At 40.9% G+C, this 144179-nt stretch overlaps 2 protein-coding genes across 2 annotated transcripts; both read left to right on the plus strand.

Moving 5' to 3' along the window:
- Positions 1-7338: 7338 nt before the first annotated feature.
- Positions 7339-75555, plus strand: CTTNBP2NL (CTTNBP2 N-terminal like). Its single transcript, XM_044672328.1, has 5 exons — positions 7339-7404; positions 35820-35927; positions 65634-65864; positions 73130-73237; positions 74172-75555. The coding sequence occupies exons 2-5, from the start codon at positions 35829-35831 to the stop codon at positions 75549-75551; spliced, it is 1818 nt and encodes a 605-aa protein (XP_044528263.1). The 5' UTR covers positions 7339-7404; positions 35820-35828; the 3' UTR covers positions 75552-75555.
- A 49761-nt stretch (positions 75556-125316) lies between these two features.
- On the plus strand, positions 125317-140231 carry WNT2B (Wnt family member 2B). The gene is made up of 5 exons (XM_044675976.1): positions 125317-125519; positions 130812-131032; positions 133686-133963; positions 135818-136082; positions 140002-140231. Exons 1-5 carry the CDS (start codon positions 125317-125319, stop codon positions 140229-140231), a joined length of 1197 nt encoding a protein of 398 aa, XP_044531911.1.
- Positions 140232-144179: the final 3948 nt, after the last annotated feature.

Below are 144179 nucleotides of genomic sequence, written 5' to 3' on the forward strand. Positions count from 1 at the left end.
CCAATTATTTCATCTGTCAAATGAGCTAGAGAAGGAAATCGCAAACCACTTCAGTATCTTTGCCAAGAAAACCCTAAATGGGGTGAGAAAGAGTCAGACATGATTGAAATGACTGAACAAGATCATATCTGGATTCCAGCACCTTAAGTTAGATTCCTAATTGGTCTCCTGCTTCAAGTCCCTCCTGTCTCCAATTCTTCATCATCCATACAGCTGTCAGTGATCTTTTTATTACTATTAAATGTTATTTTTAATTTACATGTAGAAACAATTTTTGACATTGTTTTCTGACATTTTTCCATTCAGATTCTCTTCTTCCCTTCCTGTCCCACCTCCCTAAGGCCATAGATAGATAGTCTGAAATAGGTTAAACCAGTGTTTTCATGCAATATATATTTTCGTACTCTCCATGTCATGACTGAAGACATATATCACATATACAATAAAAAAAATTCACAAAGGAAATGAAGTGAAGTATGGGTTCCTTTGATCTGTAATCAGATTCCAACAGTTCCTTCTTTTGTCAGTGATAAAAGCATAGGTTTATCTGTTTCATTTGCCTGCCCAATAAACTCAAGCAGTTTCCTATTATCTCTGGGTTCCCCTGTTTGTCATTTAGTGCCCTTCACATTCTGACTTTACAATCTTTTCAGGCTTTTCCAGCATTACCTCCCCTTCCCATTTCTATGATCTAGCCAAATTAGCCTTTTTGCTGTTCTTCACACAAATCATTACATCTCCATCTCTGGGCCTTTGCATCTCCTATATGGAATGTGCACCCTTCTTACCTCTAATCTTCTCTGAAGCTCAGTTCAAAAGCTACCTCTATGATAAAGAGGATTTTCTTATTCTATTCCCACCATACCCTACCCCTAGCACCCAATGCCCTCCCTGAACAGCACCAGGGATTTGTTTCTTCTATGACTTACATATATACTCATACATACATAGAGTCTCCTTCCCTAAAATGTAAGTGCCTTCTTTGCAGGACTGTTTATTTATGCTTCCTGTTCCTAGCTCCTAGCACAGTGCCTGACACATAGCAGGCACTTAATGAATACTTGCTGATTGAACAATTAAATTAACAGATGAAAAAAAGATCCATGATCAACTGAGAATTACTTAACTCGTACCAGCAATACAAGGATCTAGGACAACTCCAAAAAAAAAAAAAAAAAAGGCAATCCACTGTTATATAGAGGGAACTGACAGAATTTGAATGCATAATGAAGCTGCCATTCTTCACCACATTTCATGAATTAATGTTTCTCTTGTGTAAACAATATGTGACGTTTCACAACACTATGAACATGGAAATATGCATTGTACAATAACACATGTATAACGCATGATCCCACACGTGGTCACAAAGTGTTGGACCCCACCAAAATAACTGAACAATACCAAAAATAGGAGGTAGCAGCAGTATCCTCACAACTATATGCCTTGCTGCCTCCCCAAGGAATTTGTCATTTATTCTAGTGGGAAAACCTGATACTAGGCAAGCCTTGAATATACTCCTTTCTACCCCTTTGAATTCCTAGTTTCCTTCACAACTCAGTTCCAGGACCCCCTTTGTTCTACTAGAAGTTTTTGCAGATTCCCCAAGCTTTAGAAGCCCTCTCTCTCCAAACTACTTTTGTATTTATTTAGGCTGCCTTTTGTATATACTTCCACTTATAAGAGGTTCCCCACTCCCAATTCCCTAAATTCCCTCAGGATAGGGACCTTCACTTTTTTCTTTATATCCCTGGAGCTTGGCACAGAGTCTGGCACAAGGTGGGTATTTACTCAATGCTAATTGATTGATAGACTGAGAGTACAGTAATTCTCTGAGCTCTCTGGTAGATTAGAGCCCTGTAGACATGGAACTAAAAGAGCTGAGTTTCATCCTTATTCCTATCAGTTTTGGGGACCTTAAGCAAGAGAATTAGCCTCTCTGGCCTTTGGTTTCTTGTCTGTGAAATGGTAATAATAATGATGCCATTTCTTGGTTGAACAAATTGTGTTATGTGATGGTGGTGGAATATTATTGTGGTATAAGAAATGATGAACTGCTTGATTTCTATAAAGACCTTCATGAACTGATGCAGAGTGAAAAGAGCAGAACCAGGAGACCATTGTACACAGTAACAGCAGTACTGTAGAATGAGCAAATGTGATAGACTTAGATAATATCAGCAATACAATGATCCAGGACAATTCTATGGGACTTAGGACAAGGAATGATCTCCACCTCTTGAGAAAGAACTGTTGGAATAAGATGCAGATCAAAACATATGATTTTTCACTTCTTTATTTCAGTTCTTTGTTTGGAGGTTTTGGTTTTATAAGATTATTCATTTACCAAAATATGGAAATATGTTCTGTATGATAATATATGTATAATCCAGAAAAAAGGGAAAAGATGGAAAAAAGAAAAAGAGAATTAAGCATAGTAATCAAATGTTAAATAAAAGAATGAAAGCCAAAATAATAATAATGTCATTCCTGTTCATTTCTTAAGATTGTTCATAAGTCAGTCAATAAATATTTATGAATAACCTATTAAGGGACAGCTAGATGGCTTAATGGATAGAGAGCCAGGCCTGAAGACAGGAGGTATCCTGGGTTCAAATCTGACCTCAGATACAGCATCCTAGCTCTGTGGCAACAGGCAAGTTTTAATTTAATCCCAATTACCTAGCCTTTACCTCTTCTGTTTTAGAACAAATCGATTCCAAGACAAGAGGGAAAAGGTGGTGGTGGTTGTGGTTGTTGTTGTTGTTGTTGAGCCTATTGGAGACAGCTAGGTAGTTCAGTGGATTGAGATGGGAGATGGGAGGTCCTGTGTTCAAATGTAGCCTCAGACACTTCCCAGCTGTGTGACCCTGGGCAAGACACTTGACCCCCATTGCCTAGCCCTTACCACTCTCCTGCCTTAGAACCAATACACAGTACTGTTTCTAAGATGGAAAGTAAAGGTTCTAAAAAAATAAAATAAAATGAGCCTATTATGTGCCAGGCACTGTGCTAAAAACACTGATGATTACCCAGAAAGGCAAGAGTCCCTATTCTCAAAGGGCTCACAGTCCAATTGGGATGACAACATGAAAATGACCATGTAGAAACAAGATGTATACAGGATTCATTGGAGATAATCAAGAGAAAGAAGGCATTAGCATAGTGTCTGATACATAATAAGCACCTAAATGTTCGTTGATTGATAATAGATTTAGAGCTAGAAAGGAACTTTTCTCTCTCTCTCTCTCTCTCTCTTTTTTTTTTTTTTTTGCCCCTACCTTCCATTTTAGAATCAATATTGTGTACTGGTTCCAAGGCAGAAGAACGATAAGGGGTAGGCAATGGGGGTTAAGTGACTTGTTCTGGGTCATATAACTAGGAGATGCCTGAGGTCATTTGAACCCAGGACCTCCTTTCTCTAGGCCTGGCTCTTAATCCACTGAACCACCTAGCTGCCCCCTTTTCTTTCCTTTAAAATTTTTTTTTATTTTTTTTTTTTTACAGATGAGGACATTGTGCCCCAAAAAAGGCAAATAACTTGCCCAAGGTAAGTACATAGAAAAGTCAATATTGAACTTTCTTAAAGGATATTTATTTCCTATTCTACCAAGATGAGGATTAAAGGAGTTAATATATGAAGAATTTTTTAAAGCTTTATGAACTTGCATATCTGAAAGAAGAGATGTGAAAGTACTTTGAAAAGGTAAATCTCCAGCCTTAAGGTGTTAACCTGCCATCTGTTTATACTACATGTGCTCATTTGCATTTGTTTTTAAATGTCTTTACAAAGTTCTTTAGTGGGCATCATATTACTCCCATAAGACTGGGTTCTCCTTAAGTGCCCAGTTGCTTTCTGCTTCCTTTTTATTCCCCCCAAAGCACTTAAAACCTGGGCTCTGCCAACCATGGTCTGGTTACAAGATAGGGTACATTAACTCTACCCACTCACTATCCCCTGGAGTGATAAATAAAAAAGGATAAGTAATCAGAAAACCCCAAGCAGAGGTGATATCATTCATGTTGGGTTCTCCCACACAAGTCTAGTAGGAGACAGGAAAGGAACTCATTGGAAGTCTGGGAAGATTTTGCCCATTGCTGCAAAGGAAACAAGTCACAGAACAGAACTCCCATCCATCCCTGCAAAGGAGTAGAGCTTGGGTGGAGAGGTCAACAGCAACTAGTTCAGGGAGGAAAGACTGATTCACCAGGGTTGCTCTCCTGGTGATTCAGGAATAGGCAGAAAATAGCCAGGGCTTCTCCCAGATGCCTTCATTGTCAAGGGATGAGGTATTTCCTCATTGCATTGGAGAGTGAATGGGAGGAGGAGGAAATGAGACTATTTCTGACCTATATCTATACCAGCACCTACCCTCGCCTTATTCAAGTTGGTCGAAAAGTCTTTTTAAGTTGTAAAAGCTTAAAACTTTTGGAACAATGTATATTTGAACAATTCAATAATTTGCTTCCCTCTTTTTTCCTACTAAGCTCCCTGAAGGGAAGACCCATAACACTCATTTTTATGTCCCTGGCATATCCTTACCCTGCTTGGTATCTGAAGTTCCCGGCCTCTTGTTCAGACTCTAGATCAGGGGTCAGCAACCTTTTTGGCCATGAGAGCCATAAACGCCACATTTTTAAAAATGTAATTTCGTGAGAGCCGTATAGTGCTCACAGTGGGCGCTCCTGTAACAGCGCCTGAAAAAAAAATTGACTTTATGGCTCCTGCAGAAAGAGCCATATCTGGCCCTCAAAAGAGCCATACGTTGCCGACCCCTGCTCTAGATCCAGCATGCAATAAGTGATATAGTGAAGGGCGATCTCTGTTTCATCCTGTCATTCTCCCCTTACCAATTGTGCTGCACCCAGAAGCATCCAAGAATTGGTCAATAAATGTATGATTGAATTTGCTTTCCTTCATATCCAAAGGTGACACGTTCAGTCCACCACAAACAAGTTAGCTGTTGTGCTGGGTAGTTTTTCTGTTTATTGGTGTTAGGTTTGCACTTTCCTCCTGTCCCCCAGTGAGCAATAGCATAGACTGGTGAAACAGGTTCCATGGTGCAATCTGTGGCCATGGAATCCTGAGACTGACCTCCATTGCACCATGCTCATAAAAGCAATCTCACTTAAGACATCCTCCATCACTCAGTGTTAGTCTTCCAAGGTGGGACTATACTCCAACGTCCATTAAAAAAAAGGGAGAAGGAAAGGCGTCGTACAGAGGCTTAAGTATTGAAACAATGCAGGAGGAACTGGATGTTAGAGGGTATTTAAAGATCTACAGATCCCTTATGAATGGCCTCAGCGGGCAAGAGTAAGAGTGGTATACGTTTCAGAGAGGCAGATTTCAAGGTATAGAACCTATGTAATATATATTAGATGTATTAAAGAATAGATATTCTAATAGATTCGAATGTATCTAATCTACATAGATTAGACCTGGAAGGGACAGTATAGACTATGTAATCCAATTCCCTCATTTTAAAAGTGAAGAAACTAGGTGTCATCCAGGATTCCTCACTATTTCTCCCCACCCCAATCCAGTCGGTTGCCAAGGCTCATCAATTTTACCTTTGCAACAGCTCTCAAATCCGTCCCCTTCTCTTCTCCGACTCTGCCCCGACCCAGTTATAAGACCCCATCACCTCACTCCGGAACTATTGCAATAAATATTGTGCTAGAAGGTCTGCCTGCCTCAAGGATCTCCTCAATCCAATCCATCCTCCATTCAGCCACTAACTAAAGGGATTTTTCTTAAACACAGGTCCAACCACGTCACACCTCGGCTCATTTAACTCCGGGGGCTCAATTTGAGGAACAAAAACAAAGTCCTCTGATATTCAGAGTTCTTTATAATCTACCTACCCACCCACTTGCCATACACAAACCCATAAACACACCTTTCTAGTCTTCTTTAAAAAAAAAAAAAAAAAAAAAAAAAAAAAAAAACACCTTATCTCTTGTCTTATAATCGCTCTATCCATTATAAGGCAGAAGAACAAGGGCTAGGCAATTGGGATTAAGTGACTTGCCTAGGGTCACACAACTAACTAGGAAGTCATATTTGAACCCAGAACCTTCTGTCTCCATGTCTGGCTCTCTATTCATTGAGCCACCTAGCTCTCCCACCAGTCTTCTTATATCTTGTGATCCCTCCTCGTACTTTTCGATCCAGCGATTGTTCTCCAGTTCTTCCAAAAAGACTCTCCATCCCTTACCTCTAAGAGTTTTCTCTGACTGTCTCATATCGCTAGAATGCTTTTCCTCCTCCTCTATGCCTCTTGGCTTCCCTGGCTTCCTGCAAGTCCCAGCTAAAACGCCACCTTCTTACTAGAAGCCTTACCCAATCGCTCTTAATTCTAATGTCTTTCCTCAGTTAATTATCTCCTGTTTATCATAGGATTTGTATATACACATATATGCATGTCGGTTTGCATAATTATTTGCATGTTTTCAACAGGATCCCTTTAGATTGTGAGCTCCTAGAGGGCAAGGAGTCTTTTTTAAGATCTTTCTTGGCATCCCCAGTAATTAGCACAGAGTCAGGATATAGTAAGCTATATCAAAACCTACTAACTGTATGCTAGGCCCTGAGAAGACCCCCCCCCCAAAAAAAAAAAAAAAACATTTTCTTTGCCCTCAAGGATTTTGCATTCTAGATTATGGAAGACAGCATTGCAAGATTATCCCACCGTGACCCGTTTCCATCACTATCCCACTGCTACTGCGGAGTCGGGTCCCAGACAAGATCAAGAACAGAACTCTTTGCTGTTTCCCAGTCCCCATCCCCAAACACTCTCCTTTGGGGCAGCCAAGGTCAAAGAGGGGTTTTCCCACTTTTAAAGCGAGTGCTAGAACGAGGTAACAATTCAGAGAGGATGTTAGCGAATCGGACGATGGAAAGGAATTCTAAAGCCTGAACAACACGGGGCAAAAGTGCAACCCGGGCGAGCGCCAGGCAAGGGGATGCACGCCTGATCGCGGGCAGTGCGAGCAGGCGAGCAGGGATAGAGCCCAGGCAGATCGGGGCGCGAGCACAGACTCGCGCGCCAGACAGGGAGGAGGGTTCTTCCAGCAGGAAGTGACGCAAACTCAATCCCAACCCGGCTCTCCCCAAACAAAAGGGATCTTGGGGCCCCGGGAGGAGCCTGAATGACATTGGAGAAGCCCCGCCTCCCTCCGGCGGAGATTGGTCCACGAGCTGAGAGGCTGAGGTGACGATTGGCCCGGACGGCTGTCAAGGTGCGGACCGGCGGGGGAGTAGGAGGGGAGGCGAGGGACTGTGGATGGGGAGCGGGAGGCGGAGGCGGCGGGGAGTGGAGCCCGGAGCGCCGGGGAGAGGTAGGAGCCACTGGGCCGGGCGCTCAGGGACTGCGAGGAGACCGGAGTCTCCAGAGAAAGGTGAGGGTGCGACTGCCGCCCCCTCCCTAGCCCCCATCGCCCCAGTCCCCGAGGGGGCGGGGCCCCTCCTCCTCTGCCCGCGCCCCCCATTCCAGGAGGAGGCGGCGCCCCAACCCTTGAGGGGATCCCCAGGTCCGCCCCAGCTCTTGTTCAGCCGCGGACTAATTTCCCCATCCCACCCCCATCTTCTGCAGGGACCCCTCCCCTCTATCTCTCCCTTTAGAGAGGGGCTCCCCCTTAACCCATCTTGCCTCCGCCCCCTTCGAGCCGGACAGCCCCCTCCCCCCTCTGGGCCACCTGCCCCAGCTCGCCTGGACTGGGAGGGGAGCTGGAGTCCCACCCTCCCGGCTCCTCCTAGTGCCTCTCTGCCTGCCCCCCTACCCATTTACAGCAGTGCCCTCACACCCACCTGCATCCTTACGAGAAAAAGGCCTCCCCATCTCCATTCCAGCCCATTTCCCATCCTCTGCCCTTCCCTACTCCCCTATAGAACCTGTCCCCTGGACCTCTCTCTTCTAACACGAGGCGAAAACCCTCGGTTTCCTCCCCTCTCAGCTGCCAGAGTGAGGCTGAACACTGGGGGAATCCCATCTACATGTATTGGCCAGATGGGGTCTCCCAAGCTTTAGAGCTGTTTTCCTCCATTCTCTCTTTTGGGGTAACCCAGGTTGGTTCTTTGGGTCATGGTTTGTATGGTTTGCTCTGCTCCCTCTATGAATTTCCCTTGGGAACTTGAGACTCTACCTCTATTTCTTTGAGTTCTGTTGCTGCTTGAGTTGGCTAATAGATGAACTTGACTGTGTGTGTTGGGTATAAACAGGCATGAATAATCGTAATGATGCTCTATAGAAATGTAAATAAGAACCATTAGTCTTGAGACCATAGGTTTGTGGGTTGCTACGGGAGACTTGAATAACCTTGAAGGTGAAAATCTTGAAACAAAAGGCAGGAAGTGTTTCAAGAAAATCCTGGTCCAGTTGTCTGCGAGTTTATGATTAATCTGATTTAATGGCCTTTGGTTCTTTTCTTCCCAATCCACACCCCCTATTTTGTGCTCTAGGTCTTTTCTATAGTTGAAAATATTAGTAGATATGCAATTTGTAGTTTGGTTGTTACCAGGGTAGCGAATGCTGACCGAGATTGTAATGGCAAGGTAACCTGCTTGTGCCACAGCCGTAACTAAGCTAAAGGACATTGAGTATACGTTTATGAAAGAAGCAGGTTTTTATTTATTAAGCGCCTACTCAGGGCCAGGCACTGTGCTAAGCAATTTGCAAATATCGCATTTGATTCCCCACAACAATCTGGAAGAAAGATATTATTATCCCTATGTTACAATTGAGGAAGCTGAGGCAGACAGAGATGTGATTTGCTCAGGGTCACACACCTAGTGTCTGGAGGGGTGTTTTCTGTACTTGTCTTTTTAACTTCAAGTCCTACCCTGTACCCCCTAGCCAGCCCTTATTCCTTTTCCTCTTAGTGGTGGGAGGATCCTTAGAGATCATGTAGTACAATATCCTCATTTTACAGATGAAGAAATTTGAGGGTCAGTAATGCTGCAGTGACTTCCCTAATAAAACTAACAGTCGATGAGTGACAGAGTCAAGACTCTTACCTTCAGATTACAAATCCAAGCCACTTCCCAGCTGTGTGACCCTGGGCAAGTCACTTGACCCCCATTGCCCACCCTTACCACTCTTCGACCTATGAGACAATACACCGAGATTAAGGGTTAAAAAAAACAAAACAAAAAAAAAAAACAGATTACAAATCCACTGCTTTCCACTCACTCTAATTTATCTAAATTATATGATATTTTGGGATTTGGCTCAGCATGAATGCCATTGGATTGTCAATGGACATTCAATGAGGTTATATTTTGCATGCATAAAAGTTCATCATACATTTTAATATTACTTCCTTAATTCTCCCTTGTAAGACATCTTTAATGCTGGTGTAATGTTGGAGTAAGCAGTATTAAGTGTAACAATGCTTAGAATGACCATCTTAGAGACTGTATATTTGCAGTGGGTATTAACTATTGCTTTTACTTCCAGGTCAAGTCAATAAACATTAAGTACCTACTATGTGCTGATAATAATAACTAGCAATTATATGGTGCCGGAAGGCTTGCAAGGGACTTTGCAGATGTTATCTCATTTGACCCTCTTTACAACCTTGTGGAGTAGGTGTGATTATTATCTTCATTTTAATAATGAGGAAACTGAGGCACAGAGAAGTTATGTAACTTGCCTTAGGTTACACAACTAGGTACTAGTGCAAAGTCCCAAGATATAGAGAAAGGCAATTCCTATTGCAAAGTATATTTCAAACTTCCTTAGGGTAATGATTTGTGAATTGTAGATCTGGAGCCTTCAAGTCATCTATAAAAGATCTTTTAAAAGATCATTTCAGTGGCAGCGGGGTGGACCAGTGGATTGAGAGCTAGGCCTAGAGACAGAACATCCTAGGTTCAAATTTGTCCTCGACACTTCCTAGCTGTGTGACCCTGGGCAAGTCACTTAACCCCCTTTGCCTAGCCCTTACAGCTCTTCTGCCTTGGAACCAATACATAGTATTGATTCTAAGATGGAAGAAAGTTTCTACTCTCACTCACAATCATGCAAAGAACTAGGTACACACATGTTACATAAAAGACAAATTGGAGGGTTCGGCTGGGTGGATCACTGGATAGAGAGCCAAGCTTAGAGACAAGAGTTCCTAAATTCAAATCTGGCCTCAGACACTTCATAGCTCAGTGACCCTGGGCAAGTCACTTAATCCCCATTGCCTAGCCCTTACCACTCTTCTGCCTTGGAACTAAAATACTGTATTGATTCTAAGACCAAAGGTAAGGGTTTAAAAAAGAACATTTCCAGACACCATCTGGAAGACCAAAAAGAACTGAGTTGGTTTGGAAGCATTCTGGAGAGTTGTCTACCATGTACACATCAAAGTATATGGAGAAACTGACACATGGGCTCCTCGACCAGTACAGAAACTAAAAGGGAATGGTCAGGTCCTCAAGATACAGAATAGAAAATGAAGTTAAGAAGAGACATAAAACCAAAGAAATTAATTGCCCGGGCCTATCATGCTATTGTATTTTTTTGGAAGAGTAATTAAAAAACAGGCATTTTGTGTATTTTGGTCATCATTGCAGCACCTGTTTGGTCATGAAAATCTCAGAGCAAGATTGTGAAGCTGTCACCCAGGTGTAGACTTAACCAAGATAATTCTTTGATAAGACCAGGCTTATCATGATACTATAAACAATCCACACCTCTTTTTTAACCAACATTTACCTTTACTTTCTTTATCTGGTCTGCCTGAAGGAACTTGTTCAACTCCCTGTGGTAGAAGTGTCCACAAGAATTTTTTTTTTGTTTTTCTCATATTTAAAAAAAAAACTGAATGTAATAGCACCTTTCAGAACCTGGGGCCAGACTTTTAAAAAATTGTAGTCGGTACTATTCATTTCAGTTTCCCTTCACTTTCTAAGAATCTGATGTGAATGTGAATTTAGAAAAGTACTTCAGAAATTGAATGTCTTTGCTTATTTTTTTCTCAAGAATGGTCCTGGATATTCTGCTTTTAAAAGGTTACTGGGTTTTTTGTTTTGTTTTAATGGATCTTCGAATTGGTTCTCAAACTTTCACAATAGCACTCATGCTTGAAGGGTTTTCATAGAAGAATAGTTGGATTTCTGACTAGAATAGACTCTCCTTCACACAGGCTGATCCACAGAGGTTCGGACATGCTCAGCTTGCAATAAGCTTGGCTGAATCAAATTTGTAGTTCTGCCAGTTAATTTGCAGAGCAGAATTGGAATTCATTTTGTGAAAATCTTGGCTTTTCTGATTGAGCAGAGTAACACATCTAGGCATTGCCAGTGGGCTGATTGGTGATCATGGCATGAGACAAGGAGCACAGATTTCTTTCTAAAGGAAAGGAGAGCTATCTATGAAAGCTGACCCCAGAAATGCCTTGTCAGCCTGTTTTTAAAACACATTTGTTCCTGTTTCCTGAAGATTTGATGCTGACTGGATAGGTTCCAGTTCAAAGTATCCCAGTTTAAAATTGGCTTATTTGTCAGTTTGCATATGAATTAAGGCTTGGTAATGGAGGGTTTAACTAAATATTCCAGTCTTTGTCTTTAGACACTTAGAAAAGAGGAGTTAAAAACTAGTAGGAAAATGATTAACTTGCTTTTTTTACATATATCAGTGATTATAAGCCAAGATGACAAAGGAGAGATAATTAACTAAAAGCAATATCTTCCACATGTGTGTCTAGTCTAGTCTATTACATTCTATCAGGACCCCAGAAGGCAATCAACTGTAAAATATTTGATGGGGAAAAGTTTTAATAGGTTTGTTTTGGGTTTTTGTAATTAATTTTGTCTTGAAGACATTTTTAAGTAAATTCTTTTCCATTGTGAAAGAAGGAATCTTGGCCTGCTATTCTTATCTTTTTTTCTCCCACCTGTACCTCCCAAACCCCCACATCTTAAGTTTTATAACTAGGCCTTAATTATCTAATTCTTTAGTTAGAAACCCAGAGCAGTCAGGCTTGACTAAACCCCACTTGGTAAGCCACTTGAACTTTAGTAAATTCAAGTGCTTTCTCAGTCTCCTTTTCTGCTAAATCCAAAGCAAATACACTTTGATTGACAGTCCAGGTTTTTGCTTGAGAAGAGGGTTATCTTCAAGCCAATTCTTCCAGTTCCAGACTTCGGTCCTGAGCCTAGCACCTTCATCCAGAATTAGGGGCTTGGGAGTTGCCAATACTCAGAAAGACACTGTTGGTTGGAGTATATGAGATGAGAGAAACAGTCCAAGGGACAATGAAAACTGAATGATCTCTCCTGAATGGATGGCCAGCTTGGTTTTTCAGATTCAAAGTACAGAGCAAAATCTTCTTAACCTTGAATATGCCCAGGTTGATTGCTGGAGCCTTTAGGTTCTCCTAATACAGAAGAGAGGGAGGGGAAGGAAGTGAACTAGTTCAGGGTCTTATCACCTCATTGGAGAACTATTTCAGTGGCCTCTCTTGCTCTATCAGGTCTGCCCCACATGCACACACACCCCCTTTGCCCAACACACACACGGGGAAGCTGCCAGACTAATCAGTCTGAAACACTGCTTTCATCATTTCATTCCTTTGCTCAAAACACCTTCAGTGGCGCCTCATTGCCCACAGGATAAAGTCTAAACTCTTTACTCTGGCATTCAGGGCCCCCACAATCCAGCCACAACCTATATTTCCAATGTTCTCTCTCAACCCCAGCTACTTCTCTTTGCTTGTTCTCTCTACCTGACACTTAATATTGTTATAAAAGATAATAAATAAGGTAAATGGATAATGGAGACACCAGGGATATTATAATAAAACAAAGTAATTGTGGGTACCCACACTGGGGTTAAGAGAGACCTTAATTCTTAATCAATAACTAATCTTTCTCACAACAACATGTATATTGGCTTTATAATATTAGCAGTTTTTATGTAGTGATTCAGCCAACCTGAAGAATGGGCCCTCCCTTCTCAGTTTACTTGATATTAAATTTTTGTCCTATTTAAAGCTTTTCTCCCCTTTCCCTCCCCCCTTAAATAAGTGCTTCAAGGGCATGGACTTTTATGGAGATTTTGTTCATTTTTTTTTCTAAGTTTTCATTTCCACTGTGACCCTCACTTTGGGTAGATGATTAATATATGCTTATTGAATTAAATTCCTTTATCTTGTCCTTGCTTTGCCAATGTACTTTTGTTGTGCCTGTCCAACAGCTCCAAGAACAGGGGTCTTTCCTCAACTTCACCATGAAGCTTTGCTTGACCAACAAGTCCATCTCTCCATCCTACTCTGCATGTATCTTTCATGCCAATACATATGAACACTCCCATGCATATAATAATTTTAAGCTTGCATTACTATTACTCGTGTACGTAATTTCTCTTTCATATACATGTGCACGTACACACACATACACACACACACACACACACACACAAACACAAGTTTATTATATATCAGTGATGTGTAAGAAATTTTGCTAGGTTCCAGAAATACAAGAATGAAAAAGACAGCTGGCCCTGCCCTCCAAGAGTTATTGGGAGGGTTGGGGTGCTGACACTATTAAGACAGAGAGTAAGTACAGGCTCTTCTACATAGTACCAGTATCCCTTCCATATCAGTGCTTTCCTCTTTGAGGTTTCAATATATCTCAGGTCATCATAAGAAATTAAATGGGAGTCTTGGGGCGAGTTTTATGGAAGCAGCCACAGGCCACACGCCTAGCCAACAACACAGAAAAAATTTAGAACCTCAGAAATGCATAAAATATATGTATAGTATTGTATAATATCAATATATTTTATCTTTTAATACCATAAATATACACAAATTTCTTTTCTATAAACATCCCATGAGAGAAAAAGAAAAATTCAGACTTCTGTACAAATGGAGGACCAAAAAATTTTATGCAGATTTTCCAGATCACTGGGATACCAGGTCCCTAACCTGTGGAAGAAATGCCTGTATTTACCCAGTAAGTGGTTTTTTAATTGATTTGGGACAACAGAGGGAACGTTTTTTTTTTTTATTATCATGCAAAACACACTTCCATATTGGTTATTAGAGCACATTCATACAAAACCAAACCCCCAAAATAAAGTCATAAATATACTAATGTGAAAGATAGTATCCTTTGATCCATATCCATCTGACTCCCAACAGTTCTTTCTCAGGAGGTGGATAGCATTCCCTGTCACAAGTCTATCAGGATTGTCCCAGATCGTTGCATTGCTGAGAGTAGCAAAGTTTTCACAGTTGATCATCATACAATATTGCTGTTACTGTGTATAATGTTCTCCTAGTTCTGCTTTTATTTCACTCATCAGTTCCTGCAGATCTTTTCAGATTTTTCTGAAATCATCTTGCTTATCATTTTTTAGAGCACAATAGTATTCCATCAGCAACATATAACCACAACTCATTTAGCCATTCTTCGGCTGATGGACATTTAAGAGGAAATACTTTCAACACAGGGAATCAGGGAAGACTACACAGAACCTTGTGAGAGCAGCGGCTGGGTTGTGTGAGTTCTAATTTTTGTGTCCCTGATACCTAGCGTAGTGCCTTGCATTTGGTAAGCATTTAATAAAGTAAAACTTTATTGAATTGATTAGAATATGTCTTGTCTTTTAGTAAACATTCTGAGACAAGTATTGCCTTATACATATTTGCATCTCCCAAAATTCTTAGCACATTGTCTTCAGCATAGTAAATACTCAAGAAATATTTGTTCATTTTTAATGATCAGATAATCATCATTTCCCATTTACAGCATCAATTCAGATTCAAGGAGGGGAAAAGTCTTACAACTAAAATCCCACTTTTTACAGGAATTCTCCAACCATTCTTAATTCCAGGGCCATCCTTCTGTTAAATATTTCCTGTTTTTACATAGCTTGATTTGTATACATTTGTTTGGATGTTGTTTCCCCCATAAGACTCTAAGCTCCTTGAGGGCAGGGGCTGTCTTTTGCCTCTTTTTGTTTCCTCAGGGCTTAGCACTGTGCCTTGTACATAGTAGGTACTTAATAAATGTTTATTGAATTGAATTTTGAGATGTTCAGTAAAGAAAAGGTAAATATTTACCATTTAGAAAACTTTTCTTCTCACATTTATTATGCACTTGTTATAATGTAAAATAGATTTTCCAGGATCATTCCAGCTCTTTCTCGGTCATTATATATGACTTGATTAAAAATTATACAAATTCATCTGAAAGACAGACTTGTCATTGTGTGCAAAAGAAACAGAAGGCAAAATAGAAAAGAGCCATTTCTCTTCTCTAGTATCATGTAAAATATTTGAACCATTGGTGATCTGTGTATATATGATTGTGTGAGCATACTGCCCTGATTTCCTGGGATAGTGCTGATTTCATATATCCTTTCCTAAACCATGGAAATATTCCTAAAAGTTCCAGTATTTGGGCAAATAGTAACTAACTGAATCTAGTCATCATGATGTAAAAATATACAGAAAAAAATTAAACAAAAATATAGAGAATCACAGATTGACATGATTACAGTTACAAAAATACTTGCATTTTTTAAAAACACCATTTTGTTTGTCTAGTTTTATATGTATATAAAGTCCAATTGTGTGATCATTGGCAACATTCAGTTTTTAAGAGCTCAGGAAGACTACATTTCTGTACACTAATATAAGCCTGAACAATTGCCCCCCTCCCTTTTCTTTTTTAGTTAGAGTGGATGTGTGTTACACATAAATGGAAAATCCTTTTGTAACTCTTGTGTCTGGGATTTGAAAATACAGTCACTGTATTTGGCGACATCCCTAAATTTTTTCAAGTCTTTTTCCAGGAATTTACTAGGTTCTTTCCCTACAAACCACGTGGGTGGCAGTTACATGGAGAAAGAATTTTTAATATAAGGAGGAACTTCTTAACAATCAAAGTAGGCCAAAAAATGGAATGGGTTGCCTTAGGAGGTCTTCAGTTCCTACCACCAGAGTTCTTCAAGCAGAAGGTAGAAGGCACCACTTTGGGGATTTTGGCAAAGGAACTTGTGTTTTAGATTGGGTTTAGACTAGATAGATAAGCGTTTGCTAAATGCTAGCTACCGCCAGTCCACTGAAAAGTTTTACTATTTGGTAAAGCTTTTATTCCCAACTATCTTTCTTAAAAACCTATACATTAAAAAAGCTGACTTCTTTCCTCCTTTCCTTTGTCCGGTTCTTTCCCCTTCTCTTCAAAGTTCTGAAGCTCCCCAAAACACCAAGCTAAAACTAAAGGTCAGAGTAGTCTTCTGGAGAAGTCTTGATTATTTCAGTAAATAGTTTTAATATTGGTCATTTACACAGAGAAGGAATATGAATTTGTAACCTTCCGTGCCCTGTAGCCAGATTATAAGGTAACACTTCCACACCATGCCACAAAGTTTCCTTTTGTTTCAGATTGCCAAAGTGTGTTTTGGGGGTGGGGTTAGGGGGTGAAGGTGATCTTCTCATTCCATACTTGAATATTTTTTAGACTTCCTGAATAGTTATGAGGTGAGTCTTCACAGTTTGAATATTGATCCTTATAAGGATCTTGGACCTTATTATAAAGACCTTGGTAGAAGCAGTGACTTCATGCCATATTAGGATCAGAAAGTCTTTTGTATTCCAGACTGCCTCTAGAATCATGGACCGTGGATCATTTTACTGGAAATAAAAGGCATCTAAAAACAATTTACATGTTCTATTTTACTCATTGTGCTTACAGGGTGTTTCACAAATCATAGCACCTTTATTTCAGAAAGTCTTGAATTCAGAAAACAGAAGTCCAGTTGAAATTTTTATAATAAATTGGTATAGTTGTATAAGGCTGATTTCATTTAAACTAGATGAAGACAAATGAAACTTTATGAAGGTTATCAGAGTAGGTGAAACATCTAGTGGTGAAAAGAATATTGGCTTTAGAGTCAAAAGGCCTGGGTTTCAGTTCTTTTACTGCAGCTTTTATAAACTTTGTCACCTGTGGAAAATCATCAAATCTTCCTCATGGGATTATGGTGAGAATCAAAAGAATAATTTTTTTAAAACTAGGATTGTTACTTATTTTCCTAAATACTATGGTCATTAACAACCATTCCAACAATCTAACTAGTGGTATTCCTTTAGTGGGATCTCTTCCAAGGGTAAAAAGATAGGTAGATATCTTCAAAGCAGAACTTAAGGGGTGACTTGGGGTTGAATCAGAAAGAGAAGTAAAGGGTGCCATTTGGGGAGTACTATGATGTCTTACCCATAAATGTCCAAATAACCCATATTGAGATCCAGAAAATGTTAAATGGGCAAAATATCTCAGACCTTTTGAGTGTAGTAGTGACGATTATGATAATAAATTGACTCAGATTTATATGGCATTTATCTAGTTGTCTCAACAGTACAAATGAATGTGTGAATGAAAAAGCATTTATGTGCAAAGAAAGTACTGGGCTAAATGCTGGGGATTCAAACAGAAAAGTAAGTCAGCCCCTGCTCCAAAAGATAAAGCATTCTTTGGGGGAAGACACAGCTGCTGCCAATCCCACGGATTCAGTAGACTTAAGGGGACAGCAGCAAAGCAGATTTCAGCCTCTTCCTTACTACCATTTCATCTAATGAAATCATATCAGTTTCTGATATTGAACCATTTCACAGTGCCAAGGATTTTGGTGGCAAGAACTTTCTTTTTCTGAGTCTTAAGTAGGGGTGGCTACATCACCTATGTAAGCAGATACCAGACAGCAGTTCAGTGAGTGTTTCTTCCCAGGATGCTTTCTGTAGGACCTGGGCTGGTAGCAGGACTAGTGATTTAAGGGATGGTGCCACTCCCAGTGCTCCTGGGTTTATGCACCCAACAGAGGAAAGTTGGTCGGCAGTTGGTATTAGTGGATGTCAAGGTAGCTTCTCTTAGGAGATTGCTTCACCCAAATGATGGCCTCAGGGCTGGGCCTGGAAACTAGACCCTTGGTTTTGGGGTCCCTGCTATTCCCAAGGCTCTTGGCTATCTCTCTGTGAGTTCCAAGGAAAGGTAATGGCGGAAGTAGTCATAATAGTTTGACTTTACTGTCATATACTGCCTCTTGTGTCTCTATTCCCAACCTCAACCAAGGTGCATTGCTGCTTCACTTGCCAGCTTTCCTAGTCTATAGGTGACATGTGGTTCTTTTTCCACAAGTAGTATTTCCTATGATTGGACTAGAGGTCCAATTGGTGTCAGTTAGTTATCAGTTTAGAGAGGTGTTGAGGAGAAAGTAGTCTCCTTCTGCACAGGGATTACTCCTCTCTGAGGTTGTTGTTAGTACTTAAAACAACCAGCCCTAACCAATTATTAAGCAGAGCAATATACTACTTGGGTCAACATTCATGATGTCTAAGGTTTCATACTGTTCACAAATTAATAAGATTATCCTTTTCTTTTTGTTATTCTAGTTTTCTAGTAGAAAAAAATGAACTGCTAAAATTTATATTTTATAATACATAGGCAGATAATGACTGTTCCAGGTTTTTAGAATTAGATAATATTCATTGTTTGGATTTTGTTCATTACAGAGGCTGTGGAAGTTTTTCCTGAATCCTGGGAAAATGCTTAGTTTTTGAGTGAATTGGCTTGTCCTACATTTTGCACCCTTTTCAATCACTAATAGTAAATACTTATTATACTTATTATTCTTGGTCTCAGCTTAGGCCATTATAACCCAAGAATGACTTTCTTAAGTTTATATGAATATGTGCTAAGGATTGAATTGAACTATTCTAGAAGAAGAAATCTAATAACAAGAGGTGATTATGCTTTTGAAAGATCTAGATTAGAGAGAAATTATTTCTGCATCTTTGTAGGTTTTCCTGAGTTACTTTTAAGCTTTGTAAAATCTATAATTCTTTCTAGGATAGCTCTCAAAGCTTTTTCTTCTCACTGGCTACTAGTTAGTGGAGGGATGGGGAGAAGAGGGGAGGGAGGGAAGCCCTGTGTTTCTCTAGACATACACACCCAGATACTACACACACAGACATATAATCTTACCTGTTCTCCACCCTGTCACACCCTCCTGTACCTAGCCATTGCAATTGTTTGGGGTGTTTCCTTTTTTTCTGCTCAAACTCCATCTGAAACAGAGCAGACCAGAAAGCCTGTCCATGGGGAGTCAACACCTCACTCAGAGCTCTCCATATTGTCCCCTGTGGAACATAAAAGAAACAAGCCAATGATAGAATGAATGCAGCCAAATTGTCATTCAGGGAGGGAGAACTAAAATGTTTGTGACACCACGTCAGAGGAGAGCTTGTTATCCCTCGAAACTTGATTTACTTCTCCCTCTACATTCTCTGCCTTGGTGATTTCATCATCGCCCAAGGATTCTCTCTGTGCCATTGACCCCCAGATCTATCTATTCAGGCCTAAAGTGTTTCTTGAACTTCAGTCCCATGTTCCCAACTTCCTGCTGGACATCTCTGGCTGCATCTCCCTTAGGCATCTCGAACTCAGAATGTTCAAAGCAAGGCCCATTATGTTTCTGGTCACATCTATCACTTTTTAAAGTTTCCCATTTTCTTCTTAGGGCACTATCATCTTTGACTCTTCCATTTTCCTAACCTCATTTCCAGTTTTCTCAAAGTGATTTCTTTAAAACACAAACCTTACTGCCCATGTAATTCCCCTACTCAATCAATACCAGTGTCCCCTCCTTGTTGCCCTAGATACAAAAACCTACTTCTGTGTTTAGCATTTACTTTGCATTCTGGCTCCAACTTATCTTTCCAACTTTCTTACTATATCTTACTCCCCTTCATATATTCTACAACTCAGCCAAATGGAACTCCTTGCAGTTCCTAACACACAGCATTTAATCTCTCATCTCTTAGCCTTTGCGGAGACCATCCCCTGTGCCTGGAATGTACTCCCTCTTCATCTCCACCTCTTAGAATGCCTGTTTTCTTTCAAGACTAAACTTAGCCCCCTTTCCTGACCCACTCTCCATCCATCTCTCCCTCCTTCACTCTCTGAAATTTCTAGAGCCTTCCTCACAAAAACAATCTTGTATTCATTTTGTATATACATGTGTATGTGCACAGATTCACACATATTATGTTCCTTCCGTGAGGACAGAAACTACTTCATTTTTGTCTTTGTATCCTCGGCATTTACCCAGTGCATGGGACATAAGAAATACTTAATAAATGCTTGCTTATTCTCTCCCTATCACATCTCTCACATCCATCCCCTTCTTTATACTCTTCGAGCCTCTACTCTTGTCATGTCTTTCCTCTGGATTATTGAGATAAGTCTTCTCATTGGTCTACCTGCTTCCAGTCTCCTCCCTCTCTGATCCAACTTCCACACAGCTGTTAAATGGATATTCCTAAGAGACAGATCATGGGATTCTAGACTTAGAGCTGGAAGGAATCTCAGTGGTCATCTAATCCAACCCCTTTATTTTATAGATAAGAAAACTAACAATCAGAGAAGTCTGAGCCTCCCTGTCCCTCTCTTCCTTCCTATAGACATTTCATTATCCATTTTTACGATCTACAATGACTCTCTGTTGCCTCTAGGATAAAATATAAAATATTTAGCCTGCTGTTTAGAGCCCTCCCCAGTCTGGATCCCACCCACCTTTCCAGTCTTATTTCTTATTGCTTCTCTTCACACATTTCTCTGTTCTGGTTAAACTATCCTGCTAGCTGTTAACACCCCCATACCTGACATTCACCTCCGATCTCTGAACTTTTACCTAAATGGTCTATGTCTGAAATTCATTTCTTTCCCCTCTCTACTTCAGAGACACAGCTTAGGTGGTATCTCCTCCTGGACCACCTCCCCACCCCCAAAAGTTACTAGTACTTTATTCTCTTGAAATGGCTTTGTGTTTTTATTGACTTGGATGCACTTTCTATTTACTTATATCTAGGTTGTATTGTCTCCTCCCAGTCCCCACTGATGAATCTCTGAGGGCTGGGACTGTTTCTTTTTGGTACTTGTATCCCTAAGACCTAACACGGCAGCTTGCTCACATAACCTTGCTTGATAAGTATTTCTTGAATTAAGTTGAATCTATGTTAAAATCTGTAGTTTCCCCACTGGCTTAGTACTTGCATGACACACTAAAGGCACTTTAGTCAATGTTAGTTGAATGAATGAGAAAATACAAAGGCTGAAGAGAGGAATTATCATAGCAGAATTGTCCACAATGAAAGCAGCTGTTGTATATCATGGAGTACCACAGTGCTATTCCTCCTGGTGTGTAGAACTCAACAGTCCTCAAGATGTCACAAGGTGAGACATACTTTAAAAGATACTTCTACAGTCTAGCTGTTGGCCCTGGCTTGGTGGGAGGTAGGCCTGTAAGTAGAAAGAATGGCATGTTATTAAAGCTCATTTTTAGAAACTGCTTGTAGAGAACTCAAACTGAGGTTCATACTTAGCCCTTAAATGGCTATGATAGCCTGAGGTATTAAAATAGAGTTCCTTTTTTTTTTTTTTAATTATGTAGGTAGCTTTATTTTCCATGGAAATATATGAGGACGAATATAGCTATAGCTATATTACCTAGATACCATAGACTAGGGCAATGCATTCAGGCAACAAGTTCATGAGATGATTAGACTTTAGAATTATAGACTACTTCTTCATCAAATCTTACAGCTCTATGAGACATAAGGAGCCATGCAGTACAAACTATGCATCCTTTCTATAGCACCCTTAACAGGTACTCGTCTAGTCTTGACTTAAAGACATTAGGGGATGGGTAACTCACTACCCTGCTCTAAATCATCATCATTGTTAGCCAGTTCTAATTGTTAGTACTTATCTCCTTATGTTGAATAAAATCTGTATTCTTATTTTTTCCCTCACTGATTTTATTTCTGTTCTTTAGATGAAAGCAGCAGAAGTCTTCATCTTTATCCCTTTGACAACCTCTCATGAACACAGTGATCATGCACCTCCTTTCCCCAGTCTACTCTTCTCCAGGCTAAAAACACCCAGTTCTTTCATCCAGTACTCATGTAATATTTTGTTTTTTAAAACCCTTACCTTCCACCTTAGAATGGATACTAAGTATTGGTTCCACAGCAGAAGAGCAGTCACAGCTAGAAAGTGTCTGAGGCCAGTTTGAACCAGGTACTTCCATCTCTAGCTCATGTCGTTTTTGAGTCCCTTCACTATCCTGCTTACCATCCTACCATCCTCTGGACATCTTCCAGTTATTCAGTGAACTGGCTGGATGAATTATTTCAGATACTAGAACAGAATACAAGAGTATTGTACCTCCTTCACTTTGTAGATTTTGCTACAACTAAATAAGCCCAACATCACTTTAGCTTTTGATTTACGTATCACTTACTGCTAACCTGTATCTAACATTTGTCAAGTCTTACTAGTTCTTCTTACATAGCACCTCTCATACCCATCCCCTTGGCTGCACTCACACAGCTTCTGTCTCATTCATCCTCATCTTCCACCTAGACACCAGGATGTCCTTCTAATCAATTTCTCTACCTCCAATCTCCCTTCCTCAGTCCTTCTCCCACATATTGAGGAGGGAGAGAGAAAGGGACCAGCATTTTTAAGTGCTGGTTACATGGATGTATGAGGTGTTCAGGGAAGACTAGCATCTCTGGGGTGAGGGTTTGCTGAGCCCACTTCAGGCTTTCCTCCTTTATAAAGTCCACCTGCCTCCCAGCTCTCCCCGTGGCTCCAAGAAGCTGTAGCATGTACAGTAGCCACACAGCTTGTCAGGTGGACTAGAATGCACTGAGGGTCTCTGACTGGCCTCAGACCTGTCAGTGAGTTAGTGGGTGTCTTCCCCAGGCATGTGAAGATTTCCCCTGGAGGGAGGGATAGATGAGAACAGTTTGTTCCCACAGCTGTGAAGGGGATAGAAGCAGGTGCTGTGTATTGATTAGAGCTTGGTTAGATACCACAATCATCCACTGTGTCCTGCACCATGGCCAATCGTCTTGACTTTTGTCTTGTCACTGGACTTGGATGACTTTGGAAGAGAGTGAGGCTGACAACTTTGCATAACTCTGCCTCACTGAAATCCAGTTTATACTCCAGTAATGTCATTTTGGTCCTCTTTGAGTAGGAAGAACCACCACTAGGTACCAGGCCCTATACTAAGTGATTTATAAATATTACCTCATTTGAGACTGTGACTGACAGTAGCCAAAATAATCTTCCTACCACATAGGCTTGACTATATCACTCCCCTGCTCAACAATTTTCAGTATTTCCCTATGGCCTAGAAAATAAAATTTTAATTAACTTAGCCCAGAATTTAAGACCCTCCATAATCAGGCTTCCATCTTCCTTTCTACTATTCTCCTTCAAAACTCTGTTACAGCCAAACTAGTCTACTAATTGTTCTTGAATTCTGTATTCCACCTCCTGTCCTTACACATTCACTCAGGATACTCCCCATGCTTAAAAATAGACTCTTATCTTGCTTCTCAAGATCCTTATCTTTTTTTTTATTTAGATTTCATATATATACATTTTTTTCCAAACAAAAATCCTTCTCTCTCTTTCAGACTCCCTTTTCCCTTGCTTTCCCCTTTGAGAAAACAAGAAAAACAGAACCTCTGTTATAGATATGTATACTCAAGCAAAACAAATTCCCACCTTAGCCATGTCCAAAAAATGTCTTAATCTGTACTGAGTCTATCAGGACATGTGGGTGGCATGTTTCATCCTGAGAACTCTGGAATAATGGTTGGTGATTGTGTTGATCAGTGTTCCTAAGTGATTCAAAGTTGTTTGTCTTTACGGTGTTATTGCTGCACTTATATTATAGAGAGTATTTGGTTTCTTCTTACTTCAGAATGCATCATTCCATATACATTTTCCCAGATTTCTTTGAAATCAGACCCTTCATCTTTTCTTACAACATAATAGTATTGTATCATATTCATTTGCCACAACTTGTCCAGCTATTCCCCAGTTATTATACCCCACCCCAACTTTGGGTTCTAATTCTTTACCACCGTAAAAAGAGCTGCTACATATATATGTGTGTGTATGTATATATGTGTGTATATGATTCTTTTTCCTCTTGCTTTGATCTCTGTGAGGTCTAGACATAATAGTGACATTGCTGGATTGTTTGCATAGTTTTAATAGCTTTTGGGGAAATGTTCCACATTGGTTTCCAGAATGGCTGGATGAGTTCACCACTCCATCAGTGATGTACTAAAGTATCTGTTTCCCCATAGCCTTTCTAGCATTTGTTGGTTTCCTTTTTTATAAATTTTGCCAACATACGAAGTGAGACCTCAGAGTTGTTTTAATTTACATTTCTCTTAAGTACTCGTGATTTAGAGTATTTTTTCCTTGTCTTCTTTCAAGGGTCAACTTAGATGCCACCAATTCTTTGAAGCCTTTTCTGATTCCTTCCCCTCATCCAGGTCCCTCAATTTTCTTTGTATTATACTTTTTTCCCACATTTTTTACATTTCGTCACACCTCCCCCCCTGCCCCCAACAAATAAACTCCAGGTAGGGCAAGGGGGTGTTGCATACTGTTATTGCTTTTGTCTTTTTGTCCCTCACACCTTGTGCAGCACCTTCCACATAGTACATACTTAATAAACGTCAGTCAAATGAAATGCAGTATTCTTTATGTGAGTTAACCAGGTAAAAACACAAGTGGACTAGCCCCTCCCTCTTTCTGAACTCTGTTCTTCTTTAAAAAGCAGTCTGTTGAATATAGAAATATGTAATGCATGATAGCACATGTATAACCTATATCATATTATCTGCTATTTCAGGGAAGGGCAAGAAGAGGTAAGGAAAGAGTGAACATGGATTTCAAAATGTCAGAAAATGATTATTAAAATTATATCTACCTATAAAATTGAAAATTAAAATTAAAATAAATAAAAGCAATCTAAGATCACATTAGTTTTCTTGGCTGCCATGCAACACTTTTTTTTTTTAAAACCCTTGTACTTCGGTGTGTTGTCTCATAGGTGGAAGATTGGTAAGGGTGGGCAATGGGGGTCAAGTGACTTGCCCAGGGTCACACAGCTGGGAAGTGGCTAAGGCCGGGTTTGAACCTAGGACCTCCTGTCTCTAGGCCTGACTCTCACTCCACTGAGCTACCCAGCTGCCCCCTCCATGCAACACTTTTGATTCATATTGAGCTTCTCTCCTCCAAAACCTCAAGATCCTTTTGTTTCTTTTTTTAAATTAAGATTAAGATTTTTTCACTTATTCCCATTAAATTTCATCTTCTTAGGTTCAGTCTGTTGTTAGGCTTATTACTTTTTCTGGACCACAATTCTGCCATTAAAAATATTAGTTACCACTTCCAGGTTTATGACATCTGCAAATTTGCTCTGTGTCTCCATCCAAGTCATTGATTTTAAAAAGTTGATTAGAGAAGGACCAAGGACAGAGGTCTTTGAGACTGACATCAATTGATTTACCACCGTTCTCTGAGACTAGTCTTTCATCCTTTTCCAAATACTGTCCCACAAAGAGTCCACAGTATGCCAAACTTTATCCTATACTATGCTGAAATCCAGAGCTGCTGAGTCTAAAACATTCCCCAGATCTAGGAGCCTTGACAAGAAAAAAGAAATTGAAAGGCATGACTTGTGCTTAATGAACCCACACTGGCTAAAAGTAATTTCCCCTACCTTTTCTAAGTGTCTAAAACTACCTCTTTAGTAATTTGATTAGAAAATGAAATCCAGACCACTAACCTATTCACTGAAAATGTACTTTCTTTTCCCTCTTGAAAATCAGGAGAATATACATACCTCTCCCCAGCTGCATTTTTATAGTGTGCAAAAGTTTGTGAAGCACTTCACAACTGTTATCTCATTTAATCCTCACAACTCTGTAAGGTAAATATTATTATCTTCATTTTATAGATAAGGAAACTGAGGCTAAGAGATCAGATGGCTTGCCCAGAGTCTGTGGCTCAGCAGTCATCAGTCAATTCTCTGAGTACTCTAGGAATGCATCCATCCAAAGTTGTTGACTGAACATCCTGTTTTATAGATGTTCTCCTCACTTATATTGGGTTTTAATTCCCTGTTCATTTTTTCTTGCAAATTCAAAAAACTTTTCTCTCCTTGGTGGGAAAAAAGAAAATATGACTTGAACACCTTAGCTTCTCTTTTTTATTTAATTTTTTATTCTGAACTTAACGTAAAAAAATGAGCATTTCTATATACAAAATAGAACTCAAAGAGGCTTGTCTATGAATTCATTAATCTCTTTTTTCTTATGCCTCTTGTGTTTGATTTTTTTTAAATATAGAATAGATTCAACTTGTTACTTTCAAAACCCTCTTTGTTTGTGCTTCCTTCAGAACTTCCTCTCCTGTTCAATGGATTTATGAACTTAAAAAATAACGTTTCAATGGCCTTCTGCTTTTTTTTTTTCCTTTTTTGGGAGGGAGAGAGGGCATCACCATTACTAATATTCTTTGTCCCGCACCCCAACCAATTAAAAAACAAAAAGAAGGTGGAAAACCCTTATAACAAATAATCATGGTCAAGCAAAACAAATCCAAGCCTCAACATATCCAAAATGTATGTCTCCCTCCACACCTTGACTGTTAGCAGAGAGGTAAAATGCTTTATCAATGAGAGGTCCTCTGGAGATGTGGTTGATCATTCATTGTTTTGATCATAGCTAAGTCTTTCAAAGCTGTTTTTCTTTACAATGCTATTGCTATTGTAGACATTGTTCTCCTAGTTTTGTTCACTTCACTCTTTCATCACTGGGTCATACTCCCTCGGGTTCTCTTTCATATTTCTAAAGCACAGTAATATTTTATTACATTTGCAGCCCACAATTTGTTCAACTATTTCTTGGTTGATGGGGAACACTCTAAATTTCTGTGTCTTTTCTTTTCTCCTTTTAATGTCCCCTTCAGGATCAAGAAGTTTGTTTTATGACTGCTCCCTTCGTTTATTGACCCCCATATTCTCTATTCCTGCCCTTTTTTCATGATGAATTTGGTGTATTTACACACCTCACTCAGCCTCCCTGTTCAACTTTCCTTTGTTTGGCTCAGATAAAGAATAAAGTTCACCTGGTGCCACACCTCTTCTCCCATATGTGTAGATTCTTCCCACAAGGGAGAAAAAGCAATAAGTTCCAACTCCTTCCATTCTATACAAGCAAAAGCATATTCCTTATAAACTCCCTTCCCTCCACCCCATAACATCCTAACAACAGAACCAATCTCCCTCCCAGATCTTCTGTTTTCCTTATTTATCTCCTCCCTCTATCCCCTTTGAAGACATAAAGGTTCTCAAAAGACCAATACTCTTGTTTCTTCTCCCCCATTAGAATGTTAGCTCTAGGGATCTCAGTGAGCCGTGCTTAGTGTCCTGGTGTGAGCATTGCCACGAGTGCAGACACTCCTGAAACTGCTCCCACTCCCTGTCTTATGGAGGTCTCATTCTTTTTGCCGTTCAGTAACCAAACCTTGAAGGCTACAGGTCTTTAACTAGTCTCCACACTGGAAGGATTCCAGCTTGTTTGCTTGAGCAGAGTTCTTGGCTTTTCTGGAAAGTCCTGTTTCCTGCTGCTCGTGGACTTCCATCGAACTTTTGTGCAGTTCTGGGATGAAATAATCTCTTCCTGAAATTGCTTATTGAATTTCTTCATCATTCCATCCTATGTCTTTTTAGGTTGCTAGACCTATTCAGGTAGCCATCTTATCCTGAGGTCTCCTACCTGGTCCCTTTAATTTGTCACTGTCACTTCATCCACCCCATGAAGGGAGGACAGTCCCAGAGAAGTGAGGGGATCTTGTCCAAGATGAACCAGCCAGCTGTTGGCTGAACCCTTCCAACCCCTGACTAATAATCCTGGGTTCTTTATGCTGTGTTTCTTCCTTTTTACCAGGAGCTCTGCTTCTGGTTTGTCAGGCTTTATTCTAGAGTAGTAGGAGTGTCAAACTCCCACTTTAAAAAGCTCCTGGGTACCGCTAGAACCAGATTAAAGTGTAATTGAGAAATATTTAACAAAATAAAAATACAACATAAATAAGGAGAAATGTGGTTTTTCAATTCATGATGTGACCCACAGGGATTCATTACTATTTGAGTTTGATACCATTCTTCTAGGGCATATACTATATTGCCAAAGTTGTTCAAGAGCACTTGAGATGATTGAGCCTATCCCACCTGAGGGGAAAAAACCACATTCTGAGAGAACAAAGGTATCACCAACTGAAGTAGTGAAGTCAGAAAAAGCACTTTTAGTCAGAAGGAGCAGATTTGATGGGAATGATGATAAATTTAGTTTGGGACATGTTTAGTTTGAGGTGTTGGTAAGACTTCTGGAAGATAACCCTAGATATAGTTTTGAAGCTTGATAACAGGGCTGGATAATGTAGATTTAAGGCTTATCAGTGTAGAGGTAATGGTTGAAATCATGGGAATAAGTGAAATTTGCAAGCAAGGAAGTCTATGGAAAAAAGAATGCCAAGAACAGAAGTTTAGGGAATACCTCTAAAGATGAGGACCCAATGAAAGAAATTGAGGAGGAGTCATTAGAGAAATTGGGAGGGGGGGGGGGACCTGGAGATCACAATGCCTGTTAAGCCAAAGATATAAAAATCTAGAATAATGACAGAGTGAACCACAGCATCAGATAATGCCGAAAGGTCCCCTTTATAGTCATCTAAAATTTTGTCAGAAATAATTGTTTGGTTCTTTAGCTTGGACATTTCTATCATCTTCCCTTTTTTGGAAATTGGAATCCTTGACTTTCTCCATTCCTGAGTATGTCTTTTAGTCACTCCAGATTCTTTGAGTCCACAAATATCAGTTCAGTAATCCATCCAGGCCAGGTAACCAATATTCAAAGAAAATCTTGTCATCTTCCTGCTAATCATTTTTTTGTTCAGTCCTTAGTCTGAGGAATATTCTCCTTGAAAGAGTATGAACAGGATACCTTCTTTCCTTTGTTACTTTCCCATTTGCATCAAACAAGACTCTTTTGAACTGGCTAAAAAGCTATGTGAATATGAATGCTCATCATCCTTATTCCTTTTGTCCTCAACATAGCTTTAAAAGAAAAACTTTTTAATTGTCTTAGTATCTATTGATGCGGCATGATAATAGAGTACTTGCCCAGGAGGCAGGAAATCCTGAGTTCAAATCCTACCCTTGAAACTTGCTGGCTTTGTGTCCCTGGGCTAGTCATTTAAATGCTATATACCTCAGACAACCCCTTAGGTCTTACCCACTAAGATGGAGGTGGTTTGTAGTCTTTATCAGTAGAGGCAGTTTTCATACCAGAGTTTCCTCACCCAGAATTTTAGCCTTTCTGGTGTTTCTCATAGGACCTTAGCACTCGTGTTTTCATCTTCAGTTTCCTGCACTCTTTTGTATCTCTTCTGCAGTGATGGGCAAACTACGGCCTGAGGGCCAGATGGGGCCCCCTGAAGTGTTCTATCCAGCCTTGCGACATTATTCCTAATCTGATTAATACAATGAGTAGGATACAATGCAATGAAACTTCGAAAAAGTTGCCTTAGAAACAGACTGACAAATGAGCATTTCCTTTCCTTTGGTTCCCTCTTTTAAAAGTTTGCCCATCACTATTAGACTAATCTTTCTAAAATCAGAATTTGCCAGTGAGCTTCCTGTTTGACCACTTCATTCTTTTTAGACAACTTAAACTTTTCTCCTTGTATTCTCATCTAGAGAGCTTTCTTTCCCCCTTGAGTCAGCTTCTTTTTTATCTCAGGATGTAGGATCCTACCAGTATAATTCCTGAATTCTTAAAAACTACTCTTTGAATAGCAGACTGTGATGCTCACTTCCTTTTTGGTCCCTTGCTGCATTAACCACATGCCAGACACTGGGGATACAGAGACAAAAACTAGTCCCTTCCTTCTAAGAGCTTCTATTCCCCTGAGAGGGCAAGGAAATTACATGTTCATAGATTAAATTATGACTAAGAGAAGTGACTGATTCTTAGCTAAGTCAAACAAGCTTTGATGACAGGTCTGTTTTTCCTTTTGACATTCTTTTTATCTAACTTATTAGATATGCACCACCAAGTATACATTATTTTAGGTAGGTTTTTAAGTTTAAGCCTGAAATTAAAATTATACAATTAAAAATTGTAGCTTTAAAAGGATTAAAAAATTTTAAACTTACTTTATTAAGATACTTTTTTCATAACAAAGTATAGAAAAATAAGACTATCGAATTTAGCACTTAGCATTTGAAAATAAATAACTGGGGGGAAAGTCAGTGACTCATCAGCATCAGTCAAAACTGAGAAGCTCAGGGTGGTTTTTTTTTTTCCATACACTAATTTGGCAGTCTCAAAAGTTCCCTTATAGCTATGGTGTTTTTCTTCCTGAGTACATTGCACAGACTCATGGCCAAATGTGGCCAAACAAAAGTACATTTGTTTAATTCAGTGTATAAAGTCTGTCCTGGTTGGTGAATTTTTATTTCAATTTTAAAATCAAGTTTTGTTTTTTAATGGCAATGGTTTTAAATTTATTAATCAGATAAATAATTAATTTAATTAGTCAGAATGGTTTTAAAAACTTCCTACCTGACTATAACTGTAAAAGGGAAAATAATCTTTCAGGTATTTCAGTCAGGCAATTATTAAACATTTACTAAACACCTACTGCTCACCAGGAACAGTGTAACTGAGGATATCAAAAAAGAGATAATTCCTACCCTCCATGAGATTATAATCTAATGAATCTATTGAGGGGAGGTAGAAAACAAATATATGCAAATGTATTATATACAGGATAAGTAGGAAATAAGTAACAGAGGCAAGGCACTGGAATTAAGTAGAAAAACCTATCATAGGTGCTTTTTCATGGAGTTTGATCACAAAGGGTAGAAAAGATATAAGATGATTAATTAGTTGGCATGGGAGAAACATATTTAACCTCATTACATTTCTACTTAGAGATCTGGTTGATCTCTTGTTTCTTGTCAGTACGAAACTATAGTTTTCCCAACTGATTAGAAAAAAATAAAATCTGATATTTATCAGCTGGGGCAAATTTTGTTTGGTATAATTATGTGAACAATAAAATTATTTAAAATATTGAACATTCTTACACCACACTCGGAGCCTTATAAAAGTCCAGTTTCTTTTAATTTGAATTCACCAAAACCACATGAGCTTACACTTAAACTATGAGGCTTTATTGGTTATTGGCTCCAATACCAAGCCAAGAATATAACTGCAATCCTGAAATTTCTTTTTTTACCATCTTTACCATTTTTCATTTCTGCTTAAGCAGGACATAAATATTAATGCAGAGTTACAATATGTTCATATTAGATTCAAATATATAGTATGTTGTAAAATGTAAAATCTATACTTTTGAAATGAAATTCTTAGTTTCATTTGTTATAAAGGGAGAGGCATTATAAAAGTTTGGTATGGGGGCAGCTGGGTAGCTCAGTGGATTGAGATACAGACCTAGAGAAGAGAGGTCCTAGGTTCAAATTTGACCTCAGACACTTCCCAGCTGTGTGACCCTGGGCAAGTCACTTGACCCCCATTGCCTACCCTTACCACTCTTCTGCCTTGGAGCCAATACACAGTATTGACTCCAAGATGGAAAGTAAGGGTTTAAAAAGAAAAAAGTTTGGTACAAGTTTGATGATTCTTGAGTTTACACCATGTTCCTTTAAAAGGTTTGTTTCTTATCAGTTAGAACTGTCCAATGGCGAATGGACTAGGCAGACAGATAGTGTGTACCTCCTCATTGAAGATCTTCTAGCAAAGACTAAAGAAATCATTTGTCAGCTGTTACAGAGGGAATTCTTGTGAAGGTATTCATTGCCTCCAAGGTACTTCCTAATGCAGAATTTTTGTGATTCTTCCTGAGTCATATTTCTATTATATTTTCTTCATACACATGCTTAAGACCAAATGATGGTCACTTTAAGTTGTAGCAAAGTGGTCCAGATGTTGAAACCTGGCTCACAAATAGTAAACAAGTAAGACAACTGCTGTTCTTGTCTTTCAACCAAGTTTATTATTCTTTCTTCATGACTAAGTGACCCTAGAGATGGTAATAAATGTATTTCTTCCTTTTATAAAAGTAAAAATTAAACAGCTTTGATGCTTTTATGATCCAAGTTCTTTATAAATCTGGACTTTGGCAAATTATATTTCTTATGCAATTAAATAATAGATTTTAGAGCTAGAAGAGACCATAGAGTTCATCATCATCCTAATTTTACAGATAAGGAAAATTGAGGTATCAATGGGTTGTGTGACATGCCCAGTTTAGAAACAACCTGGACTACTACTCAGGTTCTCCAACTCCTAGTCTATTGACTGCCACCTTCCAGGTGAAGGTGTTTATAGAAGATATAATAATAACCTACATCATATAGTCCTTCACATTTTACAAAGCTCTTTCCTCACGGCAGCCCTGGGAGTTAAGTATTTTGGTGGATGTTGTATCTTCACTTTACAGATTAGAACATTAAATCCAAAGAGTTTGTAATCAGAAGTCTAAACAGATTTTTCTCCTACGTTCAGTATTCATTTGATAATGGTTGATTAGTATAGAAATCAGTGATTATCAGATGTGTTCTTTCTGACTGAAGACTTGCATAACCAATTGGTGATTAGTTCCATTGAGCAAGTACTAGTGAGCTAAGGCTCTTCCCCCTTTTTTTAAACCCTTACCTCCAGTCTTAGAATTGATACTAATTATCATTTCCAAGGCAGAAGTCTCTTCCCTTCTAGAGTTTATAATAGTGAAATAAGACATATCCACATATGTTAACATTAGATAACATATCTAAATTGGTGGCTCCAGGTCTACATCACTGTTTTACTGTGTTTTCAATGTAGATTGTTCCCAGGTCTCTCCCTATGTGGTTTTTAAGCACCCAAAGATCAATAGAAACTCATTTTTAGGGTCAAAGATCTCATCTCCCCCTGTCTTCTACTGCTTTCCTTAGGAGTCAGCATGATGCCCTATAAAGAACTAGATGAACTGGACTCCCACCCCAGCTCTGACTTACACTAGCCATGTAACTGCAGACTAGTCATTTGACCATCCATATGAATCTCAGGGTCCTCATCTATTAAATTGAAATTATTTTTTGAAACCCTTAGTTTATAGACGAGAAGCTCTGAGAGGCATCCGTGACTTGTCCAGTACCACATGGGTAATAGCAGTAAAGAGCACTTGACTCAGACCTTTTGATTCCATTGCTCTCAATCTGGAGTCTGCACCTGTGGTCAAACTTCTAGTGATGAACTGTTTCCTCTACTATAATCTTATAGCATATAATAACTGCGGTATTTCTTACAAATTTTCTATAGAATTGATGCTCTCTTCATTCATATTCTCCTGAACCTAATGTCAAGTGTCATAGTAAGAAGTCAGAATCTTTTGTGAATCTTTTAAAAGACATATCAAAATACAGCTGTTTGTGTATTAGGGAAGAGTATGTGAACAAATAAAGGTTGTGTTGCAGTTTCAGAGAGACAATTAAGAACTGAAAAAGGGTAGGGAAGGAAAGAGAATTTATACTTCTGCTGCTTAAAGTATACTATTGTACCTAAAGAAGGCCCTTCAAAGAGTGTATAGGCATCTTTGTACAGCTTGTGGGAAATTAATCCTGCAGAAAGTGTTGAAGTTCTGCCATACAGATGCCTTTTGGCACATTTCAAAAGGTAGCCTGGGAATGTGAAACTCTTAAGTCAAATAAATGGTATTGGTCTTAGAAAGTCACTTGAAAGCATACGGTTGTGTATTTATTTATGCCTATGATTAAGTCTGTTACTATATCAAATTTTACTATGTGATATGGCAGCCTACCCAAGTTCATTGGTAGACAGTTTGGAAAGGTGGATATAAACCCTTTTCCTTGCCATGGCCAATCCTTCTCCTTGCAGTCTTGATCACATCCTTCTTATTTTCTCCTCATTCTTTAATAATAATTTAATAATAATAATTTCTCCTCATTCTTTCTTTCCTCATTTACTGAGTCTTTCCCTGCTACCTACAAATATGCCCAGGCTTTCTCTCATTCTTTAAAAAAAAAACTCACTTGAGCCTACCATCTCTCCTAACAGTTGTCCTATATCTCTCCTGCACTTCTTGGCTAAACTCCTTGAAAAAGCTTTCTATACTTAGTGCCTTCATTTCCTCTCCTCTCACTCTGTGTTAACCCTCTGTAATCCGGGTTATGACTCCTTCATTCAGTTGAATCTGCTCTCTCCAAAGGATTGATCTCTTAACAAATCTAAAGGACTTTTCTCAATCCTTATCCTTCTTGACCTCTCTGAAGCCATTGATCCTTTTGAGTACTTTCTCTGGAATACTCTTTTCTGAGTTTCTTTAACACTGCCCTCTATTCATTTTCCTCTATGCTGTCTCATCTTTCATAGTCCTCTTTGCTGGATATTCATCTGTATCATACTCGCTAACTTTGGGTACCTGTAAGGCTCTGCCCTGGTTCCTCTTCTCATTTCCTTTTTATGATCTCTCACTTGGCAATCTCATCAGATTCTGTTGGGCTCTGTTTCTGTGCAAATGATTCCCATATCTACATCTCCAGCTCTAGTCTCTCCCCTCAGCTCCAGTTCTATATCATTTATCAAATGATGACTTATTGGTTGTTTATTGGACATTTCAAAATTGGATTCCCATAGGCATCTCAAACTCAGCATGGGCAAAACTGACTTCATTGACCTTCTCCCAGCCCCATCCAACTAGTCACCCAGACTCACAATCTCAGTTATCATCTCAACTCCTCATTCACCCCAGATAGCCATTCATTTGCTAGAGCTTGTCATTTCTTCCTGAACACCTTCATTCCCTTCTCTTCATCCACACAGATTACCACCTTAATTCAGGTTGTCATTAGTCTTAGCTGTATTTATTGCAGTATCCTGCTGATTCATCTTCTTGTCTAAGGCTCTCTCAGTTCCAAACAATAGTTCATAGCTGCCACAATGATTTTCCCAAATCATAGGTCTGACCCTTCTCATTAAACTTTGGGGTTCCCTTTACTCCCAGAACCAAATGGAAAGCCATTCTTTACAACCTGAATTTATCCTTCCTTTCCAGTCTTTTTACATTCTGGTGCCCTCTAGGCACTCTATGATCTAGCCTTATCGACTTACCTCCTTCTCCCATTTCCATCTATTTGTACTTGTTTTGCCCCGTGCTTGGGATGCTTTACTTTCTCTCCTCTATCTCTTAGAATCCTGGCTTCCTTCAAGATTCAGCTCTACCACCACCTTCTGCAGGCGGTGCCTTTTCCTCCTTGAAGGTGGCCTTCCTTCTACCTTCTGTATATCTTTCATGTTCTTTTAAATACCTATTATCTTCATTATAATGTAAGTATCTTAAGGAAGGGATTTTGTTTATTTTTGCATTTTTGTTTTCCTAGCACTTAATAGCCCTAAGGCACATAATAAGTTTTTTAAATGCTTTCTGATTGATTGTTTGAAAAGAAATATTTATTTTTTGTGTTTTTTGTTAGGGTATTTGGCTCCAATTAACATCTACACTCAAATTCCATCACTATAGTTTCATCATATCCAGACACTGCTTAAAAATTATCTTTAGAAAGAGATTTTCTCCTCTTTTTTTTTGTCCAGGTCCTCTAAGATGTGTAACTATATATCTTTTAGAGAGGAAAAAAAATTTATTGTGATTTAAACAGTTTTAGAATCTGGAAGAAAGTACATTTCCTTCTCTATTACTATACAGTCTTTGATTAAAACCAGAAACTCTTCATTGCTATGTCCAAACTAAATGTAACATTTCCCCTCCTTAAAGCATTTTTATAGCATCACCGTTGTTCTTTTAGTTTTTTCAACCATGTGGTTGATTACCCTAATGGTTATCCTTATTTCAGGCATTCAGGATGAATCTGGAAAAACTCAGCAAGCCGGAGCTCTTGACCCTCTTCAGCATTCTGGAAGGCGAGCTAGAAGCAAGGGATCTTGTCATCGAAGCTTTAAAGGTATGATGTGAACATAACATGTAGAGGAGGGCATAATTCTTCTTCCCCACTAGTCCAGCCCTAGTGATCTGCTTAACTCAAGCATTTGTATGCTGCACAGCCCCCAGTGAAGTTGGTGGCAGGGTTAGTGGAATATGTAGAAATCTCTCTGGATGTGATTGCAAAATCCCTGGAGAGGCCCTATAACCCCACCCATTTCTTTTCCTACTTAATCCTAATTTCTGAAATTCCACCCTTGAATTTTATTCCTTTACTTTAAGCTTTTCTTCCTATTAAAAATGCCTCTTTATCTAGGAGGGGACTGTGCTTCCGTTTGTTACTAGTAATTTATATCTTCTTAGCGAATTTTAGATATTTTCTTGGCCCACATTTTAATAATGGTAAGTATTAATAATGACTGAGTGAAGGGAATTACCCAAGGGTAAATGGGTAAAGGGAGGAAGCAACAAATCAAGGAAAAGGGAATCTAGAAAGGGAAATAAGCTAGGGGTACTAAAGACAAAAACTTTCCACTCGATGTTTTGCCTAGCCTTCCCTACCTTTGCAGGGGGAGGGAGAGAAGAAATAAATATTAAGTGCCTACTATGTGCCAGACAATGTGCTAAACACTTTATGAATATTACCTCATTTGATCCTCACAACCTTGGGAGGTAGGTACTCTTATTATTCCCATTTTACAGGCCAGGAAATTGAGGCAAATAGAGATTAAGTGATTTGTCTAAGAATACACAACGCAGGTCTTCCTGACTCCAGGCCCAGCATTTTATCCATTGCTCTACCAGCTGCCTCATTGGTTTTTTTGGTAAAAATATTTTATTTTACCAATTAAGTGTAATAACAATTTCCACATAAGTTTTCTGATGTTATATGATCCAAATTGGCTCACTCCCTCCCCCTTCCTGGGGCTGGTAACCAATTTGATCTGGGTTATGCATGTATTATGCAAAACATATTTCCATATTATTCATTTTTTAAGAGAATACTCATATAAACAAAATCCCCAAATAAAAACACAAATAAACTAAAGTGAAAAATATGCCTTGATCTGCATTCTGACTCCGACGATTCTTTCTCTGAAGGTGGATAGCATTCTTTGGCATAAGTCCCTCAGAATTATTCTGAATCATTGTTGCTGAGAGTAGTAAAGTCAATCACAGTGGATTGTTCCACAGTATTGCTTTCACTGTGTACAATGTTTTTTCTGGTTCTGCTTATTTCACTTTGCATCCGTTCACAAAGGTGTTTCTAGCTCTTTCTAAAATCATCTTGCTTATCATTTCTTAGAACAATAGTATTCCATCACCATCATATACCACAATTTGTTTAGCCATTCTCCAAATGATAGATATCCTGTTAATTTCTAATTCTTTGCCACCACAAAAAGAATAGCTATAAAATTTTTGTACAAGTAGATCATTCTTTCCCACCCCCAACTCCCCCCCCTTTTTTTTTAATCTCTTTGGGATTCAGACCTAGTAGTGGTTTTACAGATCAAAGGGTATACATTGTTTTCTAGCCCTTTGGACATAGTCACAAATTTCCCCTCTAGAATGATTAGATCAGTTCACAACCACACCAACAATGCATTAGTGTCTCCATTTTGCCACATCCTTGCCAACTTTCCTTTACTGTTATTTCAGCCAGTTTTAGTGTTCTTAAGTAGCAGAAGCACTAGTTATGGAGTCTTAAGAATCTGGATCTGAACCCCATATCTGCTATTCTGTAGCACCGTATAGTAGAAATTTAATTCAATTCAACACTTATGGGAAAGAAATTTGAATTTATAGTCTGAAGCCCTGGGCTTAGATTCCAGATTTACTCTTTCCTAACTATGACCTTGAGCAAGTCACTTCCTTCCCCTCTCTTGAACTTTCATCTCGAATACCTAATATCACAGACTTAGACCTAGAAGGAACCATCTGTTCCTCATTTTAAAGAGGAGGAAATTGGAGTGAGGCCCCCTAGATATAAGTGACAGAGCTAGAATTTGAATTCAGGATCTCTGACTCAAAATCTAGCATTCACTTCTAATTCTAAATTAGGTGAAATTTGTATTGACTTAAGTCTTTACATTATTTTTTTAAAAAACACGAAAATAAGGCTACCATAGTGTTCTAGTCATTCTCAATATTGACAAAATTCTCTTACATTCTTATTAAGTGAAAGATATAGTTATGTCAGTTTTTCACATATATTCACATCTCACTATCCTTTTAAAAAATCTTTATAGCAATAAGGTGGTTAGTGAATTAGTGGTTTCTTGTCCGAGTAAGAAATACTGACCACTCAGTATGAGACCATTCCCCAGTCACATTTCTTTTCCTTAACCTTCCCCTTCAGTCCCCTCCTATACTGGATACTTTGGGGGATTAAGTGGGACGGTTTAGCTGTGGTTATATAGTCCTTTCTTGGGTTACATGAGAATTGTGAACCTGATAAAAATAAATTTCTGTCTTCTGACATATTTGAAGTGAGTTGGTCATTTATGACTTTTGAAGCTGGATGGAAATGCCTATAGGCAGTTATTATTGCAAATCTAAAGGCTTAATAGTGGTCCTGTGAGTCATTTCAACACAATTAAACACCTTTAATTGTTGCAAAATACTGCTTCCTCTTTATTTTCACATTTATTTGTATAATTGTGTTTTATAGTCATTCATCTTAGTTTCATTTCTGTACAAATTCATTCAATGTCTTCATTGATGACACTTTTGTAGAGTAATTCTTCAGTTTTAGAAAACTGTCCTGTTTCTTTTCCTTCTTCTCTGCCTCCATATACTTTCAGTCATGTTTCCCATGACTTCACTTTGGATTATGTGGATGACTTAATACATAACATAATAGCTAACATTTATATAGAACTTACTGTGTATTAGTTACTGTGCTAAGTGCTTTACAATTTTTATCACATCGGGTCTTCACCACAACCTTGGGAAGGAAGCGTTCTTGTTATTCCTATTTACAGGTGAGGGAACTGAGGCAAACAGGGGTTAAGGGACTTGCCCAAAGTCATGCTGCTGGTTAGAATCTGAGGCCTGATTTGAGCAGCTGCCCTAGTTATGTGAACTGACTGTCCTCGGATGCCACATTATCCATCCCAGCATGGCCCGTGTCTCTTGGGAAGAGCGCAGAGACAGAGACACCTGGTGTCCGGATCCTTTGCTCACACACCTCACCAGCCCCAAATACTCTCTAACCGTATAACTCGAAGCCTGGCCGGCTCTCGGGGCTGGATTTCTTCATCTGTAAAGAGAACGGGATTAGACGAAGCTCCTGGCCTGCTCTCGTCTGTCTCCTTCCTCCCCTCCTCTCCCTCCCTCCGCACACTCCGCCTGGCAGAGGCTGTGCCCAGCGTGCCCTGAATGGCCGTCTCTGATTTACCGATCCCTGCTGCAGCTTCATTTAGAAAGGCAGCCCCGGATTTGCCTCCCCCTCTGGCCCCGCTCTCCTGCTCCCCCAGCCTCCATGGAGAGCGGCGGTGACCCTTAAAATACCTGGTAAGGAGGTTTCTGCAGCTGGCCCGGCACCCTAGCCACAGTCTCTACCAGCATTTCTGTGACAGCACCAACATCTTACTTCCAACAATTAAATGGGAAATTGAGTTTTTCCAGGACAGCCACGTTAGGTCGTGGCCCACCTTCCCTTGGGAAGCAGAAAGGATGCTTTGCTTCTGTTCCAGCGACCCCTGTGCAATCTCTCCCGTTGGACATCCGCGCGGGCGTTTGTCTGCGTGCAGCGGCTGCCTTAGAACTTTGAGGCTGAAAAGTATTCCGTTTTACAGCCTCTCCTCTATCTTCTGGTTCCGATGTGAACAGATGCTCAATTACTTATTGCAGATATTTTTCCAAAAGATTTTGAGATGGGGGGAAAGAGGCCATGCACGAATCCAGTTTTATTTACCGTAGGCAACTTCTGACACGTTGAAAGAACAACTAGAGAAGCCACAGCTATAATTAAGGGACCATCTCGCTCGCTCCAAGACCCCATTCAGCAGCACACACAAATGGTGTGCTTCGTCTGTGCATGCCGCCTGGAGGTGATAACTTTATCTTCCCAGGCTTAAATTGTATTCTCTATAGGGAGAATGAATAGCTTTACCAGAAGGGGCCCATCTTGAAACACTATTATTAGATAAAACAAGGAACAACTGGATTCAAAGTTTCAGTCCCAGCAGAAAGACAACTGCCATGCCAGATTCTTTGAGTTGAAATGAGATCTGACTTTATTTTTTGCCACATTTATTCTCCAGTCCGTTTATACTGCTGTTTATGTAGAAATTCTCAGAATCTTGTTAGTTCTTTACTGTTTCTTTTCTTTCTTGGCATTCTTTTTAATTCATATAGGAAGATTTCTTGTTAATACAATGATCCAGGACAATGCTGAGGGACTTATGTCAAAGAATGCTGTTCACCTCCAGAGAAAGTCTTTTTGGGAGTCAGAGTACAGAGGAAAGCACACAACTTTTCAATTGTTTATTTGGGTCTATGTTTTGAGGTTTAGGTTTTTTAAGATTACTCACAAAAACAAACAACATAGAAATATGTTTTGCATGATAATACATGTGTATTATCGAATCATCTGCCAGTACCAGGAGGGGGAAAAGGAGGGAATTAAGCTCAATCATATAACTAAGGAAAATTTGTGTGGAAATTGGTTGTTACATGTAATTTGTTATATTGCTTTCCTAAAACTTTTCTTTATCCTGTATATGTATTACTTCTTTTTCCTTAAGGAGACCTTGCAACTTATTTTTTCCTCCTCACCTTCAACCTGATTTCCAAGTGTGGAATCTATTCCCCAGTTGTCTTCCAACTCTGAACAAAACTACTGTTAGAGACCAGACTGTTCTGTTGATTCTAGATGAATAATGGGCCACATTGGGAAGGCTTGAACTTAACCAGGGGCAGTCTATGAAGTTACCACAGTGTGCAAGCAGAGTCCTAGCTACAAAGTTCCATTTGTAAAATGGCTTCATTCATTTCCCCAGATTCCTGGGCACTGCCAGATCTCATCCACCCTCCTTCTCTAACCCCTACAACTATGTTCTTTTTCTCCTCAACATATAACAAAAATGTCCTTACCCTTCTTTTGCAGTCTACTGCTTTGGCAGCTTTCTTTTCATGAAACTTGGGGAGGAGAGAAAATCCCATAGTATTCAAGCTTTCTCAATATTCAAGTCTTAATTGTTCCATTGGCCAAGGATTTTCTATCCATAATTGAACTGTTTGGGATTTTTCTTTCTTTTTTTTAATTACATTTTTATTTTGAATATTTTCTCATATGGATCAGTTTTCCCATGTGGATCAATTCACAACTCCACCAGCAATGGGATTTTTCTTATAAAGAGGTATTATTCCATTTTGCAAAAGTTCATATTTTTCTTTTAGTGTAAGGTCTCCCACTGTAGAATCTCCCACCACAAGAAATCACAGTAGAGCAGAAATGGGGTAGGAGGAAGCTCAAAAAAAGATGCACTTAACTTGCTGTGTTAAAACTTGCTACATCCAATAAATTATTTTCCACCATAGTCTATAACACCTGTTTCCTAAAAAGGTGAAAATTGTTTCAGAGAAATCTTCAGTTATTTTAAAATAAAGAGAAGTAAATGGACTTGACAAGTTTATAAAAATCACATCACAGGACAGCTCGGTGGCAAGTGGATTGAGAGCCTGGCCACAGGTCCTGGGTTCAAACCTGGCCTCACACACTTCCCAGCTGTTCGATCCTGGGCAAGTCACTTAACTCCCATTGCCTAGCCCTCACCACTCTTCTGCCTTGGAACTAATACACAGTATTGATTCTTAAATGGAGGATAAAGGTTTTTTAAGAATGACATCTGAACAGTTCAGAATTTAATTCTAAAAATCAGTCATTAAAATAATACCCCCATTCCGTTTGTGTAATTGTAGAGTCTAAAATAACTTTAGTTCAGATTTTTGAAAGTGAGAAAAAGAAAAACTAAAAATTCCATACTCCTCTGTGTCTAGCAGTGAGAAACTTCTCTTTGGAGCAGTTCTCAATTGAGCACTAGTGACAATTCACTTTTCTGTACCTTTCCTAATAATGGTGTTGGCTGATCTTTTCCTTTACGGTTTGAGCAGCACAAGTAATATCATACGCATTATACAAATGAGGAAACAAGACACAAAAAATGTAAAGGCCTTGCCCAGTGTCACATATGTAGTAAATGTCCAGGATGTGAACCCAGGACTTCTGCCCCAAACTTCATGTTCTTTGCATGATTGCACATCGGAAATTCCAGGAATGGTTCCAGAAACATTCATTCAGGAACTCTACATCCAGCCATTGAAATAGAAGAATCGGAGATAGGTTCTTTTATATTCATGAGCAGAGTCCTCAGTCAGAGTTCTGGTGATGTCATTCTTCTACCCAAATTGTCTACTCTGTGAAGCAATGCAAGACCCTGCTTCGTTATCAAAGATTTTTTTAACATTTAAGTTACTGCTGGTGGTGTCAGAAAGCTTTCACTGTGGCTCCCAGGTATTTACTGAATGTGGCATTTATCATTCTGCCTTCTCTAAGTAAAGCTGATATATTCCAATTTGGGTTTATTTTTAAAATATGAATTTTATGGGGAGAGTTTTCTTTTAAGAGTCTCTCTAGTGTGGCAGCCAAAGGACCAGCTTTGGAATCAAGAAATCTGAGTTCAGGTCCCTTCTCTGGCACACATATTAGCTGTGTAGCCCTTGGTGAAGGTATAGATGAGATGCTGATCTGCAGTGGTGGTAGGAGTTTGCATGCCTGGAAGTTCTCATCATAGATGAAATCACAGGACTAGACCAAAAAAAATTTTCATTATACATACTTACTGACGGATTTACTCTAGATCAAATTCCCAATTAGACTTAAAATGATAGTAATAGACAACTTTAAACCTGAAAGGGGATTTAGAGATCATGTCACAGATTTTTTGATCTATAAAACTTTTATTGCAAGTAACTTTTTTAAAACCAGCAATTGCACAAAGTAACATAGTACATTAGTGTTCGTTAGGAAAACCTATAGTTTGAGTTATCTTACAGTGGTAATAGATTCAAGTCCATCCACCTATATACTCCCTCTCCAGTCCCCTTTGTGACTAAAAGCATAGAAACATGTATACATACATATACATAGTGTGTATGTTTGTGCGCACACATCTGTGTGAATATCTGATGTGAGAGCTGCCTTAGGGTTAAGGGTACAGTCTGTGGCCATGGAACAGATGTTACAATAGATTTTTTAAAAAACAGGAAATTCTGAGAACAGTGGAAAAGCTTTTTCAGTAGAATTTTTTTTTCCCCTGACCTTGTATTGCCTAGAAGAGAACTTGAACCCCTTTCCTTTCCCAAATGGCTTTTCCAAGAGCAGGTGACAGAATATAGTAGGTCTTCCAGCTGTATTTTGCCGCTTGTTCCTAGAAGAGTTACTCTACGTTACATGGTACATTTGGCCCTCATGTTGGCAAGGCAAGCAGACCTCTTATGAATGCTGTTATGCTTGCTAGAAGAAAAAATGTACAAGGTTGCTTAGTTTCAGAGTTGGAAAGTATTTGAGAAGCAAAAAAATTCCCACTAAAAGTGAAGCAGCCATTTGGATATTAAGCAGAAAAGCTTTCAAGTAATAATACTTTTAGATTTTCTTATTATTATTCTTTATTTTGGATATTCCTCATATTCCTTAATTCCAGTTATTTGAGTTGGTCCTACTGAACAAGGAGATATTTAATTTTAATCATTTAAAAATATTTTTCCACTGTTAAATTTGCTAAAATTTCTTGCTACAAACCTGAAAGTTGTGAAAAAATTACAAATCTTGTTTTGCTTTCAAGAAGAATTAAGCAGTTTTAGTATCCCTATTCCTTTTTTTAATGATGTATAGTTTCCATCAGAAAGAAAAAACAAGCATCGTATGTTTATGTCCCTTTCATTAAAATACTATTATATCTCTAAGTAATAAAAGTGATCTACCCACGAAGAATACTGTAAAGGATTGGTTTTTATAATGAAAGGATGAAACCATTAAAAATTTGTTTTTAATAAATATATGTGGAATCACAGAATATTAGCAACAAAGAAGACTTTAGTGATCATTAGTCTACCCCCTCCAATTTTTTAGATAAGAAACCTCAGTCTTAGAGATATTAATAGGAATTGTATAATAAAAAGCATATAGGGCTTGAGTCAAAGATATGAGTTCAAGGCCCAGCTTATTGATTTAATTTTATTAATTACTTATTAATTTAATTACTATTTATTACTTTGTTTCTGCTTATTAATTTAGTCAATTTAGTAATTGTTATTTATTTAATTATTAGCTTGATCAACAAGCCTTTACTAAGTACCTACTATGTACCAGGTACTCTGCTGAGGACACAAAAGACAAAAACTAACTGTCCTCTTCCTCTGAGGTGTTGACATTTTATTGGAGACTCCTTGGTTTCATACTGATAAACCTAAAAATGGAAAGTTGTATGTCTATAGAATAAGACTATTGTGAAGTAGTATGACTATAAGCAAATCAACTTTCTAAGTTAGTTTCCTCATCTGATAAATGGAAATGACATTATGATCTTGTATCTCCTAGATATGCTGTGGTGAAAACACTTTGTAAAACTTAAAGTAGTAGTTTAATAAGTTGTTGTCTTTGTTGCCGACTGGGCTTGTGTCAGAATCCTCTCTTCAGAGAGACTATAAAAAGGATTTTTACATTGAGTAGTAAATTGGCTAAAATGACCTCTAAGATTCTATGCAACCCAGAACTCTTAATAATAATTATCTTATAACCTTTAATAATCAACCAGTATTAGTCAAAATATACTGACTTCCTGCTTAGAAAATATTTTTCAATTTCTTAGTCTGAGCTTCCTCAATACAAGGAAGGCATGGAAAAGTGGTAAAGTCAAAAGAATGCTGAATCCTTAGAATGCAAGAGACCCCACTGACATTTTAGTAGTTATGTAAGTCTCCACTTTGAATCTTGCTTTCCCGTGTTGTAAAAATAAGGATCTGTAATTTTTTTTTTTACACTTTCATATTACTGAAAACCGTGTTCCTCACAGAGTTGCAGGGAAAATACTTTCTAAATCATAAAACATTATTTAAGCAAGTTGTATGTTTGTAGAAGACATTTGTCTTGTTTCTAACTTTACATCAAAAATTCTATTCAGAGCCCCTCTAGAAGTAAAATTGTTGTATTAAAAAAAAAGACCCATGGGAGACAAAACACCTTTTAACAGTGGGTCTCTTATGCATTTTGGTGCTCTTGTTCCCTGTCAAACACCAGCAGTGCTTAGTAGTGTTTATACAATTTAACTAAATTGGATGTTTGGTCTTCATGTGATGCTTTGAAAGACGATTTGACTAAAAGTCTTCAAAATAAACTAAAACTATTTTTACCCTATAGAGGCTGAAACATCAGTGTCCTTAAACTATTCATCATCCTCATTCTAAAAACAAGAGCCTGGAATCCAAAATGTTAAAATAATATTTTCTTTAAAAATTTAAAACTGAATTTATTTGCTTCTAAAAACACCAAACAGGAAACCTAAATTTTAGAAACAGCCTGTACCTAGTATGTGGTGATGATGGTAGTGTTGTATGTGCATGGGAAGACTGGAAAGGATTGGCACTTAGTACTATGAAAATTTCTTCCAGAAAATGCCTTATGGTATATATATTTTTACTGAACTTGTTCCTCCCTCAGCAATCTTTTATTGAAGAGAGGGTGAGTGGCTGGAGCCTGTCATTGCTTATACAAGATACGGACAAAATCCCATTACAATGAAAGTTTTCTGTATAACCGACCTATTCCCATTTTCCAGGGTATGGCCTTTAGTTACACAGTTATATTGATTTGGTTGTAGCAAATCCTGTCAGAGAAATAACCTTGTACACAATGGTTTTTCAGGTCCAATTATGTGGTATTTTATCATGGGAGGGAAAGTAAAGCTAAGCTGAGCTACAGCTGAGCGCTTCATGGTGTGGTTTGTTCTGCTATCAAGTTGAAAGTATCATTTCCTCCTTCTCTGACTACTAAACTCTGTCCTGAAAATTTCACCCAAATTTACCTGAACTAGCAGACAGAATAACACATCAGAAGATCAGGGGGTTTGGATGAAAGGAGAGCAGTCATAAGATCATAAAATTAGTGCCGAAAGGAACCCGAGAGGTCCTCTGGTCCTAGCCCCTCATTTGCAGCTGAAAATCGGAAGCCCTGTGGAACTTGCCCAAGGTCACCCAGGGAGAGAGGAACAGCATTAAGATTTGAACCAGGGCAGCCAAGTGGCTCAGTGGATGAGAACCAGGTCTGGAGATTGGAGGGGAAGGAGGAGGAGAATGTTGGTCCTGAGTGTAAATATGATCTCAGACACTTCCTAGCTGTGTGACCCTGAGCAAGTCACTTAACCCCAAAGCTTAGCCCTTACCACTTTCTGCCTTTAATTTAAAATTAATTCTAAGACTAAAGATAAGGGTTTTAAAAAGGAAAAAAAAAAAAAGATTTGAACCAGCATCCTCTAACTCCCAACCCAACACTTTCCCTCCCCCTCCCCTGGTGTTAATAGTTACTGCAGACACAGGGTCTCCTGTAGTCTGGGAATATGATTTCCATCAGGGTAATTAATCATTTTAACCAAATCATGTTACAACAAAACAGTTTTAATGTTGGGTAGAGTTGCAGGGAATCCTTAGAAGTTCCTTTAAAAGTCGGTTGTTGGGAACTTATATTTTCCTGTACAAACAGTTGTATAAAGGCTGTTTTCAGAGCAAACGAAACCAAATGAAGCCGTTTGGCCAACAGCAGAGCCCAACTGTAGAACCTCTAGGGAAATGCATTCTGAGTTCCAATGAACATGGGTACCATTTTCTTTCTTCCATCCTTCTCAGACTGGCCTGGCTTCCTTCGCATGAGGGGACAGACTGGTTATGAGAACTGAGAATGGCAGCTGGCAGCTTCCCAGAGGTTAAAGGAGGTGGTGGGAAGAGGTGGGAGCCCCGAAAAGTCAAGTCTGGACGATGGTCTGACCTCTTTGAAGGCACCCGAACCCATGGAAAATGGAAAGACTTTGGGGCAGAGGAGACCAGGGCCATCAAAGGAGTAAACAACAACTCTCCAGTGTACAAGTTACTTATCAATCAGTATTAAATAAGGGGCTACTTAATGTAATTTTCCTCATGTTTAAGTAATTTACTTGTGCCTGATACAGGAAGGCTGCTAGCAAGCCGGGTTTAACACCCATACTTTATAGCAGAAGAAGTTCGTGTCTATACCGTATGTGCCCTGAGAACAGACTGGTTTTTACCTTTCCTTGTAGCCCGAGAGCTCAGTCTAGTGCCTGGGACCAAAGAAGTGCTGTTTGTTGATTTGACTTATTCAAGGATTAAACCTCTTTTGAATACAGAAAAGCAGCGGACCCCACGTATGACAGCTACTTCCTAAAAATAATCAGTTAGATGATATATCTGTCGGCTGATTTCCTTCCAACTATTTGTCACTGTTTCTTTATTCATATCACAAATTGCTGCAGTCAGGGGGGTAAAGAGTGAAGCTGCCAAGAGAGTAAGCAAATCCTTCACTGAACTGATATCTGCCTGTCAGTTCTGTTTTTCTAATGTCTGTTGGGAAAGAAAAGAAAAGCTTAATTCGCAGAATGATAACTATTTAAAGAACATATAGTTCTCCAAAAATTGAAGAGAAGCTGGTGGGGAATTTTGTTTCATGTATTCAGTTGGAAACTAAAACAGTTTAAAAAGGGAAATGGCTTATTCCTCTTCTTCTCATTTCCTCTTGTGACTTGTATCTTCCTGACATGTTTTTGTCTTGTGATTTGGGCTTAATCAGAGATTTCTTCCAAATCTCTGTCTCCCCCAGCCCATAAAGAAACTATAACTATAAAGTAAGGCGAGGGTCGCTCCTAACATTCTAGTCAGTAAAACCTTTCAGAGTATTTCAGTAAAGCCAGTTGTTGGGGATGATTCGGAGGACAGGAGGAAATGCCTTATGTTATTGCCTAAACCCTTCAGTGAAAGGGGGCATTTAGAAAAGTAAGCCGGAGATTTCATGTGTGGGAAATATTCAGCACAGAAAAGGCCTTACTTAGCAATCCCAAGGGAAAACATGAGCTTTTCCCTAGCAAGAGAGGCACTTTGTCTGCTTATCTTTGATTCTTCCCTACCCCAATAGCTAAATGTCTCACAATTTCCCCAATAGAAACTTCCATACAGAAAAATCTAAATTATTCTCTTTCAAAACAGACTTTCAGTCATCGCTGATACAGATTGAACAAAGCAGGCCAGTTAGACTATATGCTTGAACAACTGTTAAATAAAAAATAAAGAGTTTTTATTACCACACAGGCTGACAACCCTTCTCAATATTTCTCCTATAATCCATTTGGCTTCCCTTTCCAGAATTGCCTTCGTCTTGAATGTACTTTTCTGCCTCATAAAATCATCTCCTTGTAATGAACATGAAAAGGTAAAAATCTTAAGGAAGGCCTGCCTTTAAGTTTCTAAAAACTTAATTGAGTATAGAATGGGGAAGATGTGGTTAGACAGTGTTTCATGTGAATCATCCTGGGGCGAGGTGGGGGGAGAATATATCTGGAGCTGACTGGGACTCAGTATGAGTCAAGAGTATGCTGTGACTGCCAGAAAGGTTATTGTGATATTAAACCACAAATTACTAGAAGTGTAATGTTTAAAATAAAGGAATTGATCATCCCATAGTATTCTGTTAGTCAGATTCTGCTCAGAATATTGCATTCCATTCTAGACACACATTTAAAAGACTACAGCAGCTGGGTGGCTCAATGGTTGAGAGCCAGGCCTAGAGATGGGAAGTCCTGGGTTCAGATATGGCCTCAGATACTTCCTGGCTGTGTGACCCTGGGCAAGTCACTTAATCCCCATTGCCTAGCCCTTACTGCTCTTCTGCCTTAGAATCAATATTTTGTATTGATTCTAAGGCAGAAGGTAAAGGTTTAAAAAAAAAAAAGATTACAGCAATAGTGGAGCTATTTGTGCCGTTTATCCAAGTGCTGATTAAAAGAATTGGGGATGTTTAGCCAGTAGAAACAAGGGGATGGGGGGAAATGATAGATGGCTTCAAATGAGACCAGATAGATTTCACTTGTTTTCTTTTGCTCCATAGGAGAAAACTAAGACTAATGGCTAAAATCATAGGGAAGCAAATTTTAGTTTATTGTGGAAAAGTGCTTCCCAACAATTAGACCTGTCCAACAATGGACTGTGCCGATTCATGAGGGAATTATTGAATATCCTGTCACTGAAGTGTGTGGATCAGGAGAGATTGGGGTCTAGAAGTTCTTTTTCTTTTTCTTAACCTTACCTTCTGTCTTAGAATCAATACTGTGTCTTAGTTCCAAGGCAGAAGAGTAGCAAGGGCTAGACAATGGGGGTTAAGGGACTTGCCCAGGGTCACATAGCTAAATAGCGTTTGAGACCAGCTTTGAACCCAGGACCTTCCATCTCTAGGCCTGAATTTCAATCCACTGAACTCCCCCCAGCTTCCCCCTCTAGAAGTTCTTCACTTTTTTAGGGTCTTAGGCCTCTTTGGCAATCTAGAGAAGCCTCTGAACCCCTTCTCAGAAGAATGTTTTTAAACGCAGAAATGAAATATGTCAGATTACAAATTGTACTAAAATATCAAAATATTTTCAGAGAATCAAATTCATGGATGCCAAGTTAAGAACCTGCATTGTAGGCATATTTTCTAGGTAGGAGTTAAACTAATGACCTCTGAGTTTCTTTCTAATTCCAGGAATCAGTTATTCTGGTCCTGGTTTGTTCATTACTGAAGTAAGACGTGGCTTTTTTTTCCCTCTAGATCTTTGATTTCATCAATGTTAGGCAAGACTCCAACAATTCATATCAGCTTATCTTGTAACTTAGCCTTAGAAAGTTGCCCAGAATATTGAGAAATTAAGTAATTTTGCCCATAGTTGCATAGTCCATATGAGTCAGAAGTAGGAGACTTCTACCCACTGCATCTGTCTGCCTCTCCTAGACACAATAATAGTTGCTTGATTAAAGGGCAAAAGCTATTAGCACTAATTAGTATGTATCTACAGATTTCCTTTCTACTTTTATTTATGCCAGAAGTGAATTTTTATTGACAGTAAGCACTACAAATTTATCATATTTAATATATATTACTTATGTTTCCTAGATTGATGATGGTATAAATTGGAAATCTTCCTAAAGGAGTTGAGATCCTTCTTATAAAGATTTGCAGCTTTACAACTTATTTGCTTTTCTTCTCCCTTTTGTAAAGTTCTTGGTGTCTAGAACTTGAATAAGGTTAAGCTTTAATGTCATGGACATGACAAATAGATGAAGATTGTAGATTTAGAGCTGGGCAGGACCTTAGAGTTCTTGGGGTACAATCTCTTTTCATTTTTATAAATGTAGACACTGAGGCACAGATTGATTCTATGATTTGCAGAAGGTCACATAAGTCATATTGAGGAGAGCAGGGATTCCAGATCCAACACTCTTTCCTCTTATGTACTTGATGGCTCTATTTCTTTTACTGTTGATCATTCAGAATCTGGGATGACACTTTTTACCAAGCCCAGGGAAGAACAATTTGTTCTTCAGGCAGGAAATTGCTGTTTTGTCTTTGTTTCAACAGTTGTAGTGTATTGATGCCAGAGAGCTGGGATATGTGACTTTGCTCTGTATCTGCATTCATCCCCAGAATCAAAGACCATACTGTTTGCCTTGCAAATGATGACCTTTTACTTATTTACCTCAGTGGCTCTTTCCATCAAATTGAGATGTAGTCATCCCCCTGATTACCAGATCACTTGTGAAGATTGCCTTATGATCTTCAGATGAAAATACTATATTTTAATTATTACTTTATTTCTCTTCATCTATCTGGATTTCAAAAAATTGATTTAAATGAAGGTATTGCTTCCCAGACTTTAATTTTATATCTCCACTAATTTTTCTTTTCTTTTTTTCACCTTTGGGCCCTCTATGCACTGATTTTGGGCTTTCCCAGAATCTTTCAAGTGCTATTTTTCCCCCCTTGGATGCTTCCCAAAAAGATAACTATGAGTTCTTTTTCTTGCAGAAATTTCTCTGCCAGTTCCTGATCTCTTCTCCTCTGGCAGCTTTTTCTATCCCTGTCTTCTGTAATTTTAACTCCTACATGCATTGAAGATGTATGAGAGAAAGCTACATACCACACCCTAAGAAATTAATGCAAATATTTTGCATGATGACAAGTGGTTGGACAAGGATTAACTTGGATTTTTAATTAAAATTTTTAAAATAAACATACATTTGTTTCTCCTCTACCCCTGCCCCTTGCAGGCCTCCCCCCCCCCCCAAAAAAAAAAACACCTTAGGATAAAAATACCCTATGCATAGTCAAAAAAAAAATTCCTGCACTGGTAGTGGCCAAAAATGTTTGTCTCGTGCTGCATGGAGTCTATCACCTCTCTGTTAGGAGGTAAGCAACACTATTCATCATTGATCCTCTGGAAATAACAGTTGGTCATTGTGTTGATCAAGGCTCTTAAGTCTTTCAAAGTTAAGAATCAACTGTTTATTTGAACTGCTCTCTGTCCTAGAGTTCTTATTCTTGTCCATGCTGAAACTAGGCTTCCCTAATCTTGTGGTGACTACTTCATGGAAAGAGGAGAGCCCCAAAGTTTCCCACTTCCTCTTCTATTCCACTCATAATCTCTCTTCTTTATCCTCATCTGATGACCAGCACGTATTCATGAGTAGATTGGCTCTCTTTTTTGTTATAAGGGTGAGAGAAGGTAGGGATTATTTAGACAGAGTCAGCTTAATAGAGTGGCTCACAAATCAGGAAAATCAGAGTTCTTACCTACAACACTCAGTAGCTGTTAAACTATATCAGTCCCTTCATCTCTGAATCTGTTTGCTCATACTACTTGTAGTAACTTAACTACCTCATAGGATCATAGACTAACAACTGGAAGAAAGTCCAGAGAACCATTTAATGCATTCATTGAATTAAATAATGTATGTTAAGTGTCTTGTAAACTTTAAATCACTATATAAATGCCAGTAGTTGGTGTTATTATCACTATTATTGTGATTACTGTTAATGTTGATATTAATCAAGTTTAACTTACCAAAGTTCAGAGTGTTGAGATAGCTGAAATGGTATTTGTTTTATGCTTACTTTTGGGATGAGCCCATATAATTAAGATAATGCTTCTATCTAATAACCAAGATCATCCCTGAAGAAGAGATGAGAAAATGAATTCCCTCCCTCCATTGGACAGGTGGGGGGCTATGGGTGTAGAATATTGCATAGTTTTTCAATCTTAGTTTGATGGCTTGGTTAGCTTCACAGAATTGGGTTTTTTTCTTCTTAATTTTTCATTCTTTGTTACAAGGGATGGCTCCTTGGGTAAGGAAAGTTGGTATATGTGTAAGTCAAAGTTTGTAAATATAAAATATATCAATTAAAATAGAAAAAAATTTCATAGGGAGAGTAGATTCATGGAACATACTAGAGAAGTAAGTTGATCCATGGAACAGACTAAGCAGTAATCAGAAATAATTCAATTCAATAAACCAATGCTTGATGAACCTGAGGAGTTTTTTGGGAAAGAACTCCTTATTTTACAAAAACTGCTGGGAAAACCAAGAACAATTTGGCAAAAATTGGGTTTAGACCAAGCTCCAAGTGGATATAAAAGGCCATGTCCAAAAAAAATTTTTTTACATTTGGAGATTAGGTATCTTTTATAACTATGACTTGGGGAAATCTCCAAATACTATAGACATAACAAAAGACAAAATAAATGATTTTGATGACATGAAATTGAAAAGCTTTTGCACAAAGAAAATCGATGTGGCCAAGGGTGAGAAGGAAAATTCATTGGAGGGAATACAAATTTGTATCATATCCCTGATAAGCATCTTATATCCAAGATAGATAAAGAATTAACATATAAGACCATTTCCTATAGCTATGCAGCTCTCAAATAAAGAATTACAAACTATTAACAACCATATGAAAGATTGTTCCACCTCATTAATGAGAAATAGAAATGAAAATAATTCTTATTTTTCACCTCACATTCAACAAGTTCATAATGAAGACAAAAGATGGAAATGATTGTTGTTGGAGAGGCTGTGAAGATACTAGTCAATAGTCAACCTTTATTAAGTGCCTACTATGTGACTGTACTAAGCGTTGGGGTTACAGAAAAAGGCAAACGGGTCAGAGAGGTAGCTAGAGACCTGGTCCTAGAGCCAGGAGGTCCTGGGTTCAAATTTGAATTCAGATGCTTCCTAGCTATGTGAACCTGGGGAAGTCACTTAACCCCCATTGCTTCACCCTTCTCTTGTCACTCTTCTGCCTTGGAATTGATACTTAGGATTGCTTCTAAGACAGAAGGATTTGGGTTTAAATTTTTTTTAATTAAAAAAAAAAACACAAAGAAATGCAAAAGGCAGGCCTCGTGCTCATGGAGTTCAGTCAAATCAAGGAGATCCCATCCAAACAAATATGGACAAACAAGATTTATACAGGACAAGTTGGAGATATCAGCAGAGAGAACACTAGAATTAAGGAGGATCAGGAAAGGCTTTTTGCAGAAAGAAGAATTTTAGCTAGGAAATGAAGGAAGCGAGGAGGCAAGCATTAGGAGAGAGAATACTCCAGGCTTGGGGGATAGTGAAAAGGCTCTGAGTCCAGAGAATGGAGTATCTTGTAAGGGACAGCAAAGAGGCCAATGTTAGTGGATCTCAGAATATATGGGAAGAGAAGACTGGGAAAGGAGGAGGTAACCGTGCTTAAAGGGCTTTGGATGCCAAAGGATTTTACATTTGCTCCTGAGGATGATAGAGAGAGCCATTGGAGTTGACTGAATATGAGGATTTAGTCTTTGACCAACCAAAAGTTGAATGGAATGTTTAAGGAAGTCCTGGGTTTCCTCAAGTGTAGGTTTTCCAAGGAAAATCTGATTGACCATTTGTTGGGCACAACATAGAGAAGGTTCTTGTTTTGTTACAGATTGGATGTTCCTCCAAAGAGATTGGTTTCTGCACTATTTAAATTAACCAGCTTGAATAGATCTCTAATGAAGAGACTTTTCAAAAATTACTCCAAATATTAGACACTCCCAATTAGTGGACTGATACTCATATCGTTTAATACAAAACTTGATTGTTTTAAGTTATTTGGTTGTTCCCCCCCCCCCTTATATCTGTACCTACAATCAACTCTGTGGTGTTTCCTGTGATTCATTAAACTGCTGATAATCTTATTTATTCACCACAACCCACCCACTTCCAGGGTTGGCCTTTTCCTTCCTTTTCCTTATATATGTAAGGAACGAGGCTTTGAAATTTCTGATCAAGTAAGCTGTGTTTAGTTTTGCCCTAATCTTTGGTAGTGTTATTTAGAAAACAGTTATATAACCAATGGCTATTTTTTCATTCTTTACAATAAGGATGATATCAAAAACGGTGCCCCTATAACTCATTTATACCCAAAATACTCCCTTCCAAAACTCTACAGAATTTGTTTTGCTTTTCAGACACTGCGGGTGATAGTTTCCTATTTTTAATTGTGGGGTATTTGACTTTAGACCAACTCTATCTCTATGAGACATTAGTCACTTATTTCACTCTTTAAAAAAATATTAGAATCTGCTTGTATATCAGATTTATTTTGTTTTATGAGTGTTTCTAAAAAGTTGTATGCTAGATCAGTATCAAATAACCAAAATGTAGATTCCCCATTGACTTCCATTTTACTTTCAAGGATATCTTCTGAAAGAACAAAAACAGGATCTCATTGTGCCAGGAGAATCGTTTACAAATCCCAACTTCTCCTAAAAGGGAGGTTTCTGCCTGTTTTATTTACCAGACTCACCTGAAAGAAGAGTAGACAACTTTATAAGAGAAGGTTCAACTACATGGCCTTTAAGAGAACTAAATCTAAGTCCTTTGATTCTGACATAAGAGCACTCATACATATGCTCACATAATCAAAAATAGGTCATTTCCATTCTGCTGGATGTTCTTACTGATTCCATGAACTATAAATGTTTAATAATAACAATAATAGTAGCTAGCTAACATTAGAGCTAGCTATAGGCAGGGCTTTAAGGTTATGAAGCATTTTATTATATATGTTACCTCATTTAATCCTGCCAACAAATCCTGTGAGGGAAGTGCTATTATTATCCCCATTTTACAAGTGCAGATTGAAAGTAGTTCAGTGACTTGTCCAAAGTTGGTGAGATTCAGAGGCAGAATTTGAACTCAAGTTCTCCTGACCTTAGATCTAGTATCCTGTTCACTGTACCATCTAGCTGCCTCACGTTTGGCAACCAGACTGGTTGTTTCCAATCATTAGCCGGAACGGTCACAAGAAGAAATTTGGGTTGAATTTACCAGATCAGAAGTCCCAGAAAGTACCATATCACACTCACTTATCATATACTCTGTAACCTCATTTAGAAGACTCTGTTGTTATTGGGATTTAAATATATTGTTCAAGTCTTTTATCCTTTTGTCCCTACATAAACAATGGCTTAGATACATCTGCTGTTGCAGACTGACCCCAAAGGGTGTTTTTGAAACATGCTTTACTTTTAGTCTCTCTTTAATTAAGCGTGTAAAGTAAAACTGCTCCAGACATTTTTGCCAAGTGAATTGTACATTACCAACATTAAAGTAAATACTTGTTGATAATTACCACTATCAAAATGTACAGCATGCTGTCCTGGCACGAGAACTTGGAAGAGTGTTTTGGGGGAAAAGGATCAATTAATTCCCAAAGAGTACCTACTATATATAAATCTTAAGCTAAATTGTTGGAAAGGATACTTAATAGACTGAAACAGGATCTGACCCAGAAAGCTTAGAATCTAGATAAGATCCTATAAATACCAGAAAAGTTAATGATACAAAAAGTATGCAGTCGTGCAATATAGCAGTAAAAGAAATATCTCAAGGTAGTATATTATCAATTACCAAATGAATGGCATAGACCATCGATGGGCAAACTTTTTAAAGAGGGGGCCAAAGGAAAGGAAATGCTCATCTGTCGGTCTGTTTCTAAGGCAACTCTTCAAAGTTTCATTGTATTCATCAGATTAGGAATAATGTTGTGAGGCCAGATAGAACATTTCAGGGAGCCACATATGGCCTGCGGGTAGTTTGCCCATCAGTGGCACAGACCCTACCAGCTATAATGAGCATTTTATTATTTTTTTTATCTTAAATTTAAAATAATTTCCATGTTTACATGATTCATTTTCTTTCCCTCCCCTCTCCCAGAGCCAACAAGCAATTCCACTGGGTGGTACAAGTATTATCACTTGATACCTATTTCCATGTTGTTCTTTTTTGCTGTAGAGCAATTTTTAAAGCCCAAACCCAAAATGATATACCCACATATACATGTGATAAGTCATGTCATATGTTTTACTCCCATAGTTCTTTCTCTCAATGTGGATAGCATCATCCAAGCCCTACTCCATACCCACTACCACCTGATTCATCATTCCCATCCTGCCAACCTAACCATTCGCTCCCCAAAGTTTCAATATAACTCCACGAGCCTTTTCACTGTGGCCCCTAGATTGCCGATTTCATAGGCAACAAACTTCCCTTCATCTTAAATCATTTCCTCTCCTTCTTCTTCCTAACTAGTTCCTATGTAATCTCATTTCCCTCTTATGACACAGCTTCCCTGGCCACCTTTTCCAGTGCCTTCACTTTCGGTGTACCTTCATTCATTCTTCTCAGCTCACTGGTAGAAGTGGATGAGTTGGAATAGTCTTTGATCCCCATTTCCACTTCCAGGTTCTCCCCCTTTCCCCATCACTCAGTAACTTCTCTTCCTTTGAGATTCATGCTGTTCACATCTACCACCCAGGCAAAACCCTGGTGGCTGTTGTCTAGAGATAGACACTCCCCTACCTTCCTAAATGAGTTCAATACCTTTCCTCTCCCCCCCTAAATTCTGCCCTCAAACTAGGGGACTTCACATATCTATTGATTCTCTCTCCAATACCCTAACCCTGCATTGGCGAATCTATGGCACCCATGCCTGAGGGGCTGCTCCCTTCCCCTTCTCCACACCCACTCTGCCCAATGAGAGCACTTCTTCCCTCCCCTTGCCACATGAGAATGCAGTTTGGGCACTCGGTCTCTCAAAGGTTCACCATCACTACCCTAACCACTCAGTTTCTCATCTTACTCCTACATCCAAACCACCCAACCTCAGTCACACACAAAGATAGACATCCTCTTGATCTTGTTATCACCTACAAATATACCATCTCCATGTTCAGGAATTTTGAAATCCCTTTATCCAACCATAATCTATTCGCTTTTCACTTCTCCCTCTGCCTTCCTTTAGGTAACCCTTTTCTTCATCCTCACTATAACCTCCAATCCTTTGAGCCCTCAGTTCTCTCCCAGGCCATCTCCCTTGCACTAGCCACTCTCTCCTTTCTTCCTCATCTTGACTCCTTGATGAACCAATTCAGTCCTACAGTGTCTTCCTCTCATAAATCCCTCACCACTTATCATATCAATGATTATACCCAGCCAAGTCTCAAGCTTGGATCACTTCTATCTTTCGTCACCTTCATGCCTACGTGTGTGCTACTGAACAAACACAGAGAAAAATTACACAATCATTCTGACTAGATCCATTACAGATTTATGTTATATAACATCAACTGGGCCCTCACTGCTGCTAAGCAATCTTATTATACTTGTCTTATCAATTCACTATTCCATCCTATACAGCAATTTTTCCAAACCTTTTCATCCCTCCTTAAACTTCCTGTGGCTCCCCCTCCTTCTATCCACTTGGCTAAGAGAGCTTCATATTTGACAAGAAAAAATAAGGCCTTTCTTCATGAACTCCCTCTTCTCCCCTCTTCCTCAGCTCTTATCACTCAGATGCCTCTTGCCACTATCTCCTCCTTCACCTGTTTCATATGATGACTAACCTTATTACTCCTTACCAAAGCTAACTCCTCTCCTAGTTTAAGTGATTCCATTTCAACCTGTCTCTACCAATAGATTGGCTTCTCTGTCAGCCCCACTCTCTCACTTATTTTTAGTCTTTCCCTCTCTACTGGCCCTCTTCTCTTCTCTCTTCCTCCTACTTCTCTCAGTAAAGTTGTTCTAAAATTGATTGTGTAACCTCAAGAAAAATAACACTAACATGAATTATTTCACATATAAGATGAATGTAAGCTAACACATTAAAAAATATAGTGTGTTATTCTTATAATGAAAGGAAAAATAAGCAACAGATATCTTCATTACTTCAGAAATATGTAATCTTATTATTTGATTATGCACTCCACTGATACCCATGACAACCCTCTGTCGTTGTTGATCATCATCTTTGTAAGTTATTATGCATAAAATATATACTGTGATATCCAGGCGACTTCTGGTGATGAAGTTTTCCATACTTAACTAGGCTGGTCCTTAGATAATTGACATCCAGACTGAGCTTCTCTAACTTTGTAGGACCTGCCAGCATATGCACCCCTGTGGGATAGCCTTTAGGAAAGCAGATTCATTCTATGCCACAATGAGGTATAGAATAAATAGATCCCTAGTGGGGGGGAAATACTTAGCAATTTTAACTACAGATGGACCAAATAGCATGACATTTAAATTTATAAAAATATATAAAAAGAAAAGCTAAGAAATAGACAAATGCAATAATAATAGAAAATCTTGGCACCTCACAGTTAGAAAATACCATATGCTTGGACAACAATATGGTACAATTCGAAATAAACAATAAAATAGGAATGTATACTTTAAAACAAAGTTAACTATTAGATAATGAAGAAATGATAAAACATAACTATCAGAATCTATGAAATGCAGCCAAAGCAAGATCTCAGAGGCAAATTTATAGTTTAAAGTGCCTTTGTAAGAGAAAAGAGAAAATGAACAATTCAACAAAGATACCAAAAAATGAATAAAGAAATAGTCCAGAAGGAAAGTAGAAAAACAGAAATATCAAGAATTGGAATAGAAACAGGTAAATGGAAAAAGGAGAGGGAGGGAATAAAAAAAACCTAAAATTTACAAACTATTAGCAACTAGTCAAAAAAAAAGAAAAAGTCCTTACCAAAATCATAAAAAGAAATCACATTTTTCAAAATTAATAACACCATCAGGGTTTACTGTGTATGGCCTTTTACCAATAAAGTGAAATCGTTTAATGGTCATAATAACACAAAATAACAAACCTGACTCAACCGGAAATAAGTCAGAATAGGAAATAAAGCAAAGTATCAATAAACTACCCAACAAAACATTTCTAGATTTGATAACTCACAGGGTTGTTTTTTCAACAACAACAACAAAAAAAAACCACTATTTCTATTACATTAGAAGCTTGGGTTCAAATCCTGACTCTTACTGGTTGTGTGACTTTGGATCAGGTTCAAATTACACATTATTATTAACAATAGAGAAATGTTTCTCTGTGCTTAAAGAGACCATAATATACGCATAAAATATATAGTGACTACAGCTGCACACTAAAAAAATTACTCAGGACCAAGTGAGAGTTAAACCTGAGAGACAAGGATGGTTTATTATTGGAAAAATAATTAAAATTATATATTATTAATATAAGCATCAAAAACCATCTGATATATTCAATAGATTCAGAAGTATTGATAAAATCCAAATCCATTAAGATTTTTCCTCAACTTGAAAAATAACACCACTCTGGAACTAAGAGCTAATATTATACAATAGAGAATTATTAGAATCAAATTCATTAAAAACTGAAACAAATCCTAGGTCTCTTTGCCACAGTATTAGAAATGCTAACAGTTGTAATAAGGGTAAAACAAAGAAATGAGAGGAATTGACATTGGAAATAAAGAGGTCAGATTACTATTATTTGTAGATAGCATGGTTGTTCACATAGAAAATCCATAAGAATCAACATAGAAAATTATTTGAGCCTGAAATTACTTGACAAAATTACTTGAGCAAAGTAGGTTATAAGAACCACTCATTAAAAATAATTTATGATTTTATACTCAGCTGATAAAGAATAAAAACCTCTTAGAATAACAGAGCAAGCATTAAGTATTTAGCAATTAATCTACCTAGGCACATAGTTGATCCATAAATATATGTCTTGATTGATAGAAATAAAGGAAAATTTGAATAATTAGAAGGAATATCCACACCAAAGAGTTTATAGATCCAATGAAATACTTAAGATTTTTCTAAACATGTTTTTTAAATCCTATTAAAATGTTTTCCAGTTTTCAGCTTCATACTTCATCCTTATTCCTTTTCTGTAAGTTTAGTTTTGTAGATGTGAGAGAGTACAGTAAAAGTCACTGACTTTCTCAGTTGGTCAGCATCATTGTCAAATATAAAAACTCACTATTTTTTTTAGTGATAAAAGTCTTTCTAGAACAAATACTATTTTCATGATATTGTTAGCATCTTTGTTCAGAGTAATTGCTTTATTCATTTTTTTGAGATAGTTTTATATATAGTTTCATATTTTTGAGATAGTCTTTTATCAGAGACATCGGTGAGTGAATTACTTAACAACTGCAGTGAATGAATTATCTGTGGATTAATAGCCTGTGGTAACAAAACAAAAACAATCTTGGGTTAATGTACAATTAATTTTTGGGCACCAGAATAAAAGCACTCAAGTTTTTGTTGTTTTTTTTTTTAATGGCACTCAAGTTTAAAAAAAAAAGAACTCAGTAGTTATTTTGTTCGTATGATTATTTTCATAGGTGACTTCATCTTAGAATCATTTCATAAATAGCAAAGCTCCACCCTAAGCACATTTATGATAGCCTTATTTCTTAAAAATGAAAATTGTGTGACCAGCCATCTTAATTGAATGTGTTTCCCCAGTAGAATAAGTGTTGGCTGTACCTTTTTTAATTTGAAATCATACATACATACATTTTTTTGTTTACTTTAAAGATGAAGTGGTTTATTTCTTGCTTTAGGATTGGAATACCCCCTCTTTGTGTGATATTATATGGTATGACTAACCATCCGACTTTCTTCTACAGTTAGTAATAATAATCTTGAAATTGCTAGAAAACCGGTGTTCTAGACGCAGAATTTATATCATATCATTAGATAAGGTGTACAATGATTTTTATTAATGCTTCCATCAGTAGTATGTTTCATTCAGCTTTTGACAGTAATAGAAATGAGTAATAGATGATTAGTTTGTGTTGTCAGCCATGATAATATCCACTCTTATTGAAGCTGTCTAACCAGTCGATTATTTTTGTTGTTTGAAATTAAAGATTATTGTTTTTTCTGACAAGTTGTGAATTTTCTGTTCAAATGTATTGTAAATTAGCATTGAACTGAAAAGTTTGATGTATCACATAAAAAAATGTAACATTTAACTTTATTACAAAAATAGTAAAAAATAAAAATGAGGCCATTGAAAATACTTCCTACTAACAAAATAACTAAAAATATCTTTAAAGTATTAAAACTTGGAACTTGCAGCCTTGAATATGAGGTTATATTCAACCCAAGAAGATTATGGTGGTGGTAGATAGCATTAATCACAGAATAATAATAATAACAAACAATTTATAGAATGCTTTTTAGGTTGTTAGTGCACTTTAAATTTATTGTCTCATTTGATCTTCATAGCAACACCATAAAATTAGTGTTGTTATTATTATCCTAATTTTACAGAATATTAAAGCTAGAAAGAAGAAACGTAAAGATTTATATAGTCTCGTTCAGAGCTGTAAAGTTACTTCTCCAGAATCAAAGCCAGTAGGTGATAGAGCCAGGATATCTGAATCATAATCCAGTGCTCTTCCCACTATATTATACTTCCTTATCAAGATATGGCCATATCCTGCTGCTAAACTGATCATTTCCAACCAATTTGACTTATTTTTACTCAGTAAAGTCTGCCAGTTCTGAAATTGATCTGTCTTATAAAAATTGCTCCCAAACTCCATCTATATCCAATCTATGTCCAATCCGGTGTTTTGATTCCACCTTTCTGATCTTGATCACATTTAAGGATGGAGTCAAAATGATTGAGTTTTTTTATAAGACCAAAAGGATAAAAATCTTACAAGTATTTTTTAGATTCCTTCCACAGGTTCTTTTTCATTTGTATGCAAAGCCACCAATTTCATGTAACTTGTAATTACTGTACAAGTGATTTATCTAATTACTGTGCAAGTACTCTAAGAGAAAACAGACAACCTAACAACTGAGACCTTGCCAGCAAAGCATCTCTTCATATATTACTGGTAACTCCACGATACTTATTAAATTATACAAGATAATCACAGAGTTGGTGTTTAAGGAAGTTGTATTATTTAAGATTTAAAAGTATATACACTCAAAGCTGAGAGACGGCTTCTCAGTGGATCCAACATCAGAAGAACATCCACAGTCCATCCATGCCAGTTCATCCCAACATGGTATCCCAAAAAAGAGACAAAGAGTAACTTTTTCCCAGGATGGGAAAATGAATTGGTTAGATGCTTCTTTTTATTTAATTTCTTTCCTGTCTTCAGTACTTCTTTGTGGCCATGGAGGTGGACCACTAACTCTCAGTGACTGTGGCAGTTATGTTCTGAGAGCAAGGGATAACCAAGAAATGGCCCTTATGCTCCACAGGAAGACATGGAGAGAAGTTCCACAGGACAGGGTTGTCATTGGCCCTCCAGGATAGCATACTTGCATGACAAAGTGGAAAGAATGTTGGACTGATTTAGAGTCAGAGATCTGGATTTGAATCCCTGTCTTCTCTACTGTGCTCTAGGTCTCAGTTTCTCCATTTGTAAAATGAAGCCATTGAACCAGATCATCCTTAATGGCCCGTCAGCATTAAATCTCATCAAAGAATCAAAAGCCTCTCACAGAGGGAATCATTGTTCTCAGAACTGAGACTGCTTTCAGTACCACTGGCTTCAAGGGAAACTCTCCTGTGAGTCAGAATAGATGACACACTGAGAAAGTGGCCTTGCTTCTGCCTGCAGGGACACTTACATTCCCTTGGAGCAGTTTATAGGCTTGCAAACTTATATTCGTCCTACGGTGGGTTATTGATCTAGCATTTTTGTGCCATATCCAAAAGAACTAAGTGTTGGAGGGAAATTAGTTCTTCACCAGCAAGCAAGCAAGCTATAAGAAAAATTGAGAACTGCCCTTTAAGACGATCAAGTTCTTGTGTCACTTAGAGCCTTGCTTTTTATATAAACATAAAACACATTACTATTGGTAGCTGAATAAAGATCTGGTCTCTCTGTCTCTGTCTGTCTGTCTCTCTCCCTCTCCCCCTCTTTCCCCTAATCTCTCTCTTCCCCTACCCCCATGTATGTATGTGCATCTGTTTCTTTGACAACCCTCCCTCTTGGCACTGATTGTAGATCCCCGGTACAGCTTGCCTGTATAATTTGGAGCTGGAAAAGAGTATCCTGTCTTGTCCTTTACAGCTCTAGGATCCCTTTTCTTTCCCTCTAAAAATACACCTAGTTAAATTAAGGCCAAAAAGATGATCATTAACATTCCATTCTCCAAAGCTCAAGTAGAAGAAAGTGCATGAGTGAGATAATTATATTATCCAAAGACTAACAATGTGGTCAACATGGTCATATAAGCATGTAGCAAAGTCAGCTTAAATCAGAATTGCTCAGATTGGTAGAATGTGATTAAATTATCCCTAAGCCCAAACTTTGGTCAGGCCATTAGATACAGCACCTCAGATTTTTCAGTGTGACTCTTAATCTTCTGATTGATTTTTACCATACTATATAGCAAACTCATTGTGAGTCAACAGTGTGGCAGCCCAAAGAGTAAATGCTGCCCTGGGCTATATTAAGAGAAACATAGTTTCCAGTATGAGGGAGGTAATAATTCCTCTTTATGCTCAGATCAAGTCACCCTGGAGTAAAGTATTCCATTTACAGGCATCATATTTTGGGAAATACATAGACCAGCAGGAGCTTATCTAAAATAGGGCTTCCAGGATGATGGGAGAACTGAACAACTTGGTCATAGCAAGATTAGTTGAAGGAACCGAAGCTATTTAGCACAGAAAAGAGTTAAGAATGGACATGACAGTTATCTTCAAGTGTTCAAAGCATTCCCATGTGGAAGAAAGGGTGTAAAAATGTTCTGTTTAGTTTCAGAGGGCAGAACTAGTAGCAGTGGGTCAAAATTGCAGAGAAATACATTTAAGCTTGATTTAAAGAAAAACATCCTGATAATTAGCACCATCCAAAAACAGAATGGGAGGTAGTTTGCTCATTTCACTGGAGGCCCCAAAACTGAGTCTAGATGACCACTTTCTAGGAATATTAGGATTCTCGTTCAGCCATGGGTTGATTCAGATGTAGACCCTGAGGGGAGCCTTCTTAAAGCTCTTAAAGATGCTATGACTAGCCCTTTAGAGGAAGGAGAGTTGATACAGGAGCCCAGCTTAATCATAGCCTACTTTATAATTATAAAAAAATCATCTTCTTTAAGGACAAATTTAAAACATAGCAAAATGCCTGAAAAAATATTTAGGTAAAATTCTGATGGAAATCTATTTGTAATTAATATACAAATGCACTTTTAGGTAGGTAGGAACTACAAAAATAAGTGTGAATCCATTGAAAGAAATAAGTTCCATGTTTGTTTTATTTTCAGGGTCAGGGGGAGGAATTGGTTTTCATTAAAATCTCTTCTCCATAGCTATTTTAGTTGTGGGTTTCCCTTTCTTACAAATGGTTTCCTGTTTGTGGGCAGTGGTGTAAAGATAATGGTAAGTTCTGCTGAAATAGTTAAGAGAAATGGATAAATGATGAGAATTTTTATAATTCAACATCAGCTTCTTCCTTCTACAGCAAAGCTTATTGCTCTGCTTTTTGTGTTTCCTTAACTATATTTTAACTTTCATGCTTTTTGTAAAGTACCTTAAGAAATTACATATGAATAAATAGAAGTAGCTGCACTCAAAGCCATCTTGTTAAAGCACAGAAGATAGAATAAGGACAAAACCAACGTCCCTAGTAAAGATGAGGCAATTCAATCCATCCAATGCTTATTATATATTCCTAGTTTCCCAGGCATTACACACAAATGCACAAGTAACTGGAAGGCAGGACAGAACCTAAGTGCTGTAAGAGAGTCCTTGAGATTAATCCTCTCCCCTCATTTTGCAGATGGGGGAAAAAAAAACAACATCAAGGCTTGGAGACATCTGATTGTCCACAGTCACAAACAGTAAATTGAAGAATGCTGGAATTTGAACCCAGAGTTTCTGACTCCATATCTAGTGTTCTCTGCAACATTCTATTCATGAATAATAGCTCCTATTTTTACAGCTTTCTACAGTTAACAAAGCACCCATGTAAGATAGGCTGGTCAGATGTTATCATCTGCATTTTACATATGAAGAAACTGAGGTTCAGGGAGGTGAAAAGTTGTGGTCAAGACCATACAGAGAGAAAGGGGCCACGTCTGTATTCAAACCCAGGTCTAGGCCTGTATCTATATTTAAATAGCTTGCTCTGATTCTTAAGCAGATTCTTCACTGCACCCTCTTTTTTTATATAATTCCAGGTTTTCAACCTCCCTCTTCAACTGGATTATCACTTTATGTTATTAAGCAAACATTTGATGATTTTTGTGTGTGTGTTTCTGGTTTTTTTCTCAGGCCCAACACCGAGACACTTTCATTGAAGAGCGCTATGGAAAATATAACATCAGTGATCCTTTAATGGCTCTTCAGAGAGACTTTGAAACACTCAAGGAGGAAAATCATGGGGATAAGCAACCTGTCAGCCCCCACCCCCTGTCTGTTCTTAAGGCAGTGATGAAGCAGTGCAGAAACATGCAAGAACGTATGCTGTCCCAACTGGCTGCTGCGGAGAGTCGACACCGCAAGGTGGGTTCACTCAGCTATGCTGGTGTTGCCAAAAGCCAGGCGAGGACCCACTCCGTACTGCCCTTTGCTCTCTTGTGGCAGCTGTTTACCATCCTTAGAAGTGGCTAGAAGAATTCCAGAGTACCTAGAGTGGGGATTCTTAGCCTCCTTTGTGTCCGTGGGCCCTTTGGCAGTCTGTGAAGAAGACAGACCTCTTCTTAGAATAATATTTGTTGCCTTACATAGAGAATTGAAGGAAATCCTGAATTTCAATTAGAGGTTAGTGAAAATAAAGATGTAGTTTTTTTTTTCCCCATCCCAATTCATGAAGCTCCTAAGATTTGTCTGTGAACCCTACGTTAGGGCTCCCTTCTTTAGAGGCAGGACTTGAAGTTGGGGGTTGCATTCTTCTTCTCTTATTCCAAATGTGAAGTTTGGGAGTGTACTAGGTCTGTTCATTCAGATAACATTCCTTCTTGTTACACCACTCGAGAATGCTGTTTGTCCAGCTCTTGATGCTGTCTGAGCTTTGGCAGCACACTGAGACGGGACAAAGTTTATAATTGAACGCAGTGTTCTCTGTTTGCTTACATAAATGATAACTCTGTATGGTTAACAGATATTTGGGGAAAGTTATAGCCAGTAAAATCCCTGTGTACAGTTACCTAAATATAAACATACATGTTTGTGCACACGCACACACACTTCCTCCTAGGTTTTCATTTATTCCCTATTTTGAATTTCGTTGTATTTTTCTGCTTCTAAAACCATGAACACTGCCTAGTAATGGTTACCTTAGGGCAATCCCAGCCTGTTAGAAATTACTTTTTCTCCTAAGTCTTATAGACTTGACTGCTAGTCATGAAAGCAGACCTGTGCTTTCCCTGACCTCATCCCATTGGAATTCTGGTGCCTGTTGGTTGACTTCCCGGTCTGTTGTCATTGGCTGCTCAGAGCTGGCCCGTACAAGGTACTGGCAAGAATCGGCATTTCCTCAGTATTATTCTGACTTTGGGCCAACACAGAGGGAGGCATGGGGGCATTCAGTGGGAGACCACTGGCCCTGAAGAAACTGCTTTGGTGATTCAAAGTCCAGGAATCCCAAGGTCACTAGGAGGATCCCCTGAATCAAACCCCTTAGCTGCCACACATCTTCTTAACTAAGCTTGATTCCTTTGCTGAGTTCAGGTGCAAGATTCAATTAGAAAACATGAAGGCACGGTGTGGCAGGTGGCACTAGGGGTTTCTTGTGTAGAACTTTATACTTTCCAAAGTGTTTTTATTTAGTTATGTAATAAGACCTTCACTCCCAACAACTCTGGGAGGAAGGTAGAACAGACAGTATCATTTTCATTTGTCCACCAAGGAAAACAAGTAGCTGTAGAGGCTGACAGATCTATTCAAGAAGGTGGTCCTAGAAAGATTTATTGCTCCTTTTCTGTTGCTGGGGGTGGGGTAGAAGGGAGTTAAAATTAACACCAAATTCCATAATATTATATTTCCGTGTAAGATTAAATCTGTTTTTTTAAAAGACACTTGAAATCTAAAGGCATGTATTGGGCTCGGTTAAGTGGAAGAATTTAAGCTCTTTCAGCTACACTTTAGTTATAGTATAGCCACCAAAGCAGCTGTAGTAGGCTCTAAACCCTCCTTGGAGCCACATGCAAGGAATTTTTATTCTCCAGTCAGGAAAACTGTTAGCAAATGAAAGTGAGAAAACAAGGATGGGTTGTACAAAGCATGAAGACAGAGAAGCATCAGAAGCACTGACTGTGTACCTATACTGAACACTTAATGCTGTGGAGAGGCCCCCTCTGGTCCGAATATTCTGTAGTAAAATCTGGATATCTTTTTTAGACCTTCATTCTCTTTTTTATAATTAGGTAGAATCCTATGACATTGCTTTTAGAAATAAATTTTTATTTGTATCTTTATTATTTGATATCTATTGAAATACCCTCCATTTCCCACTCTATCCCTCCCTCTATTTCCTCTTGAGAAAAGCCGTCCCTTATAATGATTTTTTTTTTAAAGAGGAAGAAATAAAAGTAAACAAAAGTGACCAACATACAGTGGTACCTTGATACATGAGCACCTTAAGTGCTCATTTTGAGATACGAGCAGTCACAATCAGGATGTTTTGCTTTAAGTCATGAGTGGATATTTGAATCACAATCCTACCACCCTCCACTAGATATCCTGCTGAACATTCGGTTTCACAAGTTACAGGAGGCTGTCTTGTTTAGTTCAGTGTTTATCTGGCTGTGCGAGCATCTGTATTGAATTGCTTTTGCTTTTTTCTTTATTTTTGTCTTTATCAGTTTTGTTTTGGGGGGGCAAATTTCTTAACTTTTAACCATGGGTTCTAAGAAAATTAGTGCCAAGGGCAGTGCTGAGAAGAAGAGATGGGTGATGTCCATGAAATTAAAGCAAGAAATCATCAAAAAACATGAGCAAAGTGTGCATGTTTGCAACTTGGCAAAGGAATACAATCTTGGTATATCAACATGTTCAGTTTTAAAGCAGGAGTCTTTAAAGGTTATATTTTCCAGGCATGGACCTCAATGAGGCCATCTGGAATGCCATGGGCTCCCTGGCCTCACAGGCTACTAAGGATGGCAAAAAGGAGAAGAAAGAAGAAGATAAAAAATGAGACCAGAAAGGAGAGAGTGCTCAGTCTCTTCTCAGGGGGCTGAAAAGGATGGGTGTCACACAGTAGGTGGCAGGCTTGTGTAACAGTTACAACCCAAATAAAGTTTGGTGGTTTTTTTTTTTTTCCAAAAAAAGAAAAAAAGATACCCAGAAAAAGTTCCAACAGGGTGTGCGTTGGAGCTGTGTGATGACACTTGTTTCACACATTATCAAAATGTTCTGAAAGGGAAGAACAAATAAACTTCCATAGAAAGGTTTCCTTTAAATGGCCTCTAAGTGAAATGGAAGAAGGTGTGGCAAAACAGCGCAAATTCAATGAAGAAAAATGATGAGTAAAGTAAAAAAAATAACAATTAAGTTTAGCAATAAAGTTACATATCCTAAGTAATGTGTAGGGTCAATTTTGCATTTAAATGTAGCGTTACGTGTGTAGAGAGTAAGTTATGTTAAACAATAGTGCACAAAATGAAAACCTTCTCCACCAGCATCTTGATCTGATCTTGAAGGTAAATAACATTTCATAAGCAAGTTTATTTCTTTATATTCTTTCTTATTATCTATAAATATATTTATTTCTTATTTATAAAGTACTTTTTTGTATTTAAAAGCATATAAAACAAAAAAATTGTATATGGGGGGGTGGAACAGATTAATTACATTTCCATTCATTTAAATGGGGAGATTTAATTTGACACACGAGCAAATTGAGTTATGAACTTGGCCATGGAACGAATTAAACTCATGTGTCAAGGTACCACTGTATTAGGAAGTCTGCTATTTGGCATTTCCATTCCTCCCTGTTATAGACCCTGGGCCTGACTCAAGGCTCCTATTTGAAGTCTGGGATTCAAATGAAAAGAGATACCTATAGACCATCTGCCCATTAAGAAAAGAAGTTTTGGGCAGAGCCAAAATGGTAGAGTATTGGAAAGCACTACTCCCCCAAGCACAGACTCCTCCAGACTCCAGACAGATTGAGAAAATGCCCCAAGCCAGATTCTGATAGGGAAATCGAGAGCAGTTCTTTGTCTAGTCTAAGTTGGCATGGAAGGACAGAAAGGAAGTCTACAGACACTGGGGATGGGGGTCAGATTAGGTGAGTAGAGTCCTGAAGCACCCAGGGAGGCTGTACACTAGGACAAAAGGAGGTCCCAGGCTCATACCAGGACACTGTGACAGGGATAGGTGCCAACTGGCAGCTTTCTTGCCTTCAGCTCAGTTCCAGATCACAGTTCCAGTGTGGTGTAAGAAAGGGGACCTGTGCAGGGGAGTAACTTCCAGGTAGGAAGGACTTGGGTTGTGTTCAGAGGAATGAGAAGGTTCAGAAGTGAGCAGTAGCAATAGTGTAGTTCAGACCCCAAGCTCATATATAGTAGGGTCTCTCTTCCAGCATCTAGTCCACCTTCAAAAAAATTAGAGGCCAGAATCCCAGACCAAACAGGACTCCACAGTTCTCCCACTTTAAACCAATAGAGCTTTCCAGATGGCTGATAGAGACAGTGTCCAGCAGCAGTCTACTCTTACACAGACCCAAACCCAGGTCAGGTCAGGAATTTGCAGAGTTCAGATTAAGGGAGCAGCCATCAGACTTTGCCTTAAATCAGACTGATCTTGAAACAGGGAACACTACAGGTCCCCAGGCTCTCCCTAAGATCCTAGAAAAATACAACACTCACTATGCCAAGAAAGCAGCAACAGGACTAGCTAGCACAGACTTTCCCTCCAGAAGTATGGCAAATCCCAGCCCTAAGATCAACTCCAAAGACAGGAAGGCTAGAAGAATGGGCAAACAAAAAACCACCAGAATGAGCTAGTAGGTTGACAGGGGCTCTCAATACACAAAAAGAGAAGAAGAGAATAACTCAAACATCTACAAGCAAAGTCATGGAGAAAACAGAATGAACACAAATTTAATTAGAATTCCTAGAAGAGGCAAGAGTTTTGGTGGTTTTTTTTTAGAGCTAAAAATATTTTTATAAATGGAATAAGAGCACTTAAGAGGAAAACTGGAAAAGAAATGAGAGCTATAGAAGAAAGAATTGGAAAGGGAATGAACAGTTTGACACAAAAGGCACAAATCTTGCCCCAGCAACAATCTTCTTGAAAATGGGACCAAATAGAAGTTAATAATGACTTCAAAAGCAACAGGAAATGTTAAATCAAAATCAAAAGGCCAAAAAAAAAAAAAAAAAGGAAAATAGAAGAAACTTTGAAGTTCAGATAGACCAAAGAGAAACATAAAAAGTTAAACATAAAAGAACTCAACAAGGACAAGTGCTAACATTTAAACATGAGTGCCCTGTTGGAGCCCCATCATCATCATGTGTCATAAAAGGAATCCAATTAGATATGATTTTGTTGGTTCTTGATGACCTTAAGAAAAGAAAGTTCGTGGAAGAGGAATACACCAGGTCGAAATAGAAAAGAAAGTTAGGGGAAATTCTCACATAATCAATGTGCATAGGTAAGATGGCTCTACCAAAAAAAAAAAAAAAAAAAAAAGGAGGAGTGGAATTGGTTGACACTTGAACTTTACTCTTCTTTGAACTCGTCTAAAGAAAGAATACACACACACACACATACACACAGAATTGAGTACAGAAATATATTTTGCTCAGCAAGACAATAGGAGTAAAGGAGATTAAGATTAAGGAAAGGATTAGTTCCTAAGCAAAACAAACTCTTCAGTGTATATAAGAATATAAGAGTGACAAAGAACAGAAGTCAGTGGGAGTACCATAAATTGGAGAATAGATGAGCAAGTAAAGGTATATATATAAATGTGCCAGGCTCTGATCAGCATAATGACCAACCAGGATTCCATAGGACTGTCGATGAACATGTTCTTCACCCCCTGACAGAGAAATGAAGGACTCAGAATTCGGAAGGAGACAACTATTTTTGGATGTAGCCAATGTAGAGATTTGTTTTGATATATGTTGATGATGAGTTTTGTTTTTCCTGTGTTTTCAACTGGAAGGTTAGCAGGTGGGAGGATAAGAAAGTAGATTCAAATAAATAAAATATTTAAGAAAACAAAGTTTATTCAACCATAGCATGGAAAAGCTATTGAGCAAAGACACAGTGTTGACTTGCTTCAGCAGACTTTCCCTGGCTTTCTGTTGTGAAGCAGAAGAGGAGCTCCTGACTCTTCCCCAAGCCAGCTTTTGTAAATAAGCTACCAGGAAGTTCTTTTGGTGCTTTGAGTGAATCCTCTGGGCCACTTAAGACTCAAGGATGGTTTCATACTCCTTTTAGGGGAAAAATAGCCTTGTCTACCTGGGGTAATGCCTTATGGAATACTCAACTATTGCTAATACTACTAACCTATTCAAAAAATCAGAGACATGTTTCTTTTCATATTTCTTTTGGTGAGCCAAGCCTTACCATTCATCATAATTTTGTAGCATCCAGATTACATTGTATGTCAAGAATGTCTGGTTCTAAGGCAAAATGTTCATTTTTACCTCCTCCATTCTTATGATATGGCTGTTGGATTTGTGTGGCATTTGAGAAACAGCATGCTTGATGTGAAGTAAACCTGGAGTTAGGGGATCTAGTTTTGAATCACAGCCCTGCTTCCTCCTGGCTGTGTGACCTTGGGCAAGTCTAACCATTTTTCATGTAAAATGAGAGCATTAGATTGAATGAGATCTTTGTTCCCTTTTTTTCTTTCATTTTTCTTAAACCTTCACCCTATGTCTTAACAATTCTCAGACAAAAGAACAGCAAGATCTAGGCAATCAGGGTTGTGACCTGCCTAGGGTCACACAGCTAGGATGTGTCTAAGGCCAGATTTGAACCCAGGTTCACCTGCCTCCCAGCCTGGCTATCTGCTGTGCTACCTCGCTGCCCCATATTGTCTGTGAACTCTTAACATATTATAACTAATCAGGATACAGTAAGGAAGTCACCTCATTTAGTTACTGTAGTCCATTCTGTCATCTTTAGTGTTGAATTGACTTGGGTTTTGAGGTCCACTCTCTCGAAAGGCTGTAACCACTGCATTTTAGAATGTTTTATGGAAAAGACTAGGAAAGCTAAACATGCAGACTCTGGCATGCTCCCTGGATTTGAGAACATCCAATATTAAAAGGTTCAGGTGAAGGAAAGTTAGGAAAATATGGACAACAATTCTGCAGTGGAAGTCACCACAGGAAAGACAGAAATCTTTCATGAATGGAATTCTGATTACACAAAGCTAAAAAAAAAAAAAAGAGGGGAAAGTGATCTGAGGAGTCCCTTGTTGGAGACACTGAATTGATAAACCAACTTGGGTTTTTAAATATATGTACATCAAGGGGCACTAAAAAAGAGATTTTTAGTTATGAGGGGAAAAGGGGGAGTGAAAGCAAGGATAGGGCAAATTGGATTAAACAAGGAGAACATAATAGAGAGACAGCCAATCTATTGAACTCACATTTTAAGGTCACTTATTAGGTTTTTAGTACAGTAAAAGTTCATCAGTTAGACATGGGTAGAACTCGATGATCTCTGATGTTTCTTTCCAGTCCAGTATTATGTGATGTGTAACCTTCAGGCCTGTCTCACTGGTTCTTGATTAAATTATAAGAAAATATGATGCAGTTTTGATACTTAGAGATGATTTATTATGGGTTTTTTGTCCTCGGAAGGTAATCCTAGATCTTGAGGAAGAAAGACAGAGACACGCCCAAGACACTGCCGACGGAGACAATATCACCTACATGTTGGAGAAGGAGCGAGAGCGACTGACCCAGCAGGTGCGTCAGGCTATGGGAATGTCATCTTCATCCTTGGATTCCCTCTCCCTACCCATCCCATTCTCCATTTTTAAAAAATGATGCCATACTATCCTGCTGAGTTATAGTCCCAATTGTGTTTAAATTAATTTTGTTAATGTTACCTTTGGAAGGGACCTGAAAGGTCACCTAGGCAGCTTTTTTTTTTTTTTTTTTTTTTTAAGTAATGAGGAAGTTGAACTTTATACTGGATAAGTGACTTGCCTAAAGTCACACAGGTAAGTAGTTTTGTTAGAACCTGTATCCTCTGACTCCAAATCCGGAGACCTTTGCAGTGTACATTGCTGCTACCATCTGATTAAGTCCAGTGCATTTTCTTTTTGCTTATGGTTAAGAACCGATATGTTTGTTATATCATATCTTAAAGCATTTATTCCATTTTTTCTATATCCTTGTATAATGGGAAGAAACCTGGTTTTAGAGTCACAATCAAGCCTTAGCTTCAACACTTGCAAACTACCGGACCTAGGCAAATCACTTAACCTCTGTGCCTCTGTTTCCTTATCTGTAAACTTGAGATAATGATACTTTCACTCCATGCCTCACAGATTGTGGCCAAGAAACCACTTCCTAAACTTTGAAGAACAATTTAAACTGAGCAATTGTTCCATCTAAACTGAGGGTCTAGGGGGCAGCTGGGTAACTCAGTGGATTGAGAGCCAGACCTGGAGATGGGAGGTCCTAAGTTCTAATCTGGCTTTAGACACTTCCCAGCTGTGTGACCCTGGGCAAGTCACTTGACCCCAGTGAGCCTCAGAACCCATACAGAGTTCTGATTCTAAGATGGAAGGGAAGGGTCTACAGAGCAAAGAAAAGTCCTGGTGCCCTTTGTGCCTCTGCCTCAGAATGCGGGATTCCTGCCCTAATGAGGGGGTGTCTGCTCTTGTTTTTCTAGCTGGAGTTTGAGAAGTCCCAAGTGAAGAAGTTTGAGAAGGAGCAGAAGAAGCTGTCCAGCCAGCTGGAGGAGGAGCGCTCACGCCACAAGCAGCTCTCGTCCATGCTGGTGCTGGAGTGTAAGAAGGCGAGCAGCAAGGCGGCCGAGGAGGGCCAGAAGGCCGGCGAGCTCAGCCTGCGGCTGGAGAAGGAGAGGAGCCGCGCCAGCCGGCTGGAGGAGGAGCTGGCGGCCGAGAGGAAGCGGGGCCTGCACACAGAGGCGCAGGTGGAGAAGCAGTTGTCCGAGTTTGACATCGAGAGGGAGCAGCTGCGGGCCAAGCTGAAGCGCGAGGAGAATCGCACCCGAACCCTCAAAGAAGAGATGGAGGCGCTGAGAAGGACCCTGAGGGACCTGGAGGCCTCTCTGCAAGGGCAAGGCAGCGAGGCCGTATCCCGGAGCACCGCCACCGATCCCCCACAGCGGGCCTCCGCGTCCTGCCAGACAGAGAGTCCCGGGGAAAGGGCGGCCAAGGCGGCAACCGCCGGGACCCTGTCCCCACCCGCACACCCCTACGCCAAAGCCAATGGCCACTGCGACGGGGAGGTGTGCCCAGGCAGGGGTGCAGAGAGCCCGGTGCCCCCAAGAGAGAGCGTGCTGGAGAATGGGGGGTCTCCCGTGGGGCTGGAGCCCCCCGTGCCCCTCCCCTCACAGAGCTCCCCGTCTCCAGGCGGAACCGCCGCCTCCTCTCTGACCTCCTCGCCGTGCTCCTCGCCTGTCCTGACCAAGCGCTTGATGGGGCCGGGGGCCGGCAGCCCCGGCTACCAGTCATCGTACCAAGTGGGGATCAACCAGAGGTTTCACGCGGCTCGGCACAAATTCCAGGTCCAGGCGGATCAGGAGCAACAGAGCGGCGGCCTGCAGAGTCCCCCCTCCAGGGACCTGTCCCCCACCCTTGTGGACAACTCGGCCGCCAAGCAGCTGGCCCGGAACACGGTCACTCAGGTGCTGTCCAGGTTCACTAGCCAGCAAGGGCCTATCAAGCCCGTCTCTCCCAACAGCTCCCCCTTTGGCACAGACTATCGCAATCTGGCCTCTAGCGGTAGCCCGCGGGGCGACAGCGGCCACTCCCCCACCCCGGGGAAGGTCTCCAGCCCTCTGAGCCCCCTGTCTCCCGGGATCAAATCGCCCACCATCCCCCGCGCGGAGAGGGGGAACCCTCCGCCCATCCCCCCAAAAAAGCCAGGCCTCACCCCGACGCCGTCCCCTACAGCTCCCCTGACCAAAACCCCTTCCCAGGCCGCTGCCCTGAGCACCACGGAAGACCTGCCCGGCAGCTGCTCTGCCAATGCGGTCGTGGCCAATGGCAAAGAGCTCGAGATCCTCCTGCCCACCAGCAGCTAGTGCCCGCGGCCCCGCCCACATTCCATTGTGTTCCCTGGAGAGCTCCGACACAGACCCTGGGGCGGCTCCTCTTATTTATTTTGATAGTGGTGGAAATTTCCTTTAGGACACCTTTTAGTGTATTTTCACCTTTTTTATATTTTTTTAAAGTAGAAACTTGGGTTTTGTGTCTCCGATCTTTGTACCGAAGCTGGAAAAGGCACCTCAGAGATGTCTCCAGGCTGAACAATCCCCATCGCGTCGTGATGGAGAGGAGCTATTTAGGGACCAGGTGGCACCTTGCTCTCTATTCTGGGATGGGAAACATTCACTTTAAATTATGCAGAAATGATTCATGCAGATTTTTATTCCAGATGAACATGTATAAAAAGTGCCTGAAATAAGCCTGCCTGCCAGAGGACTAAAACACATGAAGGGGGTCCTCTCCCGGCAGAAAATGGAACCTTCCGTGACTCCAGAATGTTCTAAATCTGCCCCGCTTTTAACCCTTGTAGAGCGTTCTTATCCACAAGACTGTTCCCAAACAAGGCTGCTGCTCTGCGGAGGGGCCGGCCCTGCCGAGCCTCCTGCGGGTGCAGCCAGCCCGGAGGTGCTCCTCTTCCCACCGATTCTTGGATGAAATGAGATTGCAAAGGGTCACTCCCTTCCCCGCCCCGTCCCCCCCAGAATGGTCCTTCGAGCATCTACTGTCCTGTGTAGAACTGCTGAGTCCAAAATCTGACTATTACTTGAAAGGGGAAATTGTTCAACATTCTGTGTAAGTGTCTTGTGACAGAATGATGGGATCTTATTTACTATGTAATCAAAAAGCAATAACTTAAAAGTTACTCATTTTGTAATGTTTTAAGTCCAAATTCCAGAGGTTTTACCGAACAGCCCCGCCCCCCTGTGCTGTCCAGCATGTGGCGGCTGTCACTTGGGAACCAAATTAGCATTTGCCTAGATAGCTCCATAGCCTACATCGCTCTAGATAACACATCCATGTACATGTTACCATACACGCCTGCCGCTGCATATAGAATATAAATTTAGTGTGACTATATTCTTGGACTTTCCAGTATTGCAAAGAAAAAGCAGAAATGCTCATTAAGATTACCTACCAAAGCAGCCGGCTTGCTCTGGTGCAGCAGGAGGCATGGCCCCACTGGACGCACCCGGGCCAAAGCTGAATCCAAATCCCTTCTCATCCCAGTGAATGTCACCGCAAGAAACCTAACAGAATCCAGCCTTTTAGCACTGGGCAGAGTCGGGCTTCTGTGCTGAGCAGAGTCGGGCTTCTGTCCCGTTCCTAGACGTTCCTGGACTCTCTATAGGAGATACAGATATACAGTGCAAACATTTCATGGGAGGGAGAAAGTGGATGATTTCTTAACTGGGCGTCAACTTGTCAAGGCCCCAAAAGGCTCCCCCAAATACAGGATCAATCCAGTCCCTGCAGTCAAAACTGCTCTAGACCCAGCCCAGACAGATGAATGTTTCGCCCTCCATAAATGGCTTCAGAGAATGGGAGTCCCGTGCCTCTCTGGGGACACCATTTTCTATTTAACAAGTCTTTCACGTGTGTGAATTTGAGTCCCTGATGTGCAACCTTAAATCTGTTCCCTCTTTCCTGGCATCACTTCATGCGGAAAGCAAGACACCAAGTAGAAATCACTCTGTAAAGTGGTTTGATACGTAAATTGTACATAAATTCCCAGAGTTCCTGGTTTGATCTGGTGGTGGTCCATGTGCCACCAGGTGAGAAATAGCAATGTCCCCGGATAAATGGGGGTAGAAGGGGGGGTCCTTAAATTGTCCCAAGCCAGTACTGTGCACTGAATTTCATCCTCATCCTTGACCCCCATTCACAGGGATTATGATACACGAGTAAACTTCTCAACTAGAGAGGGGGCCTGCCGCTCTTCTATGTTTATTACCTCTCTTTAAATGGTAATCTTAAAAGTTGCATTGTGCTCTTTCTTACTTTATGGCATAGATATAGAGAGAGATATATACTATAATGAAGTTTATTTCTTAGGAAATGCACTGAATAATGTATTTCTTCTACAGTGTAATATGGGGTGGGGAAATGCAAAAGAAAATGTGTATTTTTGCAAGTAGTCTATCTTCTGAGACAAATAAGCACAAATATTGCAATGGATCCAACTAATCCAGTTAGGTTTTATAGGTCTAGTATTTAAGTTTTGCTGTAGATCGTGTGTTGATAAGTAAAAAAAAAAAAAGTATGATTCACATGTTGGTTATTATAATCAAGTTGTTGCAAAGCTTTGTCACTGGTTATGAAGTCCAGACACTTAACAGTAGCATCCATTGTTCATTAATACATGTAAAGCCAAATGTTTCATGGGGAATTCATCCTTTTTTTTTATAGCAGAGACAACATTAAAACATGTAAAATCATATTGCCAAGAAAACTTATCTTGTACTAAATGAAAAATGTTGTGCAACAAGGTGTATTTTATTTGGGGCAGAGGGGAGGGAAAGAGAAGAAGTCGAGAGAGCGTTCACTTCTAGCTTAAAAATGTGTGCATCCGCGTGCATTCACGTACACACTATCAGAGAATTACAGCTTACTCTGATGCCAAGAGGAGTTGGAATGGTCACCCATTGCTTAATCAACAACCTTATTATATTAGAGCTGGAAGAAGCCCTTAAAAATCAACATTTTGAGGATGAGGAAACAGCCTCAGAGAGATAAGCCTCACGACTGGGTGTTAGCAGAACCAATCCCTCAGAGCCCTCGAATCCAAGTCCAGTGGCTCTTCCATCCTGCTGTCTGGCTTCTCCTCAGACCAACGAGGGCCTTGAAGCAGAGAACTTCCAAGTTCCCTTCCATGTCTAGGATCCTAGGGTCCTGGGAGGAGCACATCTGGCCTCCAGGAGATGGCACGGATACAGGGCAGACACTGATGCTCCACACCTTCCAGAGCTTGGAGCTGGGTAACTCAGAGGGTCACGATGCAATTTGCAGCCATAGTTTGCGTTCCTGATACTCCGGCCTTCCCAGTTCCCTTGTCTCTTCCCACTTCCCCTCCCTCCTCAAATGTACTTTTGTAAAGAGTGCCTGGAATACTTAATCCTTTCAAATTAAACAACTTCAAGTGTCTTTTGAAACCCTGGCTTGTAAACATGATCCTGTTTTCATAAAGATGAGTCAGTAGTGGATAATGAACGTTGTTCCATGGGAGCAATTTTTAATTTAATTGCCATAAAACTAACAAGCAGAACTTGTGAGCGTGTTATCCACCTGTTCTCATCAGCAATTCATGCGTAGAACTTTTTTTTTAATGAACATATGTGTAAAGGCCACATGGCATGGTAGAGTATAAGATTTGGAATCTAGAAGGCCTGGGTTCAAATCCATCACTGACTTCATGACTGTGGACAAATAATCCAACCTCTCTGAGCTTCGGATGACCCAGAGTTCTTGCTAAGTCATCAAGTGGTTACAGCCTCCATTGATGCAAGGAATGCCTGTGCTCACAAAGTCACAGATCCTTGATTATTGACTTCTTAAGGTATGGACCTACAAGTCTCCCAAACACATCAAGAGTCACAAAACTCTTAGCTTCGACCTTCTCTTGCTCAGTAAGTTGCTGTCTCCTAACCCAGACACCTGTCATTAGAAGTCAAGGTATGAGATGGAAAACCAGGCCTAGAGACAGGGGGTCCTGGGTTCAAATGTTTCCTCACTGTGTAACCTTGGGTAAGTCACTTAACCCCCCCCCCCCCGCAATTGTCTAGTCCTTACCACTCTTCTGCCTTAGAATGGATATACAGTATTTATTCTAAGACAGAAGCTAAGAGTAAAAAAGAAAAAAATCAAGGTGTACCCCAGCATACCTATTCCCAGAGGGTGCTGTTGTCAGAACCAACCAGTGTGGAAAACCTGTCAAATTTTGGAACGTTCCATGAATTGAGAGTGTGAACACTTTCACCACCCATGTGTATCCCAGTCTCTTCAAGCCTAAGCTTATTTCATGAATCGCAATGGCCATTAAAACAAAAAAGTATTCTCTAGTGACCAGCTGTAATGTGGCGAATATCTTCTTTGAGCCTAGCTAGGCTAGCCACCAGTGTCAGATCCATGCCCAAAGACACCGACCCAGGGACCTGCCCAAACTTAACAAGCAGCATAACCTTCACAAACCCAAGATCACCTCCGTGCCATGGTGAGGCGCCAGAGTCTTAAGTGTAGGACTGTCATTCTGGACAAAAACTGAAACCATTGTTCTCTGCCATCAGATTAAGCACCTATTCCCCAGGCACTGAGAAATATTGGGAAGAATAAAAGTAGACCCAGTTCCCAAGTAGCCCAAGACCAAATTAAAGGCTCAAGGCGATATGAAAAATGTCACAAGGTAGTACCGGATCAATGACCAAGTGAGGGTTACAACCATGTAGTCCAGAAGTTTAGAGGAGTCAGAGTGGGCAGAGAAGACACACACACCCCCAGGAGGTGGGCTCTGATCTTTCTTTCCAAACTGCCCCTCACCCCCCCCCCCCCAGTCTCCGGAGGCACCTACACTGTTTCCTGGGTGTGTTTTATGATCCAAAATGCTTTTTGTTATCCTGTGGAGTTGGGCCAACTCTAAAGTTTCCATCAATGGAACCCTTTTCTTTAATGGCCTGGAGGTAATGGCTAAATCACAGAATCCAAAGCTGGAAGGAGCCTCAGAGGGCAGGTAGAACAACTGTTGCCTACCATGTAACTACAAAATCCCCAGCAAGTATTTATCCAATTTCTTTTTTTTTTTTTTTTTGCCTGATGATCCCGGTCTTTCTTTGAGTGAAAACTCTTGAAGCAGGTGTGTGGAAGGCATACTTCTGTCCCTTTCTTATTTTTTTAACCCCTACCTTCTCTCTTAGCATCAATACTAAGCATTGGTTCCAAGGCAGAACAGTGGTAAGGGCTAGGCAATGGGAGTTAAGTGACTTGTCCAGGGTCCCACAATTAATCTGAGGACAGATTTAAATTTAAGACTTCCCATCTCTTAAACCTGGCTGTCTAACCACCCAGTGAGCCACCCAACTGCCCCACGTACTTCTGTCTTTAAAACACTCTGAAAGATAACCCATGAATGATTTAAAGGCAAGCAATAAGCAGCACAGAAAGATTCACTTCTCCGGGAACTGTGATCCTATACACCCGACTCCCAATTATCCACACATATCAAGAATCAATCTTTAGAGAAGTAGAAAGTCTTGGAAATAGCATTCAGGGCACCATTTTTCATTCTGTCCAGTCCCGTTCTTTTCCCTACAAATACATCATTCTGACCATTCATTTTGAGAAGCAACCAGGAGTCACTTTGGTCAGTCATTCTAGAATGGAGCAAAACACTGCTCTGAGAAGCTACTCTGAAATGTTTATAAGGTTTAGAAATAGAAGAGACTGGAGAGGTCATCAAATCCATCTCCCCCTCAACTTAGAAACAAGGAAAGCCAGCACAGGAAGATAGACTTGCCCAGGGTCACGCAGCTTGCGAATGACTGGGGCAGGGTATCAGCTACTCATTTGAGTGAATTACCTCAATACCTAAAATCGCCGGCTGAAAGCAGATGCCCGTGTCTAGCAAACATGTATTCATGCAGGATATAATACCTACATAATAGGTAGTAATATGGCAAAAGTTTAAATCTATGATCCCACAGAAAACAACAAATCGGATTCTCAGAACTGGAGTTTCAAAGACAAAAACAAGTCCATCTGCTCTCAAAGAGAAAAGAAGTTGATTTTTTAAAAAGAGAAAATGAGAGGGGCGGGTCATTTTGGGAACATCAGGGCACTGTCCGGGGAGGAGCACAGTCCTGGGGAGGATGCCACAGTGTGAGCAGGAGTGACCACAAAGAACAAGCCTCGGCCATGGCACATCTGAGGCTTCTATCAAGGCTGAGAGCAGCTGTCTCCACCTCAAGGTGTGAGCCCTGCTAATGAAGACTCAAAGACACAAATGAAAGCAGATGTTGGCTTCCCTTCTTCTGGGGGATCTGAGGAATGGGATCTTCCATTCAAACTCTGCTCTGGAGAAGTCCTTTGAAGCATGATGGGGGCCAGGGGTTCCACTGAGAATACAGCTTGTACTTGGAGGTACCATATTGGATCGAATTAGCTTAACTCCCTTTTAGTACCTTCCTGGTCAGGGATGTTTTCTCAAGCTGTTGCCCTCAGCCTGGCTTGTTCTCAGCTTCCCCTGACTGCACCTCCAGCCCCTCCTTTCTCCACTAACCCACTTCCTTCCCAGGGTGTCTGGGGTTTGATCTTACACACCTAGACCGTCTCACATTCCAGCTCCTGGCCCCTGCCCCTGCTCCTTGCCACAAAGATTCGGCCCTCATCCCTGGACTGGTTTGACCACTCTGCAGGGTGGAGTGGGGAGAGAAGAGAAGTATTGTCCACTAGGCTCTTACCCAGGCTTTATGGGCTTTGGAAAACACTGGCACAAAAACTTCTGCTCCCCAAGACTCCCTAAGATGAAAACAATGGAAAATCTAGTCTCCTCTCCTTCTCTAGCAGGCTAGACTCCCAGTGCTGGAAAAGACCTCAAAGAGAAGTGTGAATTCCCTTTACACTGTGTCCATCTGAAGACCTCCAGTGGACATCCCATTCCATTAGGGGTCAGGCATTCCTCCCTATTAAGGTGAAATCTGCTCGTCCCTCAGTGCTTCCACTTCTCTTTTCCTGGGCCAAGCAGACCAAACCTAAACCCTCTCATGTAGGAGAGGCCCTTCTATATATGAAAAAAAAGGGAAGTTCCTTTTCTCTCCCAGTATTCCCAAATGATTCTCTTCACTCTTCGAGCCTCTAATGTTCCCTGGACCTCTGCCTTTGCCGCTCACTCTGGTGGTGGCTGTGCCTTGAGGGTTGGCATGCAGAGTCCTCACGGGAATTACCTTTTGGTAATTCTGGAGAGTTTTGTTCACTTGCCTCTCATCTGGGTACCCTCAGTCCATCGGCTATGGTAAGTCAATCAATTAATAAACATTTATTAGGTGCCTGTTATGTGGCAGGCACTGTGTTAAGGGCTGATCATGGGAGCGTAGATTGAGTTGTTAGAGATCTATTATTCTCATTTTACAGATGAGAAAACTGAGGTATAGTGAGGGTCAAAGCCTTGGCCAAGGTCACACTAAGTAGCCAAGCCAGGATTTTAACTCAGATCTTCTGACTTCCAAATCAAATCCTTAGTTTGGAATGAAAACCTGGATTCAAATCCAAGTTCTAGCACCGGCTATGTGATCTTAAGTCACATTACTGCTCTGGGCCTCAGTTTCCTTATCTGTAAAGCTGGATTAATGATAGATACATAGATAGATGAATCACAGGGTTATTGCAAGGATTCAGCTAGGTAGTACAAGTGAACAGAAAGTACTGGGCGTGGAGTCAGAAGACTCATCTTCCTGTATTCAAATCTGGCCTCAGACACTTGTTAGCTGGGTGACAGATCACTTAACCCTTTTTGCCTCAGTTTCCTCATCTGTCAAATAAGCTGAAGAAGGAAATGGCAAACCCCTCTAATATCTTTTACCGAGAAAGCCCCAAAAGGGATCACAAAGATACAACAAAATATAATGCATATAAAGTACTTTTAAAGCATTTTTTTAAATCTGGATCTAAGAGTACCGATCAGTGTGGGGAAGGTCTGGTGTGGAAACACCCTCCACTGACAAGCAACTAACTCACTTATAAATTATAACAGAGCATTCCTGGGATGCTGAAAAGTTAAAAGGCTCTCATGATCATATAGTCTGGGTCAGAAGCAAGCCTTGACACTTTATCCACTAAGCTTTTTTTCTACATCATGTCATATGTTATAACTATCCAAAAGCAAAACCTTCCAGAATCCATCTTGCCTCAGAATATGTGCCCACCCTAGAGCTGTTATTTCCATCCTCTTTCAATCCTCCTTCTCATCCTTCCCCCAACACACACACTCACATATACACACACACAGAGTTCACTTAGGATGGTGGGAAATTTCCCAGCAAACAAACAGGCCTTTTCTTCATCCCTAGAGTGTTTTCTCTCTCAAAGACAGAAGCTCAGTGAGCCGTCTTGTAGAGTCACACACAAGGCTCCCATTGAGGGTTCATTTTACTTCTAGTCTCCCTCATTCTTGACCTCCCTGTCTTTGTGTATGGGTCTCTCTCTCTTTCTCTCTGTCTCTTCTTCCTCCTCCTTCTCTCTCTGCCTCTGTCTCTCTTTCTCTCTCTCTCCCCCCCTCACCTTTCCCTCCACTCCTTCTAATCTCTCTAATTTTCTTCTTTTTCCTTTCTGTCTCTCTTTCTTCGTCTGTCTCTCCTTTCTCTCCCTCTCCCTTCCTCCCTCCTCCCTTGAACTCAAAACGGTCCATCTTGTATCTCTGGGCCTCTGCACTGGCTGTCCCTCATCTCTAGGATGCACTTCCTCCTCCCTGCCAATTCTCAGAATTCTTCTCTTTCTTCAAGACAGACCTCACACTACCTCTAATGATTCAATCTCTTTCTAAACTATTCTATACGTGTGCATATGTACTTCTTGCCTTCCCCTTAGAATGTGAACTCTTGAATAGGGGTTGCCTCCTTTATTGTGTTGTACCCCTAGCACAGTGTCTGGCACATGGTAGGCACAAGTAAATGCTTCTTAAGTGGCTGCTCCATATAAAGAGAAAGCTGGATGAAATCATCCCCACTTGGGCAGCTTTGGACTTCGGTGAGTGAGCAGCTGGAGAAGCCAAGAGCTTTCCAAGACTTCTTTTTTTCCTGGTAGAATCAGGGTCTATCTGCGGCTTCATTAGCGAGTAGAGAACTCTGGCTGTGGAAAACTGCCTTTATGGTCTGTAATTCAGAGAGCTGCCAGGGGCACCGGGAGATTAAATGATTTGACTACTTTTTGAACTTCAGAAGCATTTAGAGAGCCACTTGAGGTTTGCAAAGCATTTTACCTAGACTTTCATGAGGATCCTCTTTGATCCTCACAATAACTCTGGGAGGCAGATGTTATTATCTTCTTTTTACTGATGAGGAAACTGAAGCAGCACAGATTGACTTGCCCAAGGTCATACAGCTAATAAGCAACTGAGGCAGAATTTGAACTCCAGTCTTGCTGACTCCCAAATTCAGTACTGTTCCACCTGGATTTTCCTGACTATTATTCCTCTGTTCACTGTACCACACTGTACCCCAGTGCTGGAGTTCTTGGAGAGTGATTCATTACTGGAAATACTGATGCAATAAGCATTTAGAAAAACAAACAAACAAACAAAAACCCTCATCTTCCATCTTAGAATCAATACTGTGTATTGGTTCCAAGGCAAGGGCTAGGCAATGGGGGGATAGGGGGGGTCAAATGACTTGCCCAAGGTCACATAGCTAGGAAGTGTCTAAGGCCTAGGACCTCCCATCTCTAGGCTTGGCTCTTAATTCACTGAGCTGCAGCTGGGTGGCTCAGTGGATTGACTGAAAAGGTCAGAAGGGGCCCAAATCATGAATGGGTTTTATAAACCAAGCAGATGATTTAATATTTGATCTTAGAGGTAATAGGGAGCTACTAGAGTTTATTAAATGGGGGAGGTGACATGGCCAGATCTTTGCTTTAGAAAAATCAGTTTGAAAACTGACCAGAGAATGGACACAGGTAAATGACCAACATGAGATCTGAACTCAGATCCTTGTATTTCATTACTAATACAAGGATATATACTAAATAGATTCTTTCCACCTCTAAAATTCCGTAAGACGAATTGGGATCAGGGCTGGATTTGGAAGAAGATTTGGAAGGAGAAAGATGTGGATATGTGAGTGTGACAGGGAAAAGGAACTACCCAGTAATTTATATGGATTTATATGTGTGTGTATGTACACACACCACACACACACACACACACATATATGTATACTTATACATATTTATATGTTTTTTAACTGAAAAGGGAAAGAACCAGAGAAGCTGAGTAAGTATACAGAACTGAGATCTCAATAAATTCTAATCAGTCCATTTTCTAAATGAATTGAGGGTGGGCCAGAATGGGGATGGGAAGGGAGCAGGGGTACCCCTGGATTTTCTAGGTTCTGCTCACAACCTAGGGAAGTGTGTCAATGTCAATGGAAATAGACAGTTCATCCCGGGGAAACCTAAGGCACCACCGCCCCCTAGTGGTACAATCCTCAGAAATTGTGTTCAAGTCCTCACAATTCAAACTCCAGAGAGCAGAGATTAGATCTGGCTCCTTGATGGTGGCTGTGGATCTCAGAGATTATTTAGCTCAAACCCTTCATTCCATAGATGGGGAAACTGAGTCACCGAGAATGTAAGTCCCAAATCATAGAGCTCATAGGTAGCAGAACCAGGATGAGAACCACCTCCCATTGGTCACTCTGCAAAACCATGCGAGCGGATAGCTAGATGGCTCTGGAAATAAAGAGCTAAGCCTGGAGATCGGAGATCCTGGGTTCAAATCTAGCCCCAGACATTTCCTCGCTGTGTGTCAACCTGGACCTGAACCTGGACAAGTCATTTAACCTTGTCTGCCTCAGTTTTCTCTTACATAAAATGAGCTGGAGAAGGACATGGCAAACCACTCCATTCTCTTTACTGAGAAAACCCCAGATGGGGTCTCAAAGAGTCAGATGTGACTGAAACAACTAGATGACAATGTGCAGCAGCAATCAGCAATCTGTCCCTTTAACCAAGCTCCTTTTCTCGGTATATCTCTGATCAGTCCACCTGTGTTATTTCTATCATACAAATCTTGAATGACAATTCAGTGCACACCTCCGAGCGCTAACAAAATTGGCTAACTCATCCTAAGAAGGAGAATAGCTGGTCTTTGTATGGTAGTTTACAGCTCACAAACTGCTTTTACACAATTACCTCATTGGATCCTCAGAGTAGCCCTGTAAGGAAGGTAGCACAAATATCCTTATCTCTAGTTCTAGGGAAGATGATGGGAACTATTCAGTTCCCATATAACTACTCCAACAAAAAATGAAGGGAAAAAAAGGTACCAGACTAAGAAATGATCAATTAATCTAAGAAAAAGAGGCAGAACCAAGATAGCAGAATGATGAGGATAGGAAGCATTGCAATAGGTAGAATCTCCTCTACATATTTCTCCAAAAAGATCTAGAAAATGCACCAGATCAAATTCTGAAGGAGAAATCCAGAAAAAGTCCCAATTAATCATTTGTCCATCCCAGATTGGCATAGGAAGTCAGACAGGGAGTTTCTGTGGACACTGAGAAGATTAGACCAAAAGCATACTTAGGTGGAACATTCCAGCACCCAGAGAATGGCTGTATAAGAGGTGATCCCAGGGGACAGCTAGGTGGGACAGTAGATAGAGTACCAGTCCTGGAGTTGGGAGGGCCTGAATTCAAATCTTGTCTCAGACATTTCCTAGTTTTGTGACCCTGGGCAAGTCACTTAACCCCAACTGCCTAGCCCTTACTATTCTTCTGCCTTGAAATCCCTACTTAATACTGATTGTAAGACAGAAGGTAAGGATTTTTTTTAAAAAAAAAGGTGATCTAAGACCATATCAGGATTTCACCATATCAATTATTGGACACCATGATGAATACAGTTGACAAACGGCAGTTTCTTGGTCACTACTCAGTTTCAGGACATAAATCCAGTGAGGAATGAGAAGGAGACCTTTGCAGGGGAATGACTTGCTCAGGTAAGGACTTAGATTGTGTAAAAAGGAATGAGAAGGTTCATAAATCAGCAGTAGCAGTAGTGTAGTTCAGACCCCAAGCTCATAGTAGGGTCTCTCTTCCAGCATCTAGCCCACCTTCAGAAAAATTATGGAGGCCAGAATCCCAGACCAAACAGGAATCCACAGTTCTCCCCCTTTGAACTAATAGAGCTTTCCAGATGGCTGATAGAGACAGAGTCCAGCAGCAGTCTACTCTTGCACAGACCCAAACCCAGACTGCTCTGGAAGCACTGAATGCTTGCAGGTCCCCAAGTTCTCCCTGAAATCCTATAACAACCAACACTCACTATTCCAAGAAAGCAGCAACAGGACTAGCCCAGACCTTCCCTCCAAAAGTATGGCAGATCCCAGCCCAAAGATAAACTCCAAAGTTTAGAAGAATGGACATTCTTCTAGCCTCCTTTCCCTTTCTATATTGAGCTTATTGAGCTTCAAGGACTTTCAAGCCACAAACAAAGAGAATGACTCCAAAATATCTACAAGCAATGTTTCAGAGAAAACACGGCATGAGCTCAATTAGAATTCCTCAAAGAGATGAGGCAAGAGTTTAAAAAAAGAGCTAAAAACATTTTTATAAATGGAATGAGAGCACTTAAGGGGAAAAAATGGAAAAGAAATGAAAACTATAGAAGGAAGAATTGGAAAGAGAATTAAAAGCTTGGACAAATGGTAAAAAACCTTGCCCAAACAACAATCTCCTTGAAAATTAGAATGGACCAATGGAAGTTAATGATTTCCTAAGGCAACAGAAAATGTTCAATCAAAATCAAAAGGCTGAAAATAAAAGAAAATGAATATCTTATAACAAAAATAACTGACCTGGAAAACAGTTCAAGGAGTAAAAATATAAGAGTCACTGGACTCTCTGAACACCATGACCAAAAGGAGAGCAGAGACCATCACATTCCAAAAAAACTACCCAGATATCTTAGATCCAGAGGGCAAAGTGGAAATAGAAATAATCTACTGGTCACCTCCTGAGAGAATACCAAATAGAAACTCCCAAGAACATCATAATCAAAATCCAAAGCTTTCAGGTCAAATTAAAAAAGGAGCCAGAAAGAAAGAATTCAAATACTGAGAAGCCATCACACATGATTTAGTAGCCATCACTATAAAGGAGCAGAGAATCTGGAATACAATATTCTAGAAGTTAAAGGATATGGGCTTACTGCCAAAACTAAGTTATCCAGCAAAATTGAGTATAATGCACTGCAGGGAAACAAGTCATTAAATAGAGGACTTCCAAGCATTCCTGATGAAAAAAACAAAACTATAGAGAAACTTTGAAGTTCAAACATAAAAAGGGTAAACATTAATGAACAATAAAGGGGGGGAAAACTTAAGTGAAGATAAAATGCATCTAGATGGCTCAGTGGATAGAGTGATGGGCCTAGAGTCAGGAAGACCTTAAGTTCAAATCTGGCTACAGACACTTAATAGCTATGTGACTCTCAGGCAATTCACTTAATCTGTCAGTATCTTTTCCAGGAAAACCCCATGGACACTGTGGTCCAAGGGCCACAAAGAGTTGGACAGACTAAATGATTAAACAACAAAAATAAAGATAATCTACTTACATTCAAATATGGGGAGATAATAAAGTCCCCTCTGATCTCATCATCAGGATTCATAGAAGGAATCCAATTAACCAAAGCCTTGGAGTGGTTCTATTATTTCTTGATGTTCTTTAAAAAAAAAAAAGAATAGAAAGAAAGGGGAAGAGGAATACAGGGGGAGGGGAGGGAAAGGAAAGGAAAGGAAGGTTAAGGAAAATTATCTCACATTATCAAGGCATATATAAGTGGGAGGATCAGTTGATACTAGAACCTCATCTTATCTGAATTAGTCAAATAAAGGAAAAATATGCACAGGTATATACATGCAGTTGGTCACAGAAATATATTTTACTCAACAAGAAAATTAAAGGGAAAGGAGAAAAGGTGGGAAGAGAGAATTAAAGAGAAGGTAGAGAAAGTGAAGTTTAATCCTAAACAAAATAAAATCTAAGTATGTAGGAAAATACTTTTAACTCTTTTTGAGAGGGCAAAGATTTGGAATCTGAAAGAGTGCTCATAAATTGGGGAATGGAATAATAATCTGATAGAATATTATTATGCCAAACTCTTCTCAGCATAATATAGTCAACCAAGATTCCCAAGGACAGATGATGAAACATGCTATCTACCTCTTGATAAAGAGATGAAGGACTTAGAACACAGAATGAGACAAATATATTTCTAGGACATGACTGAAGTGAAAGTGTGTTTTGATGTCTATAATTAGTTTTGTTTTTCTTGTATTCTTTTTTTTTTTAACTCTTACCTTCCATCTTGGAGTCAATACTGTGTATTGGCTCCAAAGCAGAAGAGTGGTAAGGGAGGCAATGGGGGTCAAGTGACTTGCCCAGGGTCATACAGCTGGGATGTGTCTGAGGCCAAATTTGAACCTAGGACTTCCCGTCTCTAGGCCTGGCGCTCAATCCACTGAGCTACCCCAGCTGCCCCCCTTATGTTCTTAATTGGAAGGAAGAGCTATGGCAAGAGTGTGAGAAAATAGATCTTGGTTGATTAAAATTAATTAAAAATTTAAAATAAATAAAACCAAGAAAAAACCTACATTAAGTATATTTTTCCTACCCAGATGTGCACAAAGTGATAGCCAAAAGCCTACAGGCCCTAGGAATAGAGTGCTGTCAGAGCATTGTGTCTCAGGATGATGACACACAAAAGACTTCCAGGACAAGAGTGAACCAGGGATAGCTGGAGCTTGCAAAACTCGGACCTAGAGAGCAGCAATCAAATTGTGCCATAAATAGAATTGTGCCCTAAAATCCTGAAAGTTTACAGGTCATTGGTCTGAGTCACCCCTGAGGTCCTTGAAAAATAGCGTTTAGTACCCATTGGAAGCAAGAGCAGAACCCCAGATAATAGAGATAAGGACCAAAAAGAATCCACTATTTCTTTCAGAAGTGCATACATCTTCCCCAAAACAAGATCCCAATTCTGATAAAAAGCAAGCAAACAGAACATACTGACACTGAAGAAATAGTATGGATCCAAGGATACCAAAGACACAAACCCAGAAGAAGGGAATAATTCTACAGTATCTATAAGGAAAGACTTCAACAAAAATATAAACACAGTTCCAGATCTACTAAAATTCCTGTAAGAAATGAAACAAGGGCAGAAAAATTATAAATGAAAAGAGAATTCCAGAAAATCACTGGAAATGAAATGAGAGCTCTAGAGGAAATAATTGGGAAAAAAGAATAAAACTTTGGTCAAGAGAATAAAAAACCTCACAAAGTAACAAAATCCCTGAAAATTAGAATGGATCAAACACAAATCAATGACTCCATAATACAGTAAGAAATACTAGGACAAAATCAAAAGGCTGAGGGAAAAGATATGAGAAAAAAAGTATTCATTCCCTAATGAAACAATTGACTTGGGGAAAAAAGGATTACACAAGACTTGGTAGCTATGTATCTAGAAGAGGAGATAGGTCAGAATGTATTTCAAAAGGCAAACAATAAAGGCTCACAAACAAGATTAGCTTGCCCAGAAAAATGGACTATGATCCTTACCGGAGATAAAAGGACCTTTAATGAAATACAAGATTTCCAAGTCTTCCTGGTGAAAAGACCATAGCTGAGTAAAAACTTTGAAATGCAAATATGGCAATCAAGTAAAACAGAAACATTTGAGCAATTGAAAGGGTCTATATGATGATGAAGTGATTACATTCAAAAAGAGGTAGAAAAAATAAATGTCCCTTCAGAACCCTAATATTTTCAGTCATAGAGGGAGCTAAATAAGACAGACAACTTAGGAGTTTATGTTTTGATCTTAAGCAAAGAATAAAAAGGGAGGAAAGACAATTATATTAAGGGAGAAAGGGGATTGAATTTATCTCATATAATCAGGGAATATAAGGAAACTCCAGAAGTATTAAAGAAGGGATTAGGAAAACAATCATTATGTAACCTCATTTTCATCTGAACCAAAAATGGGTTCATAATACCCACTAAGAATTTGGTGTCAATATACATCAAATTCTACAAAGAAATGGATAATAGTAAGAGGGGAGGTGAAAGAGAACTAAAAAAGAGGGTAGATTTAGGGAGGGATTAGTAATAAGCAAAACAAATTCCATCTTCAGAGGTTGTATTATGAAGAGAGGATTAAAAGCAAAGAAAAAATTATATAAGAAACTAAAATTGGGATCTGTAAAAGGGGAGGAGTAGGGACAGTATGTGAAAGTAGATTGCAACAATTATAGATCACTAGTTTGGGACATACTTCTTTCTCAGCACCATTTTCTTCTTTTTAAAGGGAGGAAGAAAGCAAAAAAAAAAAAAAAAAGAAAAAAGTATAAGCTCTGAGGATGGAAGGAAATACACAATTAATAATAATACCTACCAATATGAGTAAGATGAACTTATACATAAAATGGAAAACAATAATAAAATAGACTAAGAAGCAAAATCCAACATCTATTTATAAGAAATAGACCTGAAAAAAAGATTGATAGTTAAAATATAGAACTAGAACAAAATATATTATGCACCACCTAAACTAAAAAAATACTAGAGTAGCAATAATGATCTCAAACAAATCAACTGTAAAAATAAATTTAACTAAAGGAAATATATAGGGAAACTATATTATGCTTAAAGACAGCATAGTTAGTTAATAAATAATAACAACATATATTACAATATGAGCTAGCCTCTAATTACTTATAGGAAAAGATCATCAATTGACAGAAGGAAAAATAGTAAAAAATTATAATAAAACTATAATTGTGGGAGACTTCAATGTACCCTTTCATAACTAGACAAATTTAAACAAAAAAAAAACAGAGAAAATAATCTGGGAATAAAAATTAAGAAGAGTTAGTTATGATCAAATGGGAAGAGAAAAGAATGTACACATTCATCAACTACATATAACACCTTTACAAAATTTGACAATATATTTGGCCAAAAAACTTCACAGACTACAAAAAAAGCTAAAATATTAGCTATATTCTTACTGAATACAACATAATAAATGCATATTTAATAAAGGATTGTTGAATAAATTATTAAAAATTAATTGTAGAATTAAAACAGTGAAGTGATAGGAAGCATTAAAGTTTAGATTGCCCCTCATACATTTTCAAAAAAGATTGAATTCTGATTGGAAAAACATAGAAGTCACAGCAAATTATTTTTCCAGCCCAAAGTGCCTTAGGGAAATAAAGAGGTCTGTGAACACTAGGGAAGGGGTCTGACCAAGATTATGCTCAGTGATTCAAAGAATTCTAAGGACTGAGAAAGAGCTAAGACTGGGCACCAGGGCTATAATCACTTGGGCAGAAAAAGATCCAAGGGAATCCCAGAGCAAGTGGTGTCAACAAAGGTGCTTTTTAGCAGTTCTGTTACCCACTTCTTAGTTTCAGGTTATAGTTCCAGATTAGAAAGAAGTCATTATGAGCACTGGCCCAGGCTGTGTACTAAGCATGTAACAGTTTCCAGGAAGCAAACAGTAGTTGTGTGGCTCTGATCCAAAGGGACAGAAGGCAGTGTCCCAGACCAAAGAGGATACAGCAAATCAAACACTTTAAAACTAAAGAGCTTCTCAATGGGCAAATAGATCCTGAGTCAAGTAACAGTCAACTGAAATGCTCAACCAGAAAAAAAAGCCAGTAGACCCAAATCTGGGCCAAGAATTTCTGGAGCTCATACAAGAAGGAAAGTTATTAGACCTCCCACTGGATCATGCCACTTTTGGAGCTCTGAAACTTTGCAGGGCCCTAGCCAGAGCTATGAAAACAACATGAGAGGAGAGATCAGATCAGACATTCCCCTTCCCAGAAATTTGCAGATCCCAGCACTAACATAAAGTCCAAATTCAAGAAGTAGGCTAGAGGAATGAACAAACAAAAAAAAATGCAAACATCAAGAACTGTTATACAAACAGTGAAGCTCAAGACACAAACACACAAAAAAAGAATGACTTGAAAGTCTCAAAGATAAATGTAATTTGGACACAAGTTCAGCAAGAATTCCTAGAAGAATTAGTGCAAGAAACAAAAAATAAAAAATAAAAATAAATAAATTTTAAACCAAATGAGATCAGTAGAGGAAAGAATGGGGAAAGAGTCTAAGTGCTATGGAAGAAAGATATGAGAAGAGAATTAATGGCTTGGAAAAATAGATACAAAGGCTTACTGAAAAATAGCTCCATAAAAATTAGAATTGACCAAATGGAAGCTAATAATAATTCCATGATGTATCAATAAATAATGAAGCTGGAAAACTGAAAAAAATAGATGAAAATTTGAAATGTCATAGAAAAAACAACTGACCTAGAAAACAGATTGAGGAGAGATCATAAAATAATCACTAAACTACCTGAAAGTCATGAAATAAAGAGGCTATAGACATCATATTTCAAGAAATCATAAAAGAGAACTGTCTAGATATCTTAGAACCAGAGGACAAAGCAGAAATTGAAATGACCCATTGATCACCTCCTAAAAGAAACCCAAAATGAAAACTCAAGAATATCATAGCCAAAATCCAGAGTTCCCAGATCAAGTTCAAAATACCATAAGAAGGGACAGCTAGGTGGTTCTATGAATAAAGAGCCAGGACTAGAGGCAGGAGGTCCTGGGTTCAAATCTGGCCTGAGACACTTCCTAGCTATGTGACCCTGGGCAAGTCACTTAACTCCAGGTGCCCAGCCTTAACCACTCTTCTGCTTTAGAACTGGTGTTTAGTATCAATTCTTAGACAGAAGGCAAGAGTTTAAAAATATATACCATTGGGGGCAGCTGGGTAGCTCAGTGGATTGAGAGCCAGACTTAGAGACAGGAGGTCTTAGGTTCGAATCCGGCCTGACACTTCCCAGCTGTGTGACTCTGGGCAAGTCACTTGACCCCCATTGCCCACCCTTACCCCTCTTCCACCTAGGAGCCAATACACAGAAGTTAAGGGTTTAAAAAAAAAAGAATTAAAAAAAAAATATATATATATATACCATAAGAAGCCAGAAATAATTCAAAGAATTCAAGGGGAACCACAATCAGGATCACATAAAACTTAGCAGCCAATTTTTTAAAAAATTGAGAGCTTGGAATATGACCTCCTACATAGGGAAAACTGGATTTTAATGAAAGAGGACTTCAAAGCATTCCTGATGAAAAGACCAGAGATGAGTAGAAATACAACCATTTGAAATACAAACACAGGAGTCACAAGGAGCATAAAAAGATAAATATAACTGAGAAATCATGAGGAACTAATTAAAGTTAACTGTTTATATTCTGTAAAGGGAAGGTGATGCATTTGGTCCAAAACTTTACATGACTATGGATAAGAGAGGGAGTCTAATTAGACAGAACACCTGGGTGTGATTCTGTTGTGTGTGGATGGTCTCAAAAGAAGAATGAAATGGGTAGGAAGAGGAATGCATTGGGACAAGGGAGAAGAGAAAGAAAGAATGGGGAAAATATTCCATAAATACAAGATGCAAAGAGGAGTTTATACAACAAGGAAGGTGTGGGAGGAGAAACAGGTAATATTTGAACCTCACTCTCATCTGAACTGGTTAAAAGGAGGGAAGAAAACACATACTTATACAGTCAGGGGCAGAAATACATCTTACCACACTGAGAAATAAGAAGAAAAAGAGTTCAGGAAAAAAAATGGAGAATAAGACTGATAGTAGATTAAGGGAAGCATTAGTCAAAAGCAGAACAGACATTCAAAGAGTATGTGGGGGAGAGAGAGAAAGGTAAGTATGAGAGAACAGGATGAAGAAAAATACAAAAGTATCAATAATAACTGAATGTGAATGGAATGAATTCACTCGTAAAATGGATGAAGATAGTCAGAATGAATTAGAAACCAGAATCCAACAATATGTTACTTACAAGAAACAAATAATGCATGCAAAATTGAAATTAGGGGCTGGAGCAGAACTTATTCTGCTTCAGGTAGTTTAAAAACAGCAGAGGTAGCAATCATGATCTCAGACAAACAAAAGCAAAAAAGAAATATGAGGAAACTACATTTTGCTAAAAGGAAACCTTAAATAATTAATATAAATACTGAACATATATACACCAACTGGCATAGCATTTAAAATATTATAGGAAATGTTAAATGAACTAAAGAAAAGGGAAGAAAGACTGGTTGGTTGATTGTTTTCCTTCATACTTTCTGAGTACCAAATGATGACTTTTAACTTGCACAAGAAATATATTTAAATGAAGCAGAGTTGCACAAAATCATCAACTTCATTCTCTCTTCCAGTCATCTGAGTCCAGGGGCAAGACAAAAGACATAATGACTGGTGATAGCTCAGGGATTCAGTGGATGACCTTAGCTCCTTCAGTGTCTAACAAAGTTCTAAGCACTGCACACAGAAGTTAAGCTTCTCCACTACAGTAAAACTATAATAGTAGAGAGCCTCAATTTATTCCCTCTCAGACCTAAATAAAATGAACCAAAAAATAAACAAGGAAAAATTTAAGAACCTAAATAGAATTCTCAAAAATTTAGATATGATAGATTTCTGGAGAATACTGAATGGGAAAAGAAGAGAACATACTTATTTCTCAACTGGATATTGCATCTTAATAAAAATTGATCACATAATAGAGCATAGAAACCTTACAAACAAATGCAAGAAGGCAGAAATATTAAATGCATTTTTGCCAACCATCATACAATAAAACTACATTAAATAAAGGGTTTTTGAGATGTAGCCAAATTAATAATATTTAAGGGAAAATTTATATCTATATATGCCTACAGCAATAAAAGAAAAAGAGCAAATCAAAAAATTAGACATACAACTAAAACAAAACAAAACCCCAGAAAAACAAATTCCCCCTTCCAATTAAACATCAAAATAGAAATCCTGAAAATCAAATAAGAGATTAACAAAATTGAAAGTAAAACACAAAACAAAAAAAATGAACTAGGAGTTGTTTTGGGGGGGGAGAATAATTTTAAAAGATCATCCATTAGCTAATTTTTTTAAGAAAGAAAAAAACCGGGGGCAGCTAGGTGGTTCAGAGGATTGGGAGCCAGGCCCAGAGACAGGAAGTCCTGAGTTCAAATCTGGTCTTAGACACTTCTTAGCTGTGCGACCCTGGGCAAATCACTTAACCTCCATTCCTTAGCCCTTACCACTCTTCTGCCTTAGAACCAATACACAGTATTGATTCTAAAACGGAAGGTAAGGGTTGAAAAAAAAAAAAGAAAAGAAAAGAAAAGAAAGAAAGAAGAAAACTACATTGCCAGTATTAAAAAAATGAAAACAGTGACTTTACAACCAATGAAGGATAAATAAAAACAATTATTTAGGAGCTACTTCACCTAATTATAGGCCAATAAAACTGACACTCTAAATGAAATGGATAAATATTAACAAACATATAAATTGCCAGGATTAATAGAACTAGAAATAGAATATCCTATCTTAGAAAAAAGAAACAAATCACAAATAAATTCCCAAAGGAGAAAACCACAGGATCAGGTGAATTTACAAGTGAATTCCACCAAACATCTAAACAATAATTAATTCCAATATTACATAACTATTTGGGAAAAAAAAGGAAAGGAGTCTTAACAAATTCCTTTTATGATACAAATACAGTCTTTTTTTTTTTTTAAACCCTTACCTTCCGTCTTGGAGTCAATACTGTGTATTGGCTCCAAGGCAGAAGAGTGGTAAGGGTAGGCAATGGGGGTCAAGTGACTTGCCCAGGGTCACACAGCTGAGAAGTGTCTGAGGCCAGATTTGAACCTAGGATCTCCCATCTCTAGGCCTGGCTCTCAAACCACTGAGCTACTCAGCTGCCCCCCAAATATAGTCTTGATACTATAACCACAGAGAGTCCAAAGAAAGAAAACTATGGACCCATTTCCCTAATAAATATTTATGCAAACAATTTTAAATAAAACACTAGCAAGGTTATTGCAATATATTACAAGATCATATACTATGACCAGGCTGAATTTATACCATGAATGTAGAACTAGCTCAATATCAGAAAAACTTCAATAGATTTAGGAAAAGGCTTTGACAAAATACAATGCCCATTTCCCCTTAAAAGCACTAGAAAGCAGAGAAATAAATAGAGCTTAAAATGATAAGTAACGTCTATTTAAAACTAAGAGCAAGCAAAATCTGTGATGGGGATAAACCAGAAACCTTTCCATTAAAATCTGGAGTTAAGCAAGGATATTCTTTATCACAATTACTCTTCAATACTTTATTAGAAATACTAGCCATAGCAATAAGACAAGAAAAAAAGAAATGGAAAGAATAAGCATAGACAAAAAGAAAACAAAACTATCGCTTTTTTGTGGGCGACAGGATGGTTTACTTTGAGGATCTTAGAGTTAGCTAAAAAACTAATCAAAACAATTAAAAATGTTTAGCAAAGTTGGAGGATATAAAAAACTCACATCAAACATCAGCATTTCCGTAAATTAACTACAAAACCTAGCAGGGAGAAATAGAAAGAGAAATTCCCTTTTAAATAATCATGTATAGTATAAAATATCTGAGATTCTATCTACCAAGACACACACACACAGGAACTATATAAACATAATTACTAAACGTTTCAAACAAATTAAGAGAAATCTAAATAATTGGAGAAATACTAACTAATCATGGGTAGACCCATCCAATATAGATATACAGGATAACATCATAAGCAAATTAGTGAAGCATGAATAGGAGAAAAAATTATGACCAAACAAGAGCTATGAAGATTCACAGGAAGTAAAATAGATAATTTTGAGTACACTAATTTTGTTTTCGTACAAACAAAACAAATGCCACTAAATTAGAAGAAAAGTAGGAAAGTTGGGGAGGAATTTTTTTTTACTCTGATAAAGTCAAATTTGCAAGAATAAGAATTTTCTCTCAGATGATAAATGCTCAAAGGATATGAATGAGTAGTTTTCAGAGGAAGAAATCCAAGCTATCAATATTCATATTTTTTAAAATGCTACAGATTACTAATAATTAGGAAAATGCACTTTTAAATAACTCCAAGGTACCACCTCACACCAATCAGATCTGCTAAAATGACAAATGCTGAATGAAGTCATGGAGACACAGGTAGACTAATGCACTCTTGGTGAAACAATGAACTAGACCAATTTTTCTGAAAAACAATTTGAAACTATGCCAGAAAAGCTATTAAACTATGCATACCTTTTGGCCTTTGATACCACTCTAAGATCTATATCCTGAAGAGATCAACGAAAAAGAACAAGAATCTTAATAAACAAAAATATTTACAGAAGCTCTTTTTGTAGTGACAAAAAGTTGAAAATTGAAGAGATTCCTTCTATTGGGAAATGACTGAATAAGTTATGGTATATGAATGTAATGAAATATTGTTGTACTATAAAAAAGGATGAAGAGGATTTGTATGAATTTATGCAAAGTGAAGTGGTCAAAAATATTTCATATAAATTTGTACCATATATTTTACAATTTATTGTATATACTTGTACAATAAAAACAATATGATAGAAATAATTGACTTTGAAAGATTTACTAACTGATCAAATTTAATGACCAACCACAATTCCAAAGGACATATGATAAAATGCTCTCCCCATCTAGAGAGGAAATTGATGAACTCAGCATTCATACTGAAGCATATTTTCTTCTCTTTCTTTTTTCCTGTACATTGCTAATGTGAGAATTTGTTTTGCATTACAATACATAATGGATTTTGTTTATATTTCTTACTAGGTAAGGGAGAGGGAAGAGGAAGAAAGAGAATTTGGAGCTTGAAATCAAATAAAATTGAATTAAAAAAATGTTTTTGCTACCAAAAAAATTTTTTTAATTGGGGATTAAGTAACTTAATTCTAAAGGACTGGTGGGTGAAGGAACAAATCCTGGAAACAATAGATAATTTCATCAAATAAATTGACAACAGTGAGTCAATACACCAAACCATTTGGGATGCAGCCAAAGCAGTTCTTAAGGAAAAAATGTGTATCTGTAAAAATTTTCAGAAATAAAGTGAGTGTCTCAGTGGATTGAGAACAAGCTTAGAGACAAGAGATCCTGGGATCAAATGTGACCTCAGACTTTTTCTAGCTATGTGACCAGATCACTACACCCCCATTGCCTAGTCCTTACCATTCTTCTGCCTTGGAACCAACCAATCCAGTATTGATTCTAAGATGAAAGGTAAGGTTTTGTATTTAATCAGAAACAGAAGAGAGAAGGAACAGAATAATGAACTGGGCATGTATTGTACCCCCCCCAAAAAAAAAAAAAAAAGAAAGAAAGAAGAACTAAAAAAACAACGAATCAGAAACCTCAATTAAACACCAAAATAGAAATCTCAAAACTGAAAAAGATGTGAGAAACTGACATCTTAAGTTGACATTAAAAATCCCACTTAATAGATAACTAAAATTACAAACTAGGTTGAGGTTGGATTTCTTATTTGCTTGAGATGTTTTTTAGTATGAGGAAGCAATATAACAGATAACTCATGACCCAATATGTTGGGTTGGTGTTTTTTTTTTTTTAGGAGAAAGGAAAATCAAGTTTCTAGTGTCAAAAATTAAAAAGGAGAATTCACAACAAATACAAAAGAAATAAAAAGAAGTTATTTTGCTCAATTATATGCTAACACAACTGCAGCCTATATGAAGTAAATAGCTATCTACAAAAATATAAGATATCCAGATTAATTAAATAAGAAATTGACATTTTAAAGTAATACACTTTCATAAAAAATAAATTAAACAAGCTGTAAGTGAACTCATAAAGGAAGAAAAAACACTACCTCAGGACTAGATGGATTTACAAGTTAATTCTATTAAATATTTAAAGAAGTATTAATTGCAATATTTCATAAACAGTTTGCAAAAATATAAAAAGAAGGAATCCTACCAAACTCCTTTTGTGATACAAATGTATTCAATACCTAAATCAGAGAAAGACAAAATAGAGAAAAACAATTATGGACCCATGTGCTTAAAGAATATTGATGCAAAAAAAATTAAATAAAATGTTAACAAAGAGGCAGAAAGATTACACATTATGATTAGACTGAATTCATACCAGAAATGCAGAGTTAGTTCAAAATCAAGAAAACTATAAACATAATAGATCATATTGTTAATAAAAACAATAACAATCACTTGAATATATCAATAAATGCAGGAAAAGCATTTGACAAAATACAACGCCCATTTCTAAAAATAAAAAATACAAAGGCTAGGAATAAATAGCCCATGTCTTAATATGGTAAATAGTAGCTATGTAAAATGGAGAGCCAAGAGTAAGAGTTCATGACCAAACAAGGGATAGAGACGATCACAGAAGATAAAATGGACAATTTTGATTACATTGAATTAAAAAGATTTCGCACAAATAAGTCCAATGCAGCTAAGATTAGAAAGGAACCCATTAACTATTTCTAACTGCTATGAAGAAAAACAACTTTGCAGCAACTTTCTCTGATAAAGATTTCATTTCTAAGATATATAAGGAACCAATTCAATTTTATGAGAATAAGACCCATTCTCCAGTTGATAAATGGTCAAAGAATATTCAAGCAGATCTCAAGTTAAAAAAATCCAAGCCATTTGTAGCCATATTTTAAAATATTCCAAAGCAGTAATTATTAGAAAAATGCAAATTAAAGTAACTGTGAAGTTTCACCATTTGCTTCCCAGCCCTCTTTGTGGACCCCAGATTTCCAAACCATGTTGTCTCATCCTGGAACTTCCATCAGCTCCTGGAGACACCTCATTCTGGTACCTCCAATTACCCTGGACCTTCTCAACATGGAACCCATAAGCCTTGTTGGTGAATTTCTTCTGGATTCTCCATTTTGTGGAGTGGCCTAGGCTGGTCCTCATTCCCTGAAAAGGCCTGATTCTGGCTTCCAGGCTTCATCTGAGTCCCTTCTCAGCTGATTCCCTTCATCCTTCTTAGCTTTTCATCTATATAGAAAGTATTTCCTTGAAGGCAAGAATTATCCTTTTTGATTATATTTGCATGTTCAGTGCTTAGAATAGAGCCTGGCATGTAGTAAATACTTAATAAATGCTTGTTTGCTTTCTTGCTTTGCCATTTATTCATCAGATAGGCAAAATTGATTTAAAAAAATAAAAAGGAAATGTCAAATGTTGGAGGTATTGGGAGAAAACAGACATGGTGGTACACTGGGATAGATGAAGTCATTCTGGAAAACAATTTGGAATTGTCCACAAAAAATTTACTAAACTGTCTACCAAATGACCTAGTGATACCAATACTTGTATTGCAATAATATCAAAGAAAGAAGAAAACATCTTTTATATATAAACATATTATGATATGTTTTATGGTGGAAAAGAAATAGAAAAAAAAGGGGGAGCCCATCAATTGGAGAATGGACAAACATATTACAGAATATGGATGGAATAGGAAATTTCTCTGCAATAATGACAAGAAGAAAAGTTGCAGAGAAATCTCAGAAGACTTATATGAACTGATGCAAGCTGGCATGAGGTGAACCAGGAGAACAATTCATAAAATAATAACATCATTTATAAAAATAATTTCGAAAGACAAGAATTCTGATTAATGCAATGGCTAGGTCTAACTCCAGAGGACTAATGAGGAAGCAAGCTACCCACCCTCTGATGGAGGGTTGATGGACCTGAGGCACAGAAGATATTGTAGAACATGACCAGTGTATAGATTTGCTTCATTATCAGGGTTTTTCTATTGGAGTAGGATCAGAGAGGGAGGAGTCATACCCAGATCTCTGGCGCTGCTTTAACCAGAGAGACAGAGAGCAGGAATTAGGGAGACCTGCAGTGAAATCATCATTTCCCAGCTTTGTGATACTAGACAAGCCCCTCTGGACCTCAGCTTCCTTATCTATAAAATGAAGATTAATAATAGCATCTACCAATACAGATTAAAGCATACTATTTTTCACTTTCGTTTATTTGGATTTTTATTGGGGGGGGTTTGGTTTTATATGAGTATTCTCTTACTACAATGAACAATGTGTTTTACATGATAATAAATATATAACCCAGATCAAATTGTTCACCATCTCCAGGAGTGGGGAGGGAAGGAAGGGAGAGACACAATTTGGGTATTATATCTTCAGAAATCAACTTAACTTCTGTCTACCTCAGTTTCCTCAGCTATAAAATGGGAACAATAATAGCCCTCCCTCACCTCCCAGGATTATTGTAAATATTAAGTAAGATCATAATTGTACAGCACGTAGCACACTAATAGAGACAATAATTGAAGCTCTAAAAATGTGTGAGATCTCTTAACTGGGAAAATCTAGTGAAAATAACTCACCTAGATAACATTAAGTTGATATCTTCCCACTCTTAAGGTTCTAGTGGACAAAAGTCTCTCATTGAGGGCTGGGAAGGGTGTTTTATTTATTTTATTTTTTAGCATTCAAGTTTACTTCTCAATATAACAAGCATTTATAGAGTACCTTCTTTTGTGAGTAAGAAAAAATACAAGATGGCACCCAATCATAGGTACTCTTTTATATGCCCAGAATATAAAGTACTAGAAATAAGACATGCCAAAGTCTTATTATATACAGAACCCTCACCTTATATAGCAAGAACAGAGATAGGAGGTTCTAAGCATAGCAATCACTAAATAACATTACTAAAAATGAAATTGATATTTTAATAGAGAGGAAATTGCTACTTTAGAGGATCGTTTCTAAATTATAATTCAAGACAACAACAAGTCATCAGTATATGGTCAAACCACCAATCTTTTAAAGAAAAGATTAATATCACTTCCAAACTAGTATAAAGAATACAAATTTAGAAGATTTGGCATGAAACAGATGCAACCCTAACCCAAACTATTTAAGCAAGTTAGTGATGGTGAAAAAAAAAGGGGAATGGCCAAAAAAAAAAAAAAAACAACAACTAGCCACTGCTTTAGAATATTACCATTTCTCAAGAAAATTATGATGTCATTGGTATAGAGAATTTGGGGGTGATGAAACTCCTTTTACCCATGCAAGTCACACCACCTTCTCTGCAATTTACCATCTTTAAAGAGTTGCCTAGACTAGCATTAAGAGGTTCAGTGACTTGCCCGCAGTCATACAACCCATATATATCAGAGGTGATCCTTAAATTCAGATCTTTCTGGCTGAAAAAAGAGAAGATAATGTCTTGCAACTGAGGCAAATTCGGTTGAATAGACAAGGCATAATATGTGTGTGTGTGTGTGTGTGTGTGTTGTGTGTGTATGTGTGTGTATGACAAACGGCTCATAAATAATTGTGCTGGGCTAAGAACTTAAAGGGAAGAGGGGCAGCTAGGTGGCTCCAGGGATTCAGAGTCAGGAATACAGATAGGAGGTCCTAGGTTCAAATCTGACCCCAGACACTTCCTAGCTGTGTAACCCTGGGCAAGTCACTTACCCCCCATTGCCTAGCCCTTGCTGCCTTAGAATCAATAGAGTACTGATTCTAAGACAGAAGGTAAGTTCTTTTAAATAAACAACTAACTAAATAAATAAGCAGCCAGACAAATAAATAAATAAATAGATGAGCGTGTAGGTGGGCTGGCAAACAAATAGATAGATAAATAAATAAATAAATAGATGAGGGGGGGACAAATAAATAAATGAATGGATGGCTGAGTGAGTAAATAAATAAATAAATATAATTGAAAGTGAAGAGATCAGGCTAGATTTATTTGGGGAAATTGCACAGTGGTTTTAATGCACAGAGTTTTTTCTTCCTTTTAACATTGAAATTCCTATAATATGAATAGGTAAACAGATTACTTGGATGAAAAATACATTGGGAAAAATGCGTCAGGAAAAAGGACTAGAGAGGCCAAAAACTTGTAAGCTACACAGAATTCTCAATGCCTATAAATCATGAATACTTTCTTGGGAAAAAAAGAATCAAACCAAAATTAGGAGAATGTAATGAAAACAACTCATCGAGGTGACATTAGGTTGATGTCTTCTTACATCGAAGTTTCTAGTGGACAAATATCTTTCATTGAAGATTGGGAAGGTTGTTCATTGACTATAATGTGCCAGACTGTGCTCGGTATTGGAAATAAAAAGAAAAGTACAAACAGTTCCTGACTTCAAGGAGCTCACAGTCTTAGAGGAAGAAACAACAGGCAAACAGCTATGTATGTGAAGTGAGCCTGGTAAAACAAAAAAAAGATTTAGTAAACACCAAAAAAGTGAAATTGTTTATATTTTTAAAAAGATAAAAAAGTGTGGAATTATTCCTGAATCTGCTATGTTCAATCAGACTACCAACTTAATAAAGCAAACATCAAAATTATTATAAAACTAGGCAAAATAATAAAAATAAGGAAAAGATATGACATGCAGTTAGAACTGCTCCACTCTGACCTAGTTAAATGTTACTGATGATGAAGTCAAGTGAAGTCGACCAGGATCATTTATCAAATGCCTATAATTGTTTATGGTCTTATTCCTCTCTAGGAAGATGCCCCAGAAACTTCTTCATCCTAGAAGCTTGCTAAAGCCCTGAAATTCACACTTGGGGAAATAAGCTCTACCCCTTCCTCAGGCCACTCTGATTGTATTGCTCCTCCTAGACCCTCCACTTAAGGAGGGTTCCCCATCCAGCCATGGCTCATTCATTTCCAAGCTGTACTCTGGACTCCCTCTATTGTTCCTCAGCTCTAGGTTGTTCAGTCATGGCCAACTCTTCATGACCCTATGGACCACAGATATCTATGGGGTTTTCTGGGCAAGGATCCTGGAGTAGCTTGCCATTTCCTTCTCAGTGGATCTGGTGGATCCAGCTCTTGGGTATTTTTGTCTTTCTCCTTCCTTTTCTTTTCAGCTTCTTTTTTGTGTTGTCTTCCCCCATTGGAAAGTCAGTTTCTTGAGGACAGGAATTATTTTTCTTTCTGCTTCTATTTGTATTCCCAGTACTTAGCAGAGTGTCTGGTACATTTAATAAATGCTCATTGACTATAATGTGCTAGACTGTGCTAGGTGTTAAAAAGAAAAAGAAAAGCAAAAACAGTCCCTGTCCTCAAGGAGCTCGAAATCTAAGGTGGGGAGGCAGGGGAAGAATGGGCAAACAGCTATGTACATGGATTGAACTCTCAAAAGAACCATTCATTACTCTTTTGCTGTAAGAAATGATGAGGGGGCAGCTGGGTAGCTCAGTGGAGTGAGAGTCAGGCCTAGAGACAGGAGGTCCTAGGTTCAAACCCGGCCTCAGCCACTTCCCAGCTGTGTGACCCTGGGCAAGTCACTTGACCCCCATTGCCCACCCTTACCACTCTTCCACCTATGAGACAATACACCGAAGTATAAGGGTTTAAAAAAAAAATGATGAGCAGGATGATTTCAGAAAAAGCTAGAAAGACCTACATGAACTGATGTAAAGGGAAATAAGTAGAACCAGGAGAATGTTCTACACAGTGACAGTGGAATTAATGGAATGACCAGTTGTGGAAGACTTTGCTACTTTTAGCAATACCATGACCCAGGACAATTCTGAGGGACAAAGAAAGCTATCCACCTTCAGAGAAAGCAACTGTTAGAGTAATAAAGCAGATCGAAAAATATGATTTTTCACTTTAATTTATTTGGATTTTTGTTTGGGGTTTTGGTTTTATATGAGTATTCTCTCACAACAATGAAAAATATGGAAATATACTTTGAATGATAATATATGTATAACCTCGATCAAATTGCTTACCATCTCTGGGAGGTGGGAGGGAAGAAAGGAAGGGAGACAATTTGGATATTATAACTTCAGAAAATATATTGGAAAATTGTTTTTGCATGTAATTGGGGAAAATATCTTTTAAAAATGAAAAATAAAAAGTATTCTCATGAATTTAAATCTAAGCTTCATTATTAACATTTTCCCATCACTTCCTTAAATCTAGATGATAAACAAAACAATACATTTAGGCCTCTTTTGTATAGTCTGCCAATTTCTGAGGTGTAAATGTTCACACAGAATTTTACAAAAGGCTCCAATATACCCCTAGCCAAGTAAAAATGAGATTCAGTGTGTATAAGATAAATTGGGAGGGAAGGCACTAACATTTGGGAGGACTGGGAAAGGCTACTTGCAGAAAGGGGGATTTTAGCTGAGACTTAAAGGAATCCAAGGAAGCTAGAAAACAGAAATTAAAAAGGGGAGAGTTCTAAGAATAGACTAAAACCAAATGAAAATACAAGAAGTTTCAAGATGGAGTGTCTTGTCCAAGAAGAGCAGGGAGGCCAGAATCACGGAACGACAGAACATGGATAGCGTGTGCTAAGTATAAGGACTAGAAAGGTAGAAAGTTCAGATTATGAACAACTTTAAAAGCCAAATGGAAAAAATAAATAAAATAAAAATCAAATGGCAGGTGTAATCTTTAATACTGGAAGCAATGTGGAGCCACTAGAGTTTAAAGAATAGGAGAATAGCATGGTTAGTCCTGTTTTTTAGAAAGATTACTTTGATGGCTGAATGGGAGATAGATGGAGAGAGAATTGAGGTAGAAAGGCCCACCAGAAAAATGGGTTATGGAGGGAACAAAGGACGAAGAAACCAATTACAATGATTCCATGTGGACGTTTACCAGTATAAATCAATTGTCACGTTGAGATCAAAAGAGCCAAAAAAGGAACTTAGCAAAGATTTGACCAGTTGGCCAAGCAGAGAGATGCGGTAGCCAAGGGCAACAATGGTTGAAATATGAACTTGCTTGTAAAATCTTACAGAGAAGGAGAGCATTAGATAATGAGCAATTTTGCCTCATAAAACGCATTTAAAGAAAGCTTGGGGAGAGACCCAACTAAGCAAAGTCAGCCTGACAATTTAAGGATGGAGCTAAAAGGAAGACAACAAACAGAAGAGAGAAGGGCCAGACAAAGATTTCTATACCCAACTTTTTTGGCCATCTAACTCATTTTATAACTAACTCGTTTTTGTGAAGCAGTCACTCCTGGACTCTCACATCACAGCCTTGGGTGTGCATTTGGAGGAGATAGAAATGGCAGCTGCACTAGACCAAATAAACATAGAAGCGATTCATGCTGAAGGAGACACAAATGGGAAAGTACTGAAGGATTGATACACAGGGCAACTGAAGAAAGGGAAGATGTCAAAGAGATGGGGGAAAAAAATCTCTGACCTTGCAAATACCAAAAAGCAACAAGAGAAAAAGCATCATCAGCCACTGCCAACTTATGCCTACTTTTCCACTTATACAAAAAAATTGTATGAGAATAATATACAGTCCTACTGAGAACACAAGAAAGCTTTTGCAAACAATATTCCATAGCAGAATACATTTCTACTGTCACACAATTGGCTGAAAGATGCAAAGCAAGGATTTTTCATCTTACTAGGTGGTAGAGGGGATAGAATGCTGGGCTAGAGTCAGGAGGACCTGGATTCAAATTTGACCTCTGATACTTACTAGTTGAGTCAAATTACTGGGCAAGTCACTTAACTTCTTCCATAATTATAAAATGGGGATAATAATAGTATCTACCTAGGATTGTTGTGAGAATTAAATGAGATAATATTTGAAGGCACATAGTAGGCACTTAATAAAAGCTTGTTTCTGGGGGCAGCTGGGTAGCTCAGTGGATTGAGAGCCAGACCTAGAGACAGGAGGTCCTGGGTTCAAATGTGGCCTCAGATACTTCCCAGCTGGGTGACCCTGGGCAAGTCACTTAACCCCCATCACCTAGCCCATATCACTCTTCTGCCTTGGAGCCAATTGGCTCCAAGGCAGAAGGTAATGACTCAAAAATAAATGAATGAATGAATGAATGAATAAATGAATGAATAAATGGATGAATGAATGAATGAACAGACAACAATTAAATAAGTGAGCAAATGAATGAATGAATGAATGAACAAATAAATAAATAAATAAATAAATGAAAGTTTGTTTCTGTCCCCATTCTTTCTTTGTGGCATAGAGCCTTTTGACTATCTGAGGAAAGATCCCTTTCCAGAATAATGTGTTTGCATGCATAAAATAAAATACATAGAATAACAAAGGAAAACAATAATATTGAGATATAGTGCTCTCTTTATATGTGTACATATATATTCATATATGGATATGTGTGTTTACTTATTTAGCCATAGACTCTAGGTTAAGAACCATAAGTGTAGAAAATATAAGATCCCAATGTGATTTATTTAGTAACTATAAAAATTCATCTAGGGGCGGGTAGGTGGCTCAGGGAATAGAGCACCAGATCTAGAGTTCTGAGGATGTGGGTTCAAATCTGGCCTCAAATAATTTCTAACTGTGTGACCCAGGGCAAGTCACTTAAACCCCATTTACCTAGCCCTTGCCCTTCTCTCTTAGAGTTGTTACTAAGACAAAAAGTAAAGGTTTTTTTTTTTAAGTATTTGATTCAGTAGAGCCAGTAAATCATGATAAAAGCAGTAAGGCATTCATTTAGCCTTTCTTCCAACATGGTGCTTCCCATATATATATCAAAATTATTCAAAGTTCCTTAAGAGATATAATGGATGACCTCTTCCCATGACCCTCTTGTTGTTACTGTTAGCTAAAACTCAGAACAAGGAGACATTCACCAAAGGTTTTGCCATGAATCAGGAAATAGATCCAGTTGAGTCCTATTTGGAGATAGATTCCATGGGGATGATAAGGTCCTCCAGATGCTCTTTTTGCATATAACACTGCACTTTTTGCATCATGTCTCAGAGCATGGAAGAGCTTCCTGGAAGAGATCTTTGGACCCAAGTATACACAAAGTCAAAACCAAATAGATGAAGAATGATCATTATCCAAATTATCGCATTTAGTTATTTAAATGAACAATTCTAGGATGCATCTATTAGTAAATCTATGCATATATTTGTTTTGTTTCACTTTTTTGGACTAGGTCAATGATTTCAGTGGAATAGGGAAATTCTAGTAAGGAAATTTCTTCTATCAATGAAAATTTGCATCTGTTCTACAATTTTTAGTTATATAGAGTTGCCTAGAACAATCAGAGATTAAAAGATAAATATTCACGGAAGGACATAGACAAGCTTTGCATGGGTCGGGAGGACATAGATGGAGAGAATGGCATCAATGGAAAGAATATCCATATTGATGCCTTGTATGTATATATGTATATATATATATATACACATATATTTATATATATTATATATATGAAGGAAGGAAGGGAGGAAGGAAGGAAAGGAGGGAGGGAGGAAGATAGGAAGTAAGGAAGGAAAGGATGAAAGGAGGGAGGGAGGAAGGGAAGGAGGAAGAGAAGAAGAAGGGGAGGGAAGGATAAAAGGAGGGAAGAAGGAAGAAATAGTCATCAGTGAGATCACAGACCCCTATGGGCATCCTGAGAGTAATAATAAAAACTAGGACATATATATCACTTTAAGGATTGCAAACAATAGTACTTCATTTGATCCAAGGTTAAGTGCTATTAATATTCCCATTTTACAGCTGAGGCAACCAGAGACTTGTCAAGGGTCACCTAGTATCAATCCAATGCCAAGAACTCTAGAGGAAGGCCCCCTGCTCCAATGCATTGATAGGACCTCTTGTGAAGGATTTTCAAGGAGAATGGGGATGAATGAGAGTCATTCAGGATGAGAGGTCATGAAATCTATTGGTCATGATTCTACATCTTGAAAGGTAGAACCCACATCAATGAAATGGAAGAGCTATCAAAAGTTCAAAATTGCAAATCATAGACCTACTAGTAATATGACATGGCCTGGACAAGTTCCTTGACTCCTCTGAGTCTCAGTTTTCCCATCAGTGCAGTGGGGTCTGTCAAAAAGATCTGTGATTTCATGGATATAAATATCCCCTCCAATAATGCAGACAGACCAGAGGTCATCTCTGCCTGCTTCTTATCCTTAACTCATATACTTGTCTTTTAATAAGTTCACCTTGAGGCGATAACTGAGAGCTCTTAAAGTGCTGGCAGTCTTCCTCATTCATTAATTTATTTTTTCTCAGTATTTTTTGAAATCAGAATGTCATTGGGAGGTCAGAGGAGATGACAGGCAAAGAGCAATGTACAGTCATATATATTACATACATAATGTAAAATAAATGCTATAACTATAAATAAAATATATATAATGAATTGGAGATAAAGCACAAGCATCAAAAGGGATCAGGAAAGGCTCTTTGCAGAAGATGGGATTTTAGCTGAGACTTGAAGGAAAGCAGAAAACATAAAGGGAAGTTTTTTGTTATATGTTGCAGCCTATTCACCCCTCCCTTGCCTTCCCCCCAAATTTGTCTCTCAGATGCCTTCCGAATGATCTTCATTCTTGATTCTTAGAAGGCTGCTGCTGCTGTGTTCCACGACTTGTTATCATACAAGCAAGTGGGTACATTGTTTTGTCCTGGTCTTTGAATCTGCTTATGTGGGGAATTCTCCAAGAAACTATCTACCAATACAGATCATAGGTGCCCTGAGACTCAATCTCTCCGGGAGCTGTCTGATGTACTGAGTGAGACCCAAGTGACTCACTCACCCAGGGATATGCCCCTCTGTATCAGAAATGGGACTTGAGGGGGCAGCTGGATAGCTCAGTGGATTGAGAGGCAGGTCTAAAGATGGGAGGTCCTGGGTTCAAATCTAGCCTCAGACATTTCCCAGCTGTGTGACCCTGGTCAAGTCACTTGACCCCCATTGCCTACCCTTACCAGTCTTCTGCCTTGGAGCCAATACACAGTATTGACTCCAAGATTGAAGGTAAGGGTTTAAATTTAAAAAAAAGAAATGGGACTTGAGCCCAGATTGACCTGATTCCAAGGCCAATTTTCTCTCCACTAAAAAGATTCATTTGGAATGCGATGGGAAAGAAGGGCTCTGAAAGTGAAGGCATTGGATTCGAATCTCCACCTCTAACACAGATTTCTCTGCTCTACAATATGGAATGTGTCCTGGAAGATTTCCGAGTTTCCTTCTTGCTCAGAATCTATGCCATGCTGATTCTCATCATAAGAATAATTAAAGCGATTGATTCATTCACGATGCTACAACGAAGGCAGGATCTGAACCCAGGTTTTCCTATTTCCAATTCTTACTCTCTCCTGCACTACCCTCCTTACCAGATTGCTGTAAAATGTGTTCTTTGTAAAAATTCTCGTCAACCTCACTCTTATTATTATGATTGTTATATATACATAGATTGTTATTGTTTTGTCCTCCACAAAGTCCTCTTGTGCCGGGACGTGAAGTGGGTCCCTGGAGGTTTTGCCCAGGAAAACAAACCCCCCCCCGGGGTCTCTCTGGTCAGCAAGATTTCTGAACCCCAAAACAGGTCATGCTTTTTGTAGTCCCAGCAAATGTAGTCTCCCTACATTTGGAAAGGCACGACCCGCGGCTGGCTACAGAGGGATGAATTACTGCTGGGTGGTTTCGGCTCTCAAGGTCGTCTGCTGGGGCTGCTACCTCCCCCGCCCTTTCCACCCGGGCGCACCAAAGTGTTCGGCTCTTCCCGAGCAGTGCGCCCCAAACACCACGGGAGGGCGCACGGCCCCCGCGGACCACCGACGGGACGGCCAGCGTACCGCGGCTGGCCTGCGGAGGCGTGGCGGCTCAGGGCCGCTTCTCAGGTGCTGGAGGTGGCCGCTGGCGCAGGTAGCTCGGGCCATCCTCTCGGCCCAGGTCCGGCATCCCCCTTTCCCGTCTCCCACTTCCCGTGGCCCCAGCTGGAATTCTGACCTGGGGCTCTGCCGCTCGCCCCCTCTGGCTGCAGGAGGAAGATGACTCATTCCGCTGCTGATCTGGGAAAGAAGCCCAGGAGGTCTAGCTCCCAGCCTGACCCCTTTCTCTGCTAGCCCAGGACCCTGGCCTCTCCCACCTCCCCCATCCCTCCTCTTGTGACTGCGCCGGCTGGCTGGCCCCTGAGCCACATCTGGCAGGCAGGTGTTGAGCCCAGCACCGGGTGAGGAGCTTGGAGGGATAGGGGATGTGGGCAGGGTCTCGGGGCAACCACGGTGGGGAACGCCATTCTGTCTTCTCCTGGACAAAGATGAAGAAGAGATTGGGGGGGGGGGAGATACGCTCCTTCCTAAGTGGCCCGCCTTTATCTCCTGGGAAAACTGAGGTCCTTGTCCCCATCCCCACCCCCCCTTTTCAGGCCAATTAAGCGCTAGAACCTTCAAATTGCAATTCCCCCTCACCCAAACACTGAGCTGGCTGCTGGGCCAAGGTGGCCCCCTTTCTCTTCAGGCTCAATGACAGACAGAGATAAACGGCTGCAGCTGGAGGCCAAGCTAATTGATGCAATAAGTTCTGTAATTGCCTTGAAAATAAGGTAATGATTTGGCCCCGGGAATGCTTTGATCTTATCAGCCAAGAGAGATGCTCCAAATAAGACCTTAGAGAGGGGCTGGGGGCGTCTGACTTGGCTCATCCCCAAAACCAGAGGGAGCATGGGAACTAGGTGACTGTGTTCTTCTAGAGGTCTTCCTACTCTGCTCCTCCTGTACCCCAGTTTTTAAGGGTACAGGGAGGGGGAGGAGAAAAGGGGGTGGTATTTAGGCTCTTACCTCTGCAGGGTATCCTATCCAAGAGAACAGAGACCATATCTGAGTTGGGATTCAGAATTTCCAAGAAGTGAGGGACATACAGGATGACTTCTGGAGTTTGGGGGTGAGGCTTGGGAACAAAGTCCTGGATAATGTGAATCCTGCTTGGACCCAAACCTCCTGGCTCTCAGGGTTGATCACAGAGTGAGGGCCAGGAACCAGAGGAAGATGGTGGTGGAAGGCAGAAGGGGTGCCGTAAGGGGAAAGAGGGCCTTTGCTATCCTTCCCCAAGAATCTTCTCCCCTCCCTTTCCCTCCCTTCCCAGCTCAACTCTGTGGGTGTCCCTGCCTGGCAGAGGCCCCAGCACAGAGAGGATTAGAGAGATGAGCTAATCTGGTTTGCATCCCAGACATGGCCCCAGAAGGGAACCCATTTCACCTTCAAATGGAAGAGGGCAGGAATTAGAAGCTTGTCCTTGGGGGCCCTACACACTGCCTGATCATGCCAAAGAACCTCTAACTCCACAACTGGGGACCCCACAGAGATATTCCACAGAGAGATAGAAACAGGAGCTCAGAGGTAAATTTAGGCAAGTTAAAAGAGTAGCAGTAGTAGTAGTAGTAGTAGTAGGATTGGTGGCATTGATCTATCAGGTAAAAAGAAAAATGAATGGCATAAGCAAAAAGAGAATGAAACAGAGCCTGAAAAATCATAGAATAATAGGAGGTGGAAAGGAATGTAGTGGTCATGGAATCCATTGTGCAGATGGAGAAACTGAGGCCCAGAGAGATTAAATATCTTGCCTAAGGTCATAGAGCTAGTTAGAATTAAAATTGAGACAGGGAGAGGAAAACCAGGTTTCGAGGACTTCTGTTACATCATGTTATGCCACGTTCCTTGATTGCTACACTCTGCAGATCTGACTCCCAGGTCAGTTCAGAATCTGTGGCAGGTGGGGGACAGGATGTACGAGGGAAAGGAACAGTAGTAGGGACCCATGGGATAATTGTAGAACCTTCTCCACTGGGAAAGGAGCTGATCAGTGACCACCCAGTATTCCTGAGTCATGCCCATTCAACTCACACACAGTCCCCAGAGCCCGTGGCTGACAGCCCAGTAGAGCTGCCTGCCCGCCCACTGCCCGGCTCCAGTCTGTTTACAGCCAAAGTGTTAACAGGTTCCAGATCTTCCTTTTCCTTCCCCCCACTCCTCCTCCCAAGTGGTCCCTCCTCTCCCAAAGTTCATCTCTCTTCCCATCTCCCTTTCCTTGTTTACCTCTTCCTTCTCCCCTTATTGTCCTTTCCACAATAATTTCTCTCCATCTCCTTTCCTCCCTCCCATCTCTTTATTCCCATTTCTCTCTGACCATTGTGGTTATAAGAGCTAGAATACATAAGCCAGTGACAATAGTAGGAGATCCTAATTCAGAGACTCCCCTGCCTCAAGTTCCTTCTCAGGAACTTGCCACCCCTTCCCCCTAAACTTCATCAAGCCTCTATCTCTGCTACTCACATCAGTAATTGGGTGAGGCTGACCAGGTTGAAATGCAAATCATTGACCCTATGCCCCTAAAAGTCTCTTGATCAATAGTTGGGCAAAGGCTTATTTGAAGGGGTCTGTGAATCCTTATATGAACCAAGCATTGTCATTTTCAGCTTTACTTGGGACCTACTGCACCCTTTGTAGACTAAAAGTGTCCCACAAATATATATTACTACATTTTCAAAAATATGTGCTTTTGACCCTGGGCAAGTCACTTAGCTCCAATTGTTAGTCCTTACTGCTCTTCTGCCTTTGAACTGCTACTCAGTATGGATTCTAAGATGGAGAATAAGGGTTTAAAAGAAACGTAGATAACCGGCATCCCTTCTACATCTCAGGAGTTAGTAGCATGACTTAAAATTCTTTTGCCCTCTCTACAAATCAGAGAAGTCAAATTTTTTTTCTGGGTGTTTACAGTGTCTTATTGTAAAATTTAGGTTAATATTTGGTCACACATAGGTCAATGTTAAGTAAAAATGAATTTCTAAACTTTTTCTATGTCATCTGCCAGCCTTCATATGTTGTCTGCAGTTACCACAAAATTCCCTCAAAATTTCCATTTAATTTTTTGTGCCCACCCACAATTTATCAAAACCACAAAGGGGAGAATTGCAATGTGAGTGATATATAATAGATGGTCCAGGACCCTCTAATTCCAGATTTACCTGGACTGCTTCCAATCTTGAGGGCCACCCCAAATATCAATGTCTTTGACTGATATTGTCTCCTCCCAGAATTCCCTCTGGTAAATCTCAAATTGTTCTAGTCTAGGTTCCTCAAGTGTCATACAGGCATCCAAGGAAACAATGACTGTATTAAATCCAGGATAGCTCTTATTGTATCTTTCAGAAAATGAAGAAGACACAAAAGACTTTCAAGAATCCATAAATAATGCAGAACCAACAAATTCATCATTCAGCAAACATTTATTAAGCACCTAATATATACTAGCCTCTCAGAATACAAAAACAATAGTAAAGCAATCCTTCCTCACAAGAAGCTAGCATCTGTAATATAAATATATACAGAATAAATAAATGCAGTGTATTTTTTGAACCTTTACCTTCCATCTTAGAATCAATACTGTATATTGGTTCCAAGACAAAAGAGCAGTAAGGGCTAGGCAATGGGGATTAAGTGACTTGCCCAGGGTCACCCAGTTAGGAGGTGTCTGAGGAAAGATTTGAACCCAGGTCCTCCCATCTCTAGTCCTGGCTCTCAGTCCATTGAGCTACCTACCTGCCCCCCAAATGCAGTGTATTTTAGGAGGGGAGGTCAGTGTTTTTTTCATTCATACAATTTTTACTTAACATTGACCATTAGTGGCTGAGAGATCAGGACATATTTCATGTAGAACAGTGGTGTCAAAATAAATAGAAAAGGAAGCAAACATACATAAGGATCCTGGGAGCTGCATATTGACTTAGAAAACCACATGTTGACATTATCAATGTTCTAAGCATTTTTATTTATTTTAAGTATTTCACAATTTCATTTTAATCTGGTTCTTGCCTACTCTGGAGGATTGTGGACCACATGCATCTTTTTATATCCAAGAAGACAGTTCTTTTTTTTTTTTTTAACTTTTTTTATAGACTAATTAACAAAATTTTTCCATGGTTACATGATTCCCAAGAAGACAGTTCTTGATCTGAGTCTTGAAGGAAGTAAGGGGGATCTCTGGGGTAGAAGGAAAGCTTTCTAGACATGAAAGATAGTGCCGGTGCAAAAGTAGAAAGACAAGAGGTGGAATGTTATATGTGAGCAGCAGTAAGAAGGTCAATTTGGCCAGAACATAGAGTGTTGCTCTAGTGTTTAGTTTCTGTTACTTGTTGTTTCCCCAGCTAAGTGTGAAAGTTTGTAACCTCTCCCAAATCAGCTGTAGGCTACTTTTAACCCAGCTGTGCTGGTGTTTCCCCTTCTACTCCTCTACCTATTCCCTTATTCCCCAAGTCACTTATTTCAGTGTGGAAGGAGAGCAATATATAATGAGGCTGGAAAGGTAGGTTTGCAGCCAGGTTAAAAGAGTTTCAAACACCAGAAGCAATGCTAGAGACGATAGGGAGCTGCTGGAGTTTATTGAGTAGATAACTGACATCCAGGGATCTGTGTTAAAGAAAATCACTTTGGCTGAAGAAACGTGAAGGATTGATTGAAGGAGGAAAAGAATTAAGATAGGGAGACTAATAAAAGACTATTGTAATAGTCTAATCAAGAAGTGACTCAGGTGGTGGATATGGGAAGAGTGAGAAAATGTGGGAGATGTTGGTCATTGATTGGATATATGAGTAAGGGAGAATGAGAAGTCTAGGATGATGCCAAGACTGCAAATCTTATTGGTGGGCTGGTGGTAGCCCCAACAGTAATAGGAAAGTTTACTAGAGGCATGGGTTTGTTGAGATGTTTATGGGATATCCAGTCTGAAATGTCCATTTAGGAAATGGTGATAAGGAGCTAGAGCTCAGGAGAAAGACTGGGGCTGGATCTACAGAGCTGGGATTCATCTGCCTAGAAATGACAATAAACCCATGGGTGTTGATGAGGTGGGCTCACAAGGGGGCCCACAATAGAGTCTTGTTGTACACCCACCACTGGAGGAGAGTGAGATTTAATATGAATGAAGAGTCAGCAAAGGAGACTGAGAGAGAGCAGTCAGACAGGTGGGAGGAGACCAGGAGAGAGAGTCGGGTCACAAAAACCAGAGGAGAGAGGAGAGTGTGGTCAGCAGTGGCCAATACTGCAGAGAGGTCAAGATGGATGAGGACTGATAAAAGACCATCAGATTTGGAGAGCAGTTTCCATTGAGGGATGAGGTCAAAAGTCAGACAGCAAATTGGACAGACACTTATCGAGTACTTACTATGGGCCAAGCACTGGGAATACGTATGGAAAACTGAGACAATTCCTACTCTCCAAGAACTCACATTCTAAATGGGGGAGGCAACATGTGTTCCGCTTCAGGATAGATGGCTTTCCCCAGAAGTCTAGAGCACAGGGTGGACGATAGAGCCTGGGCTTATGACTATTGGACAAAGGAGATCCTGGTGAGATTTTGGCAGGTAGGAATAAGTCTGACACTGTTGGAGGAAGCGAATAGACCTACCTCCACCCCCAAACCACCTTAAAGTGACTCTCCTTAGAATAAATGAATTAATAAAAAAAACATTTATTAACTGCTTACTTTGTTCAAAGCGTTGCACTAAACTCTGGGGTTACAAATAGAAAAGATATAGCCTGATCTCAAGGAGATCTACATTCCAATCACAGTTTGTATTCAGTTGTGTCCAACTCTTCATGACCCCATTTGGGGTTTTCTTGTTTTCTTTTTTTTTAAACCCTTGTACTTTGGTGTATTGTCTCATAGGTGGAAGATTGGTAAGGGTGGGCAATGGGGGTCAAGTGACTTGCCCAGGGTCACACAGCTAGGAAGTGGCTGAGGCCGGGTTGGTTTTCTTGTTTTCTTGGCAAAGATACTGGAAAGGTTTGCCATTTCCTTCTCCAGCTCATTTGGTAAATGAGGAAACTGAGACAAATAGGATTAAGTGACTTGCTCACAGTCGCACAGCTAGGAAATATCTGAGATCAGATTTGAACCCAGGTCCTCCTGACTCCAGGTCTAGAGCTGTATCCACTGTACCACCTAAGTATCCCCTAATTGCCCTTTTAAATCAGGGAGACAACACCTATCAAATTGAAACACTATTTTGGACTAGAGGAAATAAAATGCAAACTCATTTAAAAGCATTACAGATAGGGGCAGCTGGGTGGCTCAGTGGATTGAAAGCCAGACCTAGAGATGGGAGGTCCTGGGTTCAAATCTGGTCTCAGATATGTCCTAGCTGGGTGACCCTGGGCAAGTCACTTAACTCCCCATTGCCTATCACTTACCCTTCTTCTGCCTATTGATTCTAATATGGAAGGTAGGAGTTTAAAAAAATAATAAATTAAATAAAAGCATTACAGAAGGGGCAACTAGGTGGCTTAGTAGATTGAGAGCCAGGAGGCCCTGGGTTCAAATCTGACCTCAGACATTTCCTGAGTGTGTGACCCTGGGCAAGTCACTTAACTCTAATTCCCCTTACCACTCTTCTGCCTTGGAACTAATACTTAGTACTGATTAGTATTGACACAGAAAGTACGGATTTTGTAAAAAAAATTACAGAAATAAAACCCCAACTTTTAAGCATCAGTATTCTTTAACTGATGCTATGAGATACTACCTGGTCATGGTAGTGGCCAATCTCTAGAGATTCAGAATTGTGGGTCGTCAACTGAAACATTGTGGAATGAAACTTTTTGAAACACTATGAAATGATCAAATGTAATCAACTTTGCTGCTAATATCAATTCAATGATCCAGGACAATCCTGAGGGACTTATGAAAAGAATGTTATTCACAACCAGAGAAAGAACTGTGGGAGTAGAAATTCAGAAGAAAACATATGATTTATCACTTGTATACCTATATCTACATCTATATGTACATGTATATTTAGAGGTTTTGGTTATAAAAGATTACTCTTTTATAAAAATGAATAACATGGAAATGGATTATACTCTAATATATATAATGAGTGATAATATGTGTGTATAACCCAGTGGAATTGCTTGTCAGCTCTGGGAGCAGGGAGGGAAGAGGGAAGGGAAAGAATACAAATTATGTAACCCTGAGAAAATATCTTTTTAATTAAAATAATTGTGGGCCATCCAAAGAGCAATGGAGAGATCCATGGTGGGCATAAATAGGCTGCAGAATATTACCAACAAATAATGGTATGTAAAAAGTAGCATAAAAACATTATCAAAGAAATGTATGTTGGGGTGGGGGGGGAGAAGTAGACCAATACTGTAGTGAGAGTAAGCTTTATTAAGTGGAGTAGGCTACATGCCCATAGTGGTATGCAAAGACAAGAGATCTAGAAGAAACCCCCTATCTTATTGGACGGACTTTCCCTATAGACGATTTAGGGAAGGGCATAATAAATAGGAGTAATAAATGATAAGAAGGTCTGGATGGGCTGCAATATATCAATGAAAGGAATGCCCAAATCCAGGAAATCACAGACCCATTGAAGTTCATAGCAGATTTTCATTATACATTTTCTCATTCAACGATACTAATAGCATCATTTCTATCACAGGGAGGGGGAGGGTATAAGATTTTTAGAAACATTTTTAAACGGGGTTCTCACACTGAAAAGTTTGGGAACCACTGACCTAGGTCCTTCCCAAGACCCTTCTACTGCCTCCGACGTGAGACTGAATAAACAGGGAAGGGGCTGGGTGGGGTTGGTGTTGTTTCTATTGAAACCTTTTCTGCTTTGCAAAGAAATCCCTGGAAAGTCTCAAGGAACCTGTATGAGCAGCAGGCTCAGGAATTCCTTGAATCATATCCAATCCTCCCCCCAGTCCCTACTGGGCCCTTCCCATTTCTTGGATACCACCTCCTCCTCCCCTCCTCCCTGGGAGAGGGAGGAAGGTCATAGCTGAGAGAGGGGCCCCTTCAGGAAGGTCATCCCAGAGCAGAGTAGGGAGCTGCTAAAGCCCACCCCCCCAGCCCCCACCCCACCATCCCCACACCAGCTCCAGCAAAAATCCAGAAGCTTTCAGATACACCACAAAACTGAGGTTGGGGTAAGAGAAGAGTGGATCTTAAGGTGAAGTGACTGAGTTTAGGCTTTTGGAATGATAATATCTTGCATTTATAATATTTACAAAGCTATTTTTGGGTGAAGTAGATATTATTCCCATTTATAGAAGAGAAAACTAAGGTCTAGAATGCAGTAATTTCCCCAAAGTGACATAGAACATAAGAGTTGGATTCACACTCAATTCTTTCCACTACACTTTGTTGTTTAATCATTTTCAGTCATGACCCCTTTTGGTGTTTTGTTTTGTTTTTTTGGAAGATATTGGAGTAGTTTTTGGCATTTCCTTCTCTAGCTCATTTTATGGTTGAGAAAACTGAGGCAAACAGGATTAAGTGACTTGCTCAGGGTCACACAGCTAGTGTCTGAGGCTGGATTTGAACTCAGGTCTCCCTGACTCCAGCATTCTCCACTCCACCATCTAGCTGCCCCTATGCCATTGGCCTCTACAGTAGTGTTTCCCAGGAGATGAAAAGGATGGGGGATGAAACCATCTTCCTGATTAGGAAGTATTAAAGTGCCTGGTCTGGATTGGGGTCATCTTTTTTAAAGACAGAATAATAAAGACCTCCACAGACCCTTAAAATGAGTCTGATTCTCTTTCGCTCTGTCTGTCCAAACCTAAACCATGTAATGGGACGGTGGATTAGGTACTCTCTAGTATTGTTCTGTAACTGTTTCGCTACCTCTAGGATCTAACAAGAATCTTCCTTGAATTTCCAGAGCACTTTCCATCTGTGACCTCATTTGACTCCCACAATGCCTCTGTATTCCTGTGCTTAGCAAAGTGCCTGGCACAACAAACATAAACGTTTATTGCCTGACATATAGTGGGTGCTTAATGAATGCTTGCTGAACGAATGGATAAGAAAATGAATGAATGAATGAACAACCTTGTTAGAGTCAGCATAGAAGGAAGTAAAATTCACCTCGACTAAATCATGAAGGCAAGAAGCCTTTTTTCTGGTTCTTCTTTTCTCCTCATCAAATAACCTGGTTCTGGGAGCACAGCAGGGGTAGGGTGAGCCCCCAAAAAGCACTTGGTGTGATCCTAGGGAAAAGCAAGAAAAAAAGGGGGAAAGTAATGGGAGGGTCAAAGGTCCTCAGAGCCAGTACTGCTCAGAGCTTCAAAGGGTCCAGTTCTCTGATCTGGAATGCCCCCTCTCCTCATCTGTCTGTAGAAATGTTCTTCCTTCAAAGTGGGGACTGATGCCTCTTTCTCTGTGAAGCCTTCCCTGCCCTACTCCTTCATATCCCCCAGCTGAAAGTAACCTCTCCCCTATAAAACTTTCCTTGAGGACATTCTCTGGATCTCTCCTTTGCTTCAACCACACACTTTCCTGTAGTATTGTTGTTCTTCTGTCCTTCATTTTTGAAGAGGGCCAATGGCACCATGGGGCAACGTATCGACTTGTTTGGGAATTGGATATAAGTGAGGTGGTTACACAAAGTTCACTCTCTTTCAAAGCCATCAAAGTCCAGTGGCAAGACAAAAGTCAGGACCACTGGTGATGGCCCAGGAGGCAGTGGATGACCTTGGAGTCTTTAATGTCTGACCAGGCTCTAAAGCACTTCATGGCGCCTGCTTCTGCCATATTCATGCATCATGCATCTTTCTTCCTGCTCTTTGGGAGTCAGTGTCGTTGTTTCTCCTGGAAATCCCAGGGTTTCGCACAAAGCCTTGCATGTAGTAGACACTTAATAAATGTGGAATTGGATTGAACCTCAGTAGCTTCCAGGAGGCTGGTGTTTAGCTTTCTAATGCTTGAAACCAGGGATTATATAGGGGTTGGAGATGGAGAGGAAAGAGAAGATGGGGGAATAATAATCACATAGCTAATATTTAGCCTTTACTATGGGCCAGGCACTGGGTTAAGTGCTTTCCAATGGTCTCATAAGATCTTGACAACGACCCTGAGAGGTAGGTGCTATTATTAGTCCCATTTCTCAGATGAGGAAACTGAGGCAAACAGAGTTAAGTGACTTGCCCAGGGTTACACAGCTAGTGTGTGAATCCAGATCTGAACCCAGGTCCTCCTGGCTCCAAGCCTGGTACTCTATCCATTGTGCCACCTTGCTGCCCCAGTAAGGAGAGAAAGGATAGAGAGTATAGTTTTGGCAGAACGACAACCAAACAGGCCTCTGGAGGGGCTTGAGCTGCTGGCTCCCCAGTCAGTAAGAAACCCCGGCTGCTTCGGAGCCTTTTTTCTGGTGGGTGTGGAGCCATGATCCCTGGCAGTGACCCTCTTTGCGTGAGGAGCTCAGGCTGAAAGTTTATTTTCAGAGTTGAAGCTCCAAAGTGGCAGATCCCAGAAACCCTCTTCTCTGGCTCTGTATTTGTGTCCAGTTTAAGTGGCTGAGTGCTGTTCCCTCAGCCATCCTGGCTCCTCCAGTATGGGGTCCCAGATGGGGAACTGTGGGCCGGAGGCAGCGAAGGGGCTGAGCAGGACACTGGCTTCAAGGTTATTCCCTCCCAATAGAAAGGATAAGGCAAATGTTTGCAAAGAGAGTTAAACCTTTCCCACTGCCTGGCTCTACAGGTATGTTTGCCTGTCTGTCCTTCTTTTGCTAGTGATGTTAGCAGGTTGTGTAGACAGCAAGAACCAAAGAGGTTTCACAAGTGCATTCTTGGCCAGTGTGGATGGGGCCAGCCCAAGGTTAGCGCCGATGTGATCATCGGCAGCCCCCACCCCCACCCAAGTGCAAAAACGAAGCGGATAGCTCCAGGGTCACACCCAGTTCTGACCACATGGGGTGAGTGTGGGAAAGGCAGCCAGGAGCCTAGAGATGCAAGCTGCGTGTCCCGCCAGGGGCTGTAAAGGGGGAGGAGTCAGAGGAAGGAGAAGATGGGAACAAGGAGCCCAACTCCCGAGGAAAATGACAAGGACCTTAATAGGACTCCCCCAATTTCCCCAGAGCAACTGAAGCATCAAAGTGCGGACCAGGGGGAGAGCCGGGCTGTCCCCAAAGCCGCTGTCCTGGTCCTGGTCCTAAACTTGGAGGGAAAGAGAAGGGGGGGGGGGGGGGGTGCCTTCTTCACCTTCCTATTTTCCGTCTCTCCGATACCCCGCTCTTCCCCCCGCAATCTCCCAGGCAGGCTAGGGTCTCCTGAGTACACCATCCTTGCTGAGGTTGGAACTGAGAGTGAGGGTGGGGTGCTCACAGCACCTTAGGGAGTGAGGAAAAGGTCAGTGGGCTTCTTGGATGAGCCCCTCCCCAAATCAGTCCGCTCCGCCTCTGCCTGGGACTGCTCCAGCCTCCGTCTGGGCCAGCTGCTCCCTGTCGGTTCACACCCGCGCTTGTCCCCACAGCCCCCCACACCCGCAGAGCCTCTTTGGGGTGAGGGGCGGCAGGGTTGGGGGGAGGGAGAACCCGCCGGGGTGCAGTGTTTACATCAGGACATTTATAGTCGAGATAAATCATGAGCCCAACGCTACGACTGGGCGGGGATGGGATAGAAGACAGAAGAGAGGTCCACCACAGAGAACGAGAGGGAAACTGAGGCTCGGGAAGGAGGAAGAGTCAGCCAGCAATCTCCCAGCAAGTCAGGAACCAGGTCTTCTAGAAGCTTAGGGCCAAAGAAGACTTCCAGGACTGGAGGAGAGGAGGGAGTAGCATTCTTTTGCCAGGGACCCTCCCGGCGATACCATGAACTTAGAGGACCAGTTATACGGCAGTAATTTCCCCTTCCCCGCCTCAATCCATCTCTCCTCCCTGGCCCAGGCGTTCAAGTAGGCTGCGGGTGTAGGGGGCCAGAATCTCACAGTCAGGGAACACTACGGGGAAGCGAGCTCCAGGACCCTCTTTCTCCAAGACCCCCACCCGGCCTCCAGTGTAGGGAAAGCGGCCCAGCTGTTTCTGATTCATTCACACTCAGTGCAGCTCCGCCCGAGGGGGTGAGGGACCCGTGTAGATCGTGGGGAGGACTAAGAGAAACTGAGAGCTGCTAATCTGGGAGCCAGAATAGGAGGGGAGACCTTGTACGCGGACAGAAACAATGTTGCCCCCCTCCTCCCCCAACCCAGTCCCCATTCGTCCTTGTTACTCCTGCTCTGGATATCACCATCCTGGTCCTCTTTACCTAGTAGCTCAGCTCCCGGAGGGCAGGTCGGAACCTTCCTGTGTTCCCCGCTTTCCCAACTCTCGGATTACAGAGCAGCCCAACCGTAGCCTTAGCACAGCCGGGGGATTGGGGGGGGGGGGGTGAGGAGAAGAGAAGGAGGAAAGGATTGTTGTAGGATTTAGGATTTCGACAGCCCCAGGGGAGTCAAGAGCCATTCAGCAAGCTCGGGTGCAGGATGGTGGCCAGGGATTTTAAAGAAAAGGAGAGGGATCTAGGAGACTCATGTTTCGGGTTACCGGGGTTGATAGTCGTCTAGTCTATAGCGCCCCTGTTGGCAGTGCCGAACTCTTGTTTTTCCCTCGATTTTCCATATCCCTTACAGTGGCAGTTAGGATTCTACCCATTTCATTGTGAGGGTGGGGAAAGAGCCTGGGAGCCTGCGCGCCTCCCCCTTTCCTCTCCAGTTGCGCCGAGACTTAGGGGGCATGGAGCAAAGCCCACAGCCCCCTCCCCGCTCCAAGCATTGCACCGCTCCCCGCAAGTGCAGATTTGGGAGGGAGGGGCGCTAGGACCCGGGGACGCGGCGTCCACCCGGCCCAGGCGCTCGGGGCGCGTGGAGTAAGCTGCACCGCCCCGTCCCGTCTCGCCGGAGCAGGTGGGGGGCGCAGCGACGAGGGGGAGCGGGAGGAGGGAGGCGGGGGCAAAGACGACTACGGCGACACCTGGGGTGGTAGAGCGCGCCTCTGCCCGGGGCCCCAGGCGGGGCCGCCCTGAGGGCCGCGCGTGTCCCTGGCCGCAGCCCCGCCCGGCGCCGTCCAATGAGAGCCCGCGGCCAGAGGGGTTGTTCGCACCGCCCGGCCCCGCAGCCCCACTCGGCGAACACCGCACCCTGCATAGAGCGCAGAGTAAGCCTTGGCCAGTTCGCTGCCTACAGCCCCAGACAGCACGCCCCAAGACAGACCTCGGCGCGACACGCAGATCCTCGGAGGTCCGAGTCACGCTGCTGACCCCGGACACCGTCCTCCGCCTAGTGGGCACAGCGTCTCTGACCACTGCGCTCCGCGGCCCTAGGCCACTGAACGCCGGATAACTGGCGCCCATTAGGGCGCCCCGCTGTCAGTGCGGTCCATGGGCCCCTGCGGGGGGGAGGTTGGGACAGCTTGAGGGCTACCCCCGCTGGAGTCCCGTCCCTGCACCCCTATCTCCGCTCTGTGCCCCACCCAGGGACGCTCAGGGGGAGAGCCTTCAGGGAGCTATGCTGAGCCCGGGCAGAACGGAGGAAGCCCCCCAGCTTCTCCGTAGGCGAGCTCCGCTCCCTGTTCCCGCCTTCGCCCCCGCACACCGATACCCTGTCCGGGCAGCTGCACCCGACGGCCCCGGAGTCCCTGCCCGACTCGGCCTCGCCTGTCTGCTGCTGCTGTTGCTTACGCTGCCGCCCCGCATAGATGCGTCCTGGTGGTGAGTGTTGGGATGTGGGACCAGGTGGGGCGGGGACCACAAGAGGAGCGAGGAGGGAAGGCTGCTCTCTCCTCACGCGCAGGCTGGCCCCCTGGGAACCGACGGCACTTGGCTTGCCTGGTTCCAAAGCCTTATCTCGAGGAGCAGTTCAAGAGGAGCGGATTTCGGGTGGCTCAGTTTCTCTAGTATCCCAGGGGCTTCTCTTCAGCCTGGGGACAAGAGTCCCAGGTTGCCAGTTTCACCCAGAGACCTCAGAGAAAGGGGAAAGCTGGGTAACTCAGCATCCCCTTCTCAGCATCCGCCTCACTTTATAAAAGAAACCTCCCGAATGGAATAACCGCTCTCAAAATCAATTTGGTGAGTGAGGAAAAATTAAAATGAATCAGAATTATGTGGTTAAAAATTGTTTTCCCTAAATCACTTTGGTTTGCACAATCCGAGTATTTGACTGGGTCCTCTCAGCAAGGATAGTTGTTGAAATTATCCCATCTATTACTCTCCTTCTTTTACTTCCCCCTTGGCCCTCCTTTACTTCTCCAGGGCAGAGGTCTCCGTCTCACCCCCGGAAAGCTATCGTCCATCTCTTCTGTCTCCTTTCACCTAACTCTCTTCTGGGCAATGCCCGTTTCTCTCCTCTCTCCCTCATTTCATGAAGGGCACAATCCCTTTTAAAAGCAGTTAAATGTCCCTTTTCCCACATATTTCTCTCTCCAACACACAAACATCTCTATTAGATGTGTTGGCTACTCACAGGGGGAAAAGCTGTTCTCTGCCCCGCTCCAGTCAAAGATCCCTCGGGCGGCTCTGTCCCCCCCCCCCCAATAAACTCTCATCGGAATAGAAGCCAAATTGCACTCTACACAGGAATAGCACCTTTACCCATACCCACTTCCCTTTCCTCCCAGCATACCCCTCTTTTTCTTACCATACTCTCCCCTGTGGCTTTCCCCCTTGTCTGAGTCTTGGCTGGAAGAGTTGGGATGGGGGTTGGAGTAGCAGGCTGAGGGGCCATGGAGTTCTGCTGCAGATTCCTATCATTTCAAGATGCTCGGCCCCCCAAACCCACCCCCCCTTTTTCCTGTTTCAGAAAAATATCTCTTTTGGATCTTTTTATCTCTGCATGTTGGAAAAGGAGGAGGTTCTGGATGGGGGGAACCATATTGCATTAGTATCTTACATCTGGCTTGAAGCATTCCTTTGCAAAAGGGAAGATGGAGATGGGAGGGGGGAGCAGAGAGTAAAACTTTTGAAAATTTAGGATTTTGATCAAAAGGGCCCTCAGAAGGCCCTGGGCTATCTACAGACTCAGATCAGAGATGCCTTGCTCAGCTCAGTTCTCCCCTACATGCAACCTTTCTCAAAAATAGGGGAGAGCACTGATGCCCCCAGTCTTATCTATATTTCTGAAGACCCTCATCTGGCTCCTGCCAATATAGAACATTACCTTAGAAGGCACAGCCTGAAAGTTTGAATAAGGAGGGGTCATAACTTAAATGCTTCTCAGTTGTGCTGATGGTGTTTTTTTTTTTCCAAAGTATAGACCTTGCTGGGGTCCTCATAGGGACCCTGTCTTAGAAACTCATATCTGTTCTCACCCTTTTCCCTTCCTTCTTCCTCTTCTTATACGTGGTTCACATGAAAGGATTTCTGAAGAATCCTGGGTGCAGGTTGGGTGGGGAAAGCCACGATCAAGAATCAGGAGAGATAGAGGGGGCAACAGCTGCCCCAGTGAAAAGGGAAAAGGAGCCAGGGGCTGGGGCTGGGGGTGATATTACCAAGGAGGGTTGGCTTTTCTGACCTGAACACCTTTTGTTCTGACTTTGAAGACTGGGGTGCTATCCTTAACAGGTAGGGGCTGGGGTGGCTATTTACTTTTTCAAAGCAAATCTACAAGAGTCCTGGCCCTAATTACTTTCTCTTTCAAAAAGCACCCAAAAAAATGATAGCTTCACCCACAAGCCATTGGGGAAGTACCTGATTGCTTACTAGGAGGCCATAATTTGTAATCATTTTTCCATAATGGCACCAGAGACCTCCTCTTCTAGAGTAGAAAGAAGGGAAAAGATCTCTGTGTGGGGTATCCCTTTTTATGACTGGTAGGACAGGAAGTAGAGAAGGGGGACATCAACCCCCAGCAGGTGCAGTCTGCTATCATGAGTTTTCCTAGGATAATGAGATAAAAAGGAAGAAGAGGTAAGGAAGCCATGGAAAGGCTAGATCAAGAAAGGGTGAGAAAAGGAAGCTAAAGATTGGAGGGAGGGATCATACACCTGTCCTGAAGACACGCACACACACACACACACCTTCATATACACCTTGTGTATGTACATAGTCTAGAATTAGGGGCCACAGAAAGATCCCGAGAAAGGAGATAGAGGGTAGAAGGTTTGTCTTCAGGGGGGATAGGATGTCTCATTTACAAAGAGATAAACTATATGAAAACGGAATCAGGAAGGGGTTATTTGATACAAGATGGCATTTGTCTAGACTTCCTGAAAGAGGGTTAGGTTTTAAAGGACAGGAACATGAGTCCTAATCCATGGAAATAAGAAGGCAGGATCAGGAAGTGGAAAGTCTTTAGAGGTCTAGAGACTAGGAAGATAGGGGTGGAAAGGAAACAGGGGGAAGGAATGGTTAGCAACCATTAAGCTTAGAAGAAAACCTAAATCCGGGGCAGTGGTGTGGCCTGGGAGAGTTCGGAGCTACCGAATCACTAATTTCTTTATGGAAAGGATTGAGGAGAATGGGAACAGCTATTTCCCACCTCACTAAGGATAGACAAAACAAGAAGGACCAGCATGGTCTGTATTAAAAGGGATTAAGACGAGAGAGCAGAAAGAACTTTCCCTGAAATAAATTGTCCCCATTATAACCAAAGTTCTCTCATGCTGAGAGGCTGCATTATTTCTCCTAGCTTGGATGCCCCCAAATTCTAGTTGCTAGGTCAGTATTCCAGACCTTAAACTTAGGGGAATGAAGTGGTATTGGGAAAGGAACTAGCCTCAACTCTGTCTCATGTCTCTCCTCTCCAAACAAAGCATCTCGGTGGTGGGTGTAACTTTGGGTCTGTGCGTCAAGCAGTCCCTCCCAGGCTAGGCCTGGGGAGTTTATTTTGTTTGTTCCTGGAAGCCGTTGCCCTGATGGACAGAACCAGGGATGCTGATTCCATGGGATTTGTTAGCAGCCGGCCCTCTCTGTCTTTCCCTCCCTGGGGGACAGATGGGTCCCATCAGCCTAGCCGGCCACACTCACCAGAAGGCATCTGGCTTTGGCTCTGTTTGTTTGATTTGGTTTTACCAGTGGTGATCCCAACTCCGGGGTGGAGATCCCATGGTGGGAATGATTGGGACTGGGGTGGAGGAGGGGGAAGGAAGGGGATAGAGTACACAGGGCTGGGGATGTCATAAACACCCCTTGCTCCCCACCAAACTCTGGTGCTGCTCCCAAACCACAGTCTTATTCCCAGCCTCGGCTTCTCTGGCAGCCGGGATGTCTGTAACAACGCCTGATTCCCACCTGCTCTGGTAGACTCTTGACCCCCGAGATAAGATGCCCGTAATTTTTCATTTACAAAGGAGGAGAGAGGGTCTTCCTCAGAGTTATGGAAGGCTTTCTGAGGTAGGCGTGCTGGGGGAACAGGAGAAGAACGGAACCCCAGACCCCAGACTTCTGATGGGGAGAAGGAGGCAGGGTAGCGCTGTGGGGTAGGACATCTCTTTAGGATGTCCTTGGGAGCGCAGTAGAGGTCATGGAGTTCAATGTATTTGGGTATAGGGGGAGCATAGCCTTTGGAAAGTCTCTACCTAACTGAAGTCACCTTCCTGTCTCTGTCTTGTTCTCTGGCCACTTTCACCAGCCCGGCCAAGCCTCAGGCATGTCATAGCTGGTAGAGTGCTGAGCCGGTGAGAATCAAGACTGGAATCTGGGGTGTGGGGAACCACTTGGTCCCTTTGAAGCTAAATCTCTGCCTGTACAGCAATCCCAGGGCATGGTGTCCTTTGGTTTAGCCTGGGAAGGAGGGGACAGAGACTTTAAAAAGTCATTTTACCATAATAAGGGGGAGGAATCTCCCTGTCCATGTCCAGGAAGTGGAGATCCCATGGTTGGAATGATTGGAGGGGAAGTGGGGCAGGAGGACACAAGGCCGTCCCGGGTAGTGGGGTTGATATTTGGCTGGTCTCCTAAAGACAAGGGAAGGAAGGAAGGAAGAAAAAGTCTTTTTTCATCGGCCGGGAGATTGGAAACATTGGATTCCCAGCATTGTGGATCAATCCAGAACCAGAAACATCACTCGGCAGTATTTTATGAACCTTGCTCCCTGGACTGCCACTCACCACCCTTCCACACGAACACTGTTTCCACTCTCCTTCTCTCTGTTTTTGCTTTCTGCTTTTCAGTACAGACAGAGATCAAGAGAGGCCAGGGATTCAGGGAAGGCCCGCATGGGTTCATGGATTTAGAGGGGAGACCACCGTAAGATCATTTCACAGATGAAGAAAGAGACTAAGATGTTAGTTGACTTGCCCCAAGGCACATAGCCTTTTCCCAAATGCAAGTTCTTCATATGCTGGAGAATCATCCTGGTCTTCTAGTTTCATGATATTTTTCTCCAAAGTCATTAGCATTTATTAAATAAAACTCCTGTCGACGTCTGTGACGTGCCCCGTGGCTTTAGTATGTGTGTTAGACTTAAGCATTTGGCTGGGAGACGAGAGACAAGACTACTCGTTTATTGTCTGATGGGAATTCAACTCTTGGCTTCCATCGAGGCAGAGTTCTGCCTTGATTCTGCAAACCATGCTGTATATTCTATACTCGAAGGAGCGAGGTGGTGCAGTGGCTAAAGTGCTGGATCAGAGACAGGAAGACCCATGTTCAAACTCTGTTTCAGACACTTGCTTAGCTGTGTCACCCAGGATTATGGGGTAATAATAATTATTATTCCTCAGTTTCCTTTTCTACAAAATGGGGATAATAATAATAGTCCCTACCTCACAAGGAGCTGTCGTAAGGGTCAAATGAAATAACATACACAAAATGCATCACAGACCTTAAAGTTCTGTAGAAATGCTAGTTACTTATTATTATTAATTATTATTATCACCACCACCACCATCGGTAGTGGGAATAGGGGCAGGATGAATGTTGGGACAGGACTTGAGTGGGAACGAAGAATACATCCCCTCTAAAGCTAGGGAACTCACCCCTCAGCCCCCAAAATTCAGTGCTGACGATCTGGAGCTGACCCTCTCGGGGCCCTCCCAGCAATGCTGTGCCCTCCACTCCCTGCAGGTATATCGGGGCACTGGGGGCCCGGGTGATCTGCGACAACATCCCCGGGCTGGTGAGCCGGCAGCGCCAATTGTGCCAGCGCTACCCCGACATCATGCGCTCCCTGGGCGAGGGCGCCCGAGACTGGATCCGCGAGTGCCAGCACCAGTTCCGTCATCACCGCTGGAACTGCACCACTCTGGACCGGGACCACACCGTCTTTGGCCGGGTGATGCTCAGAAGTAGGGCGCCCTTTCTTTATTTAACTCTTTCTTTTTCCTCCTCTCATCCTTCCGCTCCCACCTCATTCCCTTCTCTGCGGCCAGGGGGTGGCAAGGCTTATTCTCCCCACTTTGTGTCCACTGGGGACGTGGAAACCAAGAGTGGATCATAGGTGAAGAGCTGAAAGCTACCTTAGAGGTCCTGTGTGTATACAGGCATGTACCCAATCATAGATTTCTTTGAAATATTCATTGGAACACTAATTGATTGAATTTGGTTTATTATTTATTATATCAAATTAAACTTTTAATTAAATATGAAATATAATTGAGAGATTTAAACTCGATGTCAGTGTCAGAGGGGATGACTATGACGATGATGATGATGATATCACACTATGAATCCTGCTGAGGAAGGACCCTGCTCAGCATTTCTTCCCTTTGGCCATGATCCCTGGCTCCCCCCATGGACAACAGACCCTCTAAACATGCCAGGGGCTGTTGAAAGAACTGAGTATTCCCTAGACACGTGCTACCTTGATCTCCCCAACTCTGGGCCAAGTTAGGTGGAGGATCATTTAGGGGCTGTGGAATGTTTCCTGCTTCCTTATTGGCCCCTGGAATCCCCCTGTAGATGTCGGGGTTAGGGCCTGGGGAAGGGGGGGGGGGTCCTGCCCTTACCCAACCCTGGCAGTAATGGGAACAAGGGGTAAACAGAAAGGGGATATGTAAATATTTGGAGAACTGTCCTGGCCCCTGCTCAGCAGGGAAAACTAAAGCAGATGATGAGCCAGGAAAAAGGCTGAGAAGGGAATGGGAAAGGAAAAGGAGAGATCGGTCCTTGGGTTCCAAGAGTCCGTAAAATAGAGATAAAAGAGAAATAGATTTTAAAAATAGATAAAAGAGAAAAGGTTATGGGGAGCTAGCTGACTCGGTGGACAAAGAGCCAAGACTAGAGATGGGAAGTTTTGGGTTCAAATGCAGCCTCAGACACTTCCCAGCTGTGTGACCCTGGGCAAGTCACTTAACCCCCATTGCCTAGCTCTTAGCACTTTTCTGCCTTGGAATCATACACAGTCTGGATTCTAAGATGGAAGGTGAGGGGTTCTTTTAAAGGGGAAGAGGGAGCATGTCAGTGTCTCTCTCCTCTGATATCTTCCTCTTTCCAAATCTGACTGTGGTCTGGGGTCTCGGTGTTGGCGAGAGAGGGGTCTGGAGAAATCTCCAGTTCTTCCAGAGGCACCACAGGCTTGAGGACCAGGGCTCAGCCAGAGAGGGCTGTCCAGCACCAGGGAGGGCGGAGAGGTGTCTGGTTCATCTAATAATAATTCAGAGCAAGTGTGATATGGCGACAAGAACACCGTTCGGAGAAAAGTGAAGTTAGAAGAGCTGGGATGAGACCTCGGGTCCTCTGACTCCCGGCTCGGCTCCTTCCTCGTTCTGTCACCTTGGACAACTCCCTTCTTTTCTTCCTTTAGTTCTGCTTTCTTATCTGTAAAATGGGTGCTCTCTCTGGGGTCCTCAGCAACTCAGCATCTTATAATCCCAGGATGTAGTATTTTAAAGTTTACAAAGTATCTCTGCAGTAACCCTGGGAGGTAGAGGAACAGTATCATCCCCTCTTATAGACATCTATTTCTAGATATATAAGGAGATTTATAGATATATGAAGATTTATTTTATAGATATATATGGAGATAAAAATGTATTTTATAGCTATATGGAGAGATATTCTATAGATATATGGAGATCTATTTTATAGCCATATGGAGATATGTATTTTTATAGATGTATATGGAGCTATGTAGATATATTTTATAGATACATGGAGATATGTATTTCATAGATATATGGATATATTTTTATGATATGATATATGGAGATATATAGATACATATTTTATAGATATATATGGAGATGTACAGATATCTTTTAAAGATATATATGGAGATCTGTTTTATAGCCATATGGAGATTTATTCTATAAATATATGTGGAGATATATAGATATATTTTATAGATATAATGAAGATATGTATTTTATAGATATATTTATAGAGAGATTGATATATTTATATATGGATATATTTTATGATATGATATATATGGAGATATAGAGATACATATTTTATAGATATATAGATATCTTTAAAAGATATATATGAAGTTATATTTTATAGCCATATGGAGATGTAGAGATATATGGAGCTATTTTTGTAAATATAGAGACATTTTATATATATGTGTATAAATATATATGGAGAGAGAGAGAGAGAGAGAGAGAGAGAGAGAGAGAGAGAACGAGAACAAGTCTAGGAAAGTTAAATGATTTACTGATCATTACAAAACTAGTAAGGAGCAGATCCTGGATTTGAACCAACATTTTCTATACCAAATCCAGAGCTAATCTATTAGCTGCTCAGGGGCCTGAATTCAGCTGAGGGCCAGCGGAGAGATAGCACCAGGTTTAAGGGCTGGACAGACCTCGCTAGAGAGGGGCCAAAAAGCTGTACATAAGGAGATGTGGTAAGGGAGTGAGCCGTCGGGGGAGGTGGAGGGGCACCAGAAGGGGACACTGAGCAGGGGCGCCTCCTGGGAGGAGGGGGTGGGAGGGGTCCCCGGGAGGAGCGTCCTGGCCCTTCCCTCTGACCTCCCTCCTTCCTGCCCCACTCCAGGCAGCCGGGAGGCGGCTTTCGTGTATGCCATCTCCTCGGCAGGTGTGGTCCATGCCATCACTCGGGCCTGCAGCCAGGGAGAGCTGAGTGTGTGCAGCTGCGATCCTTACACACGTGGTCGGGACCGAGACCAGCGTGGAGACTTTGACTGGGGTGGTTGTAGTGACAACATCCACTATGGGGTCCGCTTTGCCAAGGCCTTCGTGGATGCCAAGGAGAAGAGGCTCAAGGATGCCCGGGCCCTCATGAATTTGCACAACAATCGGTGTGGCCGCACGGTCAGTGTGTACATGTGTGTGAGTGTGTCCGTCCCGGGTCCTGCTGAGGGTGCGAAGGCCAAGATTCAAAAGTGGAGGGGATGTGAGGTTCTGAAATCATTGTCCCAAAGCGCAGGACTTTGGCGTGGGATGTTAGGTGCGAAAGCAGGGTCAGCCGAGCTTAGGTTTGACTCTCTGGGAAAGATGGTATCAGGTTGAGAATGAAGGAAGAGAAAAATGTCCTAAGATTTAAAGCATTAGGAAAGGAAAATCCCTCAGTGGCCGAGCAATGCAGTTTTTAAAGTGACTTTTGTGTGGTTCACTTTGGGGGAGGGTGTTATTGGGGTACAGAGGAAATAGCAGAGACTTCTAAAGCTCTGGGAAGGAAAGGACTAATGCTTGTATAAATTAGTAAATTATATAAATGAATGAATATATATTACATATAATAAATATATAGAAAATATAAAAAGTATAAATTACTAAATTCTAAGCTCTGCAAATATTCTTTGATGATTAAATGTTGAATGAAGACAAACCAAGTTTCCCCCTTCCCCGTGAAGAGTTTTCAGTTCAGTTCAGTCACAACCATTTGTTAACCACCTACTGTGTGGGAGGCACTGAGACTTAGACCTGGGGACGGGAGGTTCTGGGCTCGATACCAGCCTCAAGTACCGCCTCCCTGGGTGACCCATGGGAAAGTTACTTAACCCCAGTTGCCTAGTCCTTAGCACTCTTGGGCCTTGGAACCAATACTAAGTATTGATTCTAAGATGAAAGGTAAGGGTTTAAAAAAATAAAACCTACCGAGTACCAGGCGCTGTACTGGGTGCTATGGAAAAAAAAGAGTTCTTGCCTTCAAGAAGTTTACATTCTAATAGAAATAACTGGGGAAATGCAAATAAAATTTGAAGATGCTTTAAACAAATGTGATAGGAAATGTGATCCCTGGGACTTTCTAGTTGAGGTGGGACAGACACACGGGAAACAGTTAAGGGAACAATCCCAGATAGTATGACAGTATAGCATGAAGTTCTGATTTATCTGACGTAGATTATAGGATCATAGATTCCGATCTGGAAGGAAAACTGGAGATCACCTAGCCCAACAGAAGAAAAAACTGAGGCCTGGAACAGTTCAGTGACTTGTTTCAGCTCAAACAAGATGGAAACTGGGCCGAGATTTGAACCCATTTCCTCTGATTCCAAATCCAGTACTTCCCACTGCACCAAGAGACAGATGCCAAAGGCGTTCAAAGGAGAAGGAAATTTATGGGTTAGAGTTATTGAAAAAATTCTCTGGAGGCTTTGAAGGGTATGTAGGATTTCAATCTAGTGGACTGAAGATGGACTATTTCACCTTTTACTTAGAATCTACTCTAGGGCTTAGTACAAGTAGGCTCATAATGTTTGTTGATTACTTGGATGGAGGCAACCTCTAGACTTCCTGTATCCGAAATCTTTCTCTCTCCCTTCCTTCTTCCCTCCACCTCCCCTCATCTGTCTGTCTCTCTGCTATCTCTTTTTCTATCTTTCTTCCTCCTCTTCTTTGTTTTTCTTTCTTCCTCCTCTCCTCTCTCTCTCATCTGTCTTTCTCATGTCTGTCTGTCTCTCCTCTTTGTCTCTTTTTCTTTGTCTCCCTCTCTGTCTCTCTCTCTCTCTCTCTCTCTCTTTGTCTCTCTTTCTCCTTCTCCTCCCTCTTCCTCCTTCTCTTTCTTTCTCTCCCCCTGTCTGTTTTTTTTCTATCTGTGTCTCTGTCTCTCCTCCTTTCTTTCTCCCTCTCTTCCTCTCCTTCTCCCCACCCCTTATTTATCCATCCGACAGGCCATACAGGGAACCCTGATCCCTCCCCTCTTCCTTCTCCCTTTCCACTCAGGCTGTACGTCGATTCCTAAAGCTGGAATGTAAGTGCCATGGAGTAAGTGGCTCCTGCACCCTTCGCACCTGCTGGCATGCACTCTCCGACTTCCGCCGGACTGGTGACTACCTTCGGAGGCGCTATGATGGAGCTGTGCAGGTGACTGCCACTCAGGATGGTGCCAACTTTACTGCTGCCCGTCAAGGCTATCGCCATGCCACTCGGGCCGACCTTGTCTACTTTGACAACTCCCCAGACTACTGTGTTCTGGACAAGGCTGCTGGTGAGTAACATGGAGCCAGATGCGAAAGGAGAATAGAAAAGGAGAAGGAATGGGGGGACCTAAGCCAGTCCATTGCTGACCCAGTAACTTGGGGTTATGATAAGGAACCCCAGAGGGACTTGAAGGAATCACCAGCTTATCACCAAACCTAAGAATTATTTAGAGAAGGTGATACCATAGGTGAAAGCCAACCTCCTCCATTTATAAGTATTAAATACCTACAATGGCACCCAAGATTCTGTACAAGGAGATGCAAAAAATAATAATAATATATATGATATATAAGCATATATATTATATATATATGTTATATATGTATTTCTGAGTCCAGCTAGGGAGAATAGATGGAAAGACATGCAAAGTTAAATAATAATAGGAGATGTCATAGCCAAAGAGCTTCTTGGCTTGATCTTCGGTTCCTCTGCAATAAGCCCTGATCTTCCTTCCTAATCCCAGAATGTTAAGTCCAGAACTAAAAGGGACCTTAAAGGCCATCTGGTCCCACTCCATTATTCTACAAATAAAATCATGGAGGTTAAGTAACTTGCCCAAAGGCACACAACTAGTATTCTTTTCACTATCCTATAATATCTTCAAATATAATTTAAGTGCTATAAAAATTCATCTCATTTGGGGCCCAGATGGTCAGGGTCATGAAGGAGGTGAGATTCAAACTGAGCCTTGGGGCAGCTAGGTGGCTTAGTGGATAGAGCCAGGCCTGGAGACCTGAGGTCCTGGGTTCAAATTTGACCAGACACTACTTAGCTATGTGAACCTGGGCAAGTCATTTAGCCCCCCCTCCCCCATTGCCTAGCCTTTACCACTCTTCTGCCTTGGAACTGATATTTAGCAAGAAGATAGGAGGTAAGGGTTAAAAAAAAAAAAAGAAGAAGAAGAAGAAGCTGGCCCTTGAAGGATTTGAATAGTTAGAAGAGGAATGGATGTGAATAAAAGCAACATGAATAAAAGGCAAAAAAAATGCACATATTTCTCATATAATGGCTTGACTGATGGAAACTTCCTGGGCAGGAAGAGGGAGAGACCATTTGAAAGCTACTAGTTGGGGCCATATTGGGCTTTAAAAACAAAAAGCAGCCCAATGAGAACACATTGAAGGTTTAGTAATGGGAAAAGAGGAATCCAGGGAGATGATATCTATCCAAGGCAGGCATCTCATCTTTCTAATGCCTTCTGGGCAGCTGTGGATGGGCAGAGAAAAACTGCTATCCCTCTACAACAGTTCTAGGGTTATTTTTTTATATTTAGGGATTGCATTATTATATTATACGCATATAATATAATACACATATTATATTATAATATATATTATATTAGGGATTTACATATTTAGGGATTAAGGTCAGTTAGCAGGTAGGACTTTTTAAACTGTTGGAATGTTGCTAGAATCGTCCCCTTGTGGGATTGTGGAGGTCTATTCCCCCGGAGATTTTTCTTTTAAGAAAAGAAGCAACAATCTCTCCATGCAGCAGTGGGGAACTACCACGATCTGGAGAACTCGAGACCCCTTTTAATCCAGGATGCCCGAAGGATCCTGGCTCAGTTTCAGTCATCGTAAATCTGGGACGACACAGCAGCTTACCATCCACGCTCTCCCTGTCCCAGCTCTTACCACCAGCATCTTTTCTGCCCTGGTTTGAGTAGGAGAGGGGTGAGGCGAAGGTGAAGAAGGCCGCTAGCTGCCTGCCTCTGTTTGTTTTTGCCTATTGCTGTCGTTCTTGGAGAGTGAAATGGTTTGGAGCAAAACTAGGCATAGAAACAGGGTGGAGCCTCGCCCAAGAGACAGAGAGGGCAGTGTTTGTCCTTTGCAGGGTGCCTGAAAGGGGGTTCCCGGAGAAGACTGGGGTGGGGAAGTTCTTCTGACTTTCCTGCCCGAGGGAGCCTTCTGGTTTTGGATTCTGTGTGCAGAGCATCATCCTGAATGCCAGGTTATGGTCTGGAGGCAGGAGGATGAACATTTGGGGCTGTTGAGTTCTTTTTCTGGTCTTAGTGAACAAGCTGTAATCATACCTAAAAATCACACTGTATAAGGCAGGTTACAGATTATTACATTCATTATTTCAGGGCCAAGGCAATCCCCTGTTTCCTAGGGTGATTGTTTCTTTAGATATTAGTATCAAAGCTTGAATAATGCAAGATCTGTTTTGTAATGCTCCAAAGTGGATCTGAATAACTTTCTCACAATAGTCATCCACCGATGTACAGAACTAGATTGCAAGGGCTAAGGGGAATAATTAAAATCTAGTAGACTTTGTTCTGCATATTTATCCAAGATAGAAAAAAATTCCTAGGGAATTGTGATAATGGGTTTTTGAAACTTCAGTGAAGACAAAGGTGGCCTACATGGGGTGCAGGTCATAGACAAACAGTTATGGCGGATGTAACAGGGTGAAACCTCAGAACCAGATGTTTCCCCAGTAGTACAGTTTTAGTATGGAGGAGGAAAATGTGGATGGAGGGAGAAGGAATAATTCAGAGTCCTTTTGATCCATCAGATACAATAGCAAAACCCAAATCTGATGAAGAGGAAAGAGAGAATGTGGGACAACATATATGGCGGTCCCCAGGTTGGCCAATGGTGTAACCTTGGGCAAATCACCCAATTTCATGGGTCTTTGTATTCCTGATGGCTAACCATAGACCAGCTTAGACAATCCCTAAGTATTTCCTACTCTGTAATTCTCTGTAATAGAGATAGACTTGTTCATTTATTCCACAAATATATACGAAACACCAACTCCGTCCTAGGCACCAGGGAAAGTGAAAATGAAACAGCTCCTGGAATCCAGCTTTTATCCCCCACACCCCAATAAACAATATAAATATGTGTAAAGTAATTTCTAGTAGGGGGAAAGGCACAAGCAGTTTTGGAGGGTTTCAGGAATGCTTCTTTGGGAAGTGACCCTGGAAGGGGTCAAAAGATTCCAAGAGGCTGAGGTGAGAAGTGGGAACAGCTTCCACAAAAACATGGATGCAGGAGATGACGGGGAAGACAAAGCCAGTTACGTCTCTCCTGCATACACAGTGGGGACACAGAAAGAGAAGTCACAGTCTCTCCCCTCTAGCATTTCCCATTGCAATGAGAGTGACCAAGGGCACCCCTTTCCCTAAACAGGAGCACATAAACGCACACATTTGTGGTCTCTGTAAAATGGCTTTATGCAAACTGAACACCAGAGTGTGAAGGAGAACCCTGGCACCTGCAAGACTTCCTAGACAAGGGGAGATTTGATTGTATTTCTTTTTTTTTTAATCTGAAAAAAATGTATTTAATTAATTCATTTAGAATATTTTTCCATGGTTCCATGATTCATGTTCTTTCCCCCCCTCCTCCCACCCCCTCCCGTAGCCAACGAGCAATTCCACTGGGTTTTACATCAAGAAGATTTGGTAGTATTTCAAGTGAGATTTGAACATGGATTGGCAAGAGAAAAGTAGGGTGGGTAGGAGGCAACTCGGGGACCTGGGTTTGAATTTGTATGAGCAAAAGTAGCATCTCTGGGCTGCAGTCTCCTCGTCCATAAAATGGAGCTGAACTTGGCTGATCTGGTCTGTACAAAGACTTAGGAGTGCCCAGGTGCCAGTCTGGGGCAGAGGGAGGAGGGTGAGCCAAAGCTGGAGGTCTCCTCTCACCTCGCCTCCCTTGGCTACGCTAAATGAGGGGGACTGTGATGGCACATGTATAACCCAGACTGAGTTGCTTGTCAGCTCTGGAAAAAGGAAGGGAGACAATTTGGGTCATCTAACTTTGAAAAACGGATGTGGAAATTTGCTGTGAAAATAAAAAAACCCAAATTAAAAACAAAAAATAAATAACTTGAGAGGCAGGGAGCAGGGAAGAGAACCCCCAGGGGGTGAAGCGAGAGCTGACCTTTTCCTTCTGCTCCCCCCTGCCCCCCAGGGTCCCTGGGCACCGCAGGCCGAGTATGCAGCAAGACGTCGAGAGGGACAGACGGATGTGAGGTCATGTGCTGCGGCCGTGGCTACGACACGACCCGAGTCACTCGTGTCACCCAGTGCGAGTGCAAGTTCCACTGGTGCTGCGCCGTGCGCTGTAAGGAGTGCCGGGACACTGTGGATGTCCACACCTGCAAGGCCCCCAAGAAGGCAGAGTGGCTGGACCAGACCTGAGCACTGGCACGCTTCGCCAGCCCCTCTGTCCCAGCCCCTCGGACTCAGTGGCACAAGACCCTCCTCGCATGTACCCCCCAGCACCCCAGACTCCCTGACCCGAAAGACCCGGACAGTCTGCCGCCTTTGTCCCCGGGGACCCAGATGTGGGTGTCCCACAGGAGGAGCCCCTGGGAATGCAGCATCGAAGAAGAGCCAGGGGCTCTGCGGAGAGACAAGAGTTGCACTAAGAACCCGGCGGAGGTTCGCTTTTCTCTTTCCTTTCCCCGGCTCCCTGGCACTTCCTGGGCATGCAGGATTGGTTTGGGGGTGGGGGGTGCTGCCAAGAACGCCCGCCCGGCTTAGGATCAGAGCGAGGGGGTGAGGTGTGGACAGTCCACCCGTCACCCTGGCAGTGGGCGTTAGACTCCGAGGCCCTGGGTTCCTGCTGGACGAGGGTCCAGTTATGTGCTTGTATGTTGTGTACTGCTGCATATGTGGAGAAAGAGAGAGATGTGCACCCATGCCCTCCCCATATAAGTATCTATAAATTTGTATCGGATATTCCCGCCTCATTTGCTCACTTGCTGGGTTTTTAGGGAGTGGGTCACCCAGGTGAGTAGTAGGAGGCCCTTTCCTCCTTTGAATCAACCAATACTTAATCTGCTTCACTTGGTTCTTTGCTTTTAATGTTGTTGTGTTTTTTTTTTTAATTCTGCTCTTGGTGGTAGTTGTTTTTTGGGGGTGAGCCTTACACTCTACTCCTCTGCCCAATCCAGGGCTTCCTTTAGCCAGATCGAAGTCAATATTTTTGTGTGTTTTATTGCCTTCTCAAGAGTGCTTCCCAAGAATGTGCCCTTTTCTTTTTTTTTTTAAACCCTTAATATTAGTCTTGGTATCAATTCTAAGACAGAAGAGGGACAAGGGCTTAGGAAGCAATTGGAATTAGGTGACTTGCCCAGCATCACCCACCCAGCAAGGAAGTGTCTGAGGCCGGATTTGAACCCAGTTCCTCCCCACTCCAGGCCTGTACCACCTAGCTGCCCATAATTGTGCCCCTTTCCCAGAGCTGACCTAATCCTGGGCAGTATCTGTGCCAGAGGAAGAGATTCCTAGAGAAGGTGAAGGATACCCTTACTTTCAGCTCTATCACCCTGCTTAAATATAAGGAATTATTATTATCAGTGTCATAGGTGCTAGGAAGAGAGAGGCCCATTCCCAGAATGTGACTTAGAAGGGAACATCAGAGGCTGCTGGTCCAAGCAATATCCAAATCTGCTTTACATCATCTCAACAAATGGGGACTTCATGACAGTCTTATTTGCCACTGACTTAAGATTCAACAAGAAAAATCATAAAAGCCAGCGAGGTTCCTTCTCCTCCCCCTTAAGATCATCAAACGACAAATGATGGAGAAACGCACGTGTTATTTTGACTAGGAGCACACCGTCCAGCAGCCTCCCAACCCACTTAAATGGCAGGACCTAGCTTGCTGCTCTGGACCAAATCCTCCCTTCTTCTAGGATTTTCTATAGTCTTCCCGAGGACTGGCAGAAGGTTTGGAGGGCTTGGAGCTTTCCAAGGTAGAGAGAGGCTCATTTTGGATGGTGAGAAAGCATCGATGGTGTCCACCTCTGGCACAAAATATCGATTGGGATGGAAGACCTCTCTGGAAGATCAGTGGAGGGTTAGGAAGATGGGATGGTTCTCTGAATAACTGAAGATGAGGAAATCCCTTTGGTGGGGGTTGTGTGAAGCGATCAGGGTGCATGCAGACCAGGCCTTTCTCTGGCTTTGTCCCAGATTGGTCCTTGTGCCCCCCACCCTCCCCATCCTACTTCCACCCCATGGGAAGGCTCACACCGCCCAAGTGCCCTCCATCCCTTGAAGACCACTCCATGTTGACACAGGCTTTCTGAGGAGCCTAGTCTATTTTTATTTTTACAAGGCCTGCAGACAGACCTTCCTTGCTCTCCCCCTTTTCCCCCCTCTCCCCAAGCCCTATTCTGCTTCTTTTCCCTGCCCTAGTCTACACAATTGCCAAGCGGTTCCACTCTCCATGCAAACAGCATGAAGCACTGGGGTGGGAGGGGGAATGAGGGCTGTGGGCCTGGGCCTCAGGGACAGATTTATTTGGATGTTCGGACTAATATTTGTGTAACCTGCCAAGACCCGTGTAGGAGGGTTTGGGGTGGGTTTGGTTTTTTGGGTGGGTTTTTTTTTTTTTTGAGAGAGAGAGAGAGTAAAAATGCTTCAGCCTTCCTATCCATTAATACAAAACATGAGCTGGTCAGGACCCTTGTGGCCTGTGGTGAGGGGATTCCTGTGGAGAAACAGGGCTGAGTCAGGCCAGGGGAATGTCTTCCTTGCAGAGTGGTGGAGTCGACTCGATAACTGATGAGTGGGATTAGGAGGAGGGAGTGAGGGGAAGGAGGAAAGGGCTTCTGACAGTTTGAGATGGGCTTGAGAAAGCTCCCGATTTGGGGAAATATTACAGAACGGTGCTGGGGAGGAGGGTTGGCGGTCTGGGTGAGCCAGAAAGGAGAGCAGGGTTGTAGGATATTTCCTGAAAATGGCAGCCTCCTAGGAAAGGTCTCCACTTGCCTCATTTACGGATGCTTCCCCAAATGGTAAAAAAGCCAGGTCAGGGCACAAGCCAGGCTGGAGATTTTGGATGACCTATGAGAGGAGGGCAATCCCAGACCCCTGGCTCACCTGGGCCCTAACCCAGACACTGCTTTCCAAATTTCCACCCTCATTCTAGAAGAAAGAGGGCCTCCTTTGGCAACTCTCAGCCTTACCCTCAAGATCATCCACAGCTTCAGAATTCCAGATTGCAAAGCCTTGGACTTGCCAATTTTCCCATCCTAAGTGGAGAGAAGCAAGCTGTTGGGAAGGAGGAAACGAGGTGACGAGGGTAGAGAAGCGGGGCCAGCCGAGAGCCTGATCCCACAATCCCTGTGCCCTGATGATGGGCGGACCCCCAGCGATCCCTCTACGTAGTCTGGCGCTGAATTCCCACTAGCTTTAGATAACGCCATACCGTGTCTTTTGCTTACCACGGCAAAGGCTTTCTTGGATCCATCCAGGCAGGGCTCCCTCTGCGCCTCGTTACCTCCCTACTCTTCCCGAACCTTCTTGAACCAGCAAAGATGTTCATTCTCTCCCCAAGGGACGAGAGCCTCCCACCCCGACTCAAATACAGAAAAAGTGCTATTTCATCCTTCTACGTGCAGAAAATAATATGGAGTATCAGGCGTGGGCTGGAGGCCGTCCAGAACGTCGTCCTACAAGTAAGCCATTGTGGTCCCTGGTAAGAAAGAGAAGGCCGGTGAGACGAGCGTGCCTCGGTCTTGTCTTCGGCCAAGGGGCAGCGAGCAGAACGGGCCGGTGGCTTTCTTACGGAGGACAGAGAAGGCGCCTGCTCCACACCTGCTGCAAAGGGCCGGGTGCCAACCAACCAGCCAGCCCTCCCTTGTCCTAAGAGGAATGCCAAGAAACTCTTGATCAGCCCCCAACGCCTAGAGAGCCGTGCCCCATCCTGATGCTACCTGTTTGTTCCATAGGAGAGACCCTCCCCCTTTTGGCCCTCCAAGGAGACCCAGATGCCTGCCAGGTATTCGTGCCTGCCAAGGGTTCAGGCCCAGGCTGTTGGCTCGTTAGAGGAGAATCTATGACTCAGTCTCCCTGCCTGGTCCCCCTCCCCACTTCCTGGAGTTTTCATTTCCACGTCCCTGCCAGCTGCGAGGAGGGAGCCCCCCCCTGTTAGTCCAGGGGAAGGAGAAAGGCGGGGTGGGGGGGGATGGAGTTGGTTCCTCATCCAGTTCGGTGGCCAAATTACGGCAGTGGAGAACAATGCCGCGCATTCCTGGGCAGGTCGGTGGGACCCTGGGCTCCTGGGCCTCGTGGAGAGAGGTGCCAGACACAGAGTGCTCCGTAAGCAATCCTGCAAAGCCGCCCCCCGGGTGC

This window comes from Gracilinanus agilis, chromosome 4 (genome assembly GCF_016433145.1).
Source record: "Gracilinanus agilis isolate LMUSP501 chromosome 4, AgileGrace, whole genome shotgun sequence".
In the NCBI taxonomy this organism is placed as follows: Eukaryota; Metazoa; Chordata; class Mammalia; order Didelphimorphia; family Didelphidae; genus Gracilinanus; species Gracilinanus agilis.

What these genes read in the sequence shown, in the direction of transcription:
- CTTNBP2NL (XM_044672328.1), top strand. Translation starts at nt 35,829, where the DNA reads ATGAATCTGGAAAAACTCAGCAAGCCGGAGCTCTTGACCCTCTTCAGC. An exon ending in TTGTCATCGAAGCTTTAAAG is followed by an intron (nt 35,928 to 65,633) that starts GTATGATGTGAA and finishes TTTTTTTCTCAG; the next exon opens with GCCCAACACCGAGACACTTT. An exon ending in GAGAGCGACTGACCCAGCAG is followed by an intron (nt 73,238 to 74,171) that starts GTGCGTCAGGCT and finishes TTGTTTTTCTAG; the next exon opens with CTGGAGTTTGAGAAGTCCCA.
- WNT2B (XM_044675976.1), top strand. Translation starts at nt 125,317, where the DNA reads ATGCTGAGCCCGGGCAGAACGGAGGAAGCCCCCCAGCTTCTCCGTAGG. An exon ending in CGCATAGATGCGTCCTGGTG is followed by an intron (nt 125,520 to 130,811) that starts GTGAGTGTTGGG and finishes CACTCCCTGCAG; the next exon opens with GTATATCGGGGCACTGGGGG. An exon ending in ACAATCGGTGTGGCCGCACG is followed by an intron (nt 133,964 to 135,817) that starts GTCAGTGTGTAC and finishes CTTTCCACTCAG; the next exon opens with GCTGTACGTCGATTCCTAAA.